We start from the raw sequence: 137753 nt of genomic DNA, 5'->3' as shown, positions 1-137753 counted from the left end.
AACAGTCAGAAGGGACAATCGGCCCACTCCGGATCCAAGATTAACGCAGGATTTTTCAGAATTTTTTCAAATTCTTAATTTTGATCAGTCGATAAAATCGTTTCTAAAAATTGTAGCAAATTCAAATTGAATTGAAAAAAAACAGTACCTTATAAAGTGAAAACAATCATAGAAAAAATCGCGCGCCAAATCTGAATGGTGAAGGGAAAAACCCAGGTCGAATTGACGTGGAATTCCCCGTATACTTTAGCGACGCGAGAAGCAGATAATTCTTGATAACATCTGTACTTGCCTTCTTTTTTTTTAAGCCTAGAACATATATACGGGGTAGTTAACTGTACCAGCCGTTTTTCAGACTGCGCTCTTAAGCTGAAAATTGACTTTGTCGACTGGGGACTGTGACCACAATTCAGTTTCATTATCTGGCTCGAACCTTGGCTTGCGGTAGCATTAACTACCGATTCGTCATTGCGCGAAACAATTGAAAAGAACCTCTGGCCGCTAGGGTAGCTAACTACCCCAGTTTTTATATAGGGGGGTTCTCAAACTGACTTACCAACCACATCGGGTGCTGCAGGACGCGCCTCGCCTGTAGTCGGTTTATTACCGACCGAGCGTCGGTGTGTTACTGATCCAAGCTAACCTGACCCAACCAATGTAAACAGCAAGATGGCTGACTAGCCTGCAAGATGGCGGACTAACCCGCAAGATGGCTGACTGACTTGCAAGATGGCTGACTGACCTGCAAGATGGCTGACTAGCCTGCAAAATGATGGACGAGATGACGGAGCATGTAGTCGGTGTGTTACCGGCCTAAGCCAACCTGACCCAACCCAACCCAACCTAACCTAACCCAACCGATGTAAACAACAAGATGGCGGGAGCAAGATGGCTGACATGATATCAGAACAGGTTGCTAACCTAACCTAACCCAGCCCAGCCTAACGCATGAAAACAACGACATGGCCGACAGGACTGCAAAGCAGGATGACGGGGCGGTATTGCAAAATGGCTGGCGGAATATACCGTTTCAAAAATAATGTTTTCGGCATACTTCGAATACATTCTTTTGTACTAATTGACCGGATGGCGACGTCGCAATTAGATAGGCTGGAAATGTTGATGATGACTCCCAACTTTTACGCGAATAGTTTACCACCAGACTTATTTTTCATTCTAAGAAAGTGTTTCAAAAATAAATATTCATAGCCATGATTAGGGGGAATACGGGTAGAATAACTGTATGGTATTTGAAGTACACATTTTTATTTACTAATGGCTACAGATTATTATTATTTAGATTATACCAATTTTTTCACAGTACCACTAATCGGATCATATTCAACAACGCGATCATGAAAGATCATGCAGTAGGCTGAAGTGTTTGGTGGGAATTCAATGCTGGAGTCAAATTCTAATTGAATATCCACAGGTCCAGTTTTCAATGTTTCGTTCTGCTTGGAGCAATCGATTACTATAAGGGGAGCTTGGATTATAAATTCACGTTTCGATAGCAAAGGCTCAGCTTCTTTCTGGTAGTAGGTCGTTTGAAACCGAACATCCATATCATAGAGAATGGCGTGCTGATTATTGGATATATCAAGATTCAAATTTCCGTCGGGATAACACTGTGAGTTGAGGAAGAGTTTTACATCTCTGATCCGACAATGATCAAATTCGCTGGCATTTTTCCGCGGTTCGTTTCTCCTTGCAGTTTGAAACCCTAGAACGACATATTTCGGCTTCTCAAGCTGTGTCGATGTCTTGACTGCCCATACATGCCGCATTGTTGACGGGAGCATCGGATACACGTACGTTTCCCAAGAACGAAAACTCATGGATAAGACTGGATCCTTGGCGATGTAGTTGAGTAGCTGGATTTTCGGTTTATCAGCCAGTTTGATGTAGGGCAACAACCACTCGATTTTATTTAGGGTAATTTAAAATTTTTCCGTGGGCGAGGTCTGAATCACGGCATTCAAATCAATGTTGGAACGTGTGAGAATTTACTCATGTTTAGCATTGACAACAACTCGAAAATAATCTTCGGTGAAACCTAGCACATGTTTTAACGGTAAAACAACATCGAAATTTCCAGCAGCATCGGTTAGTTCCTTATCCCCACTCAACCAACCGGTATTCTCCTGGCTATATTGCTGGCCTGGACTCAAGGATACGTAACCTTTCATAGCGCTGGTGATACCAACATTTTTATTTCGATCAATCTCCACACCTTTCAACTCATGGCAAACTTCCTGAAACAAATGGCAAACGGCCATATTGATCAATTTCGTAACCGTCACCGCAGTCACGCCATCATCCTTTTTTAACTTTTCCATGAATGTGTGAAGAGCTTTTACTGGGCAGTAGACAGAAGTCTTGATGTTGAACAACAATACGGATCTCATCGTTGTTCTAAAACGTAGATGATGCAAACCGCTGATGGGCATGAATCTCAGAGTGCGCGATCGAACCATCGAATGTTATAGGTTTCTGTATTCTTATCGTTTCCTCCATGGTAGTATACACAGAATGCAGCGAATGCGAATTATTATGTTCCAAAATTTGCACGTAATCGAAGTCCTAGACTTCGAAGAAACCCAGTGTTTAGAGGTGTCAGCATCACATGTAATTCAACGGGAAGATGATTGATGATTTTATTCAATAGACCTTTACCGCGCTTCATGCGTGTGCATATCGCCATGGTCAAACACCAACTGATCACATTTCTATAAAAGGAATTAATTTGTATGTAAACATCTTAGTCTTCATTATCATGTTAATCGAGCACCATGAAATTTGAAGATCAAACAAATAAATTACCTGTCGCGAATTTCGATAAAATGGTTCAACGTGCAACGAAGACAACGAAACGCCACGGAAAATTACTACCAAATACAGTAAGAGCAGTTTTTTATGGTCCATCGGATTTTGGTAAGACTAACACCTTCCTTTCGCTTATCACCCACGGCAATGGATTGAGATTCGAAAATGTCTACGTCTATTCAAAATCACTGATACAGCCAAAGTATGAATTTTTGCAAAAGTTATTACAACCGATGCAGGGTGTAGGTTTCCATCCATTCGCCTAAAACGAGGAGGTCGTAAAACCTGAAGATGCACATCCAAATTCCATTATGATTTTCGATGATGTCGCATGCGAGAAGCAAGATAATATCAGAGCATACTTCAGCATGGGAAGGCATCGGGATGTCGATAGCTTTTATCTCAGCCAGACGTATGCGCGTATTCCAAAACACGTATTGTCTATAGACAACACATATGGCGTTCGAAAGTTTGCAAAACGCATGATGATTGGCGATTCGTAAATCCATTTCGTTGAGGATCAGATATATATGGGGGATAAAACCTATGAGAGAACACCGGGATTACTCGAATTATTGTTTAAAAAATTACCTGAGCCCGCCCTTGTGAACGATACAGACAAAAATAATTATATAAAAATTGTAACCATGACAAATGCACATCGAAAATATTACAAGGCCGATAAAAGCAATCGTGTTGATGCGCAAAGTGCAAAGTATAAAAGTTTAATTGCGCAATTTGTCGGCTCACCACGAAAATCTGGCAAAGGTTTACCCAAATATAAGATTGAACGAAAGGACGGGCAAGAGATCGATTACGTCTACTGGGATAATCCAAATGAAATTGTGGATCGTCTCCGACTGCTTATGGCATCACAGGCGGCCGGCAATACCAATCACGCTAGCGAAATAGTTGCAATCATTGAAGAGTTGCGAGAAGCCGGAATCGTTTATTAGCGATAGATCAGCAAGAAAATTATCATTCATAGATTAGTCGTTCAGCGATGAGCATCGATATATTCGGACGAGAATTGGCGCGTGGTCTGAGTAAAAAATTTGTGCGTGGCCCTCCAGGCATCGAATTTAAAATCACTCAGGACAATCGATATGATATACATAGACAATAGACGATTGTGTAACGTTGCCGATCCGCAGTATGCAAACGATGCCGTTCCATTGAAAGGTCTGCACAGTGTTTTACAGATACCATTGAAGATCTTACGCGAACTTTTCAATCGAATTTTTCTGCGCTCTCGAATGATATCAATCAACTGCGTAAGAATGTCAAGGCGAATAGCAAGCTTATAAATGTTAAGTTGGAGCGCGCTCGGAATCTTAACGGTCGACTGATAGCGCAGGAAAACAACCAATCACAACCTAGTCGCACGGCTTGATGAACGAAAATTGAGCCGGCCTAAAAAAGTTAGAAGAGAATCAGAACTGCCGGTTTGATCGCAAACCAGAAAGCAAGTGCAGGTATTGAAGCATGAAGGAGACGATAACCAATGAACTTCACAAACCCGCTCGATGCAATTATCCGCGGCGTTTTGTGGATGTACGCGAACTGAACAAGACTTGGCAAGCTGATCTAGTTGATATGATTGCATACAGCTCACATAATAAGGGATACAAATACCTGCTCACAATCATCGATATATTCTCCAAGTACGCTTGGACGGTGCCGATAGAGTCCGAGAGTGGAAAAGATGTAACTACCGCCATGAAATCCATACTGATACAAGAGCGCGTAACTAGACATCTACATGTTGATGGGGGTAAAGAATTGTATAATAGCGAATTCAAAGCTCTCATGAAACAGTACAATATCAACATCTATTCTACATTCAGTAATTTAAAGGCCTCGATATGCGAGCGCTTTAATCGAACTTTGAAAAATAAAATGTGGAAACAATTTACTCTTCGAGGTTCTCACAAATGGATTGACATACAACAACTCCAAATAGCCGCTGAATGTTACCACCATCAACGAAAAACAGTTGTATGAACGCGTTTACAAGCCGCGACAAGTCAAATGCGTTAATCGGAAACGAAAATTCAAAGCTAGTGATCGCGCTCGAATCAGCAAATATAAAAATGTATTCGAAAAAGGCTATACACCGAATTGGACAACGGAAATATTCACGGTGAACAAGGTGAAAAATACCAAACCTCCAACTTACAAACTTATCGATTATTAAGATAAATCCATCGAAGGAGGCTTCTACGAGGAGGAATTAAGTGAAGTGAAATACCCCGATGGTTATCTGGTGGAGAAAATATTACGCCAACGGGGAAATCAACTGTATCTGAAGTGGCTGGGATTTAATATTTCGCACAATAGTTGGATAGATAAGGTTGATTTGTAAAACAATTGTATTTATTAACAATAAAATATAATACGCATAAATCATACAAAATGCATTTTATTCTTCATTAATATTTACAGCATTTGTATCAAATGAAATTTACAATATTCACAAAGAAAAACTATTTTTACAATATTTACCTTTCATTGTCCTCGATATCCCCAAGGCAGTGTATCAATTTTATTTCGCAAATTTATCCGTTTATCGTCGTTACTCCTCAATGCCCACTTTTCTTGTTTGATTGTGCTCACCTCGTGCTTTTTGCTACGGATCAGACATTGCAGCATTTGCAGATCCGTCTGATCAAAAAGACACCGCTTATAATCGTCAAATTTGATCTTTCGAAGTGTCGAGCCTTTTATACCTTTCGCTTTCTTCATAACGCCTTTGGATTCATTCTCATCACCATTATCACCACCTGTAGTCTGGATTCGAAAGGCGTAGAGTTTGGCACACAATCCCACAAACTCGGTCATGATCTTGCCATTGTTTTCGTCCTTTATAAGACCCAACACTTTTTTGTTTGCCAATGGGATACCGTAGCAGTTGTTTGCATGGTAATCAGAGGTGTCGAACTTCGAAATATCTCGTTTGACGATATCACAAATATTTGGCACAGCGAAATGCTAGATGAGACTGTCCGTGTCCGTTTACATTGGTTGGGTTAGGTTAGCTTAAGTCGGTAACAAACCGACTACACGCGGGGCGCGTCCTGCAGCACCCGATGAGGTCAGTAAGTCAGTTTGAGCCAGAACCCCCCCTATATAACTACTTACCCCGCTTTGTCGCTGCCATGGTCGTGTATACAGGTCCGGGCAGTCCGTGCAAAAACCTGTGCCTCTAACCGAAGCCGATATTTCCAAATTTCGCCACGTCACTAGTGACGGAGAGGCATACGCGCAGTTATTGCGTAGTTGCATTACCCGAGTGTAATCCACGGTCAGCCCCGCTAATGCATGCGCGCGTATATCGCTCTGTCTCTGTCACACACTTGCCCCCCCGAGATTGCAGCGCTCCGCGCTTTTGCGGCCAATGTGGGAAACATGTGCCTCAGATAGAGGCATACTGTGGGGTATACGAAATATATGGGAGTGCCCAGACCTGTATATACGACCGTGGTCGCTGCCGTTGGTGTTTTGTGGAAGTGGATTTTACTTTCTTAGTCAAATCAAAATATTTAACTTGTTATTACGTAGCTTCAGCGTCAATAGTCACATATATTATTTAAAGCCATGTACTTTAGATACCGAAGCAATTTTCTCCGTGAACTCGGACGCTTTATAAAAGGTGTACGCTACTTTATTTTTTTAAGCGAATAGGTGGCTTAATATAAAATGTATGCTATTATATATTTTACGCGGAAAATGGCTCAAAGAAATATTTTAGCCGGGCTAGGAACACCGAGCGGTGCGTTTTTGCCTTTGCGCTACTGCGGTCGAATGAGTTATACGATTCCTTCCTCAATTTATAATTACTAATGATATAATATTTTTTAAATGAAAGAGCTTGAAAATATTCCAAAACTCCTTACAAACACTTCTTTTGTTACATTTTTATTAACTTTTTTCATATTTCCGTGTTCCATATTTTTCCAATTTTTATGTCCCTGAATTATATGTCAACAGGAAATTGGAATGGTAATTTTTTCCTATTAGTCTGAAGTACCCTCGTCAAAATCGAATTAGAAGATTGAAAATCGGTTCATTAGAAAAAGAGATACGAGATTTTCTTCTAAATATAACGTTCTTGCCGTTTTTAATCACTTTTTAGTAGTTAATTGTATTTCTCACTGATTAAACTTCAACAAAATTGGGACGATTGTTCAGAAGTGCTTAGAGCCTCAGTTATGATAATATTATGGATCGAATTTTCGAATTTTGAAGCCGCTGACGTTATATCACATTATAATAACAATTTCGTAAAACGTTATATAATTATCTCATACAGTATACTTTTTACACTAATACTTGCGCCATTGATATGTACACAATTGAATACTCATATTCTTTTAATTGACGAATAAACAGGAGAAGAACTAAACGTGTTGCTTATTATAAGTCTTTTACCTGAGTGTTTAAACAACTTTTGGGATAATACAATTTTTAGAGTTTATCAACAACTGAATTGCCACGCTGCGTTAGGAAAATTCGTTACTTTGAATGCTCTCCTTTTTAACGGTGTTGAAAAATGCGTATGATGTGATCGTTCAGGCGACAGTGTGTGAAATGAGCCACAATTTAGAGAATATGAGGATAGTTTTTCAGTCGCTTTGAGAGACCTATTCGATTTGGGTCATCATTTTAGTAAATTTTGACAGTTGAATTCTGTTGAAACACAGTTATGATTTTTTCATTTGTATAACTCGAGATCTATAAATAAAAGACAGACTTTTCAAGAAGAAAGTCCTTAAGATGATAAAAATGTTCATTACATGGCTACGCAAAGGAATGAAAAATCATCAAGCAATTCTCATTTAAAAAACTCAGTATAATATGTCAAGGCATGAGAATTTTACGAAGAGATTACGACTGGTCATACCGGTCGCTAGGAGTAAATATTCGAGCCCTTGGGAACATGTTCTAACGTTAACACGTTATATCTTCAACGACCGAATAAATATTCAACCATGATTTAATATCAATTCTGTTTGATCATGGCCAAGTCACGAGAAAGTTACAATAATTGATGAGAAGGTCATTATTAGATATACTAGGTGTCATTACACTCGGCAAAAACCATGGCCGAAGTATGATAAATTGTTTCTTCCGTCAGAACATGAGCGAAGAATGGTATCGAGAATTACAGATGGAAGCTGAAATCACGAACGTTCAATAATTGTTATGAATTTCAATCGATTGCATTCGAACTTTGAGCAATGTTGATAATTTCCACATTTTTAACGGCAGCAAATTCAAGAGTCCTTTCACTGTATATCAGCTTTCGTAAAACGCCTTTCAATATTTTCTCTTCTTTTGAATATACCTATCCATCTCAAGTTTGCGCGACGTGCAAAATTAACATTTGAAATGTTGTATTGGAGTTGAAATCTGACTACGTATACACTGATTTATTTGGATGAATAAGTGATTCGATAGTCATCGGTGACAAGAATCCTGAGAATCCAGAGAGTAAAAATGTGATTGGTGTCACAGTGACGATAAATAAATTTTCATTGGGAAATAAACTCAAATTATAATACGAATTTTTTTCTTGAGCTTCATCTGTGCGATTGTCAATGAATGTTACAAACTGCCGAAACAACGTCTTTTCAACATTTTTCCAGTGATATAGGAAACAATAAGACGCGTCCATAAGGAAGCTCCTTATGTGCCATAATGTTTCTTACGATAGCTACAGACCTGAACCACTTTAAATGGATTTCGAAACTACCGAGTCTATAACCGACGATAAATCACAAGAAATCGAATATGCCTGAGCTGAAAACCACTTATAGGTATATTTGTGTGCGGTAAAATTACGAGCAGCTCTATTATACACACGCATAATTCAAGTGAGAGTTGTAGGTCTACTCTTTATTATGCATGTATCTCATAAATAAGATATGAGTTTTGTTCCGGAAGTACATTTATAGGTATACGTCTTGTGTTTTTCTTCCGCTTGCCTATACAGCGATTAGCGAGAACATCAACAATTACGATCGTGGGCACGGTTTGTTAATCATAACATATTTTTCAATTTTTATACGATCATTTCTTCGAATCTAATGATAAATTTCTGTAAAAAAGATTTATGATTGTGGCGCTGCATAACCTGGTTTAATTAATATTGATCTTCGGATGTCAAAGATTCAAGCTAAACGTCGTCACGTGATCGAAATATAACTATAAAATTGATTGTTATTTGATTTTCGATTCTTCGTCCGTTCTTTGCGAGAAAATAAAAGCCCGCAAAGTGTTCGCACGGTATTTTCTGCACCTTATTTTCCTGTACAATCGGCTCAAAACGATCAGCTGATCTTGTCCTTCGGCGCCATCTTGCAGTTACGCCCGGATTTCGAATGCATTAAAATTACTACGAAATTTGATCATATTCTTTCCCCCTCAGAACAGACCCATACTCTTCCAATTCCAGTTACGCAATATTATTTTACCTGTTAATAAACCTGCCCACGGATTTCCGAGTCTAGTCTCTCTGGCTACATTTCTTCTCCCGGCAATGAGCAGTAAACTATCTAGCTTCTAGCTCTATCGGCGCGGAGAATCGTGGGCGTAAAACAACTACAGACTGTGATATTCCCACGTAACACACGCACGTATAAGTATAACCTATACGACTATTCTATGCGAGTGGATGTCGTACACCCGGATGATAGTTTTTTTATTCACTTTTATTTTTATTATTTTCCCTCCCCTCCAAGGAAGTTCCGATCACCATTCTCTCTTTCTCGAGGCGCACTGCAACCTTGGCATCTGGAAATTTTTCTGTATCGTGATTACGCTCATAATTTATACATTATCCTGCGTACCATACATGTATGTTCAACGAACGTGGGTAAATGTTTAATAATGATTATAGGTTGGGTTTTATTTACAACGAAACATGATCCTGTACGTGCGAAAGAATAATGCGTATTTATGAACCGTCGAAAAATGGTAAGACCTTTTGAAATTTACTTCACGATACTGTCATACTGACCTCGTTGATTATTTTTGAAATACGTAAGTCAGTTCAAGATGATATTATTTAAAATGAGTGGGTTGTTTGCTGTTATAAAATCACTGATTTATCGTTAATCCTATAAAGACGACGAATAACTTATTCAAATTATACTACCCATCAATATTTATACATTATACAATGAGAAAAATTTGTATTGTGAGTTTAACTATCGAACACACATAGTATATAAACTAAACGCATAAAAAATATCAGTGTATAGTCAAGATTACTATATTTGTTATAAAACTGACAGAATAATAATTTAGCAGATTCAATTATAATTTCAGTTTATTGTAAAGTTGAATAATTATATTGTCAGTTTATCAATCATATCATATACTAATTATAATTGAAAATGCAGTGAGTGCAAGTGTACAAAACACGTCCGAAAGGCACCTTGAAAATGTTTCCCGGAATTCTTTCAGACGCTTGTCGGAAGGTGACGAATATACAAAAAGCCATATTAGTTAAATCGAAAATATTACCCGTTAGTAAAAACGATGTCATCGAGTTTTTTCAATTTCTCTGTCACCGTTATAGTATATTTTGTGTTCCAGAGAATCGGGTACATAAAATATATCGAATGGATAACATGTCATTAAATAGCAAGTATAGCGGTTGAATTTGAACCTGTTTTTTTTTACCAACTCTTTTATTTTATGGAGTTTAACAGAGTGAGTTTGAAAAATATAATTAAAATGATTAGCGGCTGGCTGGTTTACAATTAAAACTTTACAGCGAAAACTTTGACTATAATCTGGTTTTCATAACAGCTGAGAATTGAATCGAAATCGACATGAATGATGGATAAGATTCCAAGAGAAATTCTCCGATTTTTATTTCATAAAATCTGATGGTGATTAGTTGTTAAATGTTAATACCACGATTGCAAAACAAATATCGGGTATGGCTAAGCAATATGGCGCCATGAGCTGGGCAATCAACGTTACGTTTCAGATCAATTATACGAATACTAAAGTACAGATAAATTAATGCAAGCTGTGAGACCTGAGTTTTTTTTTTACACGGAATTAGTATAATCCAAAAAACGCGACAAAGAAGGTCTTTCAAAATTAAATACGACCCGGTTATAGTAATTCACTTTTTTACCACCAGGTGTCTGCGCCACATTTCCATTTCCCATCGTTGCGGAAGCTGTGTTATATGTATTATTATTTTGTACCAAAAACCTAGTCTTTAAATAAATTACTATCGGATAGACGATAGTCTTACGTCTTTAAAACCGTAATAATGGATGATTATTCAATAAATTAGCCTCGTCGTCACGATTGATCTTACGTATCCGTGACGTAGCAGATATCGTTTGACTGATCTAGGATTATTTCTGAATGATTATCGTTAAAATGAAATTTCATGAAGTTGAAACCTAACCAGCTTAATCGATTCTCGAAAGCCCTTCAATTATGCTAATGGATACAATAAGAAGTCAGATTTTTGTAAGTAGAAAATTTTCCAGAAACTTATATAATTGTGGTTGAAATTTATTTTTTTCTCAGATTCAATTATACGAGCTAACAATTGAGTACAGGATAATCATGAAAGTGTGGAAAAATAACTAGTCTAAATAATTGACTGGATAAGAGATTTTTGTCTTACTAAAAAAAATTTTAACTATATTTCACCATTTGAAATATTTTTTGGTATAAAATATGAGATGTTACTGTTAGATTATCTGAAAAATTGTGAAAGAGATTTGAAACATTTTTTTATTCCTTCTTTGTGAATTTTTAACACTTTATACAATATTTCTTTAATTCCACAATTAGAAATTAAATGATACTGCGTAATATTACAAGAATTTAATCTGTCGAAATTCTACGAAATGCCTGCAATTTCATAATGATCTTGACCCCATTTTCACAACGTATTAATTTACCGATGAACTGACAAAAACTCATAATTTTCGTGCATCCAAACTGGCTATTAGAAATTCAAAGTCATTATGTGAGATTAGAAAAAAACTCTAAAAATATCCCGAATCCTGAATAATATGAATCCATTGAATTTATTCCAATATTAATAATTTCGGGGCGAATGGAACAGTCTTGACAAAAAAAAAAATCACACATTTCACTAACTTATTTTCGCGCATACCAATATGTTGGCTTAACAGTCGCAGTGCGTAATCGTTTTTTTACGTCTACCCCAGAAATTTGATAGAATTAATTTTCACCCTGAAGGATATCCATTGCATATAAAGATAGTTTGCCAATTAGATATTTTCATAATATTATTAGCAATTAAGAGTAGAATAAATGTTTACGGCAATTCATTGATCACATATTACATCAAAGCGGACTATTAATATCTCAACATATGTATAGATACGTTTATCGTTAATAGCACTTAGATTAATGGTATCTAATTAGCGATGCCAAGAATCTAATGGGATTTGAAATGGTTTTTTTTTTTTTATAATCGCTTTCTCGCTAGTTTGCGGTTCTATTCGCTTATTTCTTTGAAACTAATTTTTTTTTTTTTTTTTTTCACCTCTTCTTTTTCGATCGAATTTGATGTAATGTCCGATGGATATTGAAGCATCGCAATTTGCAACATACTCAATAAAAATGAAAACCCTTCGAGGTTAATTGTAGCATTGGTTACATATCGTTATAACTACCGATAGTAATGATTACAACCACATTAGCTCGAAAGGTTACCGAATCGTTTTACGATTTCGATATTGTACAGTATCTGGAATTAGTGCTTTTTTGTTCGTTGTTGCATGTCTGTTTTTTTTTTTTTTATTTTACCAGATTCAATCGAAATCACGTATAATATTTTCATTATTATGTGTCGTTATATTACAATTAGAAACATAGAGCTGCAAACGAAATAAAAAAAAAGAAGCATTTCAATTGTTTCAAAAACTTATAATGGATTTATGAAATTAATGGATCAGATAATAGATAAGAAAAACTGATATTTCTCAATATTATTCGTTCCTTGGTGCCGGTTCTTTTTTTCTCTCGACAGAGAACATATTTTTTTTAATGTTTTGTTGGAATGCTAATTTTCTTAGGCTATGTGCGATACAAATTATTCCGATTACACAACGAATGAAAGTAATCGATAGAAGAATCAATCATTCGGTATTATGCGTATCGTTATCTATTAAAAATTACCTGACAATTGCTTACACAATCGCAGTAAGTACAAGATAATATAAATCTGTGAATCCGATCTACCGATCATGACGACAGATTGGTATTAGTTTATTTGTTGTTTCTTTTTTCTTCTCCTTTCTTTGTTTCTTATTTTTTTTTCTTTCATACAACGTGCTTACGTATCCAGGCGGGAGCCTGCTTGTTGCATATTAAAATAACACACATATATATATATATATATATATATATATGAAACTAATGTGTTACGAAGGTCGGTTTTATCGGGAGAAATCGAAGGCGATTGTTATGTAAACGGAGTCTAGATCGGACCGCTCCAGCGAAGATGCAAGAGCTTTGATCCTACGGTGAAGAAAACTCGGGTTAGTCCTTGCGTTAACTTATTTATCCGTATCTTCGGTTTTTATGCGATAATTAAAGTACTACAAAACCCAACGAATAAAAAGAAAATTCTAGTATTGCAAAAAAAGATTGACAATTTACGGAGCCATCTGACAGTTTTTTTATCAGAGTAAATAATTATTATGTGAATGTGAAAATGCATTTCCTCAACACCAGAATTGCTTGGATATTATGTGATGAAATTTTGTTTGACAGCGAATAAATTTTAATTCTCATTGAATACTTCAATACTTTCTCTCCCGCGCTAAATCATGAATTATTATTTATCCGGTTCATAGCTCGTTGAAATTTTGTTAGTTCTTTCAGAATGAATGAAATTCAGTTGATTGTTACTGTTGTTATTGTTGCTATTAATAAGTAGGAAAATACATTATTTATAGTACATGAACTCTGCAGGAATAGTTATAATCATACGTAATAAAATTCATAAATATAAAAAAGAAGAGTGAAAAAAGAAAGAATGTAAAGCCAACTTAGGGCTAAATTAACATTATTATTTTGAAATGATTTAGGTATTTTCCAAATCTGAGATCATAACAGTTGACGTATTACAATTTTGCTACACTGGATCAATTCTGACCAGCCAGTTTCAAAAAAACGATCCTAAGACAACTATCCATCCCATACGGATAATAAAAATTATGGAACGTGCTTTGAACATTCTAAATTACATACAAAACGTCGATTTATAAGAAATTAAATAACATGGTGAAAAAAAATCACAGAGAGGTCAATGCGCAAGGAGAACAGTTGAAAATGTGTATTTTTTCTCTCGTGTCTTTTGGGGAAATTATTCTACCTAACTCGAGTGAGTGTATACAAATATTATAAATACTGAATGTCGGACTATCTTGTAATAAATTGAACAACAATTAGTGTTATCACCAATACGTTACAATGTAACGAATGATTATGACAGCACTTCACGCTTGTTCGGTATTTTTAACTTTGAATGCGTATGCCTTCAAGAAATTGCACCACTTGTAAATCAAGCCTGTTGGCCAATCCGGCACGTACGAACATTTCGATATACTGTATGATAATAATTATACAGTGAGGCAGACGGTTGCAGATAAATCTGCGTTTGATATACGGGCCGCAGTCGAACCGGCGACTTTGACACGATTAGATGGACATCGATACCCTGGCGGAGTTTCAAAATCGCCGGTCGACCGTGCAGCTCTGAAATATACCCTTCCCATATCTCAACCGCCATACCGTACACAATAATTATAACCATTCTTCGGCATGAATAATCGCTGCAGAATCTTGTATTGTTGCAATTTATAGCCAACTTCAATTACAGCGCCTCGCGTATGTAACGTACAGAGTGTAGCAAAAAGGACGGGACTCTCAAGTAACTCGAATGGAAGACAGGTTCACAAAAAACTGTCCAAGAAAATATTTAGGATTCTTAACGAGGAATAAGATGGAAGAGTGAGATTCTTTAGGGCCCCTTTTTTGGCCAAACAAGACCCAAATTGTTTTTTTATTTTTTTTTTTTTCATTTTATACACACATACCGGGACAATCTCTTGAAACTTGAAAATCCATTGCGCATGCGCCAAATAATTCAATCTCATTGGTCGGCGAAATCTTCCCGCAGCGATATTCTTGTCCGCGATGCAGGCCGGCCAACGTACGCAAAATGTGTACGTTTGAATTTTCAAAGAGCGTATAAACATTAAATTCCGACCGTTCTTTGAAGAATCAACTTTCCTACCCAATAACAAATGCTTCCCAAACCTTTTCCAGTCACTAGCTCAATTACTTGAGATTCTAACCTCGAAAATTCGTATCAACTACATCCCCGCTAGAAACAGTTTGACTGTTGAAAATTCGGGATGGCCAGCCTGCACGGACGGCCGATAAAACTCGCGCATGCGCAGTTCATTTTCAAGTTTCAAGAGATTGTCCCGGCATAATGAAAATATTTCTTGATTTATTGCAGATTCAAAAGAAATTTTTGATTTCTGGTATGTATATATATTCTATTTTGGGTCTAATTCTCAATCATTATCCTACAAAGGCCTCAAGTTATTTACTGAAATACAGAAACTCTGTTTATTCATAGAAGATTCCGGTTCAGAAATATTTCTTACTCCTGAATATCGATATTTTGTTTTGGGCCCGGGATCCAATTTCGACTCTACAAGTCCCCGATCGACTTTCGTAAAAGGAATTACCAGAATGATAGCAGATCCCTGTTCACAATATTTACTCCACTTGAATATTTTTACCTGGTTTTGGGTTTGGGGCCCGTAATTGTGGGTCGAATTCAACACACGTGCATATTTGAAAACAATTGGGTCTCGTTGCGATTCGTGATCAAAGTGACCCAAAATACGCAAAAGCAAAAATTGTTCTAAATCCGAATTGGCTAAAATAGGGAGGGCTTAAAATGGAGAGAGCAATTGATTTGGGACTTATCAAGTCAATATTCGGGCCCAAACTCAATATTTAACTCTATCATACGATTCCTCGTCTAAAATCACAGGCCTTTTCTATACACCCTGTATATATCTACTTATCGCCGATCTTACCGTGTACACCGTAATACAGCAACACTTATCGTCTACTCGCACCAACGAAACCTGTTCTCCGGATGTTGCGTTTCCAACCAATGAGATGCCAAGAAAATGGATAGCTGCTGTTTTCGAAACTATGTGTACACGCATCTCGAGTTTACGGCTGTAAGATTATTCATATAAATCTGCGATAAATACGAGTTAAATGCGCGTGAAATTTTGCAACCTCTTACTCCGTCCATATTTTTTTATTCACTTTTTGATAACCGAGTTTTTTTTCTCTTGCGTGTATTATCCTGTCGGGATTGCAGACATTTTGAGCAATTATTCAAGCTCTGATTAACGAAACTTATACAGCGTATATAATAACGATGAAATTACTAGAATTCGTAATTGAAAAATTGGTAAATTACTGAAATCCTAAAGTTGGTTGAGGGAAACTTCACGCAGATGATAATCTAAAAATAGCTGTAGAATTTTCAAATAGTTTATAGATTATCACGATCGTCACATTTTGATCAAACGTGAAAAATTGCGGACCAGCTGAAAATTCGCACACCTATTGCTGAAAAATGGTGATATTTCGAAATTTGCACGGTCAGGCACAAAAGTGATAACATTTTTTAGATTAGTGAACTTTCATGCATGTGACAAGATGTGCGAATCAACTTGATTTCAATTTTCCACACCTTGGCAATAATTCGGTGAGACACTTCTTGTTTGGAAATTTCCTTTAGCATTTTCACCAGACTTTGAGTCTACATGTTAGCCTTCAGATATTTTTTGAACATTTATTACGAACTCGTTCAACTACATCAAATAAAATCAAGAGACAAGTTTTAAGTTTTACCAAATCACTGTTTAGATTTCTGGAAGGTTACTGGAATCGTTTCACGTGGTCGTTAAAAAATAATCAAGTGTGGACAATTTTGGTAGTGAAGGTCAGTAAACAGGAATTGGTTCCACGCCTTAAGGTATTTTGATCTTCACGATTCATTTCACTGTAATTACTTTTCGTATCATCTTTCGAAAAAATATAAAAAGATTAACATCTAACGAATAACTGGTATTTTAATTACAAATTATTATAAACGTATATTTATATCCTCGGAAAGTCCGCTTGACGTATACATTCTCCTAATTTTCATAATATTTATTTTCTAAGAAATATACTAACAATAATTATTCAACCAAAAACTAGACTGTAAATTTTGATCTTTGGTTTGAGGAAAGAATTTTTTTCCGATAACTTATAAATTTGTATTGTCAAAATCGTCCATTCGTTGATTCTTCAGTCAGTCACGGTCACTTTCAGTTTATTCCTGACTAATTCATCGAGCAATAAATTATATTTTACATAATTGTGGAAAAAAGCTAACGTGCGTAATTTTTTTTTTTCTCCTAGACCGTAGCTTTAATGAAGAAGAAATACAAAGTTAGCGGGCATAAACAGTCAAAATTACTTATTCAAATTGGCTGACGTTTTGGTCGTAGCAAAGGTTGACCTTCCTCAAATCCTGCACATAAAAATTCGCATACATGCCATTGTTTTTTTTTTTCATATATATAATCTTTTAAGTGGAACCGACTATTAATATCACAAACCGTAAATCACAATGATTATACTTTTAACAGAGGTATCCAACTAATGTCGTTCAATTAACAATTTAAACTTTTACATTTTAAACTAATTCAACGTCAAGAGACGGAACAAGGAAAGTTTGGAGGTTAAATCTAGGTATAAAACTATACACAATGTGAAAGATTCCATTTTTACCAATCGAGCAATTTCATGATACAAAACGTAATTAAATTCAATGTCAAGAGTTATTATGTAAATTGATTACTTACAAAACGTGACTTCTACTGGCGTTTGAGATCGAGTTAATTCAGTGCGGAGCGGAGAAATGATAATTTTGCGGACAGATTGATATAAGTAACGGACACGGTCGATTTTATCGATTGATGTGTATAACCGAGATTATAACGGCGCCTAAATTTGAATTATAGGATCAGATTTACATAATTTAGTTCGTATTTATATCAATGAAGCATATGAATTACTTAATCCATCAACACCGGATCATTTGTTTACTGTATTATGTTTTTGAATGTTGATAATTTCTTTAAAAGATCTACGGTAATGATTATTCACAGAGGTTAACTCCTTAATATTTTTAAAATCAAATATGTAGCCATGAGTGAGATTGTGATTTACCAAAGCTGATCTTTCAAAATCTTTACATTTACAATCATGTCTGTAAGTTTTAATTTGGAAAATAATGTAGAAATAGTAATAATATGTTGGACACCAACTTGACACCTTGTTTTTTAATCCTATGTTGCCACGCCGGGGTCCCCGAGACCCCAGAGTCATTTTCATAGTCTGGTCCTTGAATAATGGGAAGGGGATGAGCTTGGGACTGTGACATAAAAAAAATTTGGATTCTTCTCAGTAGTGACACGGGTTGGTGGGATCAATTGCCGTCGAGCTGCGAATGTCTAAAGTGAGTCTGGGGTCCCCGAGACCCCAGTGTGGCAACGACGCAACTTTTTTACGGGTGAGTACTTCTTCTAATTCATTCATTTTATGTTTATAATTTTACATATTTGCTCACCGTAATATTTGTTCCGCATTTTTGTGATGATTTTTTTTTTCATTTGAAAAAATCGTAAAAATGTAGATTGGCGCTTCGTCTTTAAAGCTCCGTATTGACCAGCTTGTTTATCGTTCTCGACCACGACGAGATCGCTTTGATACTTCAAGATTTTACCAGTAAAAACGGAAAAAAAATTGTCATTGATTTAACTGAAAATTGAAATTAGTAAATACCTTAAATTACACATAGATATTTTATATTGATGTTTTTCCCAATTCTTCCATAACCAAATTGACTATATTAGGACTGATCGCTACGCCTTCGATTTGTTGGTAAGACCTGATATTGACAGTGAAAAAATTGGAATCAAGACACAATTTCACACCTTTTGTAAACTCATTTTTTGGTACACATGAATTAGGTTCAATTTCATTCCATCTGCTATTTGTACAATCTAAAGCAAGGTCCACCGGTACGTTGGTAAACAGTGACGAAACATCTATTGATAATACAAGTTTGTTTTTGATGAATTCATCAGTCCTTGGTGTAAAATTCTGATTCGCCTAAAATCATAGTTAATGTTGATGCACAGAATTTAGCTCATTTATATGTGGGGCCACAAATGTTTAATACTATCGGACGATAAAGTATATCAGTTTTTTGTATTTTAGGTGGGAAATACATTTTTAGAGGTGCCGAGCTCAATTTTTTTTAACTTTTGCCCATTGCATTCATTAGATATTTCCAGTTCACCCAGTGGTTAAATAAATCATTTTAGTCTTTCAAAACATTTCGTAGAATCTTGTATGTGTCTTTATCCTTCAATATTGCGGTAACCTGACTTAAGTATACGTCCGTTTTAACCAAAACTGCTTCAAGGAACGAGTTTTAATGATTCAAATCACTCGTAAAATGTAGTTAGAAGATTTTCAAAATTCACCAGAAATACAATTTCAAATAAGTTGTCTGTAATTACTTCAGTGATCGTAATTGTCACTTTGATTGGTACGTATAATTTTAACCACGAACATGAATTTCTTGTAATCGTGTTTGACTTGTGAACGAAATATTTGTTAAATTAATTTGCAAAATTGATTATATTGTATCATATATTCTAGTTTCAAATTCATTCGATTATTCTCGCCCCCGATTCTACTGTCCCAAATCAAATAAATATAGAAATAAATAAAAACAAGAAAGCAAGTTAATGAATGAGCAAAAAATTTCTCCCAATTAATCATAATTTATCATATCATTAATTGTCAGATATTTTTCCATGTCTCACTTACACTCGATCTTCCCATTTACGCATTACTAGCACGAATAGTTTTACATATTTAATGAAAAATTTCTTAGAAATTCACCGATGCGAACAGAACGATACTCCAAATTAACCCAGAAGAACGACTTTGAAAAATAATCGTTTCTTTTTTTTTAAATTTTTTTTTTACTTTTAAGCTGGAAATCTGACCTTATAAATTCGCTTTAACATTTAAAAACAGTTTTCAATTTGTTGTGTGTTTATTCTCGACTCGCCATAACGGTAACGAATAGGTAACAACTACTAGATTTTCTAGCGAACAGCTACGAATCTCATTCTCATTTTGTAATCAGAACTATATTTTTTCGGTTGCGGTAAAAAACGAAAATAGTTCAAGACTGCACTGTAACCACAAGTGGAATTTTTCTCACGTTGTACACAGTAATATTCCAGTCAACAATTCATTTATAGCGAACATATTATGCAAAAATAGATCGAACACCCAGGTAGCGACAATAATTCCGGGTTGTGAAAGATTAATCAGATACGTGGAAATCGGCTTTGTCCGTCTGGTCAAGAGTGAGTTTACAAGAACGGCCTTGCCTTAGGAATGAAGTGAGTGTTATGGACCGTACAGGAAGTAGATAAAACTCACAGGCTGAAGTTGGCAGCCATTTTTAAAAAAAATTGAAATTTGTCATCGATACTTTTTATTAATTCGATGACGAGATATTCGCACGTCTAGTATTCATCGGATTATTATATTTGTAAGTTGCGAAAATGTTTTCGAAATAAAACAGAAGATACTGGAAGTATGAGAAAAAATTTGAATATTGATGTTTCCTTTGAGACTTCACTCTATAATTTTTTATTTTATTTACAAGACTATTTTCAACAAATATACTGAAACACCTTTTTTATCGTGTTGGCGTCGTCAATTTTTTAATTTTACAACATCTCACTGATACTCATTACGATTAACGAACGTTAATATCGAATTGACTACTTACTGAAAAAAGGAAAACCTTTTTCAACGACTCGTCGAAAATAGTCTTATGAGTAAAATGAGTAGACCGAGATTGAACAAGTCTATTAGATATTCAATCACTTGGAAGTAATTCGAAACAATGCACCGTAATCTAATTTATTGTTTGAAATTTCAGTAATTTTTATTTTGTGCTTTGGCAGCAATCTTCTTGACCTACGAGTACAGTAACTTGATCAACACTCCGAGATGAAAAAGTCCCAATTCCTTACGAATAATTCTCCTCAAATTAATACAGTCAATTATTTTTACCGCATAATAATTGAGTATTTGAATGAAATTTTTTTATTTCACATTCTTGTAGATTGGAAAAAAATATTTGGACGTATTTTTTATTTTTTCGATTGAATCAAAATTGCCATTAATATAACAGATTGAAAACTATAACATTGTGACGTCACCCATGTTAAGATATATCTATATATATTAAAATCAGTGAAATTCAATCACCTATAACATAAAAAATTATAATTTTTAACGAAAAAAAAAAAAGTACGTCCTCATTATTTTGGCTTGCACTGCATTATGGACCCCTAAAAATGGAAAAGAAAATTTCATTCAAATACTCAATTATCCAAACATGCTGGTTAACTCTGCGCGGCTACACTTGGATAGTTAAACGCATTCGGCGGCTGGCAGCCGGAGTTTCTAGGTAGAACGCTTGCCCGCGTCTTGTTTTATTTGCGCTACAATAATATTCGTTAGAAAGGTGCACCATGCCGCAGCTCGCTGTTAGGAAGCCGACGGTCCGATTCGAGGAGTTGACGACGGCCTCCATCCCGAGGCCCCCGTCTGGGTGCCTCGGAGAAACACGCCTTGCGTTTTCCGTGACCAGTTTAGTCGCCTTTCTCCTCTTGCGGCAGTAGCTTAAGTCCGAATCGGCAGTCGATGCGGTTCCTTCGCGCCGGATTGAACATCACAAGCAGCAGGAGCATCAGCGGTAGCAGAAACGGCGGGAAATTTGAACCGCGTTCCTAAAACCCGGACGCCGCGCGAATTTTATCGCGTCGCGAAGTGTTCCGCGTTCCAGTGATACGTAAATTTACTTCTTTTGGTTTCTTCGTATTCTAAGGATTCTTTCGAAACTTCGACACCATGCTGCTGTTCAACGGCGTTCTGATCTACTGCTTATTGGCTACGGCATTCGTTTCCAGAACCGGTGAGTCTAATCGCAACGTGCTTTCACGTGTTCCACACTCGGTGATCGCGCCTCACTTGTTTCCCTTTTCGCGGTCCAGTCCAACGAATGAAAAGTATCACTACGCAATCTTCAATCTGCACATTATGCACGTCAATTTTTACCCTCGTACCCGATTTCCCGACTAATTTATTCGGAGTTTCACCTTGACGATGCAATTGCTACTCGGCAGACTCTCTGAGGATACTGTGTAATTCTAGGTGAAATTTGACGGTTTAACCGTGATGAGAATCGTTTCAGACTGATCATTAGCGTTTGTAAGGTGAAGGCATCGAAGAATGCTTCAATCCGATGTGCACAAATTCCAGTTGAAGACCATGAAGATGCTGTAATAAGTGTTATCAAATGGTCTTTGGCTTGCTTACGTTCCGTATTCTTCACTCTCTCTGGTACTTGCAGAATTTATACACCTTATGCTGTGTGCTGCTGAGAAGTATCAGGAGAATATCAGACCTAGGAATTATGTGTTTTGTTGGAACTTCGAAGGTTGTTTCTTAGGCCCATAATATGGGGCTTCTGACGCGCGGTTCTATCTACTGGGCTTTTCTTTGCGCGATTTACAACAGATCAGTTTACCTAAAATTCACATTTTATACCATAATAATATATTCGCTCACGCCTGAATCTATAACGAAGGCAAAAATACGCAACGGGTTGCATTTGCCATAGCATTCTACTCATCAAGTTGCTGATATTATCAATTTTACCCAGAGTGAAGAGAGGCCAATGAGGTGAAGCTACATGTCACAGGCTTCATATCTTACGGTTAGGCCAAGGAAACGTTCAGTCCTAGGAGTTTGAGCAGAATCCATGATCCAGATACCCTTCTTTTCAGTCTCAATTTTTATATCCACCATAAGACGCTCGATTGATTTATATAGATTCGTCTACTGTTGTCGTCTGCACTAGTAATAGAGTAATTACCCTACGCAAAAAGAGTGGCTGGAATACTATTACGGATCGGAGGAGTCGCTGATTTCTTCGTGTACAAACACTTCGTCAGATCAGCCTGAAATACTTACACTGGTCACGTAGTGATACGCAAGTTACTTTTGACGAACCGAACAAAGAAAGTAAGTCGAGTTTGGTTATAGGTGGCGAATGCTTTTTGTTAAGAACGCTTTTTTTTTAAACATTCAATGATGAAGATGTCAGTAAGATTCGTTCCTAGAAAAGTACATTTTTTGCGTCTTTGAAGTTTTTGAAAGGTTTTTGCCAAAAACTGTTCATCAATATTTCTGAATCCATCAATTGCTCACGGTTAATGAATAAAAATCCATTACCTCCTAACCAAATTCCTTATTCACTTTGTGAGTGATAAAGTATCTTTATGACTCCACATTGGGTTAGAACTATTTCTTCTAAACTAGATTCTTATCAATGTCGTTGGGCATCGAAAATATATTATAAGCTGACGTGATTTCCAAAAGATTTTCAAGGATATATCTTTTTATTCTAGTTTCACCCTAGTTGGTTCCGAAACGTTGCGATAAAGAATGAATTTCGCTTTTCAACATCTTTCACACGGTTCGTGCGGCGTGCATAAAATTAGACTGTCAGTAAAACAAGCTTGACTTTTGAACGTCTTTGACATATGAACTTTAGACATTTCGTTTTGTCTGACGCGTCTACAACCTTGCATAAATATTGTACAGTAATGTTCATTAATATCTTGGGCTTCCGGCTAACTTGTTTGCGGTCCGAAATAAAACACGAGTTCGATTCTATAAGAATTATGTGACAATGACTTCCAAACTCCGACGTTGGCTGGATCGCCAGTCATTGTCACGTAAATCGTATATAATCGAATTCGCATTTTGTTTCGGGCCGAAGGTAGCCGGAAAGGGAAGGCATTAATGAACATTATTGTACAGTACAGATCTTTCTGTGAACCCAATGAATACAATGTTTAATATTTCTTATACGAGAACAAATGAAATCTTGAAAATTACAATTATGGTTTCTTTGAATAAATTATGCATTTCGCACCACGGAGATAGTGACGATTTAAGCCGACATAACGTGACCTAACCAACGTGTAGATATCATTTCGAGAAAGTTACGCAGCGTTGACGTAGTGATATACATCACGTCCGGCGTTGCATAAGCTGGATCAGATAATGAGAACCGAAGTGGCCAGGTACCTGGGCGTTCCATCTCCCGTTTTTTGTTTTCTTCAACCTCCCGTGGCGCAAAATTTGAATCGGTTTAGTGCACGCGAGATTGAAAAACTGAAAACCTTCGCTCCCGATAATCATAATCTAGCGTAATAACGTTCAAAGTGAATCGTTCGAGTCGACGCTAAGTTTATCTGTCACAACAAAACCAATAAATGAAACGGTGAAACTTATAAGTCCGAGTAACCTACTGCGCATGCGAAAAATAATCTGTACTTTCGTCTGCTAGGCAGGGCAGCCAACCTACTCGAAACGGGTCACGTGATGTAAAACTCTCCCGCGTTAAGTGGAGAATTGACATTATTGCAATGACTCGTATCTGTCGGTCAATTGACAATGAAAGTTTGCCAAATCTTCTCGAATCACTACATCGACTAAGTGACATCAGCTCAACTGAAAAAAAATTCGCATCGCTTACTCAACCTTCGTGAGCCGAGTTTCACTGTTGAAGTTTAGAATAGGCTAGCCTGAATGAAAATTGGATAAATCTTGCGCATGCGCAGACGGACATTCAACTTGATAAGTCTCACCGTTTTCCCTCGGTATTTTATACATTACATCTACGTTCAGTTTCACTTCCATCGTTGTGTATAATAGTGTGTACACGATCGGCACGTGATCAATTATACCAGAATCACTGTGCCGTCGTCACCGCTATACTAACACTTTTGCTTTTTGCTCGAGATGTTGACTTGCTGCCGCGACAGGTTGTGTCGTTGTTGAAACGCTCGCACGCATTCCGTATCAGCACATGATTGAAACACTCCAGGCCAGATCGCATAACGGGTCCCGCGACAGATCGAAGATTTTGCGATTACGTCAACTCGAAATAAGCTCTCTTACACCGTTTGACTTTAAATCACCGTAGCAGATTCAAATCTCCCCGGCTGACAAACGCGTTTGGGTGATGATTATAATTACAGCACGTCATAATTTTTATGCAAAATTATTATTCAATATAGGCTGTGCAAAAAATTAAGTAAATTTCTTAATATATCGTAACGTATAATTATTAATAATCTATGAAAGAATCCTAACTCATTTTTAATTTTCCTCTAAGTGTGTCAAGAATTATCTGAGAATTTTGTGTTTCTACGTCACATGAAGTAAGATAGAAACAAGGATAGAAATACTTAGAAAAAATATTCCATTATAAATCATCGATTATTTTCAAATTAAGGAAGATTGAGAAAAAAAATTGGAACACTTTCAATGATGTTTGAAGAACTTTTAGAATACTTTTGAAAATCTTGAATGCGTATATCATAGTGGTCAAAAAACTTGATGACCTATAATAATTTTTAACTTTGAAAATTCATAATAAATGGACTGTTCATTAAGTCTTCATGTCCATACACATTTTAATTTTAATTTTCCTCTTCGACATCGTTTATGCAGATGAAGAAGAAAATTCATGGATACCTTTCCTTGTTACGCAAAATTTGGTCTAATTTTGAAACACCAATGAAATTTCCTGAGTCTATTTTAACCACGATCAACAATACAGTTTCATGCAGATATGGCTATTCAAAAATATTTCCTGATTTATAAATTGACAAAAAATATATATATATAGGTACGTACAATTAAAGAAACGATACCGAAATTTTAGCGAGTTTTTTTAGAACCTTTTGAACACTTGAACTGTCAACACCGCAATATATGTAACGCTAAACTGAGTCATTAGAGAATTTGGCCAAGTAAAGTTACAGCATTCGAGTTTTAACACAGTTGTGAAATTCCCTTCAAGACAGCGAAAGTTTTTCTTTGCCTGAATGTGTAAACACTTGATAGTTTGCAGCTGGGTGAACCAGTTTTTTTTTTTTTTTTTTTGTTTCACTTCATTTTTTCTTTCAAATCCATGTGTGTATTCACGGTTATACAACAAATGTATCGAAAGTGTAATAACGTATCTCTACGTACATAATAGATATATCATAAATCAATTTATCAAACAGTTCCGCTACTTTTTTTTTTTTGTTTTTATATTACATACAGTTTTTCACTACACTTGTATCTTTTTAGTCTTTTAACGATAGTCAAGTTGGTGAAAATTGTATGGGTACAATCTTTCTTGCACTTTCGGCTTTCGGTGCCAAGATCGTCCGACAAATCCCAAAGTTTTATCGAAAGTTCATTTAAAAACTCGAAGATTGCATAACGCGCAGTAGATTCTCTCGATTTCGTCTGGCGTTAATTGCGGCGAGAAAAAAAAAAAAACAATAAATAAATAAATAAATATGGAATTAAAAAAGACACCTTCTTTTTAGAATTTACTGCAACATAAACTTGCGTCGTTACATATGCAACTTATGTGCTTGTATGCCAGTCGGGCTGGGCTGATCGCCGACAATCGGTGAATGTTATTGCCCGTTGCGATCTAGGCGGCCGGTTTTGTTCCAGGCCTGTTCACTCAGCCTTGGCTCGCCTTTCCATGTAAAACCGATCAAGTAGGCACGGCTCCAATTACCGCAATCTCCAAATTGACCCTTATTCCAATGCAAACCTGATCCTCGTAGACTCTGCAAGAGGGTTGTGCATCACGCCTATACATGACACTACGTGTACATGGGTGACATATTTACACCTAACACCTGCGTGCAATTTACGTATATATATTTTCACACACACACATACACTCGCATGTATGTATAATAATCTCGTGTACATACGGACATGCGTAATAAGTCGCGCAGTCATTTCGCAACCGAGTAATTCATCGTGAGAATATGTATCTTGTTACGTGTAACATATACACAAGCATGAGTGTTATACATACGTATGTATGTGTATGAATGAGTATAGTTGTTACAATAACAATTAGTTGAATAACAATAATTGAGGTACAATTGTTGTATGGGTGGTTAGACCGCAGAGTTGAGTCGAGTTATTACTATGTAATATCACAGAAGGAAAAAAACACAAGTCCGCATTAAAGTTCGTAATTAAATTCTCTAAACAATTGCGTAGGTGTGTACGTATATATATAGATAGATGGTTAGATGATACACAAGCATAATGATTTGAAGATGTAATTTCGGGCGAAACTTATACTCGATTTTAGAAATAATTGTGGAGAATTAAAAGAGTAGTATTCGGGGTGACCGCTAGGTGGTGCATGATTCTCGAAAATCCAGTCAATCCTTGATGGATATGACACAAGACTTGTGATTCACATTAAATGTGTCAAATTGTTCCTCAAATTGTCGATTCTTTGGCTATCCGATCATTTCGGCACGATTTGGAAGGTTGAATCCGGACACAACGTATGAGAGAATTTTATAACAACAAAAAATAACCTTGCTAAAGAAATGAGAACAGAAGAAATAATAATTCTGGCGGAATTTTATTCAAAGGCGATGAAAAAATATCGCACCATATTGGGTTTCACATTGTGTGGTGGAGAATAAGTAGCTTGAAACGTGACGGAATACGGTTAAACACACCCTTCATTTATATCCTTCGAATGTGAAGTGTAGGTTGGCGCAAGTATACGTTAGTAATGCGATGTATGTGTGGAATCGTGTTTAAGTAAAGGCGTACAATTCCCACCGATCTAGTGACCTTATGACCAGTTTGAAATGGAAAAAAATAACCAACGCTGCAACTGCAGAGAGAGAATGTATGTAGTAAAACAATGCAATGCAAGTGATCATACTCCTGCGATTACGTATATTTAATATTTACCCATACGTTTAAGTATTATATACACGACCACACCATGATACATAGTGTTTGAAAATTAAAGCTGTGTATCGCATAATGGATCTATCGTAAACATCGATTAAGCGTTTCATGACAATTTCTATGAATCGTTTTTCTGAATAGTCCGTTAGTAATTGGTTTTTCCAATCAGCCGTTTTCCGATTATTTCGTCAAAAGGGTATTTCAATTATTTGCTTTTTCGATCAATCGATTCATCGTACATCCCCGTTGTTCCTAAGGATATCTACCAACAGACTGCTGAAAGCATGGGTGAATTTTGGAAATTCGTATTTCCACCGAATAAAAAGTTCATTTTGATACAGGTTCGTTTTATTCAAAAGTAACGATATCAAGCCTTATGTCCAAGTGTTTTTGACATTAGAATGAATTAATAGAAAGCATCTTTATTGACAATAACGTCAGCTACTTCGTCTGGTGGCATGTTTTGCGGTGGTCACAATACGTCAAAAACGTCTGGATAGATTTAAGAATATCTTGAAATTAAAAAAAAATATTTATAACTTAAAATCTAGAGACAGTCATCTCTATAGTTAAGCTTCTCGGTATCAATTTCCATTTACAATTAAATTATCATGTTCTTTTGTAAATTGAATGAAATATTCGGTAATTCCGAATTAAAAATCGAATTTCAACTTCAAACGACTTTTATGAATAAGTGAAAAAACAAAACAAACTCGAATTGTGGAAAAGGGGATAGACTGTCTAAGAATACTGTCTCCAATTTCGCAGTAAATTAGTTCAGTCGTTTTAAATATATGTATCTTAGGCACTGCAAAACATGTCACAGAGCAAAATGGTTGATGTTATTATCAATAAAAAAAAACAAACTTCCCTTTAATTTATTCGCATAAAAAAAAATATCTGAACGAAGTTCGATCCACATACTTCCGAAGGAAACAATTCTTCATGCGGTTTAAAATTCCTGAAATTCTCCCAAATTGTTAGTCGTTCATTCGTATATGCCTCGCAAAATAGCCAACAGACTATACATTTATCGGTCCTTTCCGTATCCTGCAACGCTGAATCTCGATGAACTTGCATACATAATAAGGGCATGGACAGTTAATACTCCCCTCCACTCGTTATTCGTAAGATTTAGACCAAAGCGAAACCACAACAATGGGACAAATGCTAAGAAGATAAAAAAATTTTCGTTGCATTCTTGATTCCACAGAGATCGGCACAAATACTGTAGTACCAACTACTTCAGTGATAATATAAAATATTCTATAATATCTTTAGTGGAAATCATTGTTATGTGTTGGCTAAAATTTGGTCCAAGTCACGAATAATTCGTCCGTGAAACAGTAGAGTATCCATACCGTAGGCATAACCCGTAGACGATCGTTGCGGTAACATATATTGGGCGATTGAAAGTATCGTTCGATAATGAATTATAGCCTGTCTCCGCCCACCTCACACTTTTCGAGTATTTAATGCCAAACGTGAATTAATCGCCGACTGTCCCAATACAGACGCAAATTGGCGCCTCGCGCATGCGCACGAATCGACAACTCATCGGCAAAAAGCCTTCAGCAGCAGACAGTAAATTGACAATCGAATTTATTCGCGATATATCGAAATGCGCGGAACGCCGAAGAAACAACTGCGCGGGCGAACCACGTGACTGTTTAGAACGGTCCGAAACTACGTCTGGAAATCTGATGGCGGCCTTGAATCCGTTAGGTTTAGTCGAATACAGTTACTTATATTATACAGCTCGAATATTGTGGGTGCATAATATAATAAGTAATCGTCGCGCCGATGATCGTTGTTTTTATTTTTTTTTATTTTTCTCATCAATCTTCTTCCATTTTGATTAATTCTTTAGTCTTTTATATCTCGACTGTTTTTGTTATTATTTTCTTTGTTTCTTTCGCAGACGGCAAATTAATTTCATCACGTTCTTCTCGCCAAACTGAAAAACCATTTTAAATTAGATCACAGCCATTGTGATCCTTACGGTGTTTTTCAATCGCCGACATCTACGCTTTCAAAATACGTTACAAACTGTCGAACCCTGACAACGTAACCTCGAAAAAATTTGTAGGTGTACCGGATATCCTCTGATAAGAAGCATACTCGATACTGCATTCTTTCCGCTTTCCATTGCAATAAACAAAAAAACAAAATAAATAAATAAACAAAAATAAAAAAAAAATGCCTTAACCAAATCAAAGGTCACGGTGCTTGCATCTTTTTCGAGGTTATAATATCAACCGCTCCGCTAGTACGGACAGTGTTTTGAAGGTTTAGATGTCAGAGCTGGAAAACCACAAAAGCACGGTTCTCAAAATCGACTAAAGAGGAAGCAAAAAGTGAACTCGTACACTTGATAGCTATTAGCTTGTGCTTCCGCCGAATATGTGAGCTGCGCTTATTATCCCTGGGCGAGACCCTGCAAGTGTCCGATATTATGCAAGCCGCCGCGCTCTAGTTTTCGAGCTCCGGTATGCCGGCTCACTTTCACTCATTCAGTGGGCCCCCGACAACTCTTTTATACACGCTGCTCTCTCCCTCGTCTCTCTCTCTCTCTCTCTCTCTCTCTCTTTCTGTCTTATTCGTATGACTTTCACTTCTCTCGGTTTCATAAAACCGTTTGTTTTTCTCTTCCTTACGTCCTTTGAGCGCGTGCATGCGCCGGCTTTTAACCTGGAGTGTAAATTGGTCCTCGGATGTATTATGAAAATATATTATGAGATATTTAATTATTGTGGGTAAAACAGCTGTTTGCATCGATTAATTCAGCCTAAGATTTGACGCAAAATTCCAATTTTTTTTTTTTTTTTTTTCCCTAAACGTCAGGGGTAAAGTTAAATATTACAATAACTTCCTCCCCCGTTAACGATTTTTGTTAATTACACGAAATTTTACAACAAACTTGGAACTTTTGTTTGAAATATGAAATCTATCTAACTGACACTAAAATAACGTGCTTTTAATATCTATTTTTTTCGGTCCTTGTCACTATTGTCATAAATAAATCAGTATCACCATAGATTCTCGAAAACTTGTAATGCAAAATAATTTTGTGGATCTAAAGCCCGTTGAAGAGAAAAAAAACCTAAACTAACAAAAAAAAATCTCATTTTCAGATTGTGACGCCAAGTTTTGTTTATTCATTTCACTTTATTTCGTAAGAGAAAAAACCGTCGTTCTATATCGAAATAGTATGCTTGAATTTCGTTGACTACAAGAAAAAAGTTGTGAATTTTTTTTTTTACCCTTTTTGGAGGAATTGTTGTCAAATCTTTGAATGTTTTTTTTCCACATGGTTATTATTTTCATACATCAGATCATACTAGCAAAGATCTTTCCAAATTGAATAATGCAACTGAAGTTTTTTATTAATCGAATTCGCGGTTCTTAATATAATCTTACGCACTAAGAAACGATTATGTTTATGATATCCGGGCCAATAAACTTGCGTTTCACTCTTTAAACTCTGATCAACTCATTTTTCTCTTTATTATGATTTTTTTGAAATTACTATTCAGCGTATAGCAGACAAAGAGAAAGGATTTATTGAGTCTGTAGAATATTTTTCGTATTTACGAAAATGTTATTTGAGTCAACAAAAATTGGCCAGAACCTAGTTCGTTATCAAATCGGAACTAAATTTATTCGAATTGGCAAAAAATTTCTGCCGCGATATTCAATTTTCACTTCTGGTAAATTCTACAATTCTTATTTTTATTTTTTTTTGACTTGCAGCGAATCGAGTAGTATTGATAGAAGCTGATCGATCAGTTGCGAATCAAGACGCGATAGTCACGCTCGCATAATTCCGCGTCGCGAATCCGGCTTTGATGCATAAATAGAATGATAGGAAAATCAACGTAAGCAATTCCCACATCTTTCCTGTCGGCAAACGTGATCGGGAATTATAGCCACTCCCTACCGCTATCGACACACCGATTATACGGACTTGTTTTGCTCCTTTTTCACACCCCGAGGCTAATTGTCCTCGCGTATTAAATCTCTGACTATTACACGCAGTTTGAACGGATTTAAAACTGACTTATATGTACGTGTATATTCGCTAAATTACCCACATAATATATATATATATATATTGCGCCGCATGGCATAATACAATATGTATTACATATATTTATAATATGTATATTTAGAATGTTATGTAATTTAACTGCTCTGCTTGCATAAATTAAAGTCGGTTCTGCAGGGTAATGATGTGAAATATTGTATACACTTTATGGATTAGCATTTCATAGATTACTATTATTAGTATTATTATTATTATAATTTTTTTTGCGCTTTCAGTATTCAAAAGTTTTGAAATAAATGTGAAAATGTAAATTCCTGCGCAAAAATCTGCAGAGTGGAACAATCTGAGTAAAACAATCAAATCTGCGGCTTGATTATGCTTGTGTTTTTTTTTTTAAATACGAATCTCGTATATCATCATAATTTAAAAAAGCTAAAAAAATCTTAGATGTTGAATAAAAACCGACGAATTCTTACAATAACTTGAGATGAAAATCGGGCTACTAATTGTAATTCTGCAGGATATAGAAGCTTCAAGTTTGGAGCTGAAATTATTCATAGAGAACCGAACATTTTGATATCCGTCTGGGATGGTAAAGTATCAATAAAATTTATCCATTAGTTTTACTCAGGAATTTATTCATCGGTTTCTTGTTAAATAAATGAAACGATTCGTTCAGAGGATGAATTTTATGCAAATTTTCCCCAAAGTTCCATAATAACAGTAATTCAAAGTCGAGTTAAAGTAAATGACCGTTTTTTATTTCCTTTCCGGTAGTTTCCAAAATTTTAGAAACTAGATTAATTTCATCTACGAAGTAACGAGAATAATGAAAGTGACGTTAAAGGTAAAAACAAAAAACACTCGGTACATTAAAGCATATAATTTCACAAAAGATACGTATTATATTATACATATATATTAAAAAGTGAAGGTGTCAAATAAAGTGAAAAAATAGGTAAATATAATATAAATTCGTATCATCTGACAAAGGCGACAGGTACTAGGAATCTCGCTGGGAACTGTTTTGAATTATAAAACGAGAAAAAAAAATTAGTAGGTATGCAAATTGAAAGATAACTCGACCGCCAGAAGTTCGGTACAACATACGACTCGCCCCAGGCGTTGGAATTGTCGTCCTTGGGATATTGTTGTACCAGGAAGTTGCTGGTGAAGTGAATTCTTTATAAAAAAAAAAAAAAAAATAAATACACGAGTATAATTAGTTATATGCGGATCATTACACGATTCGTGGGCGAAATTTTCAAATGCGTCAAGAGCCGAATTGCCGAAAGTTACGTGACGGAGAGCGATATCTTGGGATATATTTTGGTATCGGCATCTTTTTTAAGAAAAAAAGACAAAAAGTAAAGTCAACGATAAAGCTGAAGACATTTTAAAGCGAGATGCCGATCCTACGATCCGTAAAACCTGCGAGAGATATTCTGTCTGCTGTTTTTAGAATTGGAGAATATGGTCAATTCCATAGGTCAGCGCTTATCCCGAAGAATAATTAAAACGTGAGGCGAATCCGTGTTTTCCTAATTTGACGAGTTTCGATGCCTCGAAATATTTCGATTACGTCATCTGCGAACCGGAATATCTTGTGAATCGTGTTGACTACTGTGATTACAGAGGAAGACAGGCTCGCATAATCGGTTATCACTGCATATTAAGGTAAAGAATGTCGCACAGAAATGAAAAAAGAATTCGTCAGATATGAAAGTTCAAATCACAGATTACGAACCAGAGAGAGAAAAGGAATAAACAAAAAAAAAATAAAAAATAAAGAAAATACACGATGCGCAGAATTTGATACAGAAAATGTCAGATCAAATTTCCAAGAATATGACATAATATGACTAAAAAATATTTTTTCTTTTGAATACAACATCTGTTCTGTTTTTTTTTTTAAGAATCGGAACGAAATGAAAAATACCCACTAATTAATGCGTGACAATAATAAAAACTTATGGTAATTGCGATTACTGCTAATCTGATCATCTTTATAATCAAATATTAGCTGATTATATATATATTATATATATATATATAGATTCCTTTTCTGACCTTTTCCATAATTTCAGATACAGAATATCACTCGTTACTCGAGAGAATTTAAGCACGGAATTCGATGCAAAACCACGTATAACCGCAACTTTCTAGCTGATACTCGTATTCTTTAATTACGTAATAATAAATGTATTTTATGTTATAATATCCTGGCAGGTGAAAAGATTTTGTCGCAGATTTTTTTGGGCAAAAAAATCTTCTAAGATTCTAGAAACTCGGTGAAACTGACTTGATTGGTTTCCTTTATTAGAATCGATTTTTGAGTGATTCAAACACTTCTAGATATCCAATGAAGATTTTGTACCCCATTTTCAGATATTGAAAACTTCATGAAAATTTTAGAAGGATATGTTTTTTTTTTTTTGTTTTGTGCGTCATTAAGAATTTTTTCTAAAAATTCGCCGTGCAAAGTCTCTGTAACACTTTTAATCGCCTACTTGCTTTATACAATGAAATTTGGACTGCAATTCAACTCCAAAATTCAACTTCAATTTCGATCTTCAATCGTGAAAATATCTGAAAACCTCCTGCTAAATCTTTGTGAAAGCTTTGAAAGTATCCGATTTGCGTGAAAGTAGCAAAAAAAGAAAAAAAAAAAACATTGAAGATAGAATTGAGTAGAAATTTTTGCAAAAATAATTGAAAATTTTTATTAACCACGCGTAATGAGTTGAAAATATTCAATTTCGGGAATAAAAATAATCTCATAGGCGAAAATTTACGTATACTTGGCATCACCGCGAATTGAAAAAAAAAAAAAAAAAAAAATGAATAACAATTTCGAGGCATTGGCACGTTCGAATTTTGCGTGAAATGCGTTCGAGGGTTGCATGCAAGTCACGTTCAGCATATGTCGAGGTTACCTTGAAATCATTGCGTGCACCGCGGATTTTACGGTTACACATATTACACAAAACGATCCGAATGTTCTATTTCCCAACAATATTGGCATCAGTAGACAAGAAACAATTCGAAATCACGTGAACGTTGTTATAATCAAATATCGCCCAACCTTGATTGCGGTGCAATAAATCAATCGTCCACCAATTTGTTTCAGATGAATTTTTCGATATCGGATTGAAGCGGACACGCGCGTTTTGTTTATATACGCCCATAATTTTTTCGGCTACTTTTTTCCCTTGGGAAAAAAACGACCGATCAGCGAATAAATAAGAAACTCCTTAACCGTGCCGTTTGACAAAAAACGGCGAAACTAATGCCGCAACTTTTGCACTCATTGGGCTAAAAATCGCCTGGCGTAAGTTTCAAATCTGTTGAGGTTATAGACATGATATCTCGAATCTGCAGTGTTGATGGTGTCGGGCTTCGTGCCGTTTTTTTCTTCGTGCTTTTTGCCGCGAGCAGCTCAACGAATTGGACAACATCAACTCGCTTGTCTTCGAAACTCCAGACAGATATATATATATATATAGAGAGAGAGAGAGAGAGAGAGAGAGAGAGAGAGAAGTTCACGTGGTTTACGAAATGCTTCGCGTGCCTGTCACAGCAACCCAGATAATTAACTGGCGTACTTTTAGCGAAAACAGATTTTTTAACCGGGAATTCAAAAATGCACTCTGATTCCGAAGACCGAGTCTATTTTACGCAATCACTTGGAGACGCGTCAACTGCAAGGCTGTGGACATTTTATTTTTTCTACAAAAAAGCAATGAACAGTTGCATTTCTCACCGCTGAAAAAAAAAGATTTCATTTTTAGTAGTCGTAGTTTAAATTGTAGTAAAATCGGTATCGTTGTAGTAACGGTTTAATTCTGTTCGAATCACTAGGAAATATGGCGCAGGTAAGTATTTAGCGTCGATAGTGAATTTTCTGAACATTTCAACCAGGTCTGTTTGGTTGATTGGCTACATTTTTTCAGTTAAAAAATGCCTCTGGAACAATTTGTTCTGGCAACAGCATTAAGTCATCGCAATAGTTACAAGAAAATATCATATAGTTGCGGTTGGAAAACTAATTTTTATTCTTTAACCAGTTATAGTAATCAGTGAAAATAGTTAGACTTCGCAGTAACCACGGGTCGAAATTTTTCTCGGCATGTAGGTTGCGCTTATCTTCCACTTCCAGTTACGGTGAGGCACCAGTAGAACAACTTCCAGTAAAATGTCACGTGCCAATACAACATCATCTGGGTATTTATACAGTTGGATGTTTCAACCGATGTTGATTCGAAAAACTAGATGCCCAATAATGTTCATTTGTTGTAGCACAAGCTCGCTGTTTGAACATAATATCATCACACTTGACGTTGAATCGAATATCGACATGACGTATCAACTGATTACATACAAACATGCCTCTGCGTTTTTCTTCTTGATATTGAGAACAGGTTCTGTGCCAATGGAATATTGTCGTGATGTTGAATCTTGTGAAGTGGTAGTTTCTAGTTGTAGCGGATTGAATATATTATCTATTTTGAAGACTTTCGAAGTGTTTTCTAGTTTTTGAAAGTAGTTTAAAGTCAGTTTGAAACCATTTAAAGTGTATTCAAGTGTTTCAAAGTTGTTTGAAATGGTTCAAAGTCGTTCCAAAATTAGTTTGAAGTTCTTGGAAGCATATTCATGTCTAGAAGTTTTCTTCAAGCCATTTGAAGCCGTTTCGAGGTTATTCGAACTGTATTTCAGTGTTTGGAAGTTTTTTTTTAAAGTGGTTTAAAGATGTTTTTAAACTGTTTCAAGTAAATTCCAAATTTTCTGAAGTAGTTTAATGTCGTTTTAAACTTATTGTCAAGACATATTAAAGTATTCCAAAGTTTTTTCAAGGTGTTTGAAGTCATGTTGAAGTTAAATAAAGTACATTAAAGTCCTACGGAGTTCTTTGAATTGGTTTAATGTAATTTTAAACTCGTTCGGAGTAAGTTTAAGCCTTTAGAAGTTTTTCTAAACCTCGTTAAAGGATTTTTTCAAGCCGTCCTCGGTAAGTCGATTTTTAAAGTCCTTCGTAAGCTATCGAAGACCTTATTAATCTTTTGATAATACAAAAATTCAATTGAACTTCATTTGATCTAATCAAAAAGTCTCTTAATTCAAAGCATTGACCGGTGAAGACACAAGAACTCGATCACCGTCGGTCTAAATATTTCTTCACATCGCGACATTGGACGCGTTATGCGTTCGCACACGTCACCGTCACGATGACAAGTATCACATTAATCCACATCACAAAAACATTCAACATTCTATTATTCAGCCCTATCGGCTCATACTCAGTAAGTATAGAGAGAAAGTAATAACAGGGTCAAATCAAGGCGCCTAATTGCCGATCTATTTAGGCATAGCCTTATCGCCACGCCCATTTTTGCCTATTCATATGGCACATCGTATATTATACGTGCAGTAACGCAAAGTAATTGGGAAATAACACCGACAATATATAATATCCTTTCATTTCAATCGTAGATATAAGTGTACAAGTATTTCGCCGATCCGTTCGCCTTGGTTCCCAAGCCTCGAGACCGATCTCGAGTCCGGGCTCTTTTACTTTCACGGTTGTCAGTCGCTGCACCCAGAGTACACATGTAACAATATAATAATATAGTTAACGTACATACACGCATACCTATACACACAATATCCGAGTAAAGGAGTGTCAGTCAGAATTGTCTTTTATTAAACACAAGACTCTGCGTGTGATCCGAATATGGCGATCCGCGAAGGTCGAATTCGAACCTATTCCTGCAGTATTGTAAAATTGGAGCGGTGTACACGATACTTTTTCTATTTTTTTTATTTATTTTTATTTCTTGCGAGCCTTAACGCGAGTCCGGGTGTGCGAATAGCGAACGCCGTTATCATAGGTTCTCACTTATTTTGACGTTGGTACATGGGTGTAACTACCAGCTGGAATCCGGGACTCCGGTGACCATGAAAATGAGGTTTTTGCCACCGCGGTGGCGGTTCGACTTTTGCTTCTCGTTTTCACCTCGGACGTAGCCAATCTCGCACATGGGCTGCAATTTATATCCCACACTCGTTACCTGATCTTTAGAGCAACCCACGCCCTCCGTAAACTCGCGTTAATGGAGATAAGATCGCTGGTTCTCCGCGCGTTCCGAACAGCGTAGGTACTCTGCAATTTGTATACCGCCGACTTATTGCAGGCATCCCGGATCTTTCCGAGATCGTAATCGTAATGTCATAATTTTTTTTTTTTCCGGGGTTTTGCTTCTTGAACGGCAAATTTTTTTCAAAGGATTTACCTTATTTAAGGGAAACGAGTACTCGAATCAAGAAAAAACATTTTGTTGGAGTCCATTCGCTTCAATCTAGTATCCCTTATTTGTTTGAAATACGATGACTTCAAATCAACAGTTTCAATTCAGTTAGTTTGACGAGATATTTTAGTCAAGCGAATTCCTCGATTCAACAAAAGCTTTTTTTGTCACGATGGAGTCAAGTATTGATTCGAGTGAACCTTTCGACGTATTTCCGAAACTGAGTCAAGCAAGTATCATTTCATTTGAATTTTTATGTATTGTCACTCCACGACGCATTATTGTTGACGGAAAAAAATAGGTAAACCAAGCGCATGAGTCCAGCCGACAATAAAATTTACATGGATTGAACGCCGTACTTTGTTGATCTAACCGGAGCTTGTTTGGCGTGACTGGTTAAATTAGTTGCACTAATTTGTTTACGGGGTAAAAGAAACACTTCATGCTTTGAAACAAGTAGAGAATATATCTGTCGTAAACATTGGTACATAAGTACTATAAACCGCCACTAGGCGGTGAACTCTCTCGCTACGGAAACAGCGTAACAAATAGTTATAAAGCTGGGTAGGCAGGTGAAGCCAGTTACGGACAACGTAATATAAATTTGACGTGAGACTTATTACAAACCAAGAAAGCATAATACCAAGTTTCGAGTCTTAGAAATTGATACTGACGTCGAATAAATGGAAAATGTACAACGAAAAGTTTTCGAATTCTACTCATCAAACATCGAGTAAATCCCGCGAAATTTCGAGTTAACATAAATGATATCTTTCGACGAATACATTTGGGCGCTTGGATAATTCTAATGTTTCAGTCAATGCAAAAGATTTTCAAATTTCATTACCTGCTTCAACCATTGAACTCTCTTGACTCAACGAAATATGAGTTGAAACAAGTTTAATATGCTTTGATAGAAAAATTTCGCATATTTGAAAGAAAACGATTGAGGTGCGTTGAATCAATTTTTTTGTCATTTCAATCGCACATTTTCTTGATACAAAAATCACGTTGTTGCAAGGAACTCAAGTCGTGTTATATCGAATAAATTGATAGTCAGCATGATCGTTCAAAGGGTTTGTTCAATTTTACGTAGATTAATTTGTCACAAGTATTTCTTCCAACAAAAGTATTTTATTTAATTAAGTAAGTATTGTGTTCGCCGAATTTGACTGTACAGAGCATTGAGTTGAATCAAACAAATACCGTTTGACTCAAATAATACTTTCCCTCGGCGTGCGAAATCGCAATTGTAAATTCGTAGAATTCATGCCGTTCCTTTATTTCTGCGTCGAATGAAAATACATCGGAGTCCTATTGTTCGGTATTGTGTATAGAATTGGGCTCTTGAGCCTTTTTTCGCTATTGAGATACGCGGACTTCGATATTTGAAGATATTTACGTCAGCGTCGAAATCGACCAGAGCATCTTCTTAATTAATTTGCCTAGTTTTTTTCTTCACAATCCAGTGATTCGACGCTTGGCAAAAAACGTTGCGTTCGCCAATTCAGAGAAACACATTATTCGTCTACATACGTATAAATGTGTCTGCAGAAAAGAGATTAATGCGCGTTATTCGGGTTACACGGTATTATTTTATTTCACGTATTTTTTCTTGGGTAAAGAAATTCGCCGAACTTATGTGAGTTATTCTTTCTTTGCTGTTCTTTTCGCGGTGTGATTTTGCAACAATGAATTATGACCTGGTAGGTTTAATTGGCTCTAATCATCCGGTGACGAGAACTCCACTGCAATGCACCATGGCTGCTCAGAGTGTTGCGAAGAGACTTAGTTAGTTGGAGAACCGTGTGAAATTAAACGACGAAATTTCACAACTGCCTTAACCAAATTTACTTAGCATTCAACCCGCGATGCTAATCTTGTTTTACTTTCCATTTCCCACTGCAGCTGTTGTTGCTCTTATGTACGTATATTGTACCGATGTATAAGGCACCTACATCCGTAACTTTATGTCTCGACTTGGTTTCCGTTTGTTTTCACGCATTTCTGCAGGTATTTCATTGACGAGGGATTTTCCATAAGCACAATAGCCAGATAACGGAATAGCGTGGTTATCGCGATATCGAATCTTCGAAGATGGGGAAACTGCATTTGTTGCAGAATTCAGGATTCAAATATAGAATAAATTCAAAATATAGAAAGGTAAAAATGTATAAAACCAAAATACAGAAGCTCCGGGAGGTTTCGCAGAAATTTGAAATGTGTAGTAAACGAAATTATAGAATCATTGGAATAAACCTAGAAATATACAAAAAGACAGATATTCAATTGAAAATGTACGGGAAGCAAAAATATGAAATCGTCAGATTAATGCACGAATGCAGACAAATGTAAAAATTCGAGCAAGAACGTATAAAAAGTCGTAACTTATTGAATCGTTGAAACAAATGCAGAAATACAGAAAAAGTAATTCTGACGATGCTATAAATTTGGTATTCTATGTTATGTTTTCATCTCAATTTTCATATTCTTGACCATTTCTGCCGATTCTGTAATTCTTTCCTTCTACGTGTTCATCTCTCCACATTTTGATACTTTTTTTTTTTTATTTAGATGTTTTATTAGCAAACAGTTCCGAATGAATTCGAAAATCTAAAGTCGCGAGGTGAACCGTTACTTAAACCAAGGTTAAGGCCGCTGGAAATTTGAACAATTATATCGTCCTCAAGTAAAGTTTTGAATTTATTTACACGATACTTTTCACTTTTGGTGTGAAAAATTAATTTGCCACAGGGTTCATAATTATGCAATACTTTCAAGAGAAACAAAAAAAAAAATTGCAAGCCGATTTACAAGTATTGCAGAGTTTCGTAACTTTTGTACTTTTGTATTCTTGCAACGTGACGCGTTACAAGTTTACACATCGCGGTGAAAAATTTACTCGGTAAAAAAGTAAAATTAAATTCAATCAAACTTCTGAAAATCCGACAAATTTTTAAAATTTTTACTTGTGTTTGAGTCTAAGAATTATGTTTTGAAACGTACTAAATTCTTTGTAGAAGTAAAGTTGAATCACTTTTTACGCGTCAAAACGCTGTTTCCTTTGCGTTTTGTGAAATGAAACAAAATTTTTATTACTAATTCAAACGAACATACAATTTTCGCCTCAGGTTAACAGAAGCGATTTGAGATGTGACGTTAATTTTTTTATAGCCAAAACATGTTTCCTCCTAGTGATAATTTCCTACCTCGAGTTCCTGGATCAGTTTACGTATCGGGAAAATTATGCACTCGTTAAGTGAGCCTGCGAGACGGGTTTTTTTTTCATGAATATTTACCGCCCCTCGAAGGAGATTTTCAGGTCGGAAACACGGCGCGCGCGCGCGTTTCAAACTTCATTCAACTTTCTAAAAGCAGATCCACGATGATAAATCTGACGTGTAAATTATACAGTCACTAACACGCGTTAGAATCCTCGCCGAGGCTTATAATCTCGACGTTTATACATCTGTACATATATATGTGTGTGTGTGCGTATGTATCTGGAGGCGTATCGCGATGATTAGCTTTAAAAGACTTCTTGTCGCCTGTTTTTATTTTCTTCTCGTTTTTTTCCTCGTTTGTTCGTATACTCGCAGGGAAAGGTCGTTTGCCTCGTATTATTATTACGCAAGGGGGCGCCTAATTCTTCGGTGTTATTACAAATATAAGGTTAAATTGTCTGACCTCATAACTCGAATTCTTGCGTAAAAATTATCGCATTATGTAGCGGGTTTCTCGAGTCTTGACCCCGTTTTTAACCTATTCTGTACGATTTAAAACAAGTTCGCGTCAAACGTTTTTTTTTTTGTCTTTTGTCCCGTTGTAATTTTTTAAATTCTTGCGATCAATTCTTTTGAGAGACTAAATTTTTTTCCAGCGGAGAAATTCGACTTGGTTGTTTTTTGAATTTCGTCGCACACGCAAATACATTTCGCGGTACGAGAAAGAATTTCGACCGATTGATATGCATTTTAGTTTATCAACAAGGTTCCGTTATCGCGAAATTTTTATTTACAGTAAAAATCGCAATCACAGTGACGCTTAAAATCTTTTGCGAGAACTGAGACCGATATTCTAATAACACGATATTAAAGTTATCCTTTTTGTACAATTGGAGAAAAAATTCGATAATTTTTATATACCTAAACAATCTTTAAGCAAATTTGGAAAAATAAAATTGCAAAGAGACACTCTTGAAGAAAAACAAACGCTTTCACTGCTAAAATAAAAAAAAAGGAATAAAAAGAAATGACGAAGAAATTGATAAATAACTGGAACTATGAAATTCGTGTTCAGTTGAAAACAAAAAATTGAGCATTTTCCGAACGGATGGTCTCAGGAATCTGAAGTAAAGGCTAGAAACTATTTTCAACTATTATTGCCAGCTTTGAAAATTTGAAAGATATTGGTGCAGTTGAAGAAAATGAGCGGCTAAATTGACGGAGAATAATTCATACATTGATTCCGGCGATTCTGCAACGCCCGGAATGATTAATGCTTATGGCTTCATCTTCGGGACACCGATACGCATGTTCGCATTTACCGGTGCTTAATTCTCTTTCCGCGATAACTTTCGACGACACCTCACACACACACGCTGACTCAACATTTTTACAGCCTCACGCTGCTGGGCTCGTTCCGGTTTGTAATTGAGAAAGTGTAATGTCAAACTCGGCTTGGCCGAAATTGTGTCAAAGCTCGTAATAACAGTTATCGGTGTATCGAAACCGGCGTATTTTTCAACATTTGCTGATACATGAACTGCCGTTTTTGATACTCGTCCTTGTGAAAGTTTGAAAATCGTTAAATGATAACGATGCAAATAGAAAGTAGGGATGAAAAGAAAAGGAACCGTTCGAAAAATCTCCAACAATATTATTTTCACCAAACACGGTGAGGACGGATGAAACGAACTTTTTACTATCCGATAAAATATAATCCCAGCATATTCGTACACAACAAAACTGAATTGTGAAAAACTTGAGAAGAGGTTTCACAATTGCAACGATCGAAATGATTGAATTCTGTTGTTTGCAATCCGAATTTGATGGCTTTAGGCTCGTTTTTACACGGTAAGACCGATTTGTCCTTAAATCGCAAGGGACATTTAACTTTTCAGACGAATCTTACATGGTATATAATGTACACACGTGATACATAGCGATCATCCGATCTTTTCTATGCCTTGGCATTGCGTCACGAGAAGGATCAGGGATCGTCCGCTTATAGTTGGAATCAATTTTCTAATTCCCAGCTATAATCACGCTTCTATTACGAAACAAACGACACGCGGGGTCGGAGATTTGAACTTTAACGAAGGAGTTTGTATAATCTCCGAAAGATGTTATGGAATTGAACATTTTTACCGTATTCAATGAAATCTATAACCAGGTATATTATATGCTCGTGGCGACAAAAAAGATTCGTGTTATTGGGTCACCTCGTTCAACTTTTCATTTTAACGCCCTTGGGCAGAAAAGAAATTCACTAGTCTAAAGTGAATCTTATTTTTGTCGGATTGCAACACTATTTATGTATAATGTATGTGATATTCAAAGAATGATGGAGTGGTAAAAGAAGAAAAAAAATACGGAAAACCACAAACAAAACGTGACGTTTGATGTAAATATTCATCGATTTTTTTTATCACGATTGAATTATCGAATTCCTGTAAAGGTCGATAGAATATTTTAATAATTCTCGACAGAATAATGGGCAGTAATTTCCAAAAAATGGAATGACGATGTAAATTTGTTCTTGTTTCTGGAACTTGAGATGTATACCTTCAGCGTATTGAAGAAATCCGGTCGTTCGTCTATTCTTGATTCCTCAGCACCTCATATTCGACAACATTTTTCGTTCAATCGGTGATATTGATTCGATTTCTTTTCGTTTGTTTTTTTAAAACAAAGGCAGCTTAACGCTGTTTGAGAATTTTTGAATGGCTCCAAAATGGGCGACGAGGTGGTAAAAAAATTTGTCTTCCTTAAAAACTACTTTCCACAATTTTCAATTTTCCAACGTAATACTTCGAGGTTTGATCAATCAAAATTCTTTGACCAAATCGGATTGCTACAATTAAAAGAAACGACTTTGGAGAATTCAGTTTTGTGTGTGTTTCTAGGTTCTTGAATTTTCTGACGCAGTCTTAAGAAAACGTTGAGCTATTCCAAAAAGTTAAGCTCGACAAAACTGTCAGTTTTAATTCGGGTTAGGGTAAAAGTGTAAAAAACTATTCGTAGAATTTTTAAATTCAGAAGGCAGTCGAAATACAGACAAATAAAAATGTATATGTGTCAATGGTAGAAAACGAAAGTGATAAAATCTTCAAAATTTTAACAATTTTGATGTTTTTTTATGATTTTTTATTTTGGCTTTCTTCACTTCGACTTTTCCACGTTTTGACTCTTTTATATATTTTTACTCTTTCATGCCTCTAAAAACTCAATGAAACAGACTTTCACCTCTGAAAATTCGATATTACGTGACCCTTCGATTTTTTTTTTTTTTTTTTTTACCCTCTCAAACCTCCCAATTTAGACAAATCAATTCAGAGTGTTTCAACGGCAACTGATCCGGGAAATTTTTCTGCTTCTAGAATCCCAGCGAACATCGCAAAGAAGGAACTCTCGGCAAAGCCGCACTGAAGGAGGCCTCGACTTTGAGTGTCCAGAGGAGTTCGGTTACTATCCTCATCCCCACGACTGTACTCAATACTACGTCTGCGTTTTTGGCGGTGCACTTCTGGAATCGTGTACCGGAGGATTAATGTACAGGTGAGGGATACGTGTTCTAAAACCAAATTCTAAAAGCTCCGAATCTCAATATTATTTCGAGGTCTCATCTCTCATTCTCAAACGTTAGATTAATACAGAAATACGGAACAATAATAAAGAAATTGAATGGGTTTTTATTTTTATTTTTTTTTTTTGTTTCTGTTTATTTTTCGATTTTACATTTTAGTAGCTTAGGGGAGAATAAATCGGTAGTTGGATTTATTTTTTCTGTCCCAAGCAAAGCCAGAGGACATTGTTTTTATTATCTGCGGAGTTCGATTGCATGTTATCATAACTTTTGTGCAACTGTCGTTTTGAGTAAACGAAAATGAAAAATGCGACGTGATTCTTTCAAAACGTTTTATGATTATACGCGTGCATATAAAAAGGAGGAATTTTTAACTCATTGATCTTCGACATTACTGAATATACTTTTTTCTTGACAACATTACTTTGTGATTAATTAATCTTACCATTTGAATTAATCTCGTTTAAACTCTTTCAAGTGATAATAACACGTGCTTCTGGTTTTTCATGCAACCGTTTTTGAGCTATGAGCATTTAAACATTTCATTACAGTTTTAAATACCTCATAAAAATACTTTCATTTTTGGTTACGAATATTTTAAGACGATCCCATAATGGATCTGTCGTTTTTTTTTTTTTTGTTTCATATATGCAGTATTTCAAAAGTCTTTTGTGGGCGAATGCCAATTTGCAAGATCTTTGAAAAACTTTGAAAGAATTTGCAAATAGCATTATCGATCTTGTGAGAAATGTGTTAAAATTCCACAAAAGGTCAATTTTACGATTTTACTATTTTTAACCCTGCATCTGAAAAATTTGATCAAAAATCTCTTTCATTCACTGCATATAATTTTGATTGTATTTGTCGCAGAGCCATAATTTTTCCAGAATAATCCTTTCAAATTTTCAAATTATCGACCAAACATTTCAAACAACATCTGAAATTTCGAACATGCTAAAAACGAAACGGAAGTAAAAATGACTCCGGCATGAAATCAATTTCAAGACAATTTTGGAACAAAGTATTGAAAGTTCCAACGGGTTTGTAACCAACTCCAGTTCATCAATCAAGTTTAATTGACCAAACACATTGATATTAAAAACTCTGGTGGCTTGGGGAAAAAAAAATATGGATGGAAAATAGAAGCTCAATGGTGAGGTCAATTCGCGGTAGACTTTGTCACGGAATTGTTTTTGTTACTTATCTAAACGCTAACCGGATGGCCTGACTCCTTTGCTTCCACCATATGATAACTTATGCCGTTTAAAAGTCCCAAATACCGAGACCAACACGCTTCAATAGTCACGGATTAGTAGGAAGGAGACAACACTCGAGCAGCACTTGGCTCAAAAGCTGGCCCAGTTTTTGGGGCAACGTAAGAAGAATTGTCAAGGTGCGATTTAAGCGCCTCTTGCGGTGTAAGCCCGTATAGCGCACTCACCCCCCTCCCCATATGATCTTACGATTGGCCGTTTGCAAACCTTTTCCTCGGATTTAATGTCGGTTGAGATTAGAAAAGCAATCACTCGGTTTTTACTGTTTTTCAGTCACTTCAGATGCGTATTTTACAAATTTACGGAGTATGTTTATAAAACGGAGGCTTATAGGTTACGATTACCGTCCTTTTTTTTACATTTTATAGCGAAAATTTCACTTTCTTCCGTAGGAGGCGCTCAAATCGCATTTAGACAATTCCTCTTCCGTTACCTCAAAACTGGGGATAAGTTTTATCGCCGAGTGTTGTCTCCTTCCTACTACTTCGTGCCTGAAGTTAAACTAACGGATCACGTGGTGGGTGACAGAGAAACAGATTTAGTCACGTGGTAAAGCGTGGGAAAGTTCAAACGCATGTGCCTCGTGAGCAAAATTACGATGTATGTACTTGCTTGAAGAAATGCACCGACAAATATATATTCTCTACTCTCTTCCAAAAACAACAAAACCCCACAAGTCACATATTTTTCAACTCGATATTTGGCTCTGAATTTTTTCACTCGGGGATTCTTCGGGTCGCTGATCACGAATCTGAAGTCACAATTCGGTAATTTCTAAATCCAAGATGGCGGATCCAAGATGGTGGATCCAATATGGCGGATGTAAAATCGATAAAACTATGAAAATTCGATGATTCCGGCCGAAACCTGTTACTCGAGGGTTTTTTTTGGGATCATACGAAGTAAAAAATTCTTTATTGGAGTTGTAAATAAACTCTGATAAGGATAAGGAGATGGCAATTTTTTGGGTGGGACGTTGAGCGTTTCACTGTGACTGAAAGGGTTGAGCTATACAAGCGCTGGTTTCGATTTCGTTTGCTTATAATCGATTCAGGCCGAGGACGCCAGTCAGCCATCCAGTTAGTATAGAGATTAGTGGAAATTGTTTTATGCAATTGTATACAGCTTGGATTCGTAAGGTTGGTCAACTCGAAGTATGTTTTTGAAATTTACACAGGCGTGACCTCTGACGCGAGTTTTTATTAACGACTTGGTGTTTCGTTTGTTAGATATATTACTTTTAATCTGTTAGGATAGCGTATGTCAAATATGAAAAAAAAACTCATCTTTCTTATTTTTGCACGGAATGTCCTATGTACATTGAATATAAAAAAAAAAGAAACACAGAACACAGAGAAGGGAAAAAAGGACTGATGAATTATACTGTGGATAAAATTACGTCGGGGAAGTCATCCAAAGTGAAAAAACTAACCGTTACCAGTTTTGCATTTTGCGTAACTTCGCGCCTCGGTATTAATAAAAAGAAACTTGTATATAAATGGCGTAACTTGTCGGGAATGGCACTGTCTTATTTCAGCGGAAAAAATTCATCTTTCACTTTCGGTGAAGTTTCGTTGAACTTTGGAATTTTTGGTTACTCATCGGAAACACTCATGGCCGCTATCAAATTCAATTTCCGTTCTAACGTTCGTCTTTTGAACTTTTACAATGCTTTTAAAATCAAATTCCCTTTGTTCCATTTTTGGTTTTGCATCTTTTTTTTTTACCGTTCTCTTTTTACACGTGTCGAATTGAATAACACACGCATAAATTTCTCGTCAGTTACGGTGATTTTATAATATTAAACGCGAAACAGTGAAAGAGAATCTTGTGAACCAAGGTCTCTGAAAAAAACATGATTTGTGCAAATGGAAACACAGGCATTTCAATTTATTACATCCGAGAGTGATTCGCCGAATTCATATTCTGCACCTTCGGATAAATCAATTAATTAAACAAATTGCACGGACTACAATATGTATAAATGCGCAGTTTTTTTTTCTTGTCTCGTTCCTAAATTCCTCTTCAGTCGGTGAATAATTTTATATGAGAATGAGCCAATCGTTGCAGTTGCGTCATCGTGAGTTAACGGATTTTTGTGACGATTGGGGAGAATGGGTACCTATATATGTGTGTGTGTGTGTGTGTGTATATATATACATATATATGCGTTAACACGCAGAATCTTTTTTGAGCAGGCATAAACAGCTTCAACGTGTGCCGAATTGAAGATGCATAGGCACGCGTTATACTGACTTTATTATCTTGCGAATTGACTTCCTGTTTTAACCCTTTCAGAGCTAAATCAAATCTAGTGGTGAAAAATTTCTTTTTTCAACGTATTTCGATTCTGTATCGTTCAACTAATATGTCTGATATTTTTCAGAATTTTTTTAAACCTATATAAAATTTTGGACGCATGTCCGTTACAGTGGAATCGTAATATTTTTTGCTTTTCTTAAGTTTACCACTTTACGTTAATAGGAGCCGACCTAATATATTTTTTTTCGATAACATATGAAACTATCCTAGAGACATACGTACTTATTTATCGGTTGAAAAATTTATTTTAAATAAAATTAGAAGTAAGAACGAAAGTCTGACGAGTGAACAAACGGTTGAACAAAATAACGTTCTAAATTCAGAAGGAAAGTCGAATTTAAACCTCGAACGACCGCCATTTTGTTGAAAAAACAAAATTGAAAATCGTTTGTGACAAAGATATTCGAATAAATTGCGGATTTGCATTTGCTTCTCTTTTGTGCCCAGAAATCTGCTGCGGCAGAATTCGCCGACTAACAATTTCAATTCTTGGAATTCGAAAAATCGGTCGAATGGATAATCAAAATGTGTAAGTTTTTCACGGTCGATATTTTTTTCTCAAATTTTTTCGAACGATATTACTCTACAAATCATTTTCATAGTTAACCGTAATATATTTGCTATATAATAATTCTTTTCTTTCGTCAGTTTCTGATACTCTTCGTTTCATTTATTTTATCGTATTCGGTCGATAAAATATAACTTGTTTGAACTAATAAAAAAATTGTCCTTCGCATTAAAATAATTCCATACATTGCAAGCCTGTTGAATATTTTTTAGCGATATTTTTCTGTGTTATTGAGCGAAATTTGATGTAATAACAATTTTAATCAATCATTCCACTTTTTTCATAGACATTTGTACGAATTTGATTTCCTTCTCTGCTTTTTGATTACTGTTTGAATTTTATTTAATTTGTAAAAGAGAATCGTCGAGCAAAAATAAATAGAAACAAAATTTGTGCAACTAATCGGATGGAAATGAAATTGCGCTGAAATGCGTAAATGAAAGAAAAAGGAAGTAGACGAAATTTCCAATCATACTCCAATTTAAAACAATAAAACGCTTGGTTTAGACTAACGGAAATAAAAATGAATCGAAATAATACAAACAAAATTTGTACAACTAATTGGATGGAAATGAAATTGCGCTGAAATGCGTAAACGAAAAAAAAAGGAAGTAGACGAAATTTCCAATCCCAATCCAATTTAAAACAAAAAACGACTGGTTCGGACTAACGGAAATAAAAACGAATCTGTTTCAATAAGTTTCAATCTTTCTTCTTTCTTGAAAAGAGCCTGCGCCTGTGAATTGAGGCTGTTGTAAGCGGTTACGCGACGCATAAATGAATGATAATTCCAAGGTTCGGTTCTACGGCATCGACGACGATCAGTTGACACCGGATTCCGGTGGGCAATCCAACGTTTAGCGATGCGGTTATACAATGAGAATAATGGGAATGAATAGTCGGTTAAGGATTCCCAAATATCTCGGCGTCCGTGAAACCGCACGAGCTTCGCGAGACGGAGTTTCCAATTATTAGCACCGCACTGATGGAATATATATGCGCGTATAAACATTTTTACAACTAAATTCTATCGACCATCAACGATAGTATAATTTTTCCAACATCGAAAAAGAAGAAATATACACTTCTAGAATTTTTACAGCGCGGGTTTGACGCGATTTTCGAATCACGTTTAACCGTTCTAAAATCTTGGACGTTAAATTTCACTGCACACTTTGTAAGATTTGATTAAATTTTTTTTTTTTTCAACGCCGTAAAACGGTGCTCCGATAATTTATAAAATGGGATTTACACTTCGAAACGCAATTCCATCTTCTTATCGAGTCATTCGCGTACGTCATTAATTATCTTTCAAATTGATAAAAAAAAATTTTTGCACGTCTTATAACGAACTGTTCGAAATCGGAAGCAAGTGTCATCATTCATCAATATTGCCGTGTGATGAAAATGATGACAAATATCTTCCGAAGTGAAACGCATGATTGTTTGATTTCTCGAGGCAAGTAGAAAAAAAAAAAAAACATCGTTTCATTGTATCACAAAGAATCCCGTAACCTAAGGGGATATTCTTCTTCAAATTATTGTAATAAAAAACATGACCTTTCTAATACACAATGACGATGACGAATTGTGAGAGAAAAGTCTACTGACCCGAAATCTGACCTCTGAAAGTCGCGAAACCTTTGTCCAAACACTGGTCAGGGTCTCCAAAGACACCGGAAATAATCGACCTTGTAAAACTTGAATCAAGATTGAGAAAGTTTGATCCCAAGTAATTTTGTTTTTGTCTCCCCTTTACTCGAGTGTTATCAGTATCTCTAAGCTTGGCCTGCGGAATGTGTAATTGTTCGAATTACAAGGGATCCGATAGAATATTTCCCCGGCTTGTTTGTTGATTCTATTTTCTTTTCGCAACGCGATGATAATCTCCTTTGTTTCGAGGGCCTGAAGCTTCCGCCGTTTGTTTCGCGCATTTATTGCGCTTTGGCAAGATCTGAACTGTGCGATGCTGATAAAGCGCTTACACTTCGCAGACTCGATCAGGCCTCGACCCATATCCGCCATTTCCACGGATCTTTCGCCACCTTCGATGATGCCGCATCATCACGGTCATCGGTCCGTGCTCTCACCTGCAGCATCGCTGAAGGATACATCTAATGTGAAATATATACGCACGCCTCGAGTCGAGTCAGGGACATGATTTGTTAACAGGAAGTTAAATCTCCGAATAATTAACTGTATTCAGAAGTTACGATGATCCCCGTCATTTTAAGTACCGTGAAAATCTCGTCCGAGATTATTCGATGTCCGCTTGGAGACGATAAAAATCATTAACAACTTCGACGAAGTTGCGTAGCCGATCCTCTGTCGAAAGCTCACATCAATGATTTTGTCCTCAAATTTGAGAAGAAGCTGTCGAAATTCAAGTGCAACTGTTTTAAAACAATTTTCAGAACAACGTTCGAGTCATCGTCGTGCAACAAAGAATTTCATTCTAGTTTTTGTTTTTACAGTTTCCGCAGACTTCTGGCCAAATATTTTAAACAGAATTTTCATAGTCTATTAAAATATTTGCAATATTGAAAATTTTTAATAATTCTACCGGACAAAATGTTTAATTTTTAATGGATCTGATCCTTAACCTGCTTAAACAATTTTGCCACCGTCATAGAAGCTTATTACACTAAAAATTCGCGAGCAAAATTCGACATCAATAACCCGAAAAATCTAGAGTACATTTTTTTTTTTTACGCAAAAATCACCCGAATATCGTTTGATATATTTTTAGAATTATTTTCGAATTTCAACGAGTTGTGTCTTTCTCAAATTGGAGTAAAAAATCCCCAATCCTGCGCTAGAATTCGTTGACTCAAACCATGACAAAAGGTTTTCACAACTGCATTAGAGTTGACAATAATTCTTCTTCTTTAATATCGAAAAAAGTTTAACAGTATCGAATAATCTTTGCAAGGTATAATAACCTGAAATATTCCGTCTCCCGATAGTCGAGGACGGTGAAAATTGACCATTCAGATGCGGTAAGCCCAGCAATTAAAGACGTGGTTATCATCCCGAAGGCACTAATGTGAATAGCACGATCCTCAATGAATTGTGCTAACATATGTAAACGCATATTTCGTGTTGCGTATGTAGACGCACGTTGTTATCGTATTTAGTACACAGATGGTAAAATAAACGTGAGCAACATTTCGAATTTGGTGTTATTCGAAAAATGTGATCCATTTTCTACATCAGTTAATACGCCACTGTCATGTATTATGCAACGATAACATGGGAATCGTCTTTCGTCATCAACTTAAAAACGTTTAACGTCTTCAATATGTGTCGTAAATATGCATATTTACCAGACGATGCAACAATTTGTGGTTCCGAATTTTTTATAGTCAAGTAAGAAGTTGAATTTTTCTTCTGGGAATATATTATTTGACACCTATCAGACCTGAAAGTACGAATTTAATCCTTGATCAGGAAGTTTTGAAAGCGCATGTTTGTACACAAAATTGAACATTTTATTAATTGAGTGAAATTGAGGGAGAAAACTGATTAGTTAGCAGATAAAAGTTCAATCAATTTCGTCTTACATTGATATCCACAGATTTTTGAAGTCATTATTTGGGAACTGAGCTTCGACCTCTGCAAATTTCAAATAACGTATCCGACGTGTGCGAGAAAAAACTCAAGGTTGTTTCCTAATTTTTAAGTCATTCGATGTCTGAAGAATGTCGAGGTCATCGATCATGAATTCAATCTGGTCAAAATTCAAGAATCTAACATGAAAGCTTCGGCATAAAATCCAGAATTGACGATTCGTATGTTGATTTGTAAAACAATTCAGCAATGTGCGATCGGCTTATTTTCACTTCAACTCAGATAACTGTAATTCTTGTGTGGCAAATAAACGCTGTAAACATAATTTGTTTTTCACGAACAATTCGCAATCCGTTCCGAAGTGTTCAACATATGCCAAAAATACCTCAAATCGACAAATTTTACAGAGAACTGATTTCCCTGTAGAAGGTATCGACAATTTATTACGATACAATGAACAATTTGGAAGTCAGCACGGCTAGAAGTCCAAAGAGTTTCGGTTCAACTTTCAACACATGAGAAAATCTTTCGGATATTTCAAGACGGTCGGTTTCCAAGTTTTTCAAACGATATTTAATGCTCTGCCAGAAGTCGAATATTACATTATTGCGTTTCTCATTTTCAAAACGCAGAAACGTCGCTTTGTGGTTCGACGATCAAAATAGTGAGCTTCACAACGCGTTTCTTTACAACGATCATCGTTTCATCAAACGATTATCCCCAGTTTCAAAAAATCGTGATGTGCCTCAAATCGCAATATTGTCATTGTTTCAGCAACGAACTGCAAACCTGTGACTGGCCCAGGAATGTTGGCTGCGTTTCGCAAGACGGAGAGAGAGACGCTGCCGTGAAAGACGTAGAGAGGATTGAAGAAGAGCCTCAGCTGGTGAGGTGAGTAAAACTATAAAAGAGTCCACAAGCAGAGTCTGTTTAATGGAGGTTCGCCCTTTTTTATCCTGTCAAAATGAAAGTTCCATAAACGTTTGTGTTCTTTCTTACTTGCGGGTCTTCCAATAAGAAAAGCACTCGTGACGCACTTCACAGATTTTCATTAACTCGTGATATATTATGGGACATCAAAGTACACGAGACATATATTTTCTATCGATGTACCAATTCAACCGTTTGAAGGGCAAAAACGATGTCCAAAGCTTGCTTAAAAAAATAAGGGATGCAATCCCTGAGGATATTACAGTCCATCTACAGTGAATAACGTTTAATGGGTTTTGTAAAAAAGTTCTAAGTGACCGACTAGGTATTCCCAAAAAATCGATTCTTGAGGGTGAAATTCAGGAGTGATTTCGACCTCCAAAACGGCCGAATTGGCACGTCAAAAAAATACTCGCGTAATGTCTTTTGCTGCACTATAACATATCGCAGATTGAATAAAATCGGTGGATCGCATCTCGGGTATGTTTCTTGTAAATGGAACCGATCGTCCGAGTGTGGCGAGGCTGGACGGTAAATTCACGTTGACAGGACATTCGTCTGATCCTCAGGGCTTCGAAGGTCGAATCTGTGCCGCATCAACGCCACTCACGACCGACTCAAAGGCAGCAGGTGGCCACGTCAAAGACGTCTTCGGTATCGCCACCGGTTACCGAGAGGCAGCTTCGCCAGAAGCCGCAGCCTCAGCCAACCTACAGCGAAGAGGAATACGAGCCGGCATCCGAAGTCGAGAGCGACAGACAGCAGAGAGTTTACAGAGGTCAACCCTCGACCATCGGTCAAGTGCAACGGGACAGAGATGGACTCCGAAGGAACGTCATTTCTGTGAGTAAAGTTCGTTGTCAGGACGAATGGGACCCACGGTCTTGATCAAAAGTAAGGGAAAGAGGGAGCCGATGACAGTGAACACGAATCAACAACATCCATGCTCGTATGATGTAAGAATGTATCCGACCAAATTCGAATGGCACAAGTTGCAAGACGTCAAGTGTCAACAGTTTGAGACAAGGTTTGGTAATCGTATCGACGATCAAACTTTGGTGTTCATGATCAAATTCCGACGTATTTCATTTCCAATTTCTTAACTTTTGACTCGCACTGCGGAACCCATTCTCCTTAACTCTCACCCTTTCAGGAACTCAATGATGAGTGCTTCGCGTATTTGCCTTGAAAAGAACTGTTAAGGACTCTTCGCGATTATTTGCAGTACCTAATGATTCGCTTTGTCATAGGGGGGTAATGTACCGATACTGAGCACCTTATGGTTAGTATTGGTTGTCGACATATTCAGCACGTTTTATCAAAGGTTTTGGTCACAAATGGTATCCAAAGTTCCTTTGATCTACGAAAACAGTGATTTTGAAACAAGCAATCGATACATCTGTCTGACAACTTGCTAAACGCGGGATTTCGCCAATGGATTGAGTAATTAAAAGCACAGCAGGTCACGTTAACGGACAGAGAATCTTTCAAAATTGGCTACGAATGGCACAGTGACCACAAGTAATGCATCTGACATATTGACGACTCTTGGTTGCGTTCCAGAAACGAAGCTTTCGTTGTTCTCTGCCTTTTATTTTTCTCTTACAATTAGATTGAGTGACTGCCGAAAGTCATTGACTCTGGTTTCAACTGAGTCATATTATTTACTGGTTCTCAATTCCTCAGATCGGTCACCAGGCACCATTAACAATCGTTTTGATCGTCTTTTCTCTCACCATTTGGACTGCTTTAGTTCGTTTTGACAGCGCAAAATTTTCAGATATCATCTTCAATCGAATCATGGATTAGTTATAATACTTCAGTTGAAAATTGATGATCCTTTAGACAGCCTTATACCGCTGACCTGCCAAATTTTAACGTTTTAAACGTTTTGGTTCAACCTTGACCATCTAAACCTCTCAATCAATGCCAGCGATCTTCGAAAGTTGATTAGCGAATTACGCGCCGAAATGTGCCTCATAATCTTTTGTTTTTTACCATCCGCATCATTGTCAAGAATAGTGAATGTTTTTTTGCGTTTGTAAATATATCTAATGTATTCTACAATGCGTTTTTAAAACTAGTAACTTCTTATCGAGGTAAATTCAAGTCGCGTCTGGCTGCTTTGCCAGAAGAGAATCGATGGATGGTCGAAAACTAGTGATTTCTAATCTGCGCACTCCGTGGTCTGTTTGCGCAAGAAATTCTTTTTACGATCGTTCACGAAACTCGATTGTTTTTATTTTTTCCATTTGCATTTCTCCAACCTTGTTCCAACCGGCCGGAGAATCGTAAATCTCGTTTCGACGAACGTTGCCGTTGATCGATTTCAGTGAAAGATCAAACGCCTGATTCGAAAATCAACGACTTTATCTATATAGGTATATCAACAAAAATTTACCAGTTGTTCGAAAATTTCCTTGCGATTTGCTTTTCTGTTATATTTTCAATCGTTGCAGAGTATTTAATTGCTATGATTCGCCAATTTCATACACGGTTATAGTTGGTATTTCGTTTGTTTAAACAGTTTCAGAAGATTCCATTATAGCGACGCCGGAAACTTTTCAATTCTCATGCCTCGTTCTTTATTTGTGACATCTGTGAGATCTTAATTGATCCTTAGAAAATTTTGCCATTTGATTTTTGCTAGACTGCATTCATCGTGTCGAACGAGAAACAGAACTTTTTGCTTCTTCAATTGGGTGAAATTTGGGAATTTATGCTTCGTATCCACTTATTTGATTCGATTGGAGTTTATTTTATTCAAATCTATGTAAATCGAGCTTCGTTCAAGTATCCTTAATTAAAATTGATTCACAGGACGCACTGTTATTGGCAATAACGTCAACGATTTCACTCGGTAACATCTTTTCCCATGTCCACGATACCTGAATAATGGTTCAACCAATTTACTTCAAGCTTGGAGACGGTATTTCTGAATATTCTATCATTCTCGCTAGGATCCGAAATCATTTTCTATTCCAATTCAAATTGGAGACCCATGATAAAATGTTTCGATGCCCAAATTAGCAGGCTTATGGAATCTTTCCCAACCTTCTTTTTCTTCTTCTCGCGGTTATTTATCCTCATTTTCAACAAATCGAATGTTTCAAAAAATACTTGTCTCGCACTCGAAATGGTGGTTCACTTCAGAACTAGGCTCTAAATCGAAGCTCTGGTCATTACGGACAGTAAAAGCTGTCGATGAAGTGGTTCGGCATTCCTTACAAGGTCAACGCAAAGCTTCAGCGCGTATTCAGCATGCGATAAAAAGAGAAAAATAAAAATGAAAATGAAATGGAGAGTGTGTGTCTCACGTATGAGTGAGAGTTCCAATGGCCTGTAGGACACGCACGTAATAATATAACACGTGGTTCCAGAGGCTCTTCGAATCACTATTTAAACCACGTTGCCACCCAGTTTGCTGCACTCGCTGTCGTTTTTCTTTTCTCGGTCAGTCGGTACGTGCGTTTGCGCATATGGAAATCTACGAAGAAAATTATGAGCGCTAATCGGTGCCAGACTAGGTCTCTTAAGGATGCGTCAGGCGTACAGTTCGGGACAAAAAGTGTCGAATCGGAAAAATTGGGAAACTACAAGTACAAGTTATCATGAGTTTTGTCGGAAAAAATATTGAAGATCTTTAATTTCGACGAAAATAATTCAGCGTGATCGATAATTCTCAGACCGGTCACGCGATTGTCGAGTAACTTCTTTTTTTTTATTTACTTATTAATTTTTTTATTTTTCCTGCTAGACTCGTGTGCATGAAGTAGTTTCGCAATTTGAACGAACGAGAATCACCTCAAATGGATTTTTAATAACTCATGTACATATTTTAAAACAAAGCATAAACTTCTTACAATTAATGTGTGTTCATTTTACAAAACATATTTTTTTCGGTCACTCGTAAATGTTAATAAAAAATCAAGTCCTCGGATTTATAGGCATAACAGACAATTCAATCACACACAAAATTGGCCGCCATCTATCGAATTTGGGTACACGGATACGTTTGATTACAAAAAAAAAGCAGAACAGTGAATCGTGTCCAAAGAATTGTTGATACCTGAACTCTTTCGATACAAATCCATTTTTTTTTTTTTTTTTTTTGGATCTCCCCTTGCTCGAACAAATTTGACTCGATTAGCATCAGCTGCACTACAAGTTGAATATTTAATCCTTGATTCTTTCGTTGTTAAATTTTTTTCAACCGGACTGTACACCCGATACATCCTTAATTTATAGGTCCGTAACTTTACCCACGTCTCGATCAGTTACGAAAGACTTTCTTTTCTTTTCAAACGCTGCACCCGTCTAGTATAATTCTACGTATGTCGTATTATACGCACGTGTATACTGTGTATGTACAAATATCGATAACTTGTAACCAGTGTATTGTTCACCACGTGGCTGTCACCTTTCTCTGTTTTTTTCAATGCACACAAACCTACGCGCGTATCCGTTATTATGTACTCAATATTATACGCGCAATTATCGCTCAGTGTAAATATGATGTGCGCAGGATACTTAGCGCGTGATTTCACTGGCAATTCTTACTCACGGTCCATTTCGATCATTCATTCACGGTAAAAAAAAGTACATTTTTTGAGGTTATCAAAAAATTTCAACCCACCTGAAAGCCCAAAATAATTGTCAACATTGGGTGAAATTATTCCTCTGGGAGTTTAATACAGACAGACATCAAGTTTAATTTTATTTTTTACCTGTAATTTTGCCGGAATGTTAATAAATTTATATTTTTAACAGGCGAATTCAAATCTCTGTTCAGATCGATGTAAATTAGCGTGTGTGTGTGTTTTTTTTTTTTTTTTTTTTTTTTAGCATGACAATTTAAGATTGTGGGTTGAAAACGTGGTTTGGTTTTTACGCAAAAAAATTTCCCAACACTTTTAATGTATCATTACTTTTTACTCTACAAATTAATATCATATTTCAAGAAATTTTCAGTCAATTGATGTGCAATGTTAGGATTATGAATATGGACGTGAAATTTCGAGTCAATCAAACTAATAGTACTTGTGATTTGAATATAATGCAGATTGTTTAGGAACATTTCGGAGAGTAATTCAGATTATATAATACTTATTCGTTTTGCATTGCATGAAATATGACTTTTTTCATCATATAAACAATAATCATCAATTCTCGAGGAACAAAATTAACTTTCTACTTCTACTGTGCGGATATTCTGTCACTTCGCCGATCAGTTTTTGTGCCTCTTCGGTAAATCGTAACAGACTTGAATGTTCGCAATTTATATGCAGATTCGAATGTCCTTCTCATAAACTTATTGTATAAATCATTCCAACTAAAATCACGAATATTTCCAACGTCTAGAATTTTATAAAAATTCGGTAGACTTTTTTCTACTCTCAAACTGATTTGTAAACAATTCCAAAAGTGTTCAAAAGGAAAAAAAACCAAACACTGATTTTACAACCATTTTCGCTGAAATAAAAATGGAACGGTAGGTACATAAAAAAAAAAAAAAAAAATGCCAGTTCACGTATGTTGACATCGTGTTATTTTTCAAATTCGACAAATTTTAACAAGAAAATAATGATTTGCAGTATTTCCAAAAAACGGTGAAAATATTCAAGATAACACAACAATAGGAAGACACAAATTTTTTTTTTTTAATTCTTCTCAACTTTCAAATCATTTCAATCATTCATTTCCGGTTTCAGTGTTCTGTCATACGTTTTCAAAAATTAGATACAAATATTCGATAAAGTATAGTTGGTAAGTAAAATAAATTATTTTGACATATTATTGTCGATAACGCGTCGACAGAATTGCGAATAATTTCTCCAGGCGAGTAAGAAAACGATTGAATAAACGTTGAAAAATATTCAAGCAAAAAGGAAAAACTCCTAGGTTAAAGCTTAAGCCGCGTTTCACGCGTAGCAAGATCGTGTAATCCAAGAGATAAAGCGGCTAATAAATTTTAAATTCAAACAGAAATTCAAAGTAAATTGGCGAAGAGTTCATAGAGTGTCAATCCCTCAAATTTTATAACAATATACGATTGGAAAGAAATGTCAATATAGCTTTTTATCATCTTTCGCTCATCTTTTACTGCGCGTAAGAAACGTTCACGGATATACTCAACACGCGGTTAATTTCGTTTGCACACACATATGTACAATACTCGTACACTTGACGTTGAATCGCCGATAATCAAATGACACACGTTTACAACCATGAAAGAATTCGTTTTATTTCTCTCTCTCTTTTATAAAGGCGCGGTGAAAGCGCGCGTTTAGCTAAAATCTTGCGCAAGATGATCGCACATGTTCTACAAGAATTCGCAAATTTATTCATGCGATTTCTGTCAATTATTATATCGAACGAAAACATTACGTTTAATACGTATCATCAATTTTTTTTCCCCTCCGTTATTTTGAAAAACTGTAATGCTTATCTTAAAAAATTGACAAGTCGATGAGAAGTTTGCTGAAATTGAAAATGAAAGTGATTTCTTGCCTCTTTTTTCAGAACATGGAAAGGGAAAAGGACATTCTTTTGGACTCGCGTAATCAACCGGAAACATTTTTCAGGTTGGTAAAAAGTATCTGACCATGTATACTAAATATTAATGGTTTATATCCGGCTTTCCAGGATATTTATATTTATACCTGTATGTGTATGTGTATGTGTATATTTGTAGGATAAAAGGTGCCGCAGTTTTGCGTCTCGAGTTTCCGAATTGCGAAAGGTATTATGTATCGATGACGTGAGCAGCAAAAAGATATTTCCCAACATCGAGAATCCGAGTCGTTTGATCCGCAGGCTTATAATACGCGAATTTTTGTCTCTGCATTTGTTATAACATACCTTACATAACGATGATGTAGAAGTATATAAATGTACATAAACACGTCATGGCATGTATTATAAATTGTCTGAGTTACATCTTTGTGACTCTCCCGTTTCCCGAAGATTAATAAATTACCGATCGAGTATGTTCATTTTGGAATGGCAAACGTTAGGTAGTCAGAAAAAAAAAAACAACTGCAATCTGGATAAATTTTAACGCAAATGCATATTATGCAAATACATTATGTACGGAGTGAATTCCAAACGACTGCATGGTCCGTCGTCTGCTAAAATTTAATGCGCATGCGCTGCAATCCGAGAGCGATTGTTTGACAGGGCTACCAACTGTCTCTAACCTCAAAATTATGCACAGTTGCGAATGGAGCACAACTGCCAAAATTTTTGAGGTTACATACATCGCAGCGAACCGTTGTGCAAATTTACGACGGTTACTCGACCTGACAAACAGCCGCTCTCGGTTTGTTAGCGCATGCGCGTTAAATTTTAGTAGACAACGGACGATGCAATCGTTAGGAATTCACTCTGCTGTTCTTTGTTTCATTGAAGAAGAGCCTAGAATTTTATTCAAAATCATCGTTGATCTCCCTTTGGTAGTCAATAATTCCGTTACAAACGTTTCAAATTGCTTTCGTTTGAAAATAATATTGACAAAAATTAAATCCAATTTGACTGAGTTAAATAACTTTTTATTTCGTTTCCAAGATACATATATCTTCAAGGCATGCAATGATGTGTTCATAACATTTTTTTAAGCAGAAACATTTTAAATTTCATAAAAATTTCAGATTGGGATATGCAATTGAATTTTGTGCAGTGATCTTGAAGCAATTATTCAGGTCACATTTCAGCCTTTCAATAATTTTTTCTCTATCCAATGTTCTAAATTTTGATTTTCATCCTCAGGCCCATTCAAACCGAGCCACCAAGGATCGTACAAAAAATTCTGACGACCCCAGTACCGATTATCTCAAAGTCTCCCTACTTCAATGAGCCAGATCAGAGCTATCACTACTACCCAATTTACGATGACGATGTTTCGCTTTACAAAGATGATGGTGAGTCTCAAGAAATGTAAAAACGGTTAGGTTAGGTTGGATTTTATTCGGCTAAATATCTGGATAAACTTTTTCAATCACCGTTGCAAAGTTCATTGCAATGTCAGGACAATATTCTTTCAGAAGCTAGTAGTCTTGAAAATTGCTTGGCTGCAGCAATTTCACTGTCCAATTAGTTCCATGTAAACTTTCCCAGGTGTCGCATACTTGTTACGAATAGAAACTACTCTTGTAATTCAGTCATAAACTCAACGAGGTTAGTTTTTCGCATTGATGAGAAAACCTCTTTATAATTCAACCATCTATTTTAACAAACCATCCAAGTATCAAAAGTTGCATGTGACATTTGATAATTTTTTCAAATCACCGAAACAGTTTCCAATTTAAATTCCACGATTTTTAATCATCAACAGCAATATCAAATCTGCATTAAGGAAATATTTTGGACATTTTGTCTACCACTTTCTCATATCTTGTTTTTCTTTTCTTCATCAGTCGACTACAATCAATACTCCCTCAATCAGAGTGATCACATTGTTTCCCCAACCCCGAACATCAGAGTGACAGAAGTGTCGGTTAGCCCTAAAAGCTACACTCAACGGCCGAAGAAGGTCGATGTTAATGACGCGGATAAGTACAGCGTCAATCAGGACGTCACGGTCCAGGATTACGACATCTACGATACTCAGGTCAGCCACCCGTACTAATAAAATTGGAAACGGGGTCGTTAAATCATTCTCCCGCCTTTTTTTTTAAATCGTTTCGTTCTTGTCTTTGGGACAGGAATGCAGAATAGATTTTTCTCAAATCCCTAGCCAAATTTTCATTGTACTCTGAGTAAAGAAGGTAATCAAACAAAATCCTCCATAATTCTAATCGTCATCGTTGATTAAAGTCGGATTCCGAACAGACTTTTATTATCAATGACACTGTGAACCCTAACCGGCGGTCTGACAAATGGCGCCACGTGAAAGCGTGACGTCAGAAATGCAGTCGCCAATTACAGTCGGTTCATGAAAGCGCAGGAAGTTTGAACAAGGGAATTTCAAAGTTTTCATGTTTCCGGCAAGTGAAGTTCGGTTTTAATCGTGGTCACGTTGACCGGACGATTTGAGAAAGAAAAGTAGGCGTGATTTAATTTCGACCGCATCATGCAGAAATGCGACGACCTCATTTCGTCGAACGATTACGAAATAACTATTACCCGTAAATTGGCGTGGAATTTAACGCAACCTCCGTTCGCATTTCAGGCCGATCTCAATAGAAACAAGTTCCGCATTTCCGACGGACAGCAAGTCATCAGGTGAGTCAAACCGTATAATTACATTTCACAATGAAATTTTTACTTGTGTATAAATATATGTTATTTTTCTTGACCGTGGAATTAATGAAGAAAATACACTGCGTGGGTATAAACGGTCAAACTATTTACTCAAATTGGCTGAAGTTCGGTCAAAGCAAAGGTGGACCTTCATCGGAGCCTAGAAAAAAATGCGTACATACTTTTTATGTTTTAAGGTGAACCTAATATTAAATATAACAACAGAAAATCACAATGTTTATAATTTTAACTTACTTTACCGATTGCACGTGTCTGCAACAAAATCTTTTTTTCAAAAAAAAATTAAAAAAAAGTATTCTTCAACCGAAACGTCAGCCAATTTGAATAAACAGTTTGATCATTTATATCCACGAGGTGTATTTTCTTCATTGTATAAATGTAGTATAATAAACTGATGGCTTATGTATATGTGAAAGCGTGGTGATAACAATAATGGTGATGAAAACTGGAGTATATATGATTGTTTTCATCTTTTTCTTCAAGGAATAACGTGATCAGTCACTCTGCCGGAATCATTACGACGCCGAATGTCGTTATTGAGACTCACACGCCAACTCTCACCACCACCACTACGCCTATACCAACTACCGAACGTCCAGTTTCCGTCACGGTGCCGACGTATGTAATAAATTTACCAATTTTCAATCATTGCAAACCGTTTTTTAGAAATTTTTATTTCGGTTTCGTTTACCGACACGTCTTACAAAGTATTCACTTGGCAACGTCAGAGAACTTCATCAAAAATCGCCATTACGCTACTCAAATTCTGTGATCCAAGTAGTTTTTCGGGCTTCCAGTTAATCCTTCAAGAATTTCTTTACGTCCGGAAATTTACCGGAATTAAATACATTCGGAAATAGTTTTGAATAGTATAATGATTCAGTTTTGAGAAAAAATCGAACGTGTTTGAGGTAAATTGGGTTATGAATAGATCCGATTTAAAAAAATTCCGACTTTCGACGATTAGATCGGAAATTACATCAGCTTTAGTTTATTGCGATTTGTTCGAGTAACATGTTAAGAAGAGAAAGAAAGAAAACACAAGTCATGAGGATTATCTGATTACACGTTTTTGTTTAAATTCTGAGATTTTCTTTCAAGTATATTCTTAATCGCCGGTTTTTGATATTTTTTATATACCTTCAAGGAAATCCTGAGGTCTTTTTTGGAAACTCGCATGATCGTTTCATCAAAGTTTCGTGGTATTGGAAACGGTCTTTATGATGCTAATATAAAGACTATTCCCTCAAGACTCGTATTTCCGGATAACTTTTCGAGCGATATTAAGTTACAGCTAACGATGTTCTTTTTTTTTATTTCTCAGCCGGTCACGATCGCAGGTTAACCGAGGAACAGCACCACCGTGAGTATTTCGACAACGCATAATACATATTCATTTGGATTTTGGCTAGTTATAGCTAATTTGTATTCGATTATCGGCCTATCCGAAATTGACCGGACATTGATCTCGACGAAATCAAATCGTCAATCTCATCTCGATCGTCTGACAGACACGTTTAATGGACAAAAATATAATATCGGTTAACAAGTTGTGAAAAGTACGAAAATTATTTTTTTCTGAAACACCCTAATATATATATATATATATATATATATTATTCGTTTTGTACCCTAGTTACTAATTATGTTTTCTTCATCTTGACGCCGAGAAAAATGGAAAAAAGTTACCTACATATATTTTTATCAAACTTTGCTATTTTGACCAGAACGTAGATATTATGCTGATTACAAAGAAAATGAATTGAGTCTATAATCGTAAAACATAGAAAAAAATAATTAGTTTCAACTTTCAACCTACGGTAACTGATCTTTTGGAAAATTGGTTAAAACGAACCTGTCGAATAGTTGAAAAGGCTCGTCTTGGTCTATAGAATCATTTATTAAACTTCAAAATAATGCTCTCCTAGTCATTGAACTTGAAAAAGTTTCTCTTCACTTTTGAGGTGAAAGAAATTAAATTACACTATGCATTTATACTCTGACGAAAAAATTTTGTTGAACGGTGTAACAGATGCGTATCAGCGATTCGTTAATCACAAAATTACAACGTCAGGGATTTAAATTACACTTCGCTTCACTATATAATCGTAAGATCGATTTTAATTTTGCAACTAAGATTTTTTTCGTCTCAAAGTCGTTCTCGGCCAACGCTAAAACCGTCGACGCAGTTCGTATCGAAGGCCCAAGAGTTTGTTGACATATACAAGAACCTGCCGACCAGACCCGAACCCGTCTATCCAACACCTCAGGTTGACAAACCTGCCGCCAAATGCAGGAAGGACGTCTGTCTTCTTCCTGATTGCAACTGCGGAGGCCCCGACATTCCGGGTGAGTCTTTTAACCTGTTGGTAAATTTTTTTTTTTTTTTTTTTTTGCAATTACATCCAAGGCGATGCACGTGAGAATGACAGATCATTCGACGAAGGGTGAAATCTCTCGGTGAAAACTTTCGTTTCGAATATTATTTCGTCTCGTTTCAAAGATCTTCCCGAAAAATCGTTAATTTTTATTTAAACGGGCTTAAACGTTTCTGTAAACAGATTTCAGTCGAGAGTTCAGTACGAATGTTGTGAATTTTGGTTAAAGATGAAAGTTTACAGAAATTTGAGATGATTCTGTTGGAATTTTTTTCACTGTCGAAGGAAATCAATTTGAAATCATTTTTGACTAAAATGAACATCACGGATATGTTTGGTCGACATTTGCGACATTATTTTTTTTTTTGTTATTGTTTTAAATTCGTGAATAACTGCAAAAAAATATATATATATATATGTATATAAAAGTAAAATTGTGCAAGATCACATCCTCAAGCTTTACGTATTTTCTATTCCCAAAGCTTGGACGGTGAAATAAGTGTTAGGTATACTTTTTATCGAACGAACGTCAAAAAATTCTTGACATTCTCTATCGTCGAATAATCTGATATTCTTCATGCATCGTACGAATTTACACCGTACAATAATTATCGTAAGTTTATTCCGTTGGTAGTATTGTTTCATCAGAATTACACCCGCGACGAACAAACGAACAAATAATATTTGCAGACACAGCGTGCGACGCAACCAGCTTCAAAATTATTACTACTCAAAATCACCACAAACTTGAAATCGAATCAGGAGAGTTACCGGCTCGAAAATTTTTTACAAATTTGTATTTTTCGCTGGAATTTGAAAACAGAGTGCGATTGACGTGTGTGTATGAAAAAAAACTATAATTCAATCTGTAAATCATACAATTCAAAAAGGTCTTTTTCACGAATTACTAGACAGAATATTTTTTCAAATCATCTGTTCAATTTCATAAAAATTTTCGTCTAGCGTGCTTCATTTTCAAATCGTCAAATTTCTGAATTTTCGATCCTGTAACTTCTCTGCAACATTTGCCAGGAAACTTTCTAGCACACAATTATTCACAGTTGACGTAAGAAAAATTTCAGAATCACAACAGAAATTTCCAACGCATTTTGAATATCTGAAAGTGGATACGGAGAACAGAGAGAACTGACATATTTTGATAATCGATCGCGGCACTTTAGCTGACGATGAATTGTATAAAACGGATTAATATATCTGTAGGTGGTTTGCTGCCTGAAGAGATTCCTCAGCTAGTAATTTTAACGTTCGACGACGCAGTAAACGATCTAAACAAACAGTTGTACACCGATTTGTTCGAAAATGATCGGCTAAATCCAAACGGCTGCCCAATAGCGGCAACTTTCTATGTGTCCCACGAATGGACAGATTATAGCCAGGTACAAAATCTTTACGCTGCCGGTCACGAGATGGCGTCGCATACCGTTTCGTAAGTTCACGTACCAATTCCGATCAAAATCCATCAGAATTACACACACATTTGTATCTCACGTCATCCGCTACCCGGATTGCGGATCGAAAACGAAAAATGGGCAACGAAACTTGCACGACCTGTCCGGAATCGGTATCAAAAGACTCCGGAAAAGGCTGAATCAAACACATTGCTCAAACCATAATTTCAATTTTCCAGCAAAAAGTTCGCAGAATTTTTAACAGATTCAACAGGTTTCGTAATTTGACCGTCATCATTTTTCGTTTTCGAATCCCGGTTGGGTGAAAATCGCGTATAATATTCTTCGAAGGCTTGAAGCTTCGACGAGGGCAACTTGACTTGATAATTTCAAAACCGATTTTGAACTTGTCATAAATTTTGGGATTCTCAATAATGATGATTTTGTCACCGACAATTTACCCGTACAAACCATAACGCAGAAACTGATCCTGAAAAATTTGAGTCAACCGGTTTTTAACGATTTTGTATATTTTTGCTCAGGCCTTTTACGGAATAATATATGTGTAATACGCGCGTCTAGGCGAAGCTGGTTGTCTAATTGCTCTCATTCCCTCTGTCTATCTCTGTTTCTTTCTGTGTTTTCTCAAGCATTACATATTAATACTCGAGCCGATTTTCTCACGCTCTTTTAGCTTTCGCTCCGCGGTGTTCACGACTAGTATTTACCGATTATATCATAATCGTCGTGAGCGTTTTACACACATTACAACGGTCACTTCAAAACACATAAATTGGAAAAATAAAATGAAAATCGGCAAGAAATCGGCAAGAAAATCGGCAAAAAATCGGTACTTCGATGTATTTTCTGCGAGGCAACTAACACAGAATGGTGATCGCTAACATGTTTTTTTCTTTATGTTCTTTTTCACTCCTGAATTCCTAACACTTCCGACCTGATCTTCTACGCCTAACCTGAAAACTGTCTGTGATCTTCACCACTCTCTCTTTCTTTCTCTCTTCCTCTTTCTGTGACTTCGATCGCTTGTTACTCGACGAAAATCCGATCCCTCCGATATCCCGAATTCCCGGTCGATCAAAACCGATTCCGGCAACGATTCAGGGGGTTACACGCCAGAAGAAATACCGCAGATGGTCCTCCTGACTTTTGACGACTCTGTAAACGACCTCAACAAAGGTTTGTACGCGGACCTGTTCGAAAAAGATCGAAAAAATCCAAATGGATGTCCAATCTCAGCAACATTCTACGTTTCCCACGAGTGGACTGACTACAGTCAGGTGCAAAACCTTTACGTTAATGGTCACGAAATTGCGTCCCACACAGTTTCGTAAGTACAAATAATTGTTAACCTTTTACGTGCACCAATCCGTAATTTTTATTTTCCTTTGTTTTTTGTTTTTTTTGGCTCGAGAATTTTCAGCAGTTTCCCTAAATTGATTTTTTCAATCAGCTTCCAATCTTAACGCACCCGATCGCTTTGTTGAACCCCATGAATTACGTTTTTTTATATTGAAAATAAGGCACACTTTCGAAATTGAACCGCAATTCTCTCGAGAACATACAGAAATTTGATTTTTGAAGATCCGAAACAATTTCTTGGCTTTCGACTTGCGTAACTTTTAATTGCGTACATTCAATGTTTTCGGATTACAAACGAACACTGAATTTTTTGTATATCGATAATATTGTACCTGCTGGGAATATAATTAAATTTCAAAAATTCAAGTCATCATTTTACACATATTCCAAGATTCTGATAGGCAAAAGTTCAATTCAGTTTTAGGCGATATACAGAAACCTTTTCGGTTACCAACCCCAAATATTCGCGGAATGCAAAAATCTTAAACAGCAGGATTCGGCTCTCTGATTCTCTGGGGCTCTATTTTCAAAAATATTTCCAGTTGTACAAAAAAGTATCAATTCTGTCGATCTGACGATGTATAAAACAAAAATATGATACCGCGTCTGATAAAATTTTATGCCACGTACTCTGAAGTTCTTACGCAAGAGAAAGAAGAAAAAGTCAGCCATTATAATTATATTGTTTTCACTCAGGCAATTAACCAAATATTCCCAAATCCGTACGGTTTACAGTCGGTTTTTTTTTTCACCACGCTATTCGAAAATAAGGTTATAATTGGATCGCATCCGCATGATAACATAATAACATTACACCAACTTCCTCAATATATTTATATATAAGGAAGATAATTCTCTGGGATAAAGTCTTTAATTGCCAATTATTGTTGTTATTATTATTAATATAGCTATTACGTAGGAGATTTCGCGTCTCGATCGAAGCAAAGCTCTCACATTGTTAAAACTGCGTTGCCTATAATTAGCTGAAATAACATTACGCAACATTGATTATTATAGTCAAGTTATTGTACAACGTACTCATTTATTATTATTATTATTATTATTATTATTAGTATTATTATTATCACCGTATCATTCGCACAGAATTGTTGAGAAGAAAGAAGACACAAAACAAAACGATAATAATCATTATTAGTAGCGCAGTGAATGTCTTGACAGAATATTTTATTTGATGGATGTAATTTCAGTTACAATACAGTCGATGAACATTGAACACTACATTTTACACAGCAACATTCTTCGTACAAACCGCGTTCCTTTACACTGCGTGATGCAGTATATAAATAGTTTCGCAGTCAGTAAAAGGATAGTTCAACTTACCAAGACTCGGCAGTCGACCTTCTGACCTTATAATTCCTGGTGAAAAGCGTGACGTACGAACACGCAAATGCCTAGATATAAATTCCCACTTTGTTACGTTCAGTAAAATATTCAGAGATAATTTTTAAAAAAATTTCGTTCACGAACAATTCTTTCGTGAGTGGCTGAAAAGAGAGAATCAAAACGCAGAAATTCCCATACCAAATTATACTAATACGGTTTTGCATAGAAACCTGCACAAATTTCGACGTTTCAAAACTCGGAATAGCAAAAAAATTCACGCTCTTTAAACGTACTGAGAATTAACGTCCGCTCAAGCAGAATTACTTGAAATTTAGATTTCTATTCACGAATATTTGATTGAATAAAGTTAATCGAATACCTCTGCATTTTTTTTTTTTCATTTGCCATCTTTTCAATTACCGCGTGTACATTTAATATGATTTTTTGTAATCACAAGAGCGGAGGGAAAAATCTTTCGTCAAGAAAATTTCGTCACGATGTCGTAATTATGTAAAGTTGCATATTTTTGTCACGATGAGGTAATAAATAGTATGTACATTATAACGTAACTATACCTCGTCCAAATCGGTAGAAATTGACGCGAGAGAAACGAAAGACAGGAATAAGAACTAAAAAAAACAACTAAACATAAATCTATTTTATCCGTTCTACTCGAAGGCTATTTGAAGCTGAATCGCGCTCAGAGAGATAATTATCGTGCAATAGAATTGCACACGACTAACAATAAGCTCAAGATTCTTTGTGCGTGGAATTAGCGGATAATCTCTCATTGTCAGCGACTTTACAAGGCTTTCCCATCATCAAGGCTCGTTTTTTTTTTTTTTTTCTCGTACTTCTTTCTTCCCAACTAAACTTTGCAATATACAGCCTATAGCCATACATTGTAGTTCAGAACAAGGTGACGCAACTTGAACAGTTTATTTCACACATACACACAGATTTGTCTTGTGCCAGTTATTATTGCATTGCATCGCATCGCATCGCATCGTGTTGCGTTTTGCATGGACAAAGTCGTCTAAAATGGTAACAACTCGATTCTGCAAACTCGGACAATGACGTCCAGGATCGGCGTGGGTTAGTGTGGGAAAAGTAATAAGCCGAGAACCAGAACGCGGTAGTTTATTTATATTGTAGCCTCTGGTTCTCCTCTCGAGCAGAACATTGCAGTTGATAATCCCACGTAACTTGATAACTCGTTTATCTTCTGTAAGTATTTTACAACTCGATGCGGTTCCCGGAGTTGACCTTTTATGACGCTAGTCGGGCGATACTTACAAAGATGCTGCTTGGCCAATTAATTATCGATAATTTTTATTAATATTATTAGGTTAGATTTTAATCTGCGAAGTCTAATTTCATTCTTGAAAAACCGTTAAGGCTACGAACTGACTGAAAAGCTTTTTTTTCACGATACTGACGGCGTTTAATATTTGATTTTACAACATTGACAACTGGTGATACCAAATGGCAATATTGAATTGACTGCTCAGAAAAAGAAATCTGTTTCAGCAACTTTGTGGTAAATAATTGGCCAAGTGAAATGAGCCATCGTAGAATGAAATTCAACAAACATATCAGATTTTCAATAATTCTTAAGTAATTTGAAACAAAGCATCGATATCTAAGCGTTTGTTCGTAACAATTATGTGACAAATACTCAATCTACGAATATCTCGTCAAATGATTCTCGTCAAACGTATGTATTTTTGACGAGACAATTTTCTTATTTTAACTTGGCGGCTAGCTTCAGTTGCACTTTTGAATCCTTTGTTGCATTACGCTTTTATTTCAATGCTTTTTTGACCCAACTCGATTCTCAGTGTCAGATATGAATTTCGATACATTATTTCTAACGCTTCATAGATAATTTAACACAAAATGATAACTTACTTAATTATCAATTTTCTAGAAAAATGGTCTTTTTTTGACAGGTCAAATAGAAATTCTGAACTGTATCACAGTAATTATCTCGCTTCTTTTTCATCTGTAAAAGATGAGACTGAAATTAGTAACATTATCGTAACGAAACATTAGGGATAAAATCATGATTTTCTTAACTTTACACTGATTTTAATGAAGATAAGATTTCGAAACGTGGGTGCGTTTTGTCTTATTACGTCAAATGATGGTTTTTTCCCAGCATGAATCGTTACGAAATAACGTCACTAACTTCAATATGATGAAAAAAAGGAGGAACGAAAACATCAAAAACTTTTCACCCACGTCGTACGAAAGGCTTACGAATAAGGAACTGCATGTTTTTAATTGTCGAACGTAATATACTTTGACACAAACCTTGGAAAAAATTCCTTACCGCTCTGCAGTCTCTGAAACCTTTAATATTTATATTGGCTGCCATATGTGAACTATTGAAAATCCTCGCTGTAATGCTCATACCTCTGTAATAACCGCGTTCTAAGTTGTATAAGCCGATGCATGCTGCAGCCTTCCTTCAGGCGTGGGAAGCGGGCTTTGCTCCTCAATTACGGATTACGTGCAAATATTAGCTATGAAACGCAGCCTGCATTTTGCCATTTTCGCTCCCTCTTGCGGCGATCTCAAGCTATTTCTTCTTTTCATTTCTGGAAAATTGATCACGTACTTTTCTCTTCGTGAATTTTTCGCAAAGGTTTTTATTTCACATTTTAATGTTTGACCTGTGATAACATTTTACGCCTTATGTTTGCCGGTTTCTATATTAATGTTATTCCGTTTTTTATTAAGAACGTTTTCTTGGGTGTCTGGATTTTTCATTTTCCTGTTTTTACTGTTTTATCTTTCATCGAAATTTAATTGAACACAGTTTTGATCACTCGTTCACCTAGCTTTTCAATTAGTCGGGTAAATTTTATTGAAATTTACATCCTTTCATACTGAACATTCTTTCGATTTTCGATGGTCTAAACTCAATTCCACATACCGATTTATTATCAGTTTTTAAATATTCAGGTTTGTCAAGACTCAAATAAATTAGTTGTAGAAAAAATCTTTTTGATCAAATATTCTCTCAAACTTTCTGGTAATTCTTTTTTTTTCATTCGAACAAACCGAGACTGCGAACACATTTGATGAATTTTTTGGTTTCAACCTTCTTAATTAATCATACGTATTTACAATGTATTCCCTTTTACTCAATTTTTGTGATGTTTCAAACTGAAAAACCATCCAGTTAAATTTTTGATGTAATTCATCAATGGACTACAATTCCAGGATTCAAGTTTGACAATTCAGTACATTATTTTCTTACCAATGTTATTATTATTTTATCAATATTATTAGGTGTGTATTTTGCAGATCTATTCAGTGTCACATTTTTCTACCTAATTTTGTTTGTTCCAATATCAAATAGCTATTAAAAAATGCATTGTTTCCGGATTATGTGACTAATAACGAAAAGTTGTCATGCGATTATAGGGAAATTCGTTATTCATTATACCGTTGATTAATTTAACAACCTAAGTATTTTTGTAGATGAAATAGTAATGATCACAGTTAACGGTTAGTCATTCGTTCGGTGTGTAATAATTATAGACATGTATATTTTCTTCCTTTACGAATTGTTTGATTATAACAATTGAGCTTTCTTCAGTGCTACACGGTTTCTAATATCCATTCATATCATTTCAAAACTAACAAAAACGTATCATACATCATTTTTTTATAATTTAGTTCGAAAAGTTGCGGCAACTGAAGAATCACGTTGTTCACTGATAATCCAATTCCAGGCACAGTTTTGGAGAACAATTCTCTCACCGAAAATGGGCTCGCGAAGTGGCGGGACAGCGAGAAATTCTCGCTGCATATGGAGGAGTGCGTTTGGATGACATCAAGGGAATGCGAGCGCCATTTTTGTCGGTAATTATAGTTTCATCTCGATCCAAAGAGTTAAACTTCCAAGTCTAATTCTAAGCAATCAGACTTCGTTCGAACTTGGAAACCCATACTTTTGGATCCTTTATGGCGGATAAAGTGTTGAATAATCAGTCGGTTTTATTCTTTAATTTAATATCGTCAAATCAATTCATTCAAGAAATTATGTTGTATGCACTGTGATTTCCACGAATACGAAAATGCGCATGCGCCAAATCACGTGATTCTATTGATATAATATTTCATCGACGCGCTGAGGATTTTAGCAAATTATCAGGTTGACCAACTCGGAATCAGTTGCGACCGAACGCTAGCTCGTAAAATTCGCTGAAAAAGGGATATGTTGTGTTAAGAATTTGAGGCAGCAAAAATTTGATATAACTGCATTTAGGTAAACATAACCTCGAAACACTCCCGCGTATTAACGATTGGCGCCGGGGTGACGCTAAAGTTCGAAAGCTCGAAACATTCGCAAGAGGTTATGTTGAGAACTTGAGTCAACGAAAATTTGTCCCGACTGCATTTAGGTAAACATAACTTCAAAACGCTCCCGCGTATTAACAAGGTTCGAAAGCTCGAAAAATTCGCAGGAGGTTATGTTGAGAATTTGAGTCAACGAAAATTTGTCACGACTGCATTTAGGTAAACATAACCTCAAAACGCTCCCGCGTATTAGCGATTGGCGCCGGGGCGAAGACAAAGTTCGAAAGCTCGAAAAATTCGCAGGAGGTTATGTTGAGAACTTGAATCAACGAAAATTTGTCACGACTCATTTAGGTAAACATAACCTCACAACGCTCCCGCGTATTAACAAGGTTCGAAAGCTCGAAAAATTCGCAGGAGGTTATGTTGAGAACTTGAGTCAACGAAAATTTGTCACGACTGCATTTAGGTAAACATAACCTCAAAACGCTCCCGCGTATTAACGATTGGCGCCGGGGCGAAGCCAAAGTTGGTCAACCTGTCTACAGACGAAACCTTGTCGTATGCGCACTTGGGTGTTCAGTTTCGCGAAAATGTGACAGTACGCACCACAATGCAGATGTGAATTATTTTTTCTCACATGATTACCATCCAGGTTGGCGGCAACAACATGTTCAAAATGTTATGGGACATGAACTTCACCTACGATTCGTCTATGCCGATATACGAGAACCGTCCACCCAGCTGGCCGTACACCCTGGACTACAAACTCTTCCACGACTGCATGATACCGCCGTGTCCGACCAGGTCATACCCGGGTCTCTGGGAGGTGCCAATGGTCATGTGGCAGGACTTGAACGGCGGAAGGTGCTCGATGGGCGACGCTTGCAGCAACCCTCCGACAGCTGACGGCGTCTACAAAATGCTGATAAAGAACTTTGAACGACATTACACGACGAACAGGTGAGCTGAAAGATAAAGGAATTCATTCCAGTTCGGGGTAAGATTTCATTCTCGGATTATGGTAATTGCAATCGTTGAATTAGTGAACCAATAAGAAAATCAACTTTCGGTCAGTTTGATTGTTGCGTAAAAATTTTTATCCATCTGCAATTCGATACGTCATAGGTTACAGTAAGATATGAAAATTTTTGAATTTTTACACCTTCGGCCTATACCGTTTATAGAAACACTTTGAGAAATTTTATCACGATTTTGAATTGAACTTTTAATTGTCTTCGATGTCGTAACACTTTCTGTCGTTAGAAAAAATATGATCTGATGTGTTTTTCATGTTAAAAGGTTCTGGTCATTTCGAATATGAAATTGATATTGAAATAGATCCTGAAGAACTGCCAAAGAATGCGTCTTTGAAAACAATTTCAACTTTTTAACGGAGAAGCCGAGAAAAAAAATGCAGTTTTGAATATTATTATTATTTTTTATTGGTTTTTTTTTTTTTTTTTTTTTTGCGAAACAGTAGACAATATGAAGTATATCTTAATAATTTTACAGTCAGATGAATATGGAATGATTAATAAATCAGTATAGTTGTTTCAGGGATCTCGAATTTTATAGATACATCATATGTGAAATAGTTCCAACACTTGCAACATTTTTAAATGATCGCAGGGAAATTACCTACTAAACATTTTGACAGTAATTGACGGATACCGATTTACTAATGGTATAGTGATATGTAATACAACAGTAATATTTTACGCTAATGAAATTAATTAATGAGGCGTAATCGTAACTGCTTTAATAAGAGTTATAATAGTAATTTATGAAATGTTTGTCGCTGACACGTTATGCGACGGATATTAATAATGGTAACTGTAGCTATTTATGTAAATAAAAGAAGTCGAAATCAATGATTATAATGGCACTAATTATAGTAGAGGGAAATTACTGACTGTTAGTAATTACATTTACAGTAACGAAAATAATTGACAATGACATAGCGATAAAAAAAAAGTCACCGGAAACAGTTGTCGACATTGTTAATTGTAGTAATTCACGATAGCAATTTTTTTAACAATATATAGATATAAAATCAACGATTATTGTGATAATTAGATTAAGTAATTGTTCACAGGTTTGTGACACATTGCAGTTTTTCATGAATTAAATTGTTACACTAACCAAAATATTTACAACGATGTTTATGTACACTAATAAATCAAAATATTTTGGATAATCTATTGTTTAACGAACAAAACATACAGTAATTCTGTTTCTATAATTAGTTGATTATAGTGAGCAAGGTAACAAGATTATGACCACTTTAATATTATGGTTGATTAATTACAGTGACAGTTGTTGACAGTGAAAAAATCATTGATTATACCGGGGCTGAAATAGTTGAAAATTGAAGTGCCTAGTGTCATCGATGATTGATGATGACAATGATGATGATGATGACAAGGGTGATGATAAAATGATCGGAATGAAAAGTTTATTCAACTTTTTTATTATCTTCTCGTCGTGTTCCAGGGCACCCTTCGGTCTGTTTTATCACGCCGCTTGGTTTACGCAAGCTCATCACAAGGAAGGATTCATCTCGTTCTTGGACACTATTGTGGCGATGGACGACGTTTGGCTTGTGACAAACACGCAAGCGATTGAATGGGTCAGGAACCCGACGCCAACTACGCAATTGGCGAACTTTGAACCCTTCCAGTGCAATTACCAGGTACGCAATCACATGTGACGCACCTTAAACGTGTCATTTAAATAAAGCTTGTAATTTTTCGCAAAAAAAACTAACTGATTAAAAATGCAATAAAGACTAAATGAGTGCAATGGAAATTATTCGAATTGAATTAGATTGAATCAATGCCCGCTAACTATGGAGGAACAAAAAACAAACAACATTTGAAAAACAAACGTTTGACATAAAATACTATTCTATATTTTGTTTTTTTTTTTTTTACCAAAACAGTACCGCGTATCCAGTTTTAATAAACCATACGTTATCTGGTTTGTGAATGAATTATCGACAAAATCCTTGAGCTTGAATTTTTATTTAGCTTTTGAACTGACTGGAGTAACAAACTATGCAAAATCATGGTACAGGGTCATGCATGCATATATTTGTGTTCTTATTTATACGTTTACGAACAAATTTAGCTGTTATTAATTTAAATCGGACAATTTATACGGATTTGGCATTGACTAGAGTTCTTTAATACAATGTAACCAATCTTAGATTATTAATCACTGTAATTCCAGCAAAACTCACGGTGTTCGGTTTTTTTAGATTCCCACGCGGATAGTTTTCTGATCTCAGAACTCAAAACTCATCAGAATTTGATTCAGTTATCGATTCAGAGTCTTGTATAATTTTCTGACTTTCCATTTTTGATAGATCCTTAGTTGAACTTCTAGCCTAAACCGTGTTTCACAGAGACTTAATCTTTTACTATTGTTTTTTTTTTTTTTTTTTTTTTTCAGGGACGACCGAAGAAGTGCAACAACCCAAAAGTCTGCAATCTGTGGCATAAAAGCGGCGTAAGATACATGAAGACGTGCCAGCCTTGTCCAGACATTTATCCGTGGACCGGAAAGTCCGGAATACGAAGCAGCCGCATAGACAACGAAGTCGAAACCCATGAATGAGCCGGAAATCGCATAATGACAACGAACATTCGTAATTCTGATAGTAAAAATGAGGGTCCAATATCAATTTGAGGTTGAATTCCCAAGCTTTCAGTGCGATATATTAATATAATATTATATACGTATACGTATACATTGAATTTACGTCGAGTGCTCCAATTAGCACGCGTATAATAACTGTCAGATTTATGATATTGCGTGTGTTCAATATATATAATAAATAATCCGCATATACTCATTAGGATTTATATAATTATATTAAATAGCGAGATCAAACGGTAAAACTTGACAGATTTTCAGTCCAATTGCGCATGCGCGAGATCCGTCGTATTTTCATGCAGGCTGGCCAACGTAAACTTCAGCAGTCAGGCTCGGCGTTTGAAGGTTATGCGGGCCATGCGAACGTTATTGGGTCGGGCAGGTCTCGAATAATGAATCTAACGATTCGGGAAGGCATGGAAAACTTCTATTAACAACTGACTGATGACTGATTACTGCTACGAGTCATCGTAACAACATACTTTCAATTCGCCATCTGACAAAGGGAATTTCACATTTCGTGCTCCGTGCCGCGGAGTTGGCTCCACTGCTTAGCAGACAAAAATCTTGACGCCGCACGATCTCGCCAGCGAATGGAGATCGAATCTTCTGCACACGCGCAGTCGGTCACTCAGCGTGTCGAGTTTCACTGTTTTATTTTAGACGTATTAGTCACGTTAAAATTCACGCCCAAGTGACGATGATAGGTGTAATTAATGACAAAAAACTAACCGATTTTCTGTCGTTGAGAGAAAAATTTACTCGAAACAAGTTTACGCATATTTCAGTTTTATGATATTCTTTGTGGATAGGATTTATGCAATTTCAGAGTGAAAGTTTGCCCAAATCAAACTAATAGTTACTAAATTTTACCTAATTATACTTTGAGCGAAAAAAATAATTTCTTCTGAATATCAAACAAATTTCTACTCAATCAAAATACAAACCTTGGCTATACGGAATAGAAATTCGACTATGCGTTGCCTTGATTTCGATTGCACTGTTTCTTCTCAGTGTGAATAAATTTATATTGTATACATATATTACAATACGCGTAGCACGTATGTACATTAATCGCTGCAATATTTTATTTTTGCGTGTATGATATACATCATCGTTTTAATACTTAGGTGTAATTTCAAACAAAAACTGCGCTGATAATAACTTACATAAAATATGTAATATTATAAGGCTAGTTACATAAATTATATCGTATATATATATAAATAACTAAATTACGATTATCGTGTTATCAGCGTACTCTATTATATATCTCTTACTATACGACATTATGTAAATATATTATAAGAGAAGTGCCCACGCTTAGGTATAGAATAATCTACCTTATGCGTAACATACATACGTACTTTTTTCCAAACTATACTAGAAATATCTACCTACATTACCATTTTTTCAAGTAGATTTTTATCAATTGAAATGTCATTTTAATTAATATACGAAACCGAGAAAACGTGGCGAAAACAATCCTCATATAAACGCAGACATAATTTATCAACTCAGTGACGTCCAGCGGAAGAAAAAATTTGCATTTCAAATTCACGTTCGATTGTCAAATTTTGAAAAATCTTCTGCAACAGGCAAAAAAATGTCCAACAGTTTTATCGAGTCAATTATCTATTATCTAATTTATTTTGTGTTATTTACCGAGCTTGAAGTCTTTGGACCTTCGTTTGCACGAATTCTTTTACTTTTCAACCCAAGAATTGCTCAATCGTTATATTTCTTGATACTTCTCTTTTTCAAACTTTGGGACAAAATATTCTACGCTTGTGTTAGAATTGCTATTTTTGGCATGATTCTAGAAAAACGTCGAATTATATACACATATGTGTATATTCTTATTATTCGTGTACTTATTACGATGGGTATTTTTTCGCAGGGGGTTCTTCTGAGCGTTGAGAATCACCACCGAAATACTGATTTCAATCTGTTTCTTCCTATTTTCCGTAATCTCGCATTATTATTTCTGCGATTCTTATAAATATGCGTTTTTTTTTTTAATAATTCTTATTCATCGGTGCCTACTTTTCAATTGATGCATTTTCAAATAACGTTCTGTGATAATAATCAAATTATCATTGCACAAAAAATGTATTATCCCCACGTATCGATTCGCAGCTGTTTTAAGTCTCGGTGATAAACCGAACGGTGAATTTTTTTCGGATGATATTCGACGATAATCGATGGGAAAACAATTCGAAAACCTATAATTAATAAGCTTTGAACCACCTTGTCGAACCACCTTGCCTTTCGTATTACAATTGACAAATAGTTAGCATTACATACATTAAACGTTACTCACTACGATTAATTATCATCATTTATTGCAGACAGTTTGAGTAAATACAATATATAGATTATACGTTATGTAATAAGATAATTATTATATATATATAGATAATTGGCGCACTCGGTGGCGATACGTATGTGGATATTATAAATTTTAGGTACGCAATGCGCTATGTGTGTAACTATCGAAATTATAGAATTGTGCGAACCATTTTCAGACGCGTAGAAGTTTCGCAGAAACATGTTCCGCAATTCATTTATTGCGTAAACTTATCCAAACCTGCGATTCTCTGTAATTACCATTAGAACATAACTTATGATACGTATATGAGTGTATGATATTCTTACGCAGACACCGAAATTTTCGGCGATTTCGGGTATGCAGAATATCATGTATAAATATTTGAATAGAAAAATTCGACACAACTGAATCGACCCGAGCGCGATTATTTTTATCCCGTTCAACCTCCGAGTCCTTTTTATCATCTTCGATCATCAACGTAATTTGTTTCTCGTTTCGAGTAATTTTACTCAATTCGGAATTTCTTTATCTCGCTTGCCATCGCTATGATTATTAAATTTTCCAAGTGGAACATCTATTCGGTAAATATTATGCAAGACACAATTATTATCCTCGTTAGTTGTAAACATCGAGTCATAAGTTTTTACAGGATGCTTGATTATTCATTTGATTCTGACTGTTTATTTTTTGTCATTAGAGTTATGGTTCAGCTTTTTTATCATCACAAGATATTGCGAAATACGAGGAAATTCACACACTACGTGATATGTCGGAATCTTTGAGATTACGTGTCGCAGTGTAAAGGTTATCTTACAATCAGTGACCCGTGATTTTGTACAGTCCAGATGAATTTCTACACGAAGTGTAGTTGTTTACATGATTCACATCATTCAATTTTCGAATTCTTGGAACATGTTGCGAAATGCTGTACAATCTACGAGCCACGTCATATTACGTAATTTTTTGAATAACAAGTCCCGGTAAAAAGTTTATCTTCGTGACCGTTCATTTGATACAGTCCAATTTTCCTGTTGATTAGCACTTCGAAGAGAGTCAGTCGAAATCGGTAGCTCGAACCGAAAACAGCAAAGGTTCCATCTATTTCTACCTTGCAGAAAAATATTGCGTGCAAGTCGGCTCAAGGCAAGAAGAAACTTGATGCGGGAATCTCCAGAGAATTACGTGAGTCAATAACGATGAGTATTCGGTAATATATTGTCTAACAAGGAGGAAAACTTGGTCTTTTCCGGCCAAGCGTAAGTTTGCAATATGAGTCGCACGTGAGCCGAAGATGAATATTACAAATATGCGAGGTGACAAAAACCGTTGCCTCCTTTTTGCACACGATTCTTTATGGTATCTATAACAAGCTCGAGTATGTTACGCATTTTTCCACCAAGCACAAAATTCAAGTTGGAGTCGCGTGATGTCAGATTTGTTAGCGACAGCGCATGCGCCGAGTACTGAAAAGACCGCTTTCAACTCCGAGTACTTAACCCTTCTTTACGGCACAGTGTTTGATGTATGAGACACCTTTTTCGAATCGGTCATTCAAGATGTACTGATTTACATTCAATTTTTGAGATATTGCTGTCATTTTTTTTTTTCATAATTGAACTTCTAAGATATCGATATTGATGTTTTAAGAGGGATTATAATTATTTCGCGAATATGGTAAGCGCTATTAATAAACAAAGTGTTGACAATGCCTGTTTTTACAGAATATAAATGTAATTGTGGGAAGGTTCTGGGGACTAGAAAAGTGGAACTCGGTAATCCTGGATTTTTGGGGTCGCTGAAAATCAATCCGACGTCCAACTTCCAAAATTGAAAACATCGGATCCAATGTTTTTTGGTCACATGGGAGTTTTCCGGGTTGCTGAAAACTAATCCAAGGTTGGGATTTTAAAATTCAAAATGGTGGATCCTATACGGTGGACTTGAAGTATGAAAACTTATCCGATTTGCTTGAAATTTGTGACTCGGTGGTTTTCCCGGTCTATGAAAGCGAATCCAACCTCAAAATTACGAAATTCAATATTCTCAGTCCGCCATATCAGATTCGTAATTTTGAATTTTGAAAACTTCTCAAATGTATCGTGCCTACACGGCAGAGTTACTTGTATTGGGATACGCGTATGTGATTACGCGTGACACACACCTTCAAATCTGTGCAGAACTCGAAAACAATGGCTACCTGACATGCGCAGTACGATAAGTCGGAGAAACGCCGGGTCAACACGTGCTGGCACGAGCAGTTGCTTGATACGCGTGAGCCAGACAGCACTCAGGCTCCTCTCCAATTTGGTGAGCCTATGATTCGAATCTCTGATTTGAACTGACGCTAAGTCGTATTTGTCACGATGGTTGTGTTGATACATAACTGAGACAACGCCACTGCGGCATAAGAGGGTCGACACTCGTCGTCACTCCATGACATAGCGCCTCTCGGCCATTCAAATAGCGCCTCTCGGCCATAAAAATAGCGCCTCTCGGCCATAAAAATAGCGCCTCTCGGCCATTAAAGGAGCGCCTCTCGGCCGTTCCATCTCTCTCTTGTATTCCCACTGGGGAATTAATTATCGCCTTGATAATTATCGTGTAACTAGCTTCCACGCTAGCATCTTGTAAGGCGGTTGAGCTCACCCCTATTGTGTCTTCACTCGAAGCGTCACAATTCTCTCTCTAGATACATCCAGTGCACACATCCACTCATAAATCTAACATTCATTCACACATACATTGTACACGATTTCGAGGAGGTTTTTACTCAGTTCCTGCTGAGGTTTTCCTCCTCTGGGGTAATAAATCATCATTGATTGACCCCCAAACCGAGTGGATTTATTTAAAATACCTAACCTTGCCCATATCAATAATTGTTATAAGTATTAATTTCAAGATGAAAGGGAAGTACGGGAATTAATCCTGGTGGTCAATTTCCGACAAAACATTTGGTGCCTCCTGTGAGGTCTGAACCCACGACCCCTGGTTTACGAGTGTCAAGTGAATCAAAGGTCAACTGCAATACGACGTCACCGCCTGCCACCAGCATCGTGGGACGCAATAAGACAAGAGATAAGTTCCAACATTAACTTACTATTAACAGGAAATAATATTATTCGATCATACATTCATTTATTTAACCTGTGCAACAATTGTCACCGCGTGTGCAATTGTTTATTTCGTTATTTGTTAATCAAATTCTAAATATTTAATTTTTCTTCCAAATCACATCAGTGATTCTCACATTATATTTCTACCATATAAAACTATCTCAAAATGGACGCCAAAAACATTCCCTTGAGCACAAAACGCGAGACACTTGCTAAGAAAATAGAAACAATCCGAAGGGAATTCGAAGACGAAACAGCTAATTATGCAGTAACAAATTTGCGCTTTAATAAATTGGCAGAATGGTTTAAAATCTATGACAAACTTGCCGACAAGCTTGAAATGACAAGGCCCGAAGACCCAGAGGTAGTTCTCGCTGAAGAATTACGCACAAATTATTACGAACTCTCCAGTAAAATATTACATGCCAATCAAGCAAGAGCCGCGGCTGAAGACTTGCTCAACAAGGGTACACTCAATAACTCAACCAATAATAACACAACGACCGATACACACCGTCGTGCTAAGCTCCCCACGACTGAAATACCCAAGTTTGACGGGAATTTTGAAAATTGGCTTTCTTTTAAAAACAAGTTCCAGACTATGATGGAAAAACGTGAAGACGTTGAAGATATTGACAAATTCATATACCTCCGCGGAGCATTGCACGGCACAGCATCACACAAACTCTCGCTTTTCGATGCAAGCGCAGAAAACTATCAAAGGGCTTGGGCTCTTTTAACTGATACTTATCAGAAGGAACGTCCGTTAGCATATAAACATTACGATGCTCTCTTGCATCTCAATCCCATATCTAATCCGACCAATGAAAATCTTACTAAACTCATAGACGAAGCTCGCCAACACTTGAATTGTTTAGATACATTAAAGGCAAAACCGACCGAGGCATTTGTAGTGCGCATACTTGAACTTAAATTACCAATAGAAATTAGAGATAAATGGGAGGAGACCTTTGACGATGACAATATTCTTCCAACCTTTGAACTCTTTAGTAAATTCGTGACAAAAACAGCCTTCCGGCTTAGCTCACGCAAACCAGAATCACACACTAACTCATTCAAACGACGACGTGATCAAACTGGCAACCCTCGCAAATACCAAAGGACCGAACACACAACACGAGCACTTGTAACATCAATCTCTAACACCTGTGCTCATTGCAAGGGTTCTCATCCTCTTTACAAATGTCCTCACTTTAACACACTGACAGTCGATCAACGAGTTAAATTCGTCAAATCAGCTCGACTCTGCCAAAACTGCATGCGGAACCACAAGGGGGCCTGTACCTCTATTAGATGCAAGACCTGTAACAAATTCCATCACACCATGTTACATTATCCACGAAACACAATTAATGAACACACTGGTACCAATACTCAAAGAATCCAAACACCTGCTACTGCAGCCGCCGACAAGAGCACGACAACCTGACTAGCCGCACACACTCTCGCAACGATCCTACGAACGCCGCGATTCCAACTTATGATGAGCGCACTCATACAGCTGCGCGACTCATCTGGCAAATTCATACAAGCTCGTGCTTTACTTGACACTTGTGCAACAGCCAATTTCATTACAGAAAATCTAACACTGAAATTAAAACTTCCAATGCAGACTTGCTTACTTCCCATCGGGGCAGTTAATGGAATGCAAACTTTCTCTAAACACCTTGTTCAAGTAACTTGTAAATCTCTCGATAATAAATTCAAAAGACCAATAACATTCTTAACAGTTAACCAAATCGCGGACATAAGTCCAAGTGAGACCTTCCCACGCGACAAAATTCACTTACCTAAAAACATTAAATTGGCTGATCCTCAATTTCACATACCACAAACAGTAGACGTCCTCATTGGATCGGGAATCACTCTATCTCTCCTGTCCATTGGACAAATCAACCTTTCACGAAACGATTGCGACCTAATCATACAAAAAACGCAACTAGGCTGGGTCGTTGCTGGGGGAATTAACAACGACAATACCTTGCAACCTGTATCCTGTCAACTGACAGATTTGTCGAGTCAATTAACTAGGTTCTGGACGATTGAAGACGCGGGCCCAAGGGGTTCCAGATCCCTAGACAATTCCCTATGTGAACAACATTACCAACAATACACGACTCGTAACGCAGAAGGACGTTACGTTGTTCAACTGCCTTTCCGCATTGAAGACGTAGATTTTGGAAACTCGAAGAATCAAGCTTATCGACGATTTCTGTCCTTGCAAAGAAGGCTAAATGCTGACGCGCAGCTCAAGGCTGAATACTACAAGGTCATGCAGGAATATATTGACCTTGGTCACATGGTGCACGTCCTAGATGACCATGAACCCGGGTATTACATGCCTCACCATCCAGTGATTAAGGCTTCCAGCACCACCACCAAGGTGCGCGTCGTGTTTGACGCTTCTGCCAAATCCGAGAAGGGTATCTCCCTGAACGACGTCTTGTTGACCGGACCCACTATCCAAGACAACCTCTTCACTATTCTCCTACGTTTCCGTATTTACGTCTATGCTATGACCTCAGATATTGCGCAGATGTATCGCCAAATCTGTGTTCACTCTGATCATCACAAATTCCAACGAATCCTCTACTATCATAACAACACTATCAGCACTTACGAACTCCGTCGAGTTACCTTCGGTGTCTCTGCTGCACCATTTCTAGCGACACGTACAGTGAATCGACTTGCTGACGATGAAGCTCACAATTTTCCGAAGGCTTCTCAAGTCTTGAAACGAGACTTTTATGTCGACAATCTCTTAACTGGAGCCAACTCCCTGACTGAAATCCTCCAATTGCGTGATGAGATCATTCAACTCGTAAGAAAGGGAGGTTTCGAGCTTAGACAATGGGCGTCCAATCATCAACATGCCCTTGACAACCTTGACGAAAGAACCCTGGACTTGGATGGTGCAATCAATAACGATCCAATCTCGAAAACTCTTGGCATTGCGTGGAATTCACTCACCGATAGCTTCATCTACACTGTCAGTCCAATCGATGCCTCTCGAAAAATAACTAAACGAACAATTCTCTCCGATATCGCGAAAATCTTCGATCCCATTGGTCTGCTGGGTCCGGTGGTACTAGCTGCAAAAACCATCATCCAACAGTGTTGGAAATCTAAGGTCCATTGGGACGAGGCAGTGCCACAAGAACTGCACACTCGCTGGCTCAAATTCGCGGAACAGCTACCATCCATCAGGGACTTTTCTATCGAGCGCAATCTCACACTTCCTAATCCCACTGAGATTGAGCTACACGGCTTCTGTGACGCAAGCCAGGTTGGCTATGGTGCTTGTCTATATGTAAGATCAACGGACCAACAGGGACAAATGATTGTCCGGTTGGCGTGCTCAAAAACGAGAGTCGCCCCAATCAAGGATATAACTATTCCGAAGCTAGAACTGTGTGGTGCACAGCTACTCTCACGTTTGTATCGAGACGCACTACCGGCCTTTGATTTCCCCATATCGCAAACTATCTTCTGGTCTGACTCTACTATTGTCCTCCAATGGCTCAAAAGATCGCCCGAGTCTCTCAAGGTCTTTGAAGCCAATCGCGTCACAGAAATCCAGTCTCTTGGAGACAAAATCGAATGGAGACATATCCGTACCAAGGACAATCCGGCTGATTGCTTATCCAGAGGTCAACTACCCTCTGAGTTCCTGACCAATCAAATGTGGTTCGAGGGCCCTTCATGGCTCACACAAAACCATGATAAGTGGCCCACTCCCATTCAATTGACCCCATCGGAACTTCCCGGTGTTAGGAAAAACACCTGTTTGTCATCCACCACCTCGGATATCTTTCAACGTTTTTCTTCTTACTCAACTCTCGTGAATTCTCTCGCTTATTGTCTGCGCATGCGCAACTCCAGTAAATTTAAACACAAACTCTTGAGAGTGGAGGAGAGAGCGTTGACTGAACTGAGAATCCTAACTCTGATTCAAAATGAACAATTCCACGACGAAATTGAACAGATTAAGGAAACTGGCGCGACGAAAAACCTACGACTTCGATGTCTCAATCCATTTCTCGACCAACAGGGTCTGCTTCGAGTTGGCGGACGTCTAAAACACGCACCCATCTCTTTCACCAAAAAACACCCGATTCTGTTGCCTTCTCATCATCATGTCACTGATCTAATCATTCGTGAGACTCATAAGAATGCATTCCATTCCGGTATCCAGAGCACACTTTCAAATCTTCGACACCGATTCTGGCTGCTAGATGGAAAGGGGCAAGTACGACGAATTGTCCGACGATGTGTCGAATGTGTTCGACATCGTCCCGTGTTACTGCACGGAAAAATGGCAGACCTGCCCAGTGCACGAGTCACGAATTCAGCCGCATTCTCACATGCGGGTGTAGATTGTTTCGGACCCTTATTCATCAAAGAACGAAAATTCAGAAATCGAACCAAGATCAAGGTATACGGGTGTGTATTCGTTTGCATGGCGACAAAGGCCGTACATCTCGAAATCGTAAGCGATCTGACCACCGACGGGTTCCTGGGTGCCTTCGGACGGTTCACTGGACGTCGAGGTGTCCCGTCTCATGTTTATTCGGACAACGGTACCAATTTTGTGGGCGCGAATAACCAACTACGAGAACTTTACTCCTTATTCACCTCCCAATCGCATCATGACCAAGTAAACGAGTATGCTGTGAGGAAAAACATTACTTGGCACTTCAACCCTCCACTTTCCCCTCACTTTGGGGGCATTTGGGAGGCGGCTGTGAAGTCATTTAAGCATCACTTCAAACGAGTGGTGAAAGAACAACTTCTTACCTTTGAGGAATTAAATTCCTTAGCCATACAAATTGAATCCGTACTTAATTCTCGACCTCTATGCTCATTATCTAGTGATCCTAACGATCCTATTGCTCTGACACCTGCCCATATCTTAATAGGGCGTCCTCTCACCATGCTACCTGAAGATGATTTTTCTGATGTCCCAGATAACCGACTCAGCGTGTGGCAATTCATTACCAAGGCCAGACAGGACTTTTGGAAGCGCTGGTACTTGGAGTATCTCCACGAGCTCCAAATCCGCCAGAAATGGCATTCTTCCCAGGGTGAACTCACAACCAACCAGATAGTACTACTCATGGATAAAAACCAACCATGTATGCGGTGGCAATTGGGGGTGGTGGTCGAAACCCATCCAGGGGATGATGGAGTGGCACGAGTCGCCACTGTCAGAACAGCACAAGGGTTGTTCAAACGAAACGTCACTATGTTGTGTCCTTTACCAATTAATTCTTGACAAATATCTGTGAATTTGATAAACTGTATCTCACATTAAATCGTACAATACCATGATCACACATTACATTGCTCATTCATTCGCAACGGGGGGAGTGTGTATCGTGCCTACACGGCAGAGTTACTTGTATTGGGATACGCGTATGTGATTACGCGTGACACACACCTTCAAATCTGTGCAGAACTCGAAAACAATGGCTACCTGACATGCGCAGTACGATAAGTCGGAGAAACGCCGGGTCAACACGTGCTGGCACGAGCAGTTGCTTGATACGCGTGAGCCAGACAGCACTCAGGCTCCTCTCCAATTTGGTGAGCCTATGATTCGAATCTCTGATTTGAACTGACGCTAAGTCGTATTTGTCACGATGGTTGTGTTGATACATAACTGAGACAACGCCACTGCGGCATAAGAGGGTCGACACTCGTCGTCACTCCATGACATAGCGCCTCTCGGCCATTCAAATAGCGCCTCTCGGCCATAAAAATAGCGCCTCTCGGCCATAAAAATAGCGCCTCTCGGCCATTAAAGGAGCGCCTCTCGGCCGTTCCATCTCTCTCTTGTATTCCCACTGGGGAATTAATTATCGCCTTGATAATTATCGTGTAACTAGCTTCCACGCTAGCATCTTGTAAGGCGGTTGAGCTCACCCCTATTGTGTCTTCACTCGAAGCGTCACAATTCTCTCTCTAGATACATCCAGTGCACACATCCACTCATAAATCTAACATTCATTCACACATACATTGTACACGATTTCGAGGAGGTTTTTACTCAGTTCCTGCTGAGGTTTTCCTCCTCTGGGGTAATAAATCATCATTGATTGACCCCCAAACCGAGTGGATTTATTTAAAATACCTAACCTTGCCCATATCAATAATTGTTATAAGTATTAATTTCAAGATGAAAGGGAAGTACGGGAATTAATCCTGGTGGTCAATTTCCGACAAAACATCAAATCTGATCCCATTTTTGAAATTAGCGACCTTGAGAACCCTCATATACCCGGATTCAAGGAATTTGACAGCAAGGAAAAATGCATGTTTCGAAGGGTTAAAAGTGTTCCTTTTAGTACTCCGCGCATGCGCATTCGCAGACGCACTCTACCCTAATAGAAACGGATACTTTGCGTACTGAAAACACGCGTGAAAGAACGCGTAAAACATGCTTGCGTTGTATAAATGTTATGTCTTGGCAGAATAAATCGTATAAGAATAATTTTGTACAAACGTGAAGAACAGGCGGAGTGCTAACTGTAACGGATGTCTGCACTTTTTCGAACACACAACATGACCACGTCAGCAAAAGCCACTTCAAAAAATGCTCGGCCGTTCAACGGAAGTTGGAATCTTTGGCAAATCACGCTATCGATATTAATCGTTTTTGCTGTCACACAAACAGAGGTATGAATGATAAAGTTTTAAAATCAAACTAACAGCACGCAATGACTCATCGAAGTGACACAATTTCTCGAATAATTCACATAGTACTTATTCAACACACCTGTGTCACAATATCTGAACAGTTCGGATTTCATTTCAAATATGCAACTTTTTATCATTTCATTTTTCGGATTTCACTTTTACATTACGGTTTATCTTAATTCTGAAATTTGGTAAACGTGCGAATTTATCGATCTTTCAACTTAAACTTTACTCTTTACTTTTCAAAGATTACATTCAATGTCCTGTGGAGAATAATTTTTACAGTCACACATTCCGTTCGATTGAGTTCTTCTGAAAATTATCTGGATATTTTGTCACACGGACGTAAAATACAAATCGAAGTTTCGCGTTTCCCACCGAATGATTCGATAAATTGGAATTTATCCGAGTTCGAATTGAAATATTCGAAGACTCACGTGACTCGGAAAATGAATTACATGACACGCTTTCTCCACTCTGCATAATCGACGAGCAACTGCTCATTTGCGAACGTTTACTAATGTCAATTGCTTATCATCTGAATTTTTTTTCAGACTCGACCAAAGACCGGATATCATAGAATATTTTACATTCCAAACAGAACGAGCCCTCAAATATATGATCTACATATATCCATCGATTTGAAGCTTCAGCAACCGACCGATGATCAGATTTACATAACGTGAGAATACGATTGTACGGAAATATACAAGTAGATCGCTAGAAAATGAGCGTGTTCTAATTTTTTTTATACCTCGACAACTGGTTATTCAATTCAACTGTGAGTCCATTCATTCAAGAGTATATAGATCGAGCCCAATTGACGACTTATTTCATCGAAATAAACTACCAGAAGCTATTGTCACTGACGTCTTCAATAACGTCGATCATTTCACTCGGTGATATTTTTTTTGCCCCTCCCACAATATCTCAAAAACTGTCCAACCGATTTACTTCGAATTCCGAGACGGTATTCTTATCTCTTTCTCAAGATCAGACTATTTAAAATTGTCTCATTTTCGCTTCATTCGTCTTGTAAACGAAATGAAGAAGTCATTAATTTCAAATCTAAGTAAAGAGGATGGTACTGTCCCGAAATACTGTCTCCAAGTTTGAAGAATATTTTTGAGCTACCGTGGACACCGCAGAACAAGCTACTAAGCGAAACGGTTGCCGTTCAGTTTATACGATGACAAACCGCCGATTGGATAAATTTTCATTTTTCCAAAAATTACACGTTACAAAAATGATGTTTGACCAACATACTTTCGAATAAATCGAACACTCGTATTGTTGGAATAATTAGATAGCAAGGTATAAATTCACGAGCTCGTAAAGATTTTCAGCAATCTACTCTAACGTAACGTTTGTTTCTAACAAACATACGATTGTTCTTAGTCTTATTCAAATAATCAGAAAGAACACGAGAGAAACGGAAGATTTTTATCGTCGTTAAAAAAAAAACAATTATTGCTCCAACAAAACATTTCTTCACGGTTAGTGTAAAAAATATTTTATTACTGCAAATAATTATTTGTGTAGGCACCGGAAGATTGAGTGGGATCAACTGTACAGTGTAGATATTTCGAGACAAGAGAAGATTTGTTAACATCGAGTAAAATTTTTCTCAATCCACGGAGTATTTTTTTCCATATTCGGGAGATAACGAGTGTTTGGCTGAAGCGATTCGATTTTTTCCCGTGTATCGTATTACAAAGAGTTTCTAGACGCAAGAAAGTTATTACTGAATTATACATTTTCGCAAAATTACGTTAAAATCTTGTATAGTTTATCTCATCCATATACCGTGAACAAAAGTGTACAAGATGAAGACCAGATTGATTTATATAAAGATGAAAAATAATCTTGACTCACATTATAGCTATGCGATAATAGAAGAGGTGAGCTTAGCCGAGTCGATTTACAGCCCCGAAATTTTTTTATCGAAACTGCTGAATCAACGAGTAAATTTATTTGCGACGTATTTTGGTGCGCTGAATACGGTGGCGCAGTCCGTTTTCTACCGTCGCATTAGAGTTTCGAGATATTTTTATCGAATATTGTCATTTTTGACGGTAATTGCATACTGGCTTACTCACTCCATCTCCTGTCAACAGGGCAGACGGCGAATCTACACGGGAGACTACGATTACTGAAACACCGGACACTTTACCTTTAACGTGAGTTATCTCATTTGTTCATCATCAAAGTTCGTTGATAGTATGAAACATAGTCGTTTAGAGAATTCCTGATTAGCTAACTCGCTTACTTACTCCATCTCCTGTTAACAGGGTATGGGGCGAATCTATACAGGAGACTACGACTACTGAAACACCGGACACTTCACCTTTAACGTGAGTTACCTCATTTGTTCATCATCAAAGTTCGTTGATAGTATAAAACATAGTCGTTTAGAGAATTCCTGATTAGCTAACTCGCTTACTTACTCCATCTCCTGTTAACAGGGTATGGGGCGAATCTAGACAGGAGACTACGACTACTGAAACACCGGACACTTCACCTTTGACGTGAGTTACCTCATTTGTTCATCATCAAAGTTCGTTGATAGTATAAAACATAGTCGTTTAGAGAATTCCTGATTAGCTAACTCGCTTACTTACTCCATCTCCTGTTAACAGGGTATGGGGCGAATCTAGACAGGAGACTACGACTACTGAAACACCGGACACTTCACCTTTAACGTGAGTTACCTCATTTATTCATCATGAACGTTCGTTAATTGTATAAAACGTAGCCGCTTCAAGAATTCGTGATCAGCTCACTAGCTTACTTTACGAAACTTTGTCTTGTAGTTCCTCGATTTTGTTACCTCATATACAACAACTGATACTTTCAGAAATCACATGCCACCTGTGACGTTATCTGAAGTTATGTCAAAAATGGCCAAAGGCACAGCGAGTCGAATTCTTTCCTACATGAACCATTCTTCCGATGCGTGTGATGATTTTTATGAATACGCTTGTGGAGAGTTCGAAGATAACCAGCTCACGATAGAAAATGACCTCGCAGAACAAGCAATGCAACGAATTTTCAGTAAATAATCTCACGTTATTATACAAGTTTACCATGAGAACGGAACTCAAACACAACACGACAGAAACAATGTTCTGAGTCAATCATCCGACGTGCACTCAAATGAAGCATAATTCGATAGGATTTTTTCACTGTATTGGTACAGGTTTGATCTACTTCATTGACGCGGAAAATCGTTGTGTCTGGCTGTGTCACAATAATCGAAAATAATAAACTGTCTAAAAATGTAACATGTCGATGTATGACTGTTCCACGATAGATGCAAGATTACAATGCAATATCATGAGACATCTAATAAGTTCTCGATACGAAGCTTGCAATGACACGAGTCGAGGCCAGTCGTATGGATTTTTTGTCCACACATTTAACGAACATAAGTCGATGTAGAGTCTGAAAAATTCCTTTAGTGGAAGTAGTTTTGTATTTCATCGCCAATCGGCGATACCTAGTTGCAAAGGAAAAGACCAACGGGCGTGCAACTCGATCAATTGCATTAATTTAATGCGCCCAAAATTACACTAATATTGAACCGAAAAACGTGCTCGGTAGATCAAGCTTGTAGTTTTGGGTGGTATACTGAAACTTCTGGATAGGGCTGCAGTGTGCAGTACACACGTTTCTGTGTTAACGTTATCAACTGTTTTTGTTCTCTTCCATTTTCTAGCCGAGGCTCAAAAACGCCGAAGTGACGAACATCCCTTTCTCGACTATTACGAAAGCTGCCTGAATTACGAAAAGACGACCAATCAGTCTGAAAGATTGGCAAACGGTAGGCAATTGAAACCTTACTGGACCGAATCAAATGGACGGCAGGTATTTTTGTACTTAGTAATAGGCATTGTTTTCATCACGTTGTAGTTCGACGAGCTGTACAAGAAATCGGACGTTTTAATTACACGGATAACATTGGGGAGGATGATACCCAACCTAAATTCATCGATACGCTCCGGAGACTTTTCGAACGGAACAGGTGAGCTTACCATTAGTATTTCTACTGGCTAATCTTTGCCCGCTTGATCACAGGTGTGAAATATATCGTTTAAAAGGTAAGCAATAAGAAGAACGCCGTAGTCATTTATGAATCAAGCATAGGTATGTAAGTAGACCTTGGTTTGGATTATTAGGCTATTGACGCCACGTCGTGTCAATGAAAAATGTTAGCTTTAGACGTAAAAAAACACACGAAATCTTTTTAATCGTTCGAAAGTATGTTTCCAAATCTTGAAGAGTTTACGAGATTTATACGAAATTGGCAAAGCACTCGTCATATTGGTGCATACATGACTAATTTTTATTACAGAATTCTGACAATCACTCCGCGATAAATGCATCCATCACGGTGGTTGCTATACCTGATTATAAAAAATATTTCTCAGTCTAAATGCTAAAGTAATGATATCATCTCAGTGTTATCAAATTTTTGCGAGAAAATCGTAAATGAATGAGTTAGTGTAATTCCGACATATTTTGGTGCGCTGGATACGATAGCGTTGCCCGTTCTTTTTCCATTGGTGAAAAATGGCATGTTTTTACGACAATTGTATTTTTAGTCCTATGATCTCCCAAACTGTTTCATAAAGTACGCTAAGAAAAATTGAAGTGTTCTTTTTCTCATCTAAAGAATGTCATACAATAGTATCATAAAATATTATTACTTTTCAACACCTCTCCTGATGTAAGAGAAGTATTAGTTTCAGTCGAAAATCACGTTTGCTAATGTTAAGGAATCTTTACGTTTTCGATCCTCTACAATTCGAAAAACAGGTTTTTATAGAAGTGTCGGTCGGTCTGCCGGCCTGTTGGTCTGTCCGAAAAACTTCCGCAATGATTTCGAAAACAGCTCGATAAAAAGATCTATAAATTACAGATTTTCACAGCCTAAATGATTGCCATGAAAAATTTCCATATCCCTTTCAATTTGAACTTTCGGTTCTACCGGAAATTAATCGCTTTTTAATGTTTAACCGACAAACTTATACTTTTTCTTCTTCATTAAATTACTTTATGTTTTTCCAAGTTTATATTTTTATTGGAAAAAAAAATGTATGAATTTCTTGTTCCGTAGAAAATTTTTTATTCTTCTAAATTTTCTTTCAATACTTTTTCATTTCATTGTCAAGTCTCGGCAGTTTCAGATTTTTCGTTTAGCCGTTTTTGCGATCATCACGGCAGATTTTCGAACAGCCCGACAGACTCTCCATTCTCATGACGATGAAAAGTATCGCGAAAAAAAAAGATTTCCCGGCAGATTCTTTTTTAATTCCATCACGCCTACTAATAGCCGTAACAAAATATTTTTGACCCAAAAATTTCATATCTCTTACGATCGCAAATATAATCGTATTTTTCCCTGTTTGAAACGTTTCATCCAAGATGATTTCAGAGTGATAAGAGTATTTTCATTCGACTTAAATAGCAGCTTGACCCTTTCAGAACCCTTGATCATTGCAGTGGTTGTGCATTTTGAAAATTCAGAACAAATGTTTCTTTCATCAGAGTTTTTGTAAAGGATGGGTGTTGACAACATTTCCAATAACTATTTGAAAAACCACATATTGAAGACTATCCCTTCATTTGAGCATGATTTCTAGTCGAAAAAGTGCAGCTTCAATAGTTAAAAAAAGAGATGCGTGTGGCTTTTGTTTTTATTTCTACTCTTGTAGGCTATTTAATGTCAACTCTCTTTCTGGAAAAAACATTTATGCTTCCAGGATAGCCTCAAACGTCATGAAAAAATAGATAAGCTTGGCAACAATTAATGCAAAGATTCTGTTATGAGAAAAAAAATATTTATTATACATATATGGTCATTAGGAAGTGCCAGAAATTATTTTTTTCAAACACGCAACAAAATTTCAGTGAATCATCTGAAATAGAATATCTCGACCAAATATGAGCTCAAAATATTGATATTTAGAGGTGCCTATTTAATTTTTTCCATTTTGTATTTAAATAACACGTAAAAAAATCGGAATTTTGTTTTTCTTTTGTAAACTATTATAAACTATCTAAACGCAGATTCTTAAAGGAAATTTCACGCTCTATAAAAAAGTACTGAGATAAAATTTTCCTAACTCTAACCAATTAAGATATATTCGTCTGTAAACATTGAGTCATCTTGAATATCTTCTGATCAGTTAAAGCGAGGAAAATTCTATCTCAGAACTTTTAATATAGTGTGAAATTTCCCATAAGAATCTGTATTTACGTAGTTTATAAGTCGAGCCGTTTACGAGAAAATAAATTGAAAATCCTCCTATTTTTCTAACAATAAGTGTTATTCAAATGGAAATTGGAAATAATAAAATACGCGTCTCTAAATATCCATATTAAGAGCTCATGTTTGGCTGAGATATTCTATTTGAGATGCTCTACCAGAATTTTGATGCGCGGTTGGGAAAATAATTATTTTTTTTTGGCACACCCTAGTGGTCATCATATGTGCACGTAAGAAAAACATGTAACGATATTTATTTGACATGCAGAACGCACTTGTAAAGAAATAAATGCTATTCAAGGATTATAATTAAAAGTAATAAGCTCTCGGGTTGGACACATTATTTCAATCGATTGTTTATCATTTTTCCGACTTCAATATTTTTTCCGAATCATCAATATGTTTTCGAATTATCCGATCGCTTAATTAACAATTTTCCCAACATCACAAATTATATAATAAAAGTAGTGATAGGAATATTAAATTTAAATTTTCTTCAAATCTTGCCAATGAACACTTCGTATCCATTAGAATGGACCCACGTTTAGCTTTTAATACAGGTCAAGGAAAATTCTGAAAAAGATTAGAAAGCTCATGTGAAAGGTAGGGAATCGGTACACGCCTGAGCAAATTTTATTCCAGCGATAGATTCAATTCAGTTTTGAAAGGGTCAAGTGGTAAACTTTGACATAAAAAACGCAAATATTGTACCCTATTATAGCACGCATATCTATTACAATAATGTTGCGGGTTTCTTTTAGGTCACAAAGCAACATACATTTTTTTTACCGTACTTTATGAAGTGGTTTGGGAGATGATACGAGTCATAAAGTGCATTATTCGTAAAAAATTATAAGAGACCATTATTGCAGAGCGTTGAATTCACTACAAAAATATTTATCGGACATTTATGTACATCACCTCGTTACTGAGCTACAAATTTCAGAATTAAACTAAAACCATTTTCGATTATCAATCGAATGGAAAATGAAAAATGGCGTTCATGAACCACTAAATGTCAACATCAAGGGCTCAAATTTTCACTGGCATCTTATTTCCGCTTCCTACAACTATGAAACGTGTGACTTGGAATAAAAGCTTCGTAAATTTTTTTTGAACCGGTCTAGTATATGCGATATACATATACATATATATACGGCACTTTATTATCTTCATTCTTCCATCGGAGAACCAAAAACACTTTTTTACACCAGGTCCCGCCAGGTAACGTCGTCTACAGGTAAGAGCATTGAGGTTGCAGGAGGGGATGAGTCTATAGACTTGAGGTGGTCATGTCCGGTTACATGCCTCAGTTTTATTTATTAGAAATAATTTTCTTTTCGTTGTTTGTCTTGCACAAAGGAAAGTGGGAATAGAATGAACATTGTAAGGTTCGGTGGTATCTAGCTTGGAAACTATTCATAGGAAAGGGCCGTGCCTGTGAAGGCTTTTGTTCAGAATGCCAAGATCTATAACATATCAAAAATCCAGACGATTCCACTAAAACCCAATTCCTGTAGGATTATTGCGGGACTCAAATGGTAGCCCTGTATTGCAAACACATCGACACAACATGTTCATGATACATGAATCATCTCATGTACTGTATTAAACTTGAACTTTTCGCGAAAAAATATGCTTTTCCTGTGTTTATTAGAGATTGCTATCAAACTACGGTCAATGAATGTTCAGAATTTGAAATAATTTGGTATTACTCTAGCTGAAAATACGTGACCAAAGGTGTGATAAAATCGAGGTAAAGGCACTTTTCACATGCATGCTCATCAGGGTGGTTAAAAAAAAAAAATTTTGTCCGCTCTTACCACTTCAGATGTTAGTGTTTGTCGCTCTTTCAGTGTTTACTTCCCATGTTAAATGAATGACCTGTTAAATTTGAGGGGTGGGGTGCAAAAATGCGAAAGACCAAAAAGTCGACGGGACGAAATCCCGAAAATTAAACTGCCGACAGTTAAAAACGTAGAAAGACCAAAAATACGAAAAGACGACTTGTAGAAGGATAAAAATTGAGAACGCAAAAATGTATAAATAAATGTATACTAACATTTTTTTTTTTTTTCTTTTGAGAACGAGAATTTTGACCCCCACCCGACTTAAGCTGGAGAGCTCATCTGTTGGGAGGACTTTTTTCTATCAAGCACTAACATTTGAGGGGGTAAGAGCAGAAAAGGTTTTTTTTTAACCACCCTAATGGTCGTACAGTTACATCCGAAACGCATTAAAGTTATAACATTTGAATTCTCGAGTCACTTCTGACTACAAGTCAACGCAATCGCGGATGGAATGCAAGTTTCGTTGTTAGAAAAAAATCTAAAACCTATCGAGTAAGCATGAGGTCTGATTCGCAGCGCCCTCTTATTCGACATTACTCCAGACCTCGCTGTAAACGAAGGGAATTGTGACACAGAGCCAGAAACAATTCAGTTTACCTGGAAAATTGGGCCACTGATGAGCAAAACTGACCCCTACACGAATAAAAGAGCAGAGGAATGCTATAAACAGCAGGAATCGGTGAGAAACGGACCGGAAGTGAATTTGACAGAAGTCTACGGAACTTACAAAGAGTGCAAGGTGAGATTAAGTATGCCTTCGATACCTGGTTTTTACATAATACAATACAATAGCACGATTACTTATCTTATACGTACATGCGATACTGGAATGACTGGTAATTATATTACCTGTAACAGTAAATTTAACCCTTGAAGTAAACTTTGTTGACAGAACTACTTGGGCACCTTTACAACGTCCATCAAAGATAGCGTGAAAAAAATTTTCGGAACGGATTATGATCGATCGGAGCAAATCGGGGTTGACGTTGAGAAGCTGATTGAACCTTTCCTTGTGCCGGCATGTATCTCATTTTTTGATTCCATACGTGTGCAATGATCGTCTATAATATGTCATCTATAACGGTGATTCTGCATTGCAGGAGATGGATGAAGATGAAATCCGTAAGGCCTACGCAACCAAGAATTATATCTTGAAGGGTGACGATGACCTCTATGTCAGATTGGCACGTAAACAATCGCCATTCGTAAGTAAATTACAGAGAATTCTACACATTGCAGCAGAGGAAAAAAATAAGAATCCGATGATATATCGAAGAATTTCATCAAACATCGTTACTCTTGTAGCTTGATTTCAAGAAACTACTACCACCTCGAGCAAATGTGGAAAGAAAACTCTGGCATGGTTATCTTCCTGAAGACCTTACTCGAGCTGTAAAGAATGTCGCCTTGCGAAGCTATCAGATTGATGACGAAACGTGGATAAATGATGCTCTCCTCGCAATTTACGCTCACGATGTCTATCACGAGGTAAGTTTCGTCATTTGATGAGGGGCCGTTGGAGATCGAAATGCTTGGGGTGAAGAGTCTGTATCGTGATGATTCAAAACTATTATCTCGTGTTTGATAGCTTGAAGTCATAAGCGCCAAAATGTGATTTTTCGGACGAAGGGTCACCTCGTGTTTTTTCACTGATTCCGACAAAAATTATGAACAAATCCATGAACAAGTTAGCATCAATGATCCGAAAACTCGAAAGCAAAAGGTTGTCTATAGGCCAATAGAGTGTGCTGTGCAGTAGATCCACCAGACAATAATTTGTTGTTACCTTTATCGCTTTTTTTACAAAGAATATATTTATATAAGTATATAAGTTTATTAAACATTTTTGGTGAAACCATCATGAAAACTTCTCAACACTGTTCGATCTATTTCTTTACATAATACGGACTACCTTTTGTCAATAACTTGTCAATCTTTCAATATCGACATTTTTGATCACACTTTTCGAATTTCGCCGATTTTCAGAAAAAAAATAATAATAATATCCAGTTCGAATTTCTAACTACAAATTCAGATTCGTGATTAACGATTAAAAAGACCTTAGGTACCATATTACATGAAAATATAACGATTTTTTATTTTCAACCACTATAATGGATCCACCGACACCAATTTTGAAAGTCTGAGCTCGGATTCATTGTCAATGACCCAAAAGACCTCCACCTACTAATTTCTACCAAAATCCGAATATTTTTAGATTTTTTTCCACCATATTGGATACACCATTTTGGATTTCGTAAATCTGACCTCAGATTCATGATCAGCCACCCAACAAACCTTACGGTACCAATTTTCAATCGAATCCGTTAGGGGGGGGGGGTAAGGGTTTCAGCATAAAAAAAAACACTTTTTTGTGAATTTTTTTTAAAAGTATGGATTGAGCAAATTTACTCAAACTTTTTGTACATTATTAAGTATACTTTGAAAAATATTCTGTAATTTTTTCATGCGGAAATATTGAAAAACAAGCCAGTGACAGAGCTTGCCCCAGAACGTCTTAGAAAAAAAACAACTTGCGTTGTTCACTATATCTCGTTCGGAAATTATCTGAAAACGAAAACCATTAAAATTTAGTCAAAGCACCATCAAATCCACCCCCCAAAGTTCTATAATTTTTTTTTTTTTTTTCATTTAAAAATTTTTTGTCACCATCTAAAGTGTAAACTTCTATTTTCCACGAAAAATTCCGCCATTTTGTGAGTGGGAAACCCCCTTAATGTAAAACAAAAAATTTAAGTAAACGTTGGGGGGAGGTATTTTATATGTAGAAAATGTGTACCAAGTTTGAAATGAATCGGTCAAGTAGTTTTAAATGGCAGTGAACACGGACTTTGAAAAAGCAGTTTTGAGAAAAAATCAAAAGCGCACGATCGAACGTACAACGACAAACTGACGCTCGTCTCTCGTTTTAAAATATTGTACAGTGTATAGTATGTACATACAAATATAAAATATGTCTTTATGGCTTTACTTACCTGTCTTTACTAAATGAAATATTCTCGAAACAGGATCATGGATCAGAACGATAGAAGTGAATAAGCTGTATACCTGCTGTCAGAACTATAGTGTTAAAGGGCAGGAGACTAACTAGACAATAACTTCAAGAGTTTTGCTCAGAGCGATTTAAAATTTTGGGAATATATTCGTAAAATGTTTAACAATAAGATAAGACAAAAAAATTCGATTTTTCGAAAGTGCAAACCTTTACCCCCCCCCCCCCTTAATTCATTCTCAAGATATCATTTTTATTTTATATTTTGGAATTTTCTCATTTAAATCATTTGACGACTGAAACGATCAAAGCCAAAATTTAATCAGCTCGAAGTTTGAAGAAGCCGCGTCGACTGGACCAAACTAATTGAAATCCGGTAACTCGCTCTCGAGATACCGTCGGACGAAATAACTGATCACACAGATGCATACATAAAACATACATCCACACATATATACGCCCATCCGAAAATGGTTGCATGTCATTTTCTACATCTCGTAACGTCGAGATCTATTGAAAACTCACCTTTTTGTTTTCGGGGTAATTCCGATTACTTCCTTTCTTATCTGAGAACAAGGAAACGGGAAATTCAAAAATTTATACCACCTTTCCTCTTCACGAACACTAAAAGCTCGTCTAATTTTAAGCCTACGACCTTAAGTAATTAGAAACGCGATGTAATATTAGTTTCGACTTGAAACCAACTTATTTCGTACAATTTCCGGATTTTGTTTTTTTTCTCGCAGTTTGTTGCTCCGCGCCACGATGTCGAAAATTACTGCAAGCGACTAACAACTAACCTGATGAAGACGCATGCATCCAGTTTATACATGTCATCATTCAAAAGCGAGGAACTCAAGGTCATGAACAGAACGGTAAGCGAATAAAGCCTTCGAATTCTGCGACGTTCAAAACATATAATTCACGATGCATCGATCTGATTGTGAACCAAGATTGTTGTTGTGGCTTCAGGTGACCGAAATGTTTGAAAAATTAAGGAAAACATTGGAGTCGAATGTGTTGAAACAGAAATGGATTGAGAAGAAGAGCAAAGAGGCAATTTTGAAGAAAATCGCAAGTCTCTCAATCGCGACACCCGCCCACCGAACCGATTATCATAACTCAAACGACAATGAGGCACGCAACATCAAACCGCAGACACCTTCCTTCGGATTGCGGGCTAGAACGGATTGTTTAAACCACAGACGTTATATTTTCTTCACAGATCGAACTCACAGGCGATTTTTTCAACGACACAATGGCGCTGCGGAAGATGTACAGAACGTTCATGTACGAGATGCTGGATAAACGGCCAAGCGAAGAAATGTATGCGTTTGCTTGGTTGACGATCATTTTTACGGTCCCCGCGATACGAAATCGATGATCAGTTTCGCAGGGAATATAAATTGTCCCGATCGGTCCGCATTGGTCTGAAAGTCGATTTTCGATTCACAGATGGACGTACTTCGCCCAACCGTACGACGCGTCGACTTCATCTATATACGAGCTCGAGAAAATAATTATACCGTTCGGAGCTGTAGATTGGCGCTTTTTGGACCGTTCCTACACCACCTCAACGCAGCATTTGGGGCTAGCTACTCTTGGAACGCTTATCGCCAATGAAATTGCTCATCATTTTGACTTCACAGGTACGTGACGCGTCGTGAGTACACTAAAAAAATGCTAGAGTCGAAACAACTACGTGATATACCTATGTGTACATTAGGCTGATTCAAAAAAAAACGGCTATTTTTTTTTTTCAAAATCCTCACATAAAAACTTCCGAGAAGGTGTGAAAAGACGCCTGTAAAAAGCAGAGCCGTTAATATTATTATTAAGAGGTCGCGCATCGGGAATTTCTATTTCCCGTTTAAATAACACAGGAATAAATTTTTTTAAATTTTGCAATTTCGTATTTTTGCAACGGCTCATTGAATTAGCGGACCAAAGCATATTTTTGTAGGAAATTTGACGCTCTACAAAAAAAGTCCTTACAAAGTTTTCGATAGTCACACTCCTTCAAAAGTTATTCGACGTCAAAGTTGAACTTTTTTGAATTCAATGTTTTTGTTTTTTTCGATGATACTATGAATCTTTTCTCATTATTTTGTTATGACAGTTATTAATCTCTTTTCAGGCATAAATTACCTGAACGGTCGGAAAGGTAGGAGGGTGGCGCCTGTTTTCTGCTCTAACACGGAGGATGATACAGTTTACAGAAGCGACTACAAAAACCATTACCAAAATTTGAGGGGAAAAATGGACTCCATCTTCCTGCCATCGACTTCTCAAAATATTCATTACAGCGTAAGCCACAGACGTTCAGCATTGTCCGTTTTATTCATTGGTTAGACAAATCAAATATGGGGTCGTAGTAAAATAATTTTTTTTTGCATTTCTGAAAATGTATTCTCTGAGCAAAGTTTGAATGACTCGGGTAAATCGTCAATAAATTATGATAAATCCCGACTGACTAATTGCTAAAGTTGTGGATGATTTCAAAAAGTTGTACCAACTCAGTTTTATGTAACAAGTCGTTCGTTAAAGTCTTTATCGAATTCACACCGGACGCATACTTCGAATGTTCTATAACTCGCCGGCACGAGTAAATGGATAGAATTGATTTTTTCACTACGCTCAATAATTATAATTTTGCTCGGATGCCCTAAGCGAGTGCCTTGTAGAATTCAATTCAATTTCGCTGGACTGTTGATTTGGTCAAACGAGTGTCATTACGCATGTAAGAAGTAAAATGTCATAATTCAAAACATCATGTATTTTGTCATTGTAACCCCAATTTTTAATCTCATAAATAAAACCAGATTAAACTGTCTGGAATTGACTGAATTTGCAGATATCCGACCTCAGTCTCAATGAGAGATTCTCAGACGACGCCGGCCTGCGACTCGCCTACGATACGATGTTAAACTTACCCGCGGAAGCTAAAATACCATTGCCCTGGCTTTCGAACTCGGAATCCAACGAGATACAACAATTCTTCTTGGCCTATGCTCAGGTGCCTACCTAATTGACACTTGTAATACTTTTTTTTTATGCATGTGGTCGCTGTTCGTTGTATGTTCAACGTCTAAGTTAGTCTAACGGGAAATGGTCAAGCTCCAACGGATGCTGAATGCTGTATTCTCATAGAGAAATCACAGTACGTGCTGACAGAGGAACCGAGCAGTTGGTAAAGAGCAAAGATCATAGATCATTTTCGACTGATACGCACTACGCTTTTCATTGTTAAGCCTACCACTTGACCGCTCGTAATTGTTGTTCCAATATTTACAGATGCATTGCACAAAGAAGCCTCTCACAACATCCTTCAGATCGCTCTACGAAGACGAAAACTTGCCAAGCCGACTACGGATTGCGATAACTGCCGCCAATAACGAAGCCCTTGGAGAAGCCTGGCAGTGCGAAACGGGAACCAAAGTCCGCCCTGAGGAAAAAACATATAATTTTCCTCACCTCGACGGTATAGACTTCGGTCGTGATATCTAAGTACTCCCACCTAATTAATGAGTTTATGTTTCATCTCAAGAAACAGCCGTTTGTGTCAAAAATATACCACTGAACTGTAAAAAATATCACTTCTATATAATTACTAGAAAATTCTATTGAGATTAGAGTAACGTTTCAATAACGGTTTATATATTGTTGGGGTTACATTAAAATTTGGTACGAGTACTCATTCAGTGTGATTGTAGTTATCAATACTATATTTTCTGCCTACTGCAACAGTTTTTTAATCAACTAAGGCCACAACATCAATTTTTCGTTGCATCAACATCTAATCACCGCAATAGTTACAAGAAGACATGGTACAGATGACCATAATCAGAGAGAACAGTACTCACCCTTGATTTTCTGGTTACAGTTACAAGATTATTTTTCATTTTGTACCCAGAAATATATTTTTGGTCAAGTTGAAAAATGAGAATAGTTAGGGACTGTACATTAAATGTGTAATATATATGAGAATCGATAACAAGTTCACAAAATTAACCAATTCGTGCAGTTCTGAGGGCATAAACATTGTCATCTGTCTTATAGAACCATTCGGCTCGTCAGAATCAGTCTGATTCCGTGGTTTCTGAAAAAAAACAATCTGCCTTGAAGAGTTAGGAGATAATTTTTTCAATCTCCACGTTTTTAGTTCAATCGAAAGAACTATGAATAACATGTATCCGGTATCAGGAAGTATGGAACTGGGTTGCATGCGACATGAACACCCTTTAAGTTTTGATTTGCCCAAAATGGATATGCTTATGTGTCTGAAATAAACAAAAAGAGTTTAATTATTCCTCGATCAATAATTCATCCGGTAACAAATATCGAAAAAAGTATATTCTTGGATTCAAAATTTTAATCTTTTCAGTGCAGTGAATAAAAATTATTTCAATAGCCAATGGCAAAAAATTGATCAGCTGAAACAGACAGAGATGCGTACGCTGATGAAAAACGTGTCAAACCCAACGTAATATTCGCTAAAATAAATAGTCTTTAGCTTGATTATTTTTACTGGGAACCAAAGATATTTTTCTTTTTCAATCGACATTAATTTCCTGCTGATGATTAACGAAGTAAATATTCCATTCGATCGAACACTCTCTTTTTCTCAGTGTACATAGTTGTGGAAAGATCGATCTCATGCTCTGAAATGGAAGTAAAAAGGACCAATGCGACGTACGAAAAGTACTTATCAAATCATTCCAAAGAAAAATTGACCGAGTAGCCGAAGACTTAGCGCATAGAGAGTTCTTCACTTTTCTGGAAAGCGTTTGCGAAACCGATGACGCGAAAAAAGCGCGCCCGATTAATCTAGCGTAAAATGTCACAACACTGGCAATTTTTCCAAAATTCTGAGGAAACACAATCCGCATCTGCCATCTGTCCTCGTTTAGCGTGTCACGTAAGATGATAGATGATCCAGAGATGGGTTTTGCTAATTCTTACGATTACAGACGTGAATTGAATGAAATAACGATTGACAACTATTCAATATTTAAATTGAATATTTGCAAAATACAAGTGAAGCCTCGAGTTCATGACGGTTCGTTAATGGGTCGAATTTTAGACAATGCTTAATGTTGCAAAATAACGAATTTCACTTGAAAATGTACATTGTCCGGTTATAGGTGTGGTTATAGGAACAATATGTGAAGAAGAACATAAATAATGTTGAAAACAAATAACAAATGAGATTTAAAGAAACTATCTATTCTTTACCAAACTAACTGTCTAAAATTGCAGCGTATAACGAAACACACGATTCGTAAAGGAATTTCTTTTTCTTCTGCTGAACTTTTTGCGCCATTTCAAATCTTGTAATAGGATTTCTCATTGGTTTTTTCGACTGAAATGATTTTCTTTTGCATTCTACAAACTAAACGCACACTTATCTCAGATTTATATATTATGCTCAAAATTTTTCTTAGATAGGGCAAAGACAGCGCAGATTTCGCAAATCAAACGATATTATCTACAGTGTACTCGTAAAAAACGATGGTCCAAGATTTTTCGATAAGGACCTAAATTCTTTTAATAAAATCAATCGGTTATTATTCACTACAAACAGACGATAATATCGGCAGTGTTTTCATCCTCAGGGGTTGCATCCCTTACTTTCTGTAGGTGAGCTTTCGGGTGGTTTTGACCGCTTAAACACTAAATTGGCGCGTATTAAACACGAGTCTGATATTTATTGACGTACAAAAACTTATTACAGTACGTCAGAAATCCTTGAGGTATAACCTCGAGTGAGAACTTTTCTTGTCAGAGTAAAAATTCGTGATGACAATTACGAAGTGCTTCAAACGAAAACCTCGAGTCCAGAGGATTGGATAAGACGTGTGGCTTCTCTGTACAATTTGACAGCAGTGACGGGAAAATACTTCAAAAGGTAAATCCAGTCGGGCCGATTCAGGTAAACGATGTGCGTCGTCGTTTGAGCGGTGTAAGTCGCGTTGTGAGGCATTTTTTCGTAAAGACCTTGAAGAATTCCAAAGGAATCGCCGGCTCTAAGGGTCTTTGTCAACCGGGTGTCTTCCTCGTCGACGAGTGATTCCTGGACAGTGACGTTGACGGTTCCCTTGTGAACGAAATAAATCGTCTCGTCGACTTCGCCGACGTGCACGATAGTATCGCCCGGAAAGAAGAGGCTGTCCTTGAAGTGGAAGGTCAGCTGTTTTATGAAGTCCTCGTGTAACTCGCCGAAAACGCTGCTTCGCCGAAGATGGCGTCCGTACATTTGGTACGAAACCGCGTATTGAAGATAAACCGGCAACTCGCTCATCAAAACCGGCGTTTGCTGACCGCTCCGCATGTCCCAGAGCTTTGATCCGTAGTTCCAAGCGCTCAGCTGAAGGATTAAACATTTTTGTAAAGCGATACGTTTTTGAAAACCGCTCGTTGAGGTGGTTGACTGACCAAACAGCGGTGCTCACTTGTTGGCGACGCATACCAATACATAGACAGAAATCAACGACTAAAACTAGTCCTTTATGACCTATAATTTCGTAATTGGCCGTTGCCACAGATCATTATTGCCACGTGTGATTATTAAGTTATAATCCGATGCTTAACGCGATCTCAACCTGAGAATGTGTGAAAAATTAAAAAGCGTACACAATGGCACTACAGTTTGGATGAGCATTACTTGAAACCATACGTAATAACAGAAAGGTATGTGAAGGCGAGGGGGTGAACGACCGCTATAGATCAGCTAGAGATTTGTAAAGGGACAAAATGTATTGAATCAAAGTACGCTAATCTCACGCACACTACAACGAGTGGTCAACATGACAATACGGTCCAAAGTTCACAAAATCCCCGCGAGAGCAAGCGAGAAGAGAATATGGAGAAGAAGCCAAAACCAGATCAGTATTAGTCGAAACTCGGAAGGAATAACACGTGAGTCTCGTTGAAAGTAGCTAGTTATGTGTGCGAGAGTGATACGGTGAACTGTGTGAACATGGGGCTATCAACTCGACGAATCGAGGCTCATAATGATCGATTTGATTATTAAATGGCATTGGGATCGTGTTTCGATTATACTTGTGATCGAGTAATTAGATGCGAGAGCAGAACTGGGTAGAGCCGGTTGGGGACTCTCGCGCTGGCCTTCCCGGGGCCTCATGGGTGAGGTTTTGACCCGGGGTGGTTGACGCGTTGGGAAATCAACATGGTTATTACAGTCAACGGATCACGAACACTTGAAAATAAGTAACAAGTTCACACAAAATTGGTGTAGCCGCGTGGGCTGGCCTTGTCGGGATAGCTGAGCTACCCTGGGGTGGTTTCCGTGTCGGGTAGCCGGCAACGGCTTGCAGCCCCCGGTTAAAACAGTACAGGTACTGACCGATGATTTCGGGTGAGATGGTACCTGTACACGTCGTCCTGAGGCCTACTCCGGTTCTGCTCGCGACGAGACCCGTGTCGAACGGATAACTGTTAGAAAGTCTCCCAAGTTGACACAAGCGTTGAATAATTACTGATTGAATGAATATAAAGCCTGTCCAATAAACCGTGAGGTACAGTTTCATATCTGGTGGCCATGTTATTGATCCTTACATCGTCCCCGAACCCACTATTATTGTTTTGAGTCTATCGAGAAGGGTGAATGTTGAGACCTATAGCTAGTACTCGAGGAAATTTGGGTACTTGTAGTACCTGGCTGTATGGTTTGTCACTAACATCTTTATCTAATGAATTATTATACTCGTCGGCTAAGAAGACCTCTTTAAAAATAGAGAAATACAAATTATTGGATTTATAAAGAAAAACAAAAAAAATTGGTAAAAATCTAGCAGATTCCTTCGATTTTCGACCAACCAACCTCTTTAAAGTTGCTTAACTTGGCTTAAACTCTCAGATTTTGTTAATCGTTGAGAATTTCTTCGCCACCTTATTATAAATAGTGATTTTAGCTTCCAAAGAAAATCCAGTTTGAGATCTTTTTTTTTTCTCGCTATTGCCCGTGAGGAATTGATTTTTATACATATATCGGAGAAGCCTTATTAGAAATCGAAGAGGGTCAAACCGGACTTTTCTCAGATACATTGATACACGCTCTAACGTCTCAAAACATGTGATCAGTGAAAAGGCGAGAATAAAATTCAAAATCGTCTACCTAATTATACATAGTCATCAGAACGAAAAAGTGACTCAATATTCACGAAAATCACTATATTGAAGATAGTATCATTAACGTCACGAAATATGGAAAGAAAAATCATTATATTGCAACTTTAGTATGATTTTGAAATACTCGGTTTTCCAAAATTTGATGATTTTTCTTTTCTTACAGTTCTTTGAATTCCAGGTTGCAGTACCAAAGTTGCGAAATATTGGTTTTTCTCAATATGCAACGTTATTTCAACATTGCGAATTTCGAAACTCTAATTCCGAAAAAATTTAATACTCCAAATGGTGGGTCCGATGTTTTTGGAATGATCCTCTTACCTTGAGGGCGTAAGTCAGATCCATGCAGTTCATGCGATCCCGGAAGAAGTTTATCCGGCGCTCGTACTCGTTCATGATGAACTGATTGATGCCAACTATGGCGCAAATTTCGCCGAGCAAAACGGCGTAGGCGACATAAAATATGAGGAATAAAACGATGAAGTAGCAAGCCTCAAGCGAGTTTTTGGCGATGATTCGCGAGGATATGACCGCGAAGGTTGCGGAAACCGCGTAAAAATTATTGACGTAAATTTCGAGCCCTTCGAGGGCCGTCATATCGTCGAATGCCGCTTTCTGTGCGATTATCAGAAAGCAAGTCGCCGCGTGAAGAAGACTGCCAAGCAAAACCATCAAGTAGCAAATACGCATTCCGGATATGTTCACGTTCAGCCGGTTACAGACGGTCCGGAAATAATTCGACACCAGTATCTGAAAAGTTTATTAAAAGAAATTATCAAGGAAGGAAAAAGTGCGCTGCAAAAAGACAAATTTCACTAGTTACAGTCGCTAAAAATTTTAGGCGACTCGATTTCATAGCGACAACGGTTCCAATATCAGTGAAATTATAATGAGAAAAACAAAATGGTACAAATAACTATTCAGAGTTGGTAAGTTGGAAAAAGTTAAAATCAGGCCACTCTTGGATCATAAAAAAACTTGACCTAGATTACGAAAAATCAAGCTGCCTTGGTTACTTTAATATATGTTGGTCACTACGATGTTTTCTTGTTAATGCAACATTAAGCCTGTTTCTTTGGTTTACAACATTTTTCCATTTCAACGTCTCGACATCAATTCAATATTGCAATAAAATCGAATCATCGCAACATGTTACAGGAAAACATAGAACAAATAATGGTAAAAAATGGTAATTTTTAAGGACCGTGAAGCAGCCGCAACAGGAAATATTTTTCGCTGTATTCGGAAGACTTGCGAGGCTCATAAAACTAAAAAACTAACCAGTCTTAGCACCCGGTTCATCCTGTACCAAGGCAACGCGTGCCATCTTGCATGAATGTCCGCGACAAAGATGCACGCAATTTCGAAGGGGATTAACGTTAATATGTGAAGATAGAGTCCAATTTTCGAACGGTGAAACCTGAAAAATGGTGTCAATAATAACAGTGAATAATATTTTACATGGAAAAACTAGTAAGTTTCTGAATTATTTGTAAAAACATCGATGTCAATCATTTTTACGACACTTAAAACCATCCGGGACATTATCGATGTGATTATTTCAATAATTTACACAAATAACAAACAACGTTTGCAAATTCCGATTTATTAAGTCTTTTGATAATTCGTACGTTTTTTCAGCTGACAAAATGGTCGATCTATTTTTTTGCAAGTAAAACTTATGAATTTTCAGTAACGCTTTTTAAATTTTGATAATTCAGGCTTGAATTGTAGATTTAATGGGAGGTTTTGAAAAATGCGTACGGTAAATTGACAGATTATGGACCCAAAACAGAAAAAGATCTTTCAAATATAACATTCATTTTCTGAATGTTATTTCAGTTGGTAATTCTAATTTTGAAGTCAAGGTTATCAAAATTAGACATTTAAAACTGAAAAATCTAAAAATCCGACGTCTCATACGTATCATTCAGAAACTTTCAATTTTAAAGTTATTTCAATAGTGCTCAATAACCGAGAAAAGCACAGGAAATTCAATTTATAAAAATCATGTATTGATTTGTAGAAATTTTTTGCGATAATTCTCCGTGTCAGGCCAGTAAGTCATGCCAGATTTTGTGGTTACAGTTACAAAACTCATTTTCATTTTACAAAAAGAAAAAAAAAAAAAACTATTTTTTTCGGTAGTAATGAAAATACGAGAATATTTAAGGACTGTACAATAAGCACAACTTGATAATTATCTCGGTGTAATGTCGATTCAACTTGGCAGATCGAAGAGCATTGGTTAAAATTAGCGCCAAGAGAGGTCTGAAAGGGCTTATAAAGTTTTTTAGACCCCATGTAGTCAAGAACCGATCTTCTCACCTTCGAGCAATTTCAGCTTTATCAACTACGAAATCACCGAGGTCGTCTTCGAAGGCGGTGAAGAAGACCAGCACGATTTTCACAAGGAAAATGAGATCGGTGACATAGAGGATGATCAGCGAGTATCTACTTTTGAAGTGGTTGATAGCTATGTGGTAAAGACAGACGCTGAAGGCGAAGTGGCAGCTGAAGAGTACCGCAAAAATCTCCCAGGCTCGTACAAGTTTTGAGTTAGGCAGTAGGATGAACACTGAGGATTTTGTCCGAAACTGGTCTCCAGTGTCTTTCGTTGTTTCCGCCTCGCATTCTGTCTCCAGAAAGTCAGTGTTTAACGCCACAGCGCTTAAAAATCTCTTCTTCATTCCCGGATGGCTCATCATAAGGTCGAAGAAATCGGTCGAATCGATCACTATCGCTTCGACGTGAGTTCGGGTCACGATGCTGCAAGTTTGTCGCATCGTTGAAGAGCCAGTAAAGTTTCCAAAAATGCTGTAAAAGGACTCGTCAAACAATTGTTTTGTATCTTCTCGTATGTTCTAGCAAGAAAAGTACCCAAGTTGTACGTCACCGATTCTCTTCAATCTGAGATACCTTGTTCTATACCAAAAAACATTCGGCATGTACTTTTTTCAAGCACCAATTTGGTCACTCAAAGGATAAAAACCATCCCTAAAAATCAATTGCCCAGAATTTCTCGATAATAAGAACATTTTTTGCTTGTTTCAATGAACTAGACGTTATTCGCTATTAACAGGCGATAACATGGCGGTGTTTTTACATATAGGTAAACCTTGGGAGTTGATTTTACTTCATGAACGGCCGAATTCGTAGGTAAAAATAGGATTGAAGGTGATGTCGAATACTAAAAGATAACAAAACTGGAGAAAAATCGATATCTTGACCCTGGACTGTTTACAGATAATTGATGGACCCACGCGGAAGTCACATCACCGATGTTTGATCGGGCTTTTGTCAAGATGACAAACGTTTCAAACAAATCATAGAACGTTCTATGATTGTCTGAGGGTTAGATTATAACTTTTTCCTCTGAGAAGTCTTCATGGCTTACCTTCCACAGCCAAGAACTGCGATAAGAGTTCCGTCTGGACCAAAAGCTTCGGCCAATCCCCGATGAATGAAGTAGACTGAACGGTGAACTAGATTTACTGTCATGATCTCCGACCTTTTGGAATAAAACTTGACTTCCATGTTGCGAAAGAGGGATCGGAAGAAGGATTCATTTTTCTGCGAGAATCCGGGACTCTGGAGGAATGAAATGACTCTGTAAGTAATTTCGTGACAAATCCTTTCAATGTTTGTGGAAAATTGCTCTTAGCATCAAAACTTTTTCACAAGTAAATTGAACTTAGATTCGTTCATCTGAATTTCATTATATAAATTAATTATGAACGTTGACAGGCTGAAAAAGAATTTTCTTAATATACCAAACAGATCTGGTACACCAAAAAATCATTCGACCTGATATTATAAACTTAGAAAAAATGACTTATCCAAAACCACTGACATCTAGTTGGCAAATTATTTATTATTTGCAAAACTAGCAGCCATTTAAACTCGAAACGAAAAATTAAATATGAAATCAACATTAGACACAAGAATTCTTGAACTCATGACACTTGACAATTTGAACAACTATCTAGCGCAAGCTTTTCGGTTAGATAAAGACTTCATTTATTTAATTTGTCAACTACATCGATATGTTGTAGTTTCCAAATGCAAAGACCTTATCTCTAATCACTTGTGTTAGCATGTTCAGTTTTACGTCACAAAAGTGATTGAATTTCAGGAGAAAAATTGGATTGAATTAGATTAAAAAATGATCAAAATTCGGCAGAATACTTACTTTCATCAGTGACGGCCCATAGACACACCATAGAACGTCGTCCTTCAATGCAGGAGGAAAGAGCTGCATTTGTTTGATGATCGAAGTTCCTCGCCTGAGGATCCAGAAGTTCTCAAAGTAGTTTACGACTTCACTGCAAATCAGGAAATAAGGATACAAGTCACAAGCTACGATATTTGCCAATTTAGTTGACAGGAATCGCACATTGACGATATAAACACACTGTCGAAGTTCCGTGGAAACTTTGTTTTCCTTCAGATATGACATCAGGATCATCATTTGCTGCTGGTAAGCGGTGAGCTTTGCGTCTTTCTGCGATATCGTTGATATTGTGTGCGTCACGACGATCATCAGAAGCAGAAAACTCATTGAAGTCATTACGAGAATGTAGACCACCGAGCTGTACCTCATAGGTTTCAAATTCACGTCTCCGATTCTCGTCAAAGTTGCACATACGTAAAGTAACGAATAAATGTACATCTTCAAGGGTGTTATCGGATCTCGTTCTTCTGAAATGTTCAACCAAAGAACAAAAATGAAAGAGGTAAATTGAAGGGCCCAGGATAATAAGCTCATCAGTCCATTTTCAATCGAAAACGAGTTAGCGATACCATCGTTGTGGCATTAGAGACTACTGTCAGAAAATACCACTGTCAAATAAGAAAACCAGCATCAGTTTAAGAAAAACCTGCCAGAAGAATTGGTTTCGAATGTACTCGTAGGAGAAAATAAATCTTAATTTGCACTTTATTTGAAGTCAGTCCGAGTGGACTAAAGTGGTTTTTACTCAGGACCCTTCAATTTTTTATGTCTCCGAATTTCTCCCAGTTCGTTTTCAAATTTCAAAGTTCAAATTTCACCCACCGTGTTTCATCTGAACGTTTTCGAGACTGCAAGATATCCCAGGAGCAAAGTCTTCGTTCTTTTTAACGTCACTTCCCAAGTCGCATAACTCGTGGAGAAGAGCGCAGGCAAAAACGTGTCCGATCAGGATGATCAGCGGGAGAAATATCACGCAGCTCATATACTTGAGGGTGTATGGCCAGGAGTAGTAGTGCATCAGATCGGCGATCATTCGGTGCGTCATCAGGATTCTGTTGAGTCTGTAGAACCAGAGCGTCTTGGCGCTGAAATGGGAACATGTGGAAGTGTCAGAAGTCACTGATGAACACCCATTTTGATGGTCGACGCTTTTGTTTGCTGATACTCACTTTCGGGAGGCTGGTGAGAGGAAGAAGTATTCGAAAGGAAACACTGCGATCAGGTCAACGATCATTCCGCTGTTGACGTAGTTTTTAGCGGTTGATAATGGATGCGTTACCAGGATTCTGTGATTGTTATAAAACTGGACGTGGAGTTGCACGTAAAAGTCAATCACCATCATCAAATTCAGAGTTGATATCGCTGTCTGGAATTATGCGAGTGGGATGTTGTCAAAATATGGACCTCGTGCACGTGATTGATGAAATGCCATTGTCACTTTTGAATGGTGAAAGAGAGATTCAGAGTTTGTAATAACGCTCGAAACTAATGACCAAGCATTTCTGTCTTTTTTACACCCTCGAACACGTATCTTTGGTTCATTTTTAATGAATTTCATTTGCAATTTAACTCTTCACACATTCCCTGAGGCGGATCTGGTCTTGAGCAATTGCGCCGATAGCAATGGTGGTCGTAAGTTATCATTTACATACTTAAGATTTGGCAAAAAATGGATTAATGCTATCACAAATGTATTTAAAAAGCTACTCATATAACATTAATTTACGCAGAAAATAAGATATAACTGATCAAAATGAGCTTAATGATATGCGTTTCATGATGAAACAATGTAATACTCAAATGTTCGTTTACTTCAAATTCATGGTTTCCAATTTTTTTTTCACCTTGTAAGAAGCAACCGTTTTCATCCAGTTAAATTGACAAGCTATATTTTTCATTTTTACACCAACGTTTTATTACGTTTTCGATCAGACCATAATAGATCAACTGAATCCTAACTACGATCCAATTGTGTAACTATAAGAACCAAATGTACCTACGATTCGAAAAAAATCAGGCATAAGTTGAGAGAAGATAGCATCTCCTGAATAAAGTGTGATAAGTAGATAAGCGCAGGTGAACCGAACACCTTCCCAGATTTTAATGAATCTTCCGTCGGGATTGATAGTGGACTTGAATAAGAATAACCTAGAGAAATAACACTTTAGTCACTGAACTTGCAGCATTTCTCATTTTGCGAATGTTTATATATCGGAATCTCTAAAGCCTTATATAGAAAATTTATTATCAGCTTGGGCTTGTTCGGTCTCACATCTTCACTGCGCAATACGACTTACATCATCAATGTGTGCCTCCAAGATCGCTCCCCAGAGACATTGCCAATCGCATGATCTGACGAAGTATCCTTTTCCAAACTTTGAACTTTCGGGCTTTTTTGTCGTCGCGTGAGGTCCTCGATTTCTCGCCACTTTTTCTCAATCTCCGCCATCTCGTTTGGCATCATACGATTGGACTGAATGCTGACGAGCTTCGTAAACTGTGCCAACGAAACAGGAATCAAAAGACTATCGTAAGAAATATCCGATCCTCATACCTCCGCTGAGTTCCTAAACTTAGCCAACACCCGAGTGAGGCAACTTTTCTCTAACAGGAATTTGGACAGCACTTGCATCAAGTCCTGGAGTCGAATCTGGACGACGGAAGCGTGAGTTACGGTCGTCACAGTGTGAACCTTGTTCATGCTGCAGCACATCTCAAGAACGTAGAGTTCCGTTCCCTTCGTCAAATCGATCGGCGTCCAGTCAACATTCCTCCATATTTGACAGTGTCCCTTTTCTATTATGTACATCTCCTGGCACTCGCTGCCTCTGTAGCCCAACACCTCGTGCGGCGGAAGAAGCATCAGTCGACAGACAGAGCATATTTCGTTTATACACTCTTCGCTCATGCCACCAAAGAACTCAACCTTTCTTATCAGCGATGCGAAACGCTGAATGTCCAGCTCCTGTCTCAGTTCCGCGGTCATCGTGTCGAAGATCTGCCGCTCAAAGGTCAAAACGTGGGCCTTGTTGGCGAACCACTCCATCTCGAGGTAACAGAACACTCGGTTCTGAATCGACTTGGTGACCATATTTATATCCATCATCAATGCGATGTTTGCGGTATTAAACCTGTTGCGATCCATAATCCCTTCATATTGTTATATTTTCAAAATATCTCTATTTTAAAACGTGGAGGGTCAGAACTAACTTCAAGCGTGAGTGGGATTGAATTCCACAACTTCTGACTTATATTAAAAAATTATCTGATACAGGTGCGAATGAAGTGAAATAAACCTGAGCCAAGTCTTGGTGAATCCGTCGAGTATTTGGCAAGCGGTGGCAGATGAAATGATGTAGACGAACACAGCGGCTCCAATAACGATGAGTGAAATGCTGACAAGGTACTCGGTCACTAATACAGGGACTATGAGGTCTATACCCACGCCAATGAGAATCTGAGAAGCATAAAAGAGGCTGGAAGCCAGGAACCTTCCAGTCATATCCTCGTTGGAAGTTGCTAAGAATATCTGCAGCCATCCCGACGAATCGCACTGGGAATATGGGCAGGTTGCAAGCAATATGTAAGCTCCGGACAAGTAAATCAGTGTCATCATGTAGAACGCGTACTTTATCATGAGGATCTTTTTCGAGGATAGGATCATCTCGTTTTCGAGAAACGAAAAGAGCTCGCTGAACTGAAATATGGGAAGGTCAATTATTTTCACACAGGCAAACAGTTTCCGAACATGTCACTGATTCATTTCAATGATACTTTTCATACCTATTGTTTCTGCGAATAGTGAATACTACGTCATGAAATATACAATATTTGATGATTTGATATGTATAGTCAACCGATGGATACTGACCTTGTAAATCTTCACTAATCGATTCAGCTTGCAGTAGGCAAGAACCTGCGCATCTCTGGATCCGAACATTTCTAATATCCAATCGGCAGGGAAGGCAGCTATGAAGTCAGCCCAGTAACTCATGTAATGCATCCTCCTGGAGATAATGTCAAGAATTTCCGTGTACACCACTGTTCCAAAAATGAGCAAGATGAATGGAAAAAGTTAAATAAGGTAAATCGAGCTGTTTCTGAACAAGATTTATTAAATGCAACTAACAGACTGTACCTATATATTCTCATATCTCTTGTTGTAGAAACGAAAGATAGGAGAAATATTTCTAAAAAGTTTACTACCGATGCGACTGTATGGTTACTAACATGTATGTTGCGACTTACTGTCGTTCTCGTGAATCACGGTTGACGAAATGATGAGAAAATCAAAAAGATAGACCAGAGAAAGTACGTGGAGACCGAAGATGAGATCAATAACCTGGAAACTCGGTAGGGTGACATGGAGAGGAATAATTGCAGTCAGAACGAGACAACAGGCCATTACGAAAGCTCTCCAGTATTTGAGAATCATCGTATCAGGGCAGAATATCCATGGTAATTTACCATTGTTGAGACAAACCTGTTCCGTCATGGTGGCGATGTCCTGAAAACCAGGATTTCATCACAGCTTCTTTGAATAAATTATTTACACCTGTGAAAAAAATTCAATACACACGTCCGATATGACGAGCATATCCAAAAATGCGAATGTATATCTGAAATCTGTGGATGTGAAAACTGTGTCCGTCTGCACGCCTCTCTTTTCTCTTCGAGTTATACGATTTGTCCGATTTTGCAACACTGTCAGGGTCTGCTTGAGCCAAGCTATGTCAGTGCAGGCGGGCACGTTTCTGAAAAGAGGTAATCCTAGGGAAAATTTTCTGGCATTTCAACCGAGAAAAATCGTGGAAGGATGTCGCTTGGAACACTGTTTCATTTCCTTCCATTTGTAATGAAATTGCTTACACAATGTGGGATTTGTTCTTCTGAAGAGCAGCGCCGATGGCTACCATCCTGACTGCTTTCCAGTACCTGAGTCTGACCCTGGACTGAATGACCCTGTGAATTCCATGGTACCTGGATGACATCAATTCGACGAATTTGTGCCGATGCAGCACGTTCAGTTCCACCTCCGTGCAGGCGATCACGTTGCAGAGCGACCTGTGGCTAAGGATCAAGGTGCTTTCGCCGAGAACTGTTCCCCCGGAAAAACTCAGGATCGGTGACTGGTCGTCCTCCTCCGACAGAAGTTGGATGACACCTTTTACGACGTAGATCAATTTCGTCTTCCACTCGTACTTGCGGAATATCACTTTGCCAGGACGGTAATATTCATGCTCGAAAAGTATTGCCAAATTCCGAAGGAATGGGATCGGTTGATCGCGGAAGAGGTGCGACTGCAAATCATTTCTACCCTGTGAGTATAATTTGTACTCATCTTGTCTGACAATATTATACCGTCTAAACTGACAAGATAGTTTTGATTTCAGGGGTCAGACACGTGTTTCTTCGATAATAATGAATCTGGATCATAACAGAATTGTCAGCTTGAAATAGGTTTAATCAGTACCCTTTTAATTTATTGTCTCCTTTCCACCTTGTTAAAATTCACTCACATGCTTGTAAGCATCCCAGGCCAATTCCAAAGCGCATTCCTTCAGGAATATCGTTGGATAAAGAGTGAATTTCATTATATTGAACTCGGAGTTACCTTGCTTCTTCCAAAAATAAGTAAAGTACTTTTCCACCTTGTATCGCATATCTTTCGGGGCTGTTATCTCATCCTGTTCAAATCGCGACACAGAAATCAGACTATACTAAATTAGGAGTGAGAAAGGACCTCATCCATTAAAACCAGAATCATAAAATGGTTTCAGGTGATATTTTTTTAGACCTAGATCACATTTTTAATGCATGTTAAAACCAAAATCATCGTAACCGAGAGATTGCCTAAATTAATTGACTGTTCGGTCCGATGAACACTTGACTAAAAAACAAAACAAAAAAAAAAAATGGAAGTTGGTGAAATTTCGATAAGAGATCTCTTTAATTTCATAATTTTTCTACAGCTTCAAGGGTATCGTATACTTTCTTTCATAACTTGTAATATTGTGACTCACCATGTATGAAGTGATCAGATGCATCTCACGATGAAAAAGTGAGCGATTGTAATCCCTTTGCACGAGTATATCCGTCATGTGAGCGATTTCAAAGGCCTGAACCATCCACAGAGCAGCAAGTACGATCACGATAAAAACGAAACTATAGTTTGCTGGATAGACTTCGGGAAAACTGAAATAATTTGTACACTCAGCTTTTTATGTCATTTCACTTCGGGTTTCATTTAATTTTACATCACAAACGACTTTTCTTCTAAATATCTTTGTTCATATTCTGCGGGAGAAATCGGATAAGCTGCAAGGTATCGGAAAGTTGAAAAGGAAACTTACAGAATTTTTCATCATGGGCTCTTTTCAACTTTAACATTGAAGAATTTTGAAAAATCTATCAAGAACCTCAGCGCAATCCAATAACGAAAGTACAAAATCCCAGTTTCGTAATTGAAAGCAAAATGCTAATAATTCAAAAACGTCGAATCATGTTTGGGACACGTTTTATGTTTTGAGCGCGAATTGAAAAAAAAAAAATTTAAATACTTTTGCTGTTGAGAAGATCTTTGTAGAGTCTTTGGAAACAGTTCAAGCGTTTTTGAGTGGACATGCAAACTCGTATACATTGTTTCTACAGTTTCTCGATTTAAAAACACGATCGAATCTACCAATAATTACATTTAAAAAAAGAAATTGAAACAGAGTCGAATAACTGCACGATCAGTGATTAATTTCTTTATTTGTTCGACACTCACCCATGGCCAGATACTTGTGTCATTATAACGTAGTAGCAGATGACACACCATTCAAACTCGCTCTTGGGATTTGTAGATCGTTCCTCGATTATCGCTAACCATTTTAAATCAAGCTTAACCATGTCAACGGTGCGAATCATCACCGCGATTGCGACACCCGTCATTGAAAAAAGCAGGACAAGCAGTTCTATAATCCTTATGGAAACTGTTCTCTGACCCACGCTGCGTCGAATTACACCTACGAGTGTTAGGTTGAAGAAGTGATTTTTACACCAAAAATACGACATAACCGAACAATTATTTATGCATTTCTAAGAAAAATCACCAATTCGAGCTTTCTGATTTTTTTTTCAACTACACTGAACCTTAATAAAAGAGAACATTCTTGTATTTTTGAAACTCGAGTCATGGGAAGATTATAAAATAGTGAATTTATCTGCAAACCTGTTACTAAAAACAAATTTAAAGAACTGCAGTTCACGATATATTATGGAACCATTTAAAAAACTGAAACAGTACAAGACGAGTATGAAAAGTGTTTCGACTTGTGACTAGCATTATGCAGTTTTGTCAAACTTCGATAGTTATTTTTTCCACAAGTTTGTATCAAGTTCAAGTTTCGTACGGAAAAAGTTGAAGAGCCGATGTATTCTGAGGAGACGATTGATGCTCAGAAGGTAGTAGACTTCCAGATCCCATTTGCTTATTACCAAACGGTAAAACCAACTGAGCGGGAAAAGTGATATGATGTCCGCGATGAGGAGTAACACCGGCCTAGTTGGGTGACCGTAAATTAAAGACAAACTTGTCCATTTCTTGTACATTGTTGCAGCCAGTACATCAAAGACGTACACGATATCCATCGCCATTTTTTCACTTGCCAAATCGTCTACAGGAAAAGCGTATTGGAATTTTTCACTATTTGTTGCGTATGAACAATAATAATGAAAGACGTTACTTAAAGTCCGTCACTGTAAGATCTAAAATCGAAAAACGAAAACAAAAAAAAACACGGGGCAACTTATCAGGCTTATCAGGCAGTTGAACTCTATTTACAGGCAAAAATTGTTTTCGATAAAAGTAAGAATCAAATAAGTACGGTCAGAGGCAAGAAACAATAAAAAAAAAAAAATCGATGATCATTATCAGAGAAAATTTGAAATGAAAGTATACAAAACAGAGTGATTACTTGTAGACTGATTATTTATTATAACCACTTAATTGCGTATCGCGGAACGGTAAACTTTTCACAGGTTCATACTATACTTAAAAAAAAAAATCACCTCAGACTTCTGATACGATATAAAATTTGTATGATTTTAAAGAAATCGAGTATACATGTACAAATTACTGGTCTGTGGTGGAAATGACGTTCGTCCTCTGAAAGATACGTCGTACAGGACCAATTGGAACTCAATGAAGACCATCAATGCGATTAAATTATTCCAAGCGCTTTTCGTGTGTATTAAAATCAGCTGTTTCCACATCGAATAGTCAGTCTCGTCGTTGACGTACGAATTACCCGCTTCTTTGGCATTTCCCGACTCCAGCGCGACTCCTTCCTGCTGTTTCTGTTCTAGCATCGGCATAATTCACATTCAACTGTAACGCAATATTTCACGATTTTAATGACTTTTTAATGACCGATGAAAAAATGTCTGCTGCCGTTTAAAAAATGAATTTCGTGCTGATTTGTTTGTTTTTTCAACGCATCGGTAACGGTCAGTCGATGAAAACAAGTGAAATTGAATGGAAGCGTAGGAATTTTCTTTTTTTTACCATTCATTGGTATACCGGGTTTTTTCGTGGACAAGCAGTATCACCGAAATCATTTTCGGAATATCACAACTCTTGACTGAAACATTCGTTACCAAATGAATATAATGAGGTTCAACACTCGTTGTTAGTAGAATGTTTATTCTACACCCTTGTAACTACATTTCTAATGCCTCCATTACTTACACGCTGCGTAATATCTGTAGATTTTCTAAAATAAATATTTCAAATCATTTCAAAAATCGTGCTTTGTATTGGTCGATTCGCCTCGGGTGGAATGTCCCATAGATATCAAAGAATAAATGTTGAAACAATTTTCTACGTCGAATACCAACTGTAGAAATTTATTTTACTCTCAACAAGTGAAAAATTATAATACATAAATTATACATGTAAGTAATACTGATTTTCCATCAAACTGTCTAAATATTTTTGGTGATGAATTATATCTGCCAATTAGACATCATAAATCTGTCAATGCTTATTTTACTGCGATCTGCACGAGAAATGTTCGGATACAGCTATCCGACGCAATCAAAGGTGATTTTCTGGTTTTGGAAGGCAATACATAATCGACATGTAATCAACGTTTGACAAATTGCAAACGTCGTGCCAATCGACGCGTTCTTCTTGATTGGCAAGTTCTATCCAGTGTATATTCGTCGCTGAATAATTATCGAACCAGGCCTAAAATAAAAAGAAAATACAACATTTACAAAGTGTGCAATTTGTTACACAATCTCGAAAAGATTTTCTGAACCAAAAATATCTATTCGTATAAAACGAAACATTATTTTCAATCTTGCTTCCAAAGTTTTTTAGGCGGAAATTTATTCAAATCGTAATCCGTTAAACGAGTTAAATTTTTTTGATACATTCATTTTTTCGCATATATTTTTATGAATCTTACCGTTCAGTTTCAAAATTACGTGATATTAATTCAGATAAATATGAAAGGAAAACAGTTCAAACTTTTTGTGGGTATAAAAACGGTCGTCACATTTTAACTCGTTATCGACGAAAAATACAGTTCGCCAAAATATTCGAAAACGTCTGCATTCTGAGCAAAAGGATTTTTGAACGATTCTTGAAAGCTTTACGATTGTCGAGAACAATTTTTTTATACGATAAATTGAACAGTGAGTTAAGATGAATAAAAACCATTAGAAGTATGGCATGAAATTATTTCGAGAACACTTCAACGATCAGTCATAATATCTTTTTCAGACCTATAAACTGCGATAAGAAATAAAGGCTTGTATTTTTCAGTTTACAAGATATGTAGTTCAAATTTTTTACAACAGATTTGTATCTAATTGAAAATTTCAAAAGTGTGCTAAAAAATCGCTCAACTCTTTTGTTTTTTTACTAATTTTAAATCATATAACTGCGGTCACCTTTCTGTGAAGTTCGATGGAGGCTTGCATGAGGAGATTTTCTTGGTTGTGAGCATTTCTCAGAGCCACACCAACAAGTTTTTTCGCCTTGTTCATGCGCCCTCGAATAACGTTCATGTACGCTTTCAATAAAAACAGTCGCGGCTTTACGAAGCCGGAAATTTTTGAAGCTTTCGTCAGATGCTCGAGGAACTCGGTTACGTCGTTCCTAACGTCTAGCAAAGCGTTGGCCTTTTTGTAGTTCAAGAAATACGTTATCTTCAGTACCCGGCATTCCACAGCCTGCGAAAATAAATTATCAACAAGACGGTACGACGTTAAAACTAATTTTGCGAAATGATCAATACAAAAACAATGGTTACATCAATTCCTTTGACTTTTTTACGTACACAAAAGCTGATTTTATACATCCCAAAGACATGAGTATATTTAAAAAAGTATAGAGATTATATCTTTTCCCTTTGTTTTTTGTTATTAAAAAAAATTTTGCAGGAAACTGCTATGTTTAATTAACATTATCGCCAATTTTTGCGAAGGCTATGATGTAAAAGTGTTTTCGAACTAGCCTGAAAATGACAGATAAATGTGTGCAAACTCACAAGTCAGTAACCTATGTTCGATTTGTTGAAAATTCAGTTTGAAGCAGTGAAAAGAATTGATTCACCTTGAAAGTTGAAAAGTCTAAGCATGGACGAACCTTTAAAATTGTCCACAAATCAGAATAACTGCTGTGCTTAGTTTCAGCCAAATAAATGTCACGCGGAAGCTCATATTTTGCAGAATCCATTCCCCTGTAAGCGTGCTTTAAATTTATTATAATTATATTATATATAGAACATATTTCATATATTGGATCGTGATATAATTTTGCACCATAAAACAAAATAATCAGAAAATTCTAGTATGCTTCTACGAAGATTATTTGATTCTTTTTACCAATTATCTGAGAATAATAGAGTTTTAATATTAGAAATTTGTTCTCACCGTTTTAATGAAATTCGGTTAGCCCCGAATTTGTTATCAAACAAATTTCGTTCGTGTTTAGAATTAGAAACGAGTACAAAAATTTTCATGAACAATTGCTGAACAATTTTTATTCAAAGCTTAGAGTACCTACAAACTGGTTTTTAAAAAAATATTAGCTCCAAGCAAATTAACTAGAAAATTGATGGAATAATCTACTTTTCAGTAAATCTGTTGCTTTTTAGTTGTTATGATTTAATTATTGCAACTGTTTCCATTCAAATTAATATGTTCCAATTACTATTACTTGATTATTAGCGTTTCCGTTTTAGTTATTGTCATTGCTTTGTCTCGAATATCGGATTTCATTTGTTGTCATATGAAAATAAAAATTAAATTCAAGTTATGAAAATGATGCGTAAGGCATTTATACTTGAGTTTTCGCTATTGATGTTTTCCTTTGGTGGAAATACCTCGATATGTAGAAGCGTGAACTGATTGATCGCTACGACCTGATTTTCACAAAACAAACAATCAATAAATTCCGATCGCGGTATCGCAGGAAATCTGTTACGCGCAGAAGGTCTTGTTCAGAATTTGTTTGCCTTTCCGAATGAAATGTCCCTGGGTGAGAGTTTTAAAATTGTTTTATTCAGAGAGAACGATCAATCATAAATGCGATAAGCTTCGGACGATGTGATTTTTCATTGAGAATGAAAATTTGTGAACGGTTGCGCAGGAATAATAAAATAATATTTGACTGCGAAGAATATGAATCTCTCTCTCTCGTCGCCTAGAAATCTCGAAAGGTACGGGGAGAAATGGGACCCCTAAACCGATAAGCCATACGGACCAGGGCGTCCTTTGGAATAGCCCTGGGTGTGCGTTAGATCTCTCGCGGAAGTTGCTTCCGAGATTTGTTGGATCATTCACTCGTGCACAGGTAAACCGTGTGTTAATCTGAGGCCGATTTTGGAGTCGCGAGCATGGGAATGAGAGAGAGAGAGAGAGAGGGAGAGAAACAGAGAATTAAAAGTACTACAATCAGAGGAGGGTTTCTTCTCTCTGAGATTCGAAGTAAAAATCGGAGTCGTAATGACGCATGAAATGAATTTATTCGATCCTGCGGAACCTTGATCCAAAAATATCACATTTTGGGTTATTTACCGTAGCGCTAAATAATATATAAGTAATAAATGACAAATAAATGAGTATAGATTTAATTTATACTGAAATCAAGATTCTCGGGATGTCGAGCATTGTCAGTTGCGTGCGCACCCCTCCCCTCTCCGCGCTTGGTGATGGAAGGGGGAGGGGGTTTTCTGACCGTATAAACGATCGCGCTGGAGCGAGAGCGTCTGTATACAGAGAACTTCGGTACTAAATATATCGCGACGATAAACGAATTTAGAGACGGACCTTTCCTTGTTATACATATAACCTCTTTCCTTAATCTAACCCGAACAAAATCAATACTATTTTTTTTCGCAAAAGTTTGTTTTATAGTCTCCAAAAGTTACCCCGGGGTTCAAGAGTGAATAAAAATCTGTATTCTCATAAAAAAAGTTCTACACTTTCCTAAGTCTCGAATTAAGTTTCTCATAAGCAGATTTTAATTCACCTTCAGTTTTCAGACTATTCAGAATGTTCACTTTACCAAAGAAAATGAAGAAAATTCGGGGTTTAAAAAAAATATTAACAAAATAAAAATTCAATGCATATAATTTTAACCAGGGTGCACATAGTTAATAGAAAAACGGACTAAACTCTTTGAACTTACATCCTAGTTAGCAGGAGCCAAATGTTAGTGATCAATCGTTTTGATCCATCAGAATCTCTGATCACGGTGAGATTTGCCCCATTCGCTGCTGTAAAAAATGTAAAAAAAAAAACAGAACAAGCGATTGCAGCTGTGCTTTAAATCGCATAAGTGATAATCGCGAAGCCAAATTTGGAAAGAAAGTCAAGAATAAAATTGGATGATTGCTAGATTCGAATAAGAGAACTGAAAAATTTACCCAAAAATCTGTTCGTGAATTCTTGACAAGATTCAAGCGATTCCACTGATACTCCTACTTCAAGAATCAAGTCCAGGCAAAGAGCGTAGTACCAAATAGTAGCGGACATGTCGACGTCTTCCTGAGCCAGGTAAGAAAGCTCCTGAAGCAGGTCGACGGCTTCCGGAATTCGTTTCGCCTGCACCTGAAAGGAAGTTTGAGAAAAGTTGTAAACCAGCTTCATTATACGACTAGTTTGAAATACCTGCGCAGAGTAAAACGTAAGTTGTTGTATTAAACCAGAAAAAAGTTGGCATGTGTTTAATGTATAACAGATTTTTTTCAGGAATCTTGTCCACAAACCTGGTTCATTTAACTAATTAAAATTATTCGGGTTTTGAGCAAAATCAGTCACGCCATTAATTCCTAGGGAATTATTTGTACAAGAAAAATTTTTCTCTTCTTAACGCGAGGACTGTTCTTTTCAGACACAATTTGATTTTTTTTGTAATACTTTTGTCAATCGCACGTGAGCTATATTTTTTTTGTTTTTTTACTTGAGGATTCTGAAATTCTTTCTGTGATATAATAAATTGTAGTATAACCTCCTTGAAATCATTATTACTCAATTGATTCAACGATGCGCGTTTTTTTATTTCTCGAAAGCAGTATTATTAAAAAAAAAAAGTAGCTGCTACATGGAGTAATTGACTATTTGCGATGTAGACAAAAATCACAGACATCGAGTTGAACGGCATAATAGTGTAGAAACATATTTATTGAATCAAAATTGTATAATTCTTGACCTCAATTTTGATCAAAATCATCTACTTCAACCGATGTTACATTTTTTGAATGAATTATTCTTCTGAAGTTCGGTTTATTTCAACATGTTTATCGAATACATTCAAATCTTACTTTGCTGCGCTACAACCCTCATTATTTTTACTATATTTCTTCTGTCCTCGCCTGAAATTTAGAGGGCAGCGACAAAAAAATTAGTAATCGACTACCTTCAAACAGCCTGCAAATGTGAATTGCGTAACTTTGAGTGTGAAGAGTCTTTACCATAGCCTGAATAAGGATCGGTAAAATATCAAGTCGAATATTGATGGAGTGGAACTTCCCAGCGATCTGTAGAGCCTGAAATCCGTACTCGATTGCTGTTTGAAGTTCGCCTCTGATCAATCTAAACACGAAAAGAAAGCAGTAATAAAGTAAGAACAGCTTACTCGACATTTCACTTGAACATTAATTTAAAAAAAAAATTAAACGAGCAATTGCTAGTGTTTAATTAATTGTTTAACACGTTAAGGATTTCCGGAAAGCTTTTTGAATTTAATTTTAATCCCAATATATGTATGATGCGATACTTGCAATAGCTTGCAATCTTTTTAATCGGTTTTTTTTTTGTATCCCCTCTGAAGTTTTCATGCCGTCTTTTTGTCCGTGAAATCTTTATAAGTTTTGTAATCCGTTTTTACCGTTCATATTATATTCTTTGCAAGCGTTCAAATCCCGAAAGTTTTTGCAATTTCATTGTCATTCCTGTTACGTCTAATCAATTCATACGTTTTGCAATCGTAAACAGTATATGCCATTTCACATGAACCCTTTCAGAACTGATTTAAATCTAACGGTAGAAAAAATTTGTTTTGAATGTAATTCGATTCTTTATCTTTCAACAAAAATATCAGATTTTTTCAGAAATCTTCCTAGCCTACAACAAAAGGTGTACACATGAGAGTGGACACGTAATTTCTTTAAAGTTTATAACATTGCATTAATAATTGTTGAGCTTATATATTTTTTTTTCATGACATTTGACACTATTCTACCAATATAAACAATTTTTTTCAGATAAAAAATCAATTTCAAATATCCCATAAAATTAGAAATGAGAACGATAATTAAACGCATTTTTTCGGTTACTTTAGCTGTTCTCTTTTAACTGTAAGACATACCTAAATTAAGGGACAGTCTTTAATATATTTTATGTAACGCGAGCATGTTTTACGCGTTTTTCTATGCGTAGTTTCAGTACACGAAATACCCGTTTCTATGACGGTAAAGTGAGTCTGCGAATGCGCATGCGTTGTCACAAGCAAATTTGACATTACGCGACCCTAACCTCAATTTCGTGTTTCGTGAAAAAAAGCTTAACGCACTCTTGTTATATCGGGGCAGTATCTTGAAACTTAAAAATCAACTACGCATGCGCGAGTTTTATCGTCTGTTCGTGCAGGTTGGTCATCGCCAGTTTCAGCGGTCAAACTGTGTCTGGCAGCGATGTAGTTGATACGTATTTTCGAGGTTAGAATCTCAAATAATTGCGTTAGTGACTCGGAAAGGTTTGGGAAGCATTTGGTATTGGGCCGGAAAGTTGATTCTTCAAAGAACGGTCGGAACTTAATGCTTATGCGCTTTGATAATTCAAACGTACACATTTTGTCGTACGTTGGCTCGCCTGCATCGCAGACAAAAATATCGCTGCGGGAATATTTCACCGACCAATGAGATTGAATTATTTGGCGCATGCGCGGTTAATTTTCAAGTTTCAAGAGATTGTCCCGGTATAAAGAATCGTATCCAACAAGGAAGCAGCGGTCTTTTCGCCTCGCGTATTTGCAATGTTCGTCTTCGGCTCACCTACGACTCACATCGCAAAAGACCGACTTTGCATCCTTGTTATAGAATATACTATTTCCCGGGAAATGCATGAAAAAGTCACTTAATGATGCCTGTTTTCGATCCGCAAAGTGTAAATTTATATGGCTAATTTCAGAACTGCCTAATAATGTTTTTATACGGCAGTTTCGAGGCGTAGTTTTTTATAAAGATAGGTTACGCCAAAGCTTTGACTTCTGTTGCGCGGGCCGACGCCTGGATCTCAACTGGCGTCAAAATCACGTCTCATGCTTTACCGTAAAAATGTAATATGAGACTCACCCGTAAACAGTTTTATTCCCGACTCAACCGTAATGCTAACTTTATTGACCTGAAAAGCGGGACGAAAGTAGCATATTATTCCGTCTTAACTAGCTCAAGTCTAGCCAAATTTTAACTTCGTACTGAAGCCTTCTGCGGACTGCGGATAGCCATCGGATTGTAGATATTTACCTCATGTCTGGGTGTTTTCAAGTCAATAATATGGCCATAGTTGAGTCGGAAATAAAGTCCTATATGTAACACAGGAACAAAAGTCGACTATTCCCTTGGGTATAATCACCGACTTTAATCCCTTGTTGCACAATGTACTATTTAACTCAAATAACAATTTCAGCACTCGCTTTCGGTTCGCCTTGAGCTGATACGTAAAATTATTATCTCCGCCTAAAAATACCTAATTTGCGGTATAGCGCATAATATTGGAACTTTTGACAAAACCCATCCCTTGGAAAAAAAATCTGATGAGTCAAGCGTTTGTAATAATTTTTTTAAATGTATATGTACTGAAATAGACGATCCTTCTGAAAAAATTAGTAAGGCTTAAGTGGAATGATTTGTACTTTGCGTAGAATATCGATTCGTATACTCGGGCAATTATAAGCACGCTCTCGAGATCGGCCCACACATATCGATCGGCTATTATCCTGAGCGCCGATTTTTCAAGGCGTTGACAAAACCTGACATCTCCTGTCTGCTGGTAATATAACATCGCCAGTCTGTACGAACACAACTCGGTTATCGGCTGGTCTTTGCACTTCGCCGAGATATTCAAGCTCGCCGTGATCGTTAATTTGGCTAGCTTGGGTTCATCGTTCGTCTGAAAATTTGAAAATTGGGAAAATTACAAGGAATGCACTTCCAAAATTGAACTATACGCCTTGATAAATATTTTTTTCTGTGGGGTAGCCGTATCTTAATCGAATACTTTACTAGAGTCCAATTAAATGCAGCAGATAATGTGGAATTCTATAAATGAAATTATAACAATAAAATTGTAATGACGTTTCGAAATCTAGTTTAAATGTTCTATAGTTATATAATTTCGACGTACAGTAACGACATTCAAACCTCTTAGGCTTTTAATACCAGATTTGATATTTTTTAAACAAAATTTTCGAAATTTTTGGGTAAAACAAATAATTTTATATTAATAATCATAAAAAACGATTCGTGTTTCAAAATATTCATTCATTCATTTGTGAGTAAGTTCAAAATCAGCATTTTTTTTTTTATTGGAGTACGAGATAATCAAAGATTGAAAATTTTTCAAATGAATGCATTTTCAAACTATGACGGTTTTCTTAAAAATGCTCTAAAAACATGCTAGAGGTATGAACGAAAACTAGGGTGTACATTTTTTGGTTCAAACTACTTCAAAATAGTCCAAAACCTAATGGATTCAGTCGATTTTGTTCCACGCGGGCTTATTTTGTTTTGAAAACTATTACCAATTCACTACAACAGATTTTTCCTATCAACAGTCTGACTGATGTTGAATATTTAATGATACTAACGCCATAATATAAAAAGTGCTGAAGTGAAATTGCGGAGTCAGATTAATCTTCTGAATATAATAAATCGTTGCTGAGTAAAATAAAATGAATATTCTAGGGTTTCTAGGATCATTTCATTTCATTTCATTCTAGGGATCATTTTTAAGTTGCCAACCTCTTTGAACCGATGATTTACCATGAATATTGAGGATAGTCTGCATATGCATGCCGAAATTCTACTCTTCTCGACAGTTTCTTTGCCAGAAATCATTCCGATAGATAGACCAGGAAACCATTCACGTAACAATTGACTACGCTCGTTAGGAATAAGCTGATTATAGGCAAACGTCTTCCTGGTTTGTAGCATGTAGCCGTAAATTGCCATCTCGTCGAGAGTGCAACGATGCGCCTTGTCGTAATATCCCAGTCGAAAATACGTTTCACCTGGAGAAACATATTTTCTCCATGATTGGAATTTATTCTTTGAAACTAAGTAGAATTGCACTTTGCTCACTTATCAAGGACAGTATCACTCCCTTGGTAACGATCTTGTTAGTGATGGACTTATCATCATCATCGCTGACGCCTTCATTCATCTGCAAGAAAAAAGTATAGTCATAAATTCTCCATCCCAGCATAAAGGCGAGTGAAGAAAGTGTACTATGAGCAATTTTTATCTAGTCCCCAACTCGTGCGGACAATGATTTGAGAGAGGCAGAGAAAAAAACCACTTAGTTTTGTCGTATTTTCGCAGCTACTGACCCTAAGGTGTTCTGCGTGTCTTTTTGGATTCCTAAGTATCCAATTCAGGGAAAAAGGATGCTGCGAAGTTTATTCTGCGACAAAAAGTGTTGGACTCGCAGGAAATCGCAAAAAAAGAAAAACTGACCTTTCGGACTTTGATAGCCCATTTTTTTGTGAATTTTTATTAATGCTGGAATTTATTTATTCTGCCGCTACATCGACGTAATTTTTCGAGACGAAGCGATTACGTGTAATCTCTAGTCGCTACAAGCAGCAGATTTGAAGTTACATTTGAAAAACGAAAGATTTCTTTGTATTATTTGCGCAATTTCTTAAGTGTTGATCCTACGATGTTCTGCACTTTTTTTTGTACCGCTAAGGTTCCAAATAGCAGAAAAATGATCCTACAAATCTATTCGGTGAGAAAAGCATCTCGGCTTCCAAAATCACAATGTTAGTATGGTTCTCTCTGTCAGTGGAAATACATCCCTAAAGATCGATTAGGTAACCAACATTTTTTTGCCGCAGCAAATCAGAAGAAAACCAATTGTTAGCCCCGTATAGCCTGAAATTTTAACTTTATTTCCTGCGAGAAATTTCGAGACTTCGAAAACCGCTGCAATGAATTATTCAAGATCCTATTTTATATTGTCGTTTTTTGAGAATACTCCTTGTGACTAGTCTCATTTATTTGCATGAAAAATTTGGTAATTGCGGGCAAAAATTCATCGCTTTTCCTCGTGGCTTCAATTTCGGCACGACGGTTTGGTTGCCATGTCAAAATACGCCAAATATCTGCTAATGGACAAAGGACTTTGATCATTCAAATTTTTCAGTAAACCGAAAATTCATCAGTACTGTAGAGCACGTTCTATCAGTGTGTACTTTTAGTACAATACGCTTTTTGGGACACCATTTTACTAGACTATCCCGTATCGTAAATAACATAGCATAGCAGGGTTAATAAAGAAAGTATATCATTTCTCTGTGTTACTTTATGTCACGTGGTTCTACTCTGTAGTCATACCAATCACTCAAAATCAGTCTTTCTGAAACTCTTCAACAATTGACACACTCATAATTCAATAATTTGTCACGTCAAAATGTTGCGCCCTGGATCATGTATGATCTGAGGATGATCTCCTGGTAAACCGTGTTGCCTAATAATACTACAAACAGTAGAGGAAATACCTTATTCAATTCATCGGCTGTAGAAAGGATTTTCATCGCATGTTTGTACTGTGCAGTTTGGATCAATCCAGCACTATAATCGATCAAGTACTGGACGTGGTTCGTCGTGTTACCTGAATGTTGTTTTGAATACAGAAAATCATTACAACAGAGATTAAGAATGACGTAGAATGAAATACAATGTGTAAAGTAATAATTGGAGAATTTCTGTTAATATTAATTTGGGTTCTTCTACAAGCATGGAGACTTAGATAGTGAATTTTCAATCGTTGTACATTTTAGAACAAAAATACGAATCATTGATTTTTCGGATTCATAGATACAGTTTACATCAATATTTAGTTTCAATCAATCAAGTCAATGGATTATGAGGTATTTTTAAAAACGAATATGGAAACTGATCATTGAGAAAAATAGATCAATTGAAAATTTTTGTTTAAAAGAAGTTTGGCGCAAATAACGAAAATATGAAACTCGGATCTAAAATCCGAATAAATCGTAGTTAAATACCATTTATCATTATTTATTCTCAAATGTTTGTAATTTTGTCATTATTATCACTTCTCATTATCGTTGCACGAGATTTTTCTTTAACATAAAAAATTGTAATCCAAAGCATAGTTAAATCAGAAGTTAAATCTCCAATAAATTTATTTTCGAAACAGCTATTGAAATCTGTGGACACTAAGAGTTAAAAAATTATTTACCTTATACCTATTACAGAATGATTCATTTTTATATTCTTCAAATTTTTCAATCTATTAAAATTGCATGGCAAGAAGAAATAATTCGACAAATGCTAGATGCGAGTAAACTAACCAGTACTTCTGCTGTGATACAAAAGTCTTTTGTAAATATTGTTCAGGATGAGGCTGCACTGACAGTTTCTAAAATCAACACCACGAAACTGGTTCAATCGCGGTATTTTAACAAACTTTCGATCGTAATTCGTCTCGGACGATGGTTCGACAGCTGACTTTGAAAATTGATTCTTCATCCAATCGCAACATTTCACGCCTCGATCTGTGCGACGACTTTTTACCTCCCCTGACGCTTCTAAAAAGCTGTCTGACGAAGCTGTAAAAATAAAATCTATAATAGTGAAAATGATGGAACCATATTACCGTGATTTCATTTCGTTACAGTTGATTATCATCTAATCAAATTCAAATAAAGTCCACATTCTCTTTACCCCAATAAAATAATTGAATTAATGCAGGATTTGTTATTTTTTCGATACTGATTTCATTCTGAGTCTCTTTTACGGATTGATCAATATTACACTTTTTCCCCTGATGTAAGTTCTCAAATAAACTTGTGCGACATTGTAATAATTTATTTATGCAAATGAAGCTACAGATGCCTGAAAAGTTTATTCAAAAATTTGGGTAGTTGTAAAAAAGTCGTGAAAAAGTAACCACAGACAAGCGTGCAGTAAGTCACGTTTTCTGAAATTTAAATAATCCTACAATCAAAACTTTACTTAAAATTTCATAGAATTTTTGGAGTAAGGTAAAAATGTAGAAAGATCAGAAATTAAAGTAGTTATAATGTTGAATTTGAAAAGTAGTGATAGCCAATTTTACACGATTTCGCAATGTTGTAAACTAAAATGTCGAATCATCAAGTTGATACATAAATATATCAAGACAAAACAAATTTATGGATTTTATCGATACTTTATTTTAGTTTTCTATAATTTACGTTTCAAACTTTCAACTAAAATTCTATACTTCTATTTTTTGCAGTTTAAGATCCCTTCCCGTTCCTGAAAATTCGACATTATAAACCTTTATTTTCTAATCTTTGAACATTTCTACCCCCACTCAACTTTGGTGAAAATTTTTATTCCATGTAACTCTGCAAGCATGTCGAGTCACACGAAATTCTGTATTGTAATATTTCATGTATCATTAGTATGCTCGTATTTTTTCGTTTTCTTTTTACATTCCTTATTGCTCACTTACCCAACATCTGATCGTTCGATTCCGTGTAAAATGGTAAAATAGAGACTTTCCTGCGGCTATCAGAGCCCCGCAAGATTACTTTGGAATATAGAAGTTCTCCTTGCGCCTGATAATTGCCAATGGATCCTTTAGGAGTTGGCTTACTCTCCATACCATATTGGCTCGATTTACTTTGAGTTGAAATTCTGTAAGCATCTAAGCTCGGTGAATCTGTGCTTGTGGTTATGACGTCGTTTTGCTGGCTCAGAGTTCTCCGATTTTTCGAAAGCTTCGCCCCGGCAATACGCTTGTTTACCTACCAAAATAAATTTTTATCCTCAGGATATTACGTAATAGTCTCGCTTTTAACAACCGAGCTATTTTTTTAACCATTCAGCTGATGAGCTTCCTCTAGAATTTTTCAAGTAATAACGAGTAAAATGATGCATCACAAGATTGTTTTTATCCAAAAGCTTCATTAAGAAACTTAAACTGCTGGAAATCTAATGGTGTCGACAGATTTTGCAAGAAAATAGTGCTGTGAGATATCAATCTATTGACCTCTTGTTATTTCTCGAATCCCGGTGAATCCCTCAGCTGACAGATCTGAATTCTATTGCTCGGTCGGTAAGGGTCCCACACGGAACGCTTACATCTTACATGCATACATGCGTACGAAACGACGGATCACGGACAAACGGAACAAAATAAACAAAAGTTGCTAGATTCCGAACTCCGTTGAGAGCGTTCAGCCCACTGATATATATATACACGTTCAGCCAGGTTTTGTCCGAAGCAGCATTCAGTCGCACTTCGTTAAGACTCTGTTGAGTACAATTTTTTTTGAAGCCTAATCGCAAAGTTTCTAGCATCTGCTAGTAATTTCAACATTGATAATACGTGAATTATCTGAAGAGTGAAGCGGAATACTGAAAATTTGTATTTATTTCATTCCGGCGTTCCGTTCGAAATTTGCCATAGAGGTCATAAGGCCAAATAGCCTAGGGAACGGAAATCTCAAAATAACTAGATTTCATTCCGTCGTTCCGTGATCGGTCGATCTGTCGCCGACATGGGACCACGCGACACCTTAATTTAGAGCTGTTTTTGTGACGAGAGAGGGAAGCGGTCGTTCGCCGCATATTGGTTATCTGTAGTACTTCCACTCAAATGCATGGATAGTCATAGACATCCAATAAACATCCACGGCCGGCTTTAATCAAACCGTAGATATTGTGGATTTCTGTAGATGACGATCAGAGATCCACCACGGATATAGATCTTTTATGGAGCTGTGAATCCTGTATGGACCTCTAATAGACAGAGTATTCCGTGTAGGCTTGATGGAACAATATAGCATCGAAAGTGGGTAATAAGACTGATAAGCTAAGTGCAAATCATTAGACTCACATTTTATGACGCCAAGTGAAAATAGAGGAAAATGTGAAAATGACATATAACCTAAACAAGGTGTATGAACTGCTATACTTTGAGTTATTCTACAGATATTTTTTCCTGATTATAAAACCGGTTCCATTTCATTCTGCACAAATTTGTCACTTTCCTGGAAAACTGCCTTTGCCGTAGATTATCTTAATATTTTTTTTTTTGAAAATAATTCATATATTCTAGAACGAGCAAGTTAACATATTGTTAAAATTATTTCTCAATGATTTCTCGGATATAAATTATTCGAAATGAACTTTTTTACACATGGTATGGCTAAGGACTAACCTTGGGCTTCACTGGAACATTCAAGAAGCAACCGCCGCCGCAAGCTGTGCACTTGTGAGCCTCATCTTTATAAATGTTTATGGCTTTGAAGTGATAATCCATTTTTTCGTCGTCGGGTACAAGGTCGTATATCAATTGCTGAAACCGTGGCATTTTAAAGGCGAGAAACCTGCACCTCGAGTACCAAGGGAGCTCTTCTGACGGCGTGCCGCTTATTCGCTGAACGTTGTAGATGTCACCGATATGGGTCTCGGAGCAGTGGCAGTAAAGGAGATGTTGGGAATCAGCAAACATACTTTTTCTTCTAGCCACGCAGAACTGGACCGGCTGCGTTTGACTTACACTCGGAATAAGCAGTGAAGCGCAGCAGAGGATTCGGATATTAAAAAGGCTCATTACGGCTGAAAACGGAAGAAAGTAGTTCAAACGCAAAATTTACTTGAATCAAAAGTTAAGGGGCGAGTACTGACTGTTTAAAAATCCCTTACAAATGTTTGTTTTTACATTAAAATAGTAAAATTACATAACAGATATGACCCGAAAACTCGAATATTAACGAAGAGGATCTTGTAGAAATTTAAAAATATAGCGGGAAAAATGGCGTGCTAGGGACGGATGGAAAACGGTGTAAGTGCCAAATTAAGAATAATTTGCTAAAAAAAATTGTGAAATTTTAACCAACGAAAAACAGTCGAATAGTCTCCATAGTAACTTAGTTTCATTGAAGTAAATCCTAATCGTCGGTCTGGCCTGCGGATGCACGAAGCGAAGCATTCGGTGAGGTCCTTTTTTTCAGTCGTAACGTTACGTGATTTTGCGAATTTTGAACTGACTAGGATACACGGAAGATTAAGGTTAATCGCTAAGAAAGACAGTTTGAGTTTAAATTAATCAATAAAATTATCGGACAGTTTTTTTCTCTCCTGAAAACCATAATAATGGCACTTACACCGTTTTGCAGTGCCAACTTTTTATAACTTCATGAATAAATTTTTGTCAGTCTTATTTTGTTAAGTTTTTTAAGATAAAAACGTATATTGGACATTTTGGCACTTGCACAGTTTTGCCGTGCCACCCTTTAATTTAGATCCACATGGTAGAGCCGATTCATCTTTAAAAAAATAATTATAACGCCAGTTAGTCGTTTGAAAATAGTATTTTTTATAGCTTTTTAAGTCACGTAATAAAAATGTTCGTGTGATATTAAATTTGCAAATTTGTAAAGATTATCACATATATTTTCATTTGAATCAGAATTATTTTTCTGATATCGATCTATCGTCTTCAACTTGAATATTTTCACTCCAAGTACTAAATAATTTTGCTCTGTATGAAAAAGCTGCAGCCAGCATAATCATTTTTTTTTTCTTTCGTTCAATTTGTTTCGATGAAATTTTGTTATTACTTCTGTAGTCATTTCTTCTATTACACGCGTGTAGTTTCGGAAATTAGTAATCGTAAGATTATAATGTACACTCGGGGACAATGAATCTGAGATGGCTAATTTTTTACACCAGACAGTTATGTTGGCAACACAGAGAAATCTACAGCGCCATAGTGGGCCGAGCGCGAAACAAACACACTCTTAATAAACATAACATAAACTATGACCGTCGAATCTAACCATA

General features: G+C 36.8%; 5 protein-coding genes across 8 annotated transcripts; 4 read left to right on the top strand and 1 right to left on the bottom strand.

Moving 5' to 3' along the window:
- Positions 1-21678: 21678 nt before the first annotated feature.
- LOC107223379 lies at positions 21679-80226 on the top strand. Of its 2 annotated transcripts, none has more exons than XM_015663042.2 (16): positions 21679-22012; positions 44870-45047; positions 53584-53700; positions 54309-54582; positions 60262-60323; positions 61507-61658; positions 62154-62347; positions 62909-62961; positions 63484-63618; positions 64325-64363; positions 65156-65349; positions 66600-66825; positions 73258-73387; positions 74481-74788; positions 76322-76520; positions 77282-80226. In XM_015663042.2, the coding sequence occupies exons 1-16, from the start codon at positions 21949-21951 to the stop codon at positions 77444-77446; spliced, it is 2490 nt and encodes an 829-aa protein (XP_015518528.1). In that variant the 5' UTR covers positions 21679-21948; the 3' UTR covers positions 77447-80226. The 2 variants fall into 2 exon arrangements, with proteins under 2 accessions (XP_015518528.1, XP_015518527.1); XM_015663041.2 differs by lacking the exon at positions 66600-66825 and adding an exon at positions 67910-68135 and having other exon boundaries at positions 21683-22012.
- A 627-nt stretch (positions 80227-80853) lies between these two features.
- LOC107223378 (endothelin-converting enzyme 1) lies at positions 80854-105091 on the top strand. Of its 3 annotated transcripts, XM_046739437.1 has the most exons (21): positions 80854-80999; positions 89455-89629; positions 90205-90332; positions 91768-91830; positions 91942-92004; positions 92116-92178; positions 92290-92352; positions 92508-92704; positions 93369-93473; positions 93563-93674; positions 98288-98510; positions 98664-98789; positions 98872-98976; positions 99077-99259; positions 101531-101659; positions 101757-101921; positions 102010-102110; positions 102240-102433; positions 102922-103091; positions 103639-103800; positions 104079-105091. In XM_046739437.1, exons 2-21 carry the CDS (start codon positions 89489-89491, stop codon positions 104289-104291), a joined length of 2706 nt encoding a protein of 901 aa, XP_046595393.1. In that variant the 5' UTR covers positions 80854-80999; positions 89455-89488; the 3' UTR covers positions 104292-105091. The 3 variants fall into 3 exon arrangements, with proteins under 3 accessions (XP_046595393.1, XP_046595394.1, XP_046595395.1); XM_046739438.1 differs by lacking the exon at positions 92116-92178; XM_046739439.1 differs by lacking the exons at positions 92116-92178; positions 92290-92352.
- On the top strand, positions 83097-84380 carry LOC124294418. The gene has a single exon (XM_046739392.1). The coding sequence runs from the start codon at positions 83097-83099 to the stop codon at positions 84378-84380; it is 1284 nt and encodes a 427-aa protein (XP_046595348.1).
- Positions 83902-88208, top strand: LOC124294442. Its single transcript, XM_046739436.1, has 2 exons — positions 83902-87728; positions 87871-88208. Exons 1-2 carry the CDS (start codon positions 84432-84434, stop codon positions 88057-88059), a joined length of 3486 nt encoding a protein of 1161 aa, XP_046595392.1. The 5' UTR covers positions 83902-84431; the 3' UTR covers positions 88060-88208.
- A 17154-nt stretch (positions 105092-122245) lies between the features above and the next one.
- On the bottom strand, positions 122246-123902 carry LOC124294417. Its single transcript, XM_046739391.1, has 3 exons — positions 123806-123902; positions 123109-123390; positions 122246-122398 (listed from the first exon to the last, which is right to left on the bottom strand). Exons 1-3 carry the CDS (start codon positions 123893-123895, stop codon positions 122246-122248), a joined length of 525 nt encoding a protein of 174 aa, XP_046595347.1. The 5' UTR covers positions 123896-123902.
- Between the last annotated feature and the right edge of the window lie 13851 nt (positions 123903-137753).

Source organism: Neodiprion lecontei, chromosome 5, assembly GCF_021901455.1.
Source record: "Neodiprion lecontei isolate iyNeoLeco1 chromosome 5, iyNeoLeco1.1, whole genome shotgun sequence".
NCBI classification, from domain to species: Eukaryota; Metazoa; Arthropoda; class Insecta; order Hymenoptera; family Diprionidae; genus Neodiprion; species Neodiprion lecontei.
This window is presented reverse-complemented; position numbering and strand designations above follow the sequence as displayed.

Bases quoted from the DNA above. Each gene is read 5' to 3' on its own strand.
- LOC107223379 (XM_015663042.2), top strand. From the start codon at position 21,949: ATGCTGCTGTTCAACGGCGTTCTGATCTACTGCTTATTGGCTACGGCA. The intron at 54,583-60,261 runs GTGAGTAAAGTT...CTCTTTTTTCAG, and splicing joins TCCGAAGGAACGTCATTTCT to AACATGGAAAGGGAAAAGGA. The intron at 62,348-62,908 runs GTCAGCCACCCG...TTCGCATTTCAG, and splicing joins ACGACATCTACGATACTCAG to GCCGATCTCAATAGAAACAA.
- LOC124294418 (XM_046739392.1), top strand. From the start codon at position 83,097: ATGGACGCCAAAAACATTCCCTTGAGCACAAAACGCGAGACACTTGCT.
- LOC124294442 (XM_046739436.1), top strand. From the start codon at position 84,432: ATGATGAGCGCACTCATACAGCTGCGCGACTCATCTGGCAAATTCATA. The intron at 87,729-87,870 runs GTGAAAGAACAA...ATATCTTAATAG, and splicing joins AGCATCACTTCAAACGAGTG to GGCGTCCTCTCACCATGCTA.
- LOC107223378 (XM_046739437.1), top strand. From the start codon at position 89,489: ATGTCTGCACTTTTTCGAACACACAACATGACCACGTCAGCAAAAGCC. The intron at 91,831-91,941 runs GTGAGTTATCTC...TCCTGTTAACAG, and splicing joins CCGGACACTTTACCTTTAAC to GGTATGGGGCGAATCTATAC. The intron at 92,179-92,289 runs GTGAGTTACCTC...TCCTGTTAACAG, and splicing joins CCGGACACTTCACCTTTGAC to GGTATGGGGCGAATCTAGAC.
- LOC124294417 (XM_046739391.1), bottom strand. From the start codon at position 123,895: ATGGATTCTGCAAAATATGAGCTTCCGCGTGACATTTATTTGGCTGAA. The intron at 123,391-123,805 runs GTTCGTCCATGC...TTATTTTCGCAG, and splicing joins ATTTGTGGACAATTTTAAAG to GCTGTGGAATGCCGGGTACT. The intron at 122,399-123,108 runs GTGACCGCAGTT...TTTTTATTTTAG, and splicing joins CCATCGAACTTCACAGAAAG to GCCTGGTTCGATAATTATTC.